Source organism: Atractosteus spatula, chromosome 7 (assembly GCF_055471065.1).
Source record: "Atractosteus spatula isolate fAtrSpa1 chromosome 7, fAtrSpa1.hap1, whole genome shotgun sequence".
NCBI lineage: Eukaryota > Metazoa > Chordata > Actinopteri > Semionotiformes > Lepisosteidae > Atractosteus > Atractosteus spatula.
In genome coordinates this window covers 54,843,202-54,957,838 of record NC_142712.1, presented here as the reverse complement: position 1 = coordinate 54,957,838, position 114,637 = coordinate 54,843,202, and the positions used below count along the sequence as shown (strand labels likewise).

Genomic DNA, 114,637 nt, shown 5'->3' with positions numbered 1-114,637 from the left:
TTTTTGCACACACAAGCCATTATAAATTAGAGGGAACGTTGCCCTCTGGGCTCCAAATTCTGACTTTCTATTGGTCCTCATTGAGCTTCGTAGTTCGTAGTTCGTAATTACAGAACCTGTTATGACAAGATATGCAGCCATTTGAAGGCGAGTTTAATGATCAAGAGCATTTCCTTCATAGGATATTAATACAGAGATTAATTAAAGCATTGTAGTTTTCTATTGTTTTGATACTTCATCCTGTCTGTTTTTTTTTATATATAAATTATAGCTACTTGAAGCTGCTCTTTCCTCTGTGATTATTTTCTTCACAACATTTTTACATTTAGAATCGAAGCACGTCGATCACTGACTACGGTCAGTCTTACGGTTTCTTACGGTTTCCGTTTCACGTTATGAGTTTCACTGGTGCTTTTTGATGGCACCCGACGAGAGGTACAGTACGTCTTACTTGTATCAAGTCGTTCAATCAAAGTAATTTTTATGATTATGTAAAATGATCATTTAAATCTTGCTATAAAGTTAAGGAACTAAGAAGTTTTATTTCGACCACTGGGTGGCACTTGTGTGCCAAGATCTTACTCTACTCCGTTTACTCTGTGAGATACTCTGTGAGCCTTATGGAGATAACATTGATGGGCTTACCCACTGCATCACTGACTACATAAACTTCTGTGTTGACAGTGCAATGCCCACCAGGAAAATGCGCTGCTTCTCCATTAATAAACCCTGGGTCACCAGTGATCTAAAGGCCATCCTAAATAGGAAAAAGAGGGCTTTCTGGGCAGGTGACAAGGAGGAGCTGAGGCAAGTGCAGAAACAGCTGAAGGTGAGAGTTAGGGAGAGCAAGGAGGAAGATCTCCTGATACAAGTTGTCCGGCTGCCAACAGAGTGAGGGAGGCCTGGAGAGGGCCAATGAGCTGAATCTTTTCTTTAACAGATTCGAGACAGGGTCCACTGTCCATTCACCTCACAGGCCTTCACCCCAGACACGCTCTTCATGTCCTCAGTCATCCCATCAGTCACCCCATCATGAGATCCCTCCTACCCCCTCCTACTCCATCTTCCCCTGCCCTCCTTGGCCTATCCATCACAGCTGACCAGGTCAGAGGAGAGTTGAGGAGACTCCATGCAGGGAAGGCAGCGGGTCCTGACGGTGTCAGCTCTAGGGTGCTAAAGATCTGCGCGGACCAACTGGGTTTATTGCTGCAGTACATCTTCAACCTGAGCCTGAGATTAAATAGGGTTCCGGTGCTCTGGAAGACATCTTGCCTGGTGCCAGTACCCAAAAAAGGGGCACCCTAAAGTCTTGAATGACTACAGACCAGTGGCACTGACATCACACCTAATGAAAACTCTGGAAAGGCTTGTACTGGACCACCTCAGAACCCTGGTGAGTACAGCACTGGACCCCCTGCAGTTCGCCTACTGGTCACACTTGGGAGTCATCTATCTGGTACACAGAGCTAACTCTCACTTGGAGAAGATGGGGAGCATTGTGAGAGTTATGATCTTTGACTTCTCCAGTGCCTTTAACACCATCCATCCACCTTTACTGAGAGATAAGCTAAGGGCGGTGCAGGTGGACACTCCCCTGGTGTCCTGGATTATAGACTTTCTGACCTGCAGGCCACACTATGTACGGCTACAGAGCTGTGTGTCCGAACAGGTTGTTAGCAGTACTGGGGCTCCACAGGGGACTGTCCTTGCTCCATTCCTGTTCACGTTTTACATCTCTGACTTCAGGTACAAGTCTGAGGCATATTATCTGCAGAAGTTTTCAGATGACTCTGCAATTGTGGGGTGTATTAAGAGGGAAGGGAGGAGGAATATAGGAGCTTGATTACCAACTTTGTGGAGTGGTGTCATCTTAACCATCTCCAGCTAAACACCAGAAAGACCAAAGAAATGGTCATGGACTTTTGAAGGAATAAGTCTCCGCTGAACCCTGTTTCCATCCAGGGTGAGGACATAGAGGGGGTGCAGTCCTACAAGTACTTAGGGGTACACCTGGATGATAAGCTGGAGTGGTCTGGTAACACTGACGTCGTGTACAAGAAAGGTCAGAGCCGACTCTATTTTCTTAGGAGGCTCAGGTCCTTTGTTGTGTGTGGAACACTGCTACACATTTTTTATGAATCAGTGGTGGCAGCGGCCATCTTCTACGCTGTTGTGTGCTGGGGCAGCAGCATAATGACAAGAGATGCAAATAGGCTCAATAAACTCATCAAGAAGGCTGGCTCTGTGTTGGGGCTGAGCCTTGACCCCCTGGAGGTGGTGGCTGAGAGGAGAATGCTGACCAAGCTCACAGCCATCATGAACAACGCCTCTCATCCGCTTCATGGGACTGTAATTAGGCAGCGGAGCACTTTACAGCAACAGACTGCACCAGCTACGGTGTTCAAGGGAACGTTTCCGCAGGACTTTCCTCCTGGCGGCTGTCAGGGTGTACGCTGCCCTAGGCTAGGACTGTTAGCCCTTCATTTGCTCCTCTATGGACAGAATGTTGCTCCATTGTACTTTTTTTGACACTCAATCTGTATATACCTATGCACACCTTGCACATATTTTATTGTTTTTACAGCGACTATGATCATATTTTGCACACACCTATGCATTTATTTTTATTTTATATTTATCTTGTATTACTGTACGTATTTTAATTTTTCGTCTATTTTGATGTCTGTTTTTTTGCTTGTCTTGGGCTGGACTGCTGTAACACATCAAGTTCCCTTCGGGATCAATAAAGTCTTATCTATCTTACTGCACCAATTTAGCACATAGGTGGATTTGTCCATCGGACAGTCTGACAGTGATGCCTAAAATTAATAATCGGTTTTTGACGTGGTTGGCGTCGTTCGCTAAAACTGAATCTGTCACCCTGCAACTAAAATAAGTTGATTTTCAATTAACAGAATACAAGTTCAACACAGTATCACTTATGAAGGATTGGGTTCTTTAACGCAGAGTTGTAGCAAATAAACTAAATTAAACTGATAATGGTCAGTTGAACGAGTTATTAAAACAAAAAAATCGAATTTAAATACTATGCAAGACAGCATCATACTGTAGCGCTCTCGGGTTCACGTGGGTATGCGCCCTCGCCGCTGCCAGCTCAGGTCGGCCTCCCACCGTCGGGAACTCGAACCCGGGCCTCCGGCGTCACTCAACAGGGACCCAGCCAATTAAGATAACAGAAAACTTAGCGACTGCGGTCCCTGCTATTCGCGTCATTGCGCTGGTAAGCCGGATCGAACAACCTGCAATGGTGGCAGTATGCGTTACAATATTCAAACAAGGCAAAAGCCGAGTAATTAAGATGCCCCTTCCTAATTTGACTGTTTTTTGTCCGTAAAGAAAGGGAGTCCGGTTGACCCTCAATAAACTCTCAGTGCATAAAATGATGAATTTCTGTTCCACATTATTAAGTTCAGTAATCTAACGCCAATAATCGAAGACTTCAGCCTTAAACGGTGGTGGTGGAGGGGAGTCCCCATTACCTGTAAAGCGCTTTGAGTGGAGTGTCCAGAAAAGCGCTATATAAGTGTAAGCAATTATTATTATTATTATTATTAAACACTATGCTTTGAAGTGAAATAAAAAATGATAAGTACAAGCGTTACAATAAGCACATCAATCCAATCCAGCCTTCCACACGATATAAAACGTAACAAAAAACTGTATTTTAGTGTAAATTACATTTTTTTAATTTATTATAGTGTAAATTACATTTTACATACTATCGTACCAGCACAACACAGCCAGTTTAAAAAACACGTGCTTTGACACTTTTGTCGAAAGTGGCCAATCAGGAGATCAGTGAATATTCAGGAATGCCAAAAGTCCGACCAATCAGAATTCAACATTTAGTGCTAAGGGGTGGGGAGTGTGCTGGGTGAAATCTCGCGTTGAAGTGACGTCATTAAGAGGCTATCAGTACAGAGGAGGGAGGCAGGCAGGAGAGAGCAGCCCGGAGGGTTCGCTACTTGGAGCGTGGAAAAGACCATCTAAAAATGACAAGTAGGTTTCTAAACGTCTGTGACTTCACGTCTCTGCTTGAGATACACGCTTGGCGTGTCTGTGTTTATGAAGATGTGATCCGGTAGCAAATTCAGCGGCGCTACAGTGTGACCGACAGCTCAGGAGGCAGGCGCTAGGCCGGGATGGTGTTTGGGCTATATATGTTTTTTTATGTTTAACTGTGTCGCTGAGTTAATTAAGGCCATAAAATGACCTTTTATGTTTGGTTCAGTGATACAAGATGCGGGAAAATAGTTCAGAGGAGGGCGGGGAGGTATGTGGTGTGAACTTGTAGAAGGGGTTTGGTGTGTAACTCGTATTGTCTTCGCTTTAGTTAGTTAGGCAGAAGTGTTAACAGCTAACATTACTTTAAGCGGTACCGAAGGAGATTAAACTTCTGTTTTGTATGTCCTGACATTGAAAAGAGCACGGGTTATGGCCGGGAATCGTTTTCTTTGTCCTTACTGCATTTAGCTCATTGCCATCAAGTGGGTGGGGGGGATAAGTTGCTCGTATTGTGACCAAAGGACGGTCGTTACAGCTGTTTTAGTTTTAACTCCTCCACCAGACGAACCATGAATGGGGTCGTTATGAAAGCGCTGTGTTCCGGAGCAAAGCAAGGGTGTTTTGTTATTGTTTTCAATGCGCTGTCAGCCATGTGAGCTCTAGAGCGCCCCCTTTGCCACGTCGCCGAGCTGGTGAAGCTGTTCCGCTGTCGCTCGGGCGGCCCAAGGACCGTCAGACTGCTGTGTGGATGTGGACTTTTGTTGTACAAATAGACCCCACGTCCTTGAAGTGTGTGCTTTGTGAATAACCCTTTGAGGAGGATAGAAAGGGCAATGTTACAAATCCTTTTAATACAGCATGGGTTGCCAGGAATATTTGTATGTCCCACAGTGAGAACGTCTTGCACTGGAATGGTCGATTGTGTGTGTGACCCCTTTCTCAGTTCATGACCCGGCAGTTAAGTGTGTGGTAGTTCTGAAACTAGACTTTTAATTCGGTCATTCGTGTACATTATGCTGTCATTGATGGCGGGTATGAGTTGTCATGTATGGGGAAATACTGAACCGTACAGGGAGTGGGTATACAACTTCAAATGCGGGAAAGCTAATTATTGCTACTGTATGTGCTCCCCCAGTTTGGCATGGTCAGGTGTACGGCTTTCACATTTCAGCTTGCAGTGTGAACCCCCAAGACTGCTCACGGGGGAGACTGGGGTAGTGGAGGCAGGCGCCGCTGAAGCTGAACATCTCCACCACCTGGGGCGGAGCGGTGGCTCTGTGGCTAAGGATCTGCGCCTGTGGCTGGAAGGTTGCCGGTTTAAAATCCCGCGGCCGGCAGAGGAATCCTACTCCGTTGGGCCCCTGAGCAAGGCCCTTAACCCCCACTGCTCCAGGGGCTGACCCTGCGCTCTGACCCCAAGCTTCTCTCCCTGTCTGTGTCTCATGGAGAGCAAGCTGGGGAATGCGAAAAGACAAATTCCTGATACAAGAAACTGTATATGGCTAATACAATGATGTTATCTTCTGTGCTGGGGAAAGTCTTTCCCCGCGGAGCCCCTCGTGAAGCCCTCGCTCACCGTCGGTTGTGTTTCTTCCTCATGCTGTCCACAACCTGCAGGGGGAAATCAGCGGGAACTTGCCCGCCAGAAGAACGCCAAGAAGCAGAATGAGCAGAGCAGGGGCAAGAGAAACGAAGACGGCCTCTCCGCCGCTGCGAGGAAGCAGAGGTATGCAGCTGTTAGCTTGCCCCACACTAGAGTGCAGTACATGTGTCCTCTTATCCTCGGGCTTAATCTTTTCGGACTACAGTGCAGTAGGCTTTTGAGTACTGGTTCCCAGCCTGGTCCTGGAGATACAAACCACCATGTCTGCCCATCTTCATTCCAGCTGAGCTCTTCTTACATCACCACTGCAACATGTCTTGCATGTCGAGTTTTGGTTTACGTGTTTCAGCATGCAGTCCCGAGTTTCAGAAATAACCTACTTCAAGCGTATCCGTACAGTCAAGCCATCTCTCCTCAAGTTTCATTGTTTATTACTAAACAGCTACCACTCAGTTGATGATATATTTGTCATTTCTGTTTTGTCAACTGTAGCCCTTGTGAGCATTTTAAAAGTCCTTTATAGAGTTATATTTTGGGAATATACCTGAGTTTTCTAGAATTCGTGTCATTCAGAAATTTGGTACCAAGTTAAAACCAGTTACAAATCCAGTTTGGTTCTAAAGGAGGTTAATATTCCATAAGCAGAAAATTGACATCAGTTATCCTGCAGTTTAAAAAATTCATCTGGGACAAATCACGTGACTACAGTCCCTACTGGAACAAAGTGAGGAACCACTGCTTTAAATTACCAGCACTTGTGAATAGCTGTTAAAATGTCCAATTAAGCCAATAATGAGCTGGTTTAAGATAACAGCACAACTGGAAAGAAACCTTGATGATAAACTATCCCTTAGGGCATAGGAAAGGAATTGCCTGTTTTCAGAGGGTTTTGGAATCATTGCCTGCTTTTAAATCTGAGAAAAGTATTAAGTTGGTTCAGTGTATTGAGTCAGCAAATTCTACCTGATGCTTAATAGAAAATGACAACACTGTCATGTAGAGCAGAGATCCAGTGGAGATGGGGCCACAATTCCCAGGACCCATTTTTCTCCCATTGGCCTTGATTATTTAATTGAACCACAAATTCATCTTTCCCCATGTGACCTCCTTGAACTGTGGAAACTGTCTGATGTAGATAACTGGGTGAACAGACCTATATGAGAGAAGCTAAAAGGAATCACATTTACTTAATTAACCAAATTTAGTTGTAAAACGCATACGTTTGGAGAATGTTAGGCAACATTTTTTTTACTTTTGGATCCAGAGCTTTGGTTTTAGAAAATGGAAACTTCTGTTTTGTCAGTAAGCAAATGATGTTTTTATGCAACTATTTAACATGGGTGTCGTCATTACCCTAGACCTGTTCAACCTTTCATTTAAAACTTAATGCATACCTCTTTTTCTTTTCCAGGGATGCGGAGATCATGCAGCAGAAGCAAAAAAAGGCTAATGAGAAACCGAAAGAACAATCTAAATAACCCAATGAAAACATTGCTTCAGACAAAACTTCATTTTTACAAGATTCAGTCTCTGGCACAGTGTTCTTGGAATTAAAAGATGAGATAATGTTTTGTCTAAGTACCATTGTATAGATCACTTACATTCTTGTAATCTTTCTTATAGGGGGATTATGTGGTTTGTAGTTTCGGATGGCTGCCTTCTGGCTTGAGATTGAGCTGCAAGGGTTATGAAAGACACCCAGCTACAGTGTGCGCACATGTGAGCATGCATAGGTTTCACCTGTTATGAACAGAATTTAAACCATAAAAGCAAAAGGAGCAGACTGCCTTGCTTGGAGCTACATAACCTTGTATTTTTGTATCAAACTTTGCCCCCAACATGTAATTATTTAATAAACTGTAGCTTTTTAGGTCATTTTGTCTCGTGATTGTGAAAACACAGAAGCTGCATGGAGATCGCTGTTGTTTTTCTGTTAATAAACAGGGATTTTTTTTTTTCATTTGGCGAGACCTGGGATCAAAAGTTAGGCTGAACTGGACAGAAGTGTTATGGACTGGACACAAGGCAGTTGCCATATTTCATCCAGTCTTTGTATTTCTTATATCTGTTGTACCGAGTTAACTTTTTTTTGTCTTGTAAAGTTACTTTAGTGCTCCCTATTCTGTATATTTCAAATTAGAGAAGACGCTCATGTGCAACAGTCTATAAAACATTATCTTGTAACATTTTCAAGTGAGGTGGTGCAGACATTGCATTCCATCGAGCAGGATTTTACTTACAGATGGGACACTTTGCATAAGCTCAGTGCTCTAATTGGAATGAGGAAGTTCAAGCTTTAATTTGTCATAGGTCAGTTAATTGTGCATAAGCGCTTTAAGGAGTCAAGCTGAAAACAAACAGTAAAACTTATACACATTGTCAGTCAGGTGAAAAATCTGTGAAGTCACAAGTACTTGTATAGTGCCTATAGTTCAGATTCAGCAACTCCTGAAGATTATTGGAATAGGTTTTATAAGCTGCATTGAAGAAGGATGGTATTTATACATGCTTGCATCATCTATATAAGGGGGGGGGGGGAATTTAAAAGTTGTATTAAAAAAATACCTGTTCACGCTACAGCGTTTAACAACCAATAACATTAAAAGAATTGGATTATAGTCACAAAACAGATTGCTTCTGCAACTGTAGCAGCTAGATCAAAGGACCTTGTTTAAACCATTGAGTGAGATATAGTGACATTTGGCAAAAGTGTCATGGGCCTGCTTAAGATGGCAGGATGTCTTTTCATCTTACTCATTTTTATGAAGTCCAGCATTTATGGATTTCAGTCATTTCAATTAATCTAGCTGCTTAATCTTATACATGAGCATCTTTTAGAATCATTTTTAAATCAACACCACCAGTCTTCAATGAAACTTTAGTGAAGAAGAATGTCAGTAACACCTTTTTCCAAGTTGTATTCCAAACCAAGCAGTTTCTCATTTAAAAAAAAACTACTTTGCAAATCATTGTTAAATGTTGGAGTATTTATTTCCTTTTATACACATAGCCAAGTTCAAAACTTGAAATGTTTTTCATTTATAGACATCTATGCTAAAAAATGTACAATCGGTCCCTTCATTGTTTTGAGGTATTCAAATGAAAAAGTTGTCTTATTAAAAAAATAAAACATTTTAATATAAAATACATTCATAGCAAATTGTTATACAAAACATTTAAAATACTTATCCCACTATAGTAGCTTAAGAATTTGTAAACCATATTTGAACAGTTGCTCTGATTTTGCATTAGAAAACCATCTTGGGAAATAGTGCATGGTTCTGTGCCTAACAGTTAAACATTGTGCCATCCCCCAAACACTGTCAGCACTCATTAACATCAGTGTACTTGAACTGAACTTTTCATTAAAAGTGCATAAAAGAAACTCCCCTGTAAGCATGCATGTTACCCAAGACAGTTCCTCTGCATTTTGTATTACATTTTGAAGATTAGGAGAGAGTGATAGATTGGAAAGCTGCAGATTAAACACTCCTCTCCCATCAACACTGAAGAAGAAACATGGGAAAGGTTCTATCTTTCAAATGCTTCAAGCTTATATTGAATGGCTTATCTAAGAAAACAACAATACAATTGTAGGTTATAAAATTAGTTAAGCAGTGCTATATTAATCTAGTTTCTAGTGTTGACCTCAATGGCAAAAATCTTTAAAAAATGGGAAGGTATCCTTCAGTATCCCAAGACAAGATTCTTTGCGAGAGTCCAGCTGTTGAAAAAAAAATGGCTTTTGAAGTAATACACATTGAAAAAAGTCCAAGCAGTTACTTCTTGGGAGGAAAATGTTTCTGAAATGCTTTTTTTTTTCTGATCATCATGAGTTTGTGTCTTACTGGTTTGAATCTGGTCAAACCTTTAAGACAAAGCTAGAGTTGCACAAAATGTCAGTCTTCTTTAATGTGAGTTCATTCTGCATTCTGGAGCCAGCCAAAATGTGCAGGATGTCTCTCACTGGTGTCAGCCCTGATGTTTCGTTGTGGAAAACATTCAAATTCTTACATCTTACAGCAGCTGCTCAGGGCTTTTTTACCGTCCACAATAGTCACGTTCATCTGTGGCTCCGACTTCCTTCTCAGAACCGTGCTCTTTTTAACTTCCCTGAGTTGAAAAAAAGAAAACCGAGTTGAGCATACAGAACCAAACCTAACAACCCTGGTTCTGGCTAGCAAGTGAAAGTTGATAGTGTAATGAATGTAGTAATAGAGCATAATTTTACAGTAAAGTCCCCCAGCCTTTCCCAGGGAAATGAACCGTAAGTCTGTATTACCGTGCAAGATGAAGGACAGCTTCCACAACGTTAGTCCCTTCCTTAGCGCTGGTCTCACAGAACAGGGCATTGTAGGCCTGCAAAATCAGGAGTCATGTCAAGTCTCTGAAGAAAGCCTGACGGAAACACACCATGCAATGCAAGACATTTGCAAACTGTAAAACTGAATCATCAAGGCTTTACTGGGTCATAACTCAATGATTTTGAAATGGGTCATGAAAATCAGGGGTTGTGGTTGTAGCCCAGGGGTCACTGGTCACAGGAGGGCCACTGTGCTTCTGCAGGTTTTCTATGGCTACTAAAAACACCAGCTTAAGTTTAGGGAAAAGTTATTAAAGTTATCCAAGCCCATAAAGACCTGGTTTATGAAGAACGGAGCAGGAATGAAAAACTCCAGTTGTAGCTTCGAAGAGGTCTGCACCTCAGGAGCCAGACTCTGAAACTGCACCCTGCACCCATTCCCATAAACTGGGCGTCCATAGCCAATCCACACCTTATTTATTTTAGATATTACTCTCAAAGCTTTCAAATGTGTATAAACAAGACTTTTATATTCCATCTGACATGACAAAAACAAGAGCACTTTACCATGGCTAATTTCTCCCCATGTGCCGTGTGGACGAAGCTGGACTCCGTCTCCTCTGTCCTCAGGTCGGTCTTGTTCCCAATCAGACACATGGGGATGTGGTCATCTGTGGAATCCTGGGAAGATTTTTTTAAAGCTGTTCAAATTGCCCGATAAGCCTGCCAAACCACACCCTTCAGTTCTTCTCCACGTGCCAAATGAGAATGTAGCCTTCTGAATTATCACACAGGAGTGACTCGATTTAGTTGTTCTTCCCAGTACACATTTAGGATGGCTTTATTCATGATATCAGGCAAGCAGCTTGGTTAGTATTCTTTTTTTTCCCCCCAAAAAGAACTTCACAATGTTAAAATTACGTTTGTGTACAAACAGGAAACGGGACCCAGCTGCCTGCGTGCGTTGCTGTACCTGAACCTGGTCGATCCACTCTCTGACGTGGAGGAAGCTGCTCTCCGAGGTGACGTCGTACAGCAGCAGTATCCCATGAGCCTTCCGGAAGTACGACCTGGCTATGCTGCGGAACCTGATGAGGGGTCAGCAAGGTCTTTTTAAACAAGCTGTAAATCGGCTTTCGATGGCGAGAGCTTGTAAATCTTTCAGCAGGGGTGCAGAAAGCTAGAAAACTTTCACACAGTATGAACTCCAACGTGGTGTAAGTAGAGCGATCTTCTCCACAGCTTGGCATTTTCCCAGAATTAAACCATGGTGGAGTTCATATTCCAAATTAATGTACACTTTAGGATCAGGCGCAATAGTTTGTCAGTTATTAAAAATGCACACTTAAAGTGGTTCCGTTTTGGTCACAAACTAACCTCTTCTCTTCTATAAAGGAGAACCGGCAGGGATGAACACCTTTACCTCTCCTGTCCTGCAGTGTCCCAGATCTGCAAAGTCGTCTGTTCCCCATCAACCAGCATCTTTTTCATTTGGAAATCGACTCCTACAGAAAAGAGAAAGACGTTCAATCAGACTCCCTAAGATTAAGTCTATATACAGTATACACTGTACATTCATGCGTCCTTTAAAGGAGCAGAGAGGAAGAGCAGCAGCTACAAGTCTTTTGGACAATTCTTTCCTACTTACCAATTCACAAACTCCAATCAAAAGCCTTTTAATAGAACAAAGCCGAGAGAGCGACATACACTGGGATTCCTATTCACGCCGTTCTCTTGGGACATGTACAGTACATTACTAACAGTAATTAATAATGACCACACAACAAAGCACAGTAACATGCAGCAGGCAATACAGAACAATAAAAAGCTATTTTATTTAAACCACAGCATGTATCCAATTGGCCAGCACCAATGATAAGGCTTCAAGACAAACTATAGCTTGAGAGGAGGAGGAGCTTAAATTTTTCATCAAACGAAAATGGTTTCTATTTACACTGAATGGAAAATACTAAAAGCAGTCCAATTAAGGCCACAGGTAGCAATGCCTCTGCTTTGTATGATAAAGGGACTCCAACCTTGCAAAAGGGCAGACTGAAGTCGGGTTCAAACTATAAACCGTTAAAGTGACTGTTTGTTAATACCAACAGAATAAGTAGATTTCAGCATCTGCAAGATTTCTGCATTTCTCGTGAATGTGTGCGAGAGATCCTACCAGCCTAATGACATTTTTAATAATGTCATCTGGTCACATGAGGTGATCAAAGAGCAAGTGGCAGCTCCACCATCTGAACTGGGTTAGTGCAAGACACACATCCTATCTTCAGAATTGTTGGGTAATCTACCACATAGCTCACGTTCTGTAAAAATGTCCCCTTTGGGCTGATTACATTTCCCAGTTCATGGTCATGAAAACCACAATAATTATGACTAACAAAAATAAAAATACCATCCGGTACCTAGAGGGCAATGATTAAAGTTTTCAATTTAGTAATGAAGAGAGCACCCTGTTATTTCTTACCTAATGTAGTCTGAATGTCTCCTCTGAACTCGTTTGTGCTCAGCCGGAGTAGAAAGCTGGACTTCCCTGCTCCCGCATCCCCAGCTAAGACCAGTCTGTACATCGGCCCAGGGGCTTCAGCATCAACAGTGTCCATTGGCTATGCAGACAGGTGAACACTCAGCCCAGATCTTTTTTTTATTCAGTACCTCTAACCCCCAGTGAAGATGCTCATCCCTCGTTTCAATGCCATAAAGACACTGGAATCATCCACTTGTGCACCTAGAGTATTAAAACCCACTACTGCCCGAGCTTCAGTCAGGGCCTGCTTGACACACAGGCCTGGGCTACTGCTGTGGCTGTGTTCACTCCTCTGGGTGCTTCATGCTGAGGCACGTTCATATAATGGTCTGTCAAGGCTGCAAAGCTGCTCATCTTGAGAGCACAGATCACAGATGAAACTCATACGCATGCTGTCCACCCCACTTTACAGGTTCCCAGGAAGTCTCACTCAGCCAGGCTGCTGTCAGGCTTTTAAACCCCCGTTCTTCTTTGCTAAAAACGTCGATTCCCTCCTGCACTGAGCAGCCCTGAGTACTGGGGGCCCCTACCTTGGGGGTGAATGCTGGGAGACGCCTCCGGATGGAAGAGGCAATGGAACTCCGACGGCTGGGGGTGACGGAGGCCGTCCCCTCCGACTTCAAATCCGACATCTGAGACAACGAAGAGCACTCCGCATTGTTATTTTTTTTACTTAGTTTCCCGACCTCGCGTTTCATCAACTGCGATATGGGGAAAAAAACTTGTCTTTCCATAGGGGACGAACAAATGTACTGAAGTGGCATCACTGAATGATCCGCTCGACGAAAACGAGGGGCTAAGCCCACTCTGGCTTAGAAAAGAATTTCAAGAAAAGTAAACGAGCACCTGGTACTATATAATGAGGATCACTTCTACATAGCACCCAGACAGTTTTAGCTGGGAGACAGCTGTGTTTACCTCTACGTCCGACTGCACGTAGGAGTAGCTGTAGTGCACGGTCTCCACGGAGTTGGGACTGTCGTCGCTGTCGTACTCGCTGCCGGAGTCATCGCCTGGCTCCAGAGACACAGACACGCCGCTGTCCAGGTACCTGTCCGCCCAGCTGGCCACCTGGGAATATCTGGTGTCTGTGGGCTCGTAAGAATCCACCGTCATGGCGTCGTCCTCGCTGGCAAAGCTTCACAAACGAAAAGCCGCAGCTGTAAAGTTCGACTACACTGTGCTAGTCAGAGGCACGCAAGGTGAAGCGTTTATTTCCTCCTCTGCCCCTGTACACATTCGCAATGAGGGATGTGTGCTCACTGAAGAAAAGCATTTAGCTGTAAAGAAAGAGAGGTGGTGATAGTAACTGACAACACCACCAATGAGACAAAAATCTAAGGGAAACAAGGAATGGAGTGTCGGATTTAAACTATCAGATGACAGACGGCAGTGGGCTGTATTGGGCCACCTCACAAAGCCATCACTCTCTCAAGAAAGTGAAGGACTAAAGTCTCATGGGATACCTGTCCTCTTAGCACTTCCTGTCCACATCCTGGGTCTTTACCTGCTGTAATTGAGCATGCGTTGGTCACCAGGCTTTAAACTCAATAGCGGACTCTCATCCCTGATGGACAGATGCTAGAGAAGAGAACACCAAAAAGAAAATAAAAAAAAAACAGATCTTGGAAATATTCAGACTGACCCAAAGACCTTGCATCCCTACAATTTCAAAATTCCAAAGCTGGAGAAGTCACAGCGCAGTTCCATATGGAGTGGAAGCGAGTTTAATAAGATGCCAAGGTCCTCTCATTCACTCGTCTAAAGCACAGAGATTCTCCTGATAGCTTTAATATCTTAGTCATAAACAGCCTCCACTTTACGTTACATGCTGCGTTAAGATAAAGTTTCAATATATATTCGTACCAACAGTGTCCTCTAGCACTGTCCCACACATTGTTCAGGCGATCAGAAAATGTCACACATCCCACAGAGACCATAACCAGCTAAATAAAGTTTTCTAACTGCCACAAATTTACAGCAGCTGGCCTGCCTCCTTCCTTAAAATGAAGGGGAAAAACGTTTAAAGAACAATAAGTACAAGCAAACTCAGTAATGTGCCGGTTCTCCCGAGAGAGGCCGGTTCTCACCCTCTTCTTCCCCAGCCCCACGCTGGTCACCAAGGCTGAACGCAGCCCGTCATTGCTGTCGTACAGCTTCTTGTTCATCGTCCTAGTGAACATGCAGCAGAGGGACATTGGACACGCGTGGAGGCAAGAGGTACAGAAGACAACTCACTGTGGACAAATGCTGAAAACTTTTCTAAACTGGACAAAGCTCTGTACAGGGACTCCAGTGTTAAAAAAAATATTAAACTTGCAATAAAGCGGAGGGGGCATTTCAGACTTTAAGTCCTTTTTTGTGTTTTACCATTCAACTCCTTTGTTGAATCAGGAACCATATTCTTGAATGATGGTACCTGGAAATAGATTTGACATTTCTGATATCGGGGACTTACTGGAGGATTTCAATCTGATTGCAGTAGGACTGACGTTCAGCCAGCATCTTCCGCAGGACCTCTTTCTCCCTGTGACACCAGAAAACAAAAGACAGCTCAACATGACCCCTAGACAGGGCGCAAGAACATTCCCCGCCATACCACACTAGCCTAGCAGTGGAGTCAGCTTATGCGCCCAGATTTGCAAGAAAAAACATTTAAAATCCCCAGATCTCTCACAGTTTATCCAAACATTGCAGTTCTGTCTAGAAAGCCTCATATTCCAGGGGTAGCTTACCTGAGCCCATTAATTCTCTGCAAGTCTTTACCTTCAGCTAATCCATAATTATCAAAGTGATCTCCAGCATTTAGGTTTATGAGGCCATTAAGAACCAATTCAGTAATTACATTTACTGGACGGTTCCTCTAATGGCATCGAATAAAAGCGCCAAGGCTGACTAACCCTGCTTTGTTCCAACCAACTGGATCTATACAGGCCTGTCAGAGTGCATTCCACAAGCGATTAAGCAAGTTCTCCGTGAGACACTGTAAATGCAGGGAAGTGCTGGTATTGCCAGAGACAGATCCTTCAAAAATTGTTCCCGAGTACACTGGTGCCACAAGATCGCCTTCCCCTCACCGCTCGTGCTGCAGCTTCTGGTCTGCATACTCGTTCTTCAGTTTATCCATTTCTACCTGCAGAATGGAAACGCTCATCTGGGCTTTCACAAGCGAGCTCCTCAGCTGCTCGTTTTCCTGGGGAAATCAGAGAGTGTCGTGGAGAATCGGGACGTGCAATGCTTTTCCCTCCCTCTTTAGATATTGAGGCTCATGGAGGTTGCATGATAAGACGACAATTATTTAGGGTTTATTGATCAGTGCACCTTATCCCTCACATACAGTATGGAGAAATGGAGGACAAACAGATGAACTCAGGGTCCGTGTTAAATGCAGAAGAGAAAACTAAGATGTGTCCAATGAATATGCGGAGTTCTTTGGACATGAACTACAAATTTCAATAAACAACCTCTCTTCCATATAATTAAGCAGCCCTGTTAACATGGATTCTCTATGTGCCATTAACATTCTTCTTATATTTTTGCAACATGCCTGAGTCATCTCACTGATCTGATCTTTTAGCTGATGAATGTCTTCCCTGGAGCTGCTGTGCCAGAATTCCTCTTGCTGCTATAAAAAAAAAAAAACATATTACAACAGAGCATAATTCAATGCACAACTAAACGGTGTTAAATTGGGACATATTATTGCTGTCATCTTTGTTTGAACATTAGGGAAAAAAAATCTCAAAGTAATTTAAGGGTAATCCACAGCCCTAGTAATTAAGTCCTGAGAACATTAATAACATGGCCTCCTGGGACTATTAAATAAGGATATTATGCTGTTCTTTATGATATAAAGGAAGAGATGCAGTGAACAGGTGCTAAAGTTTGCAGGGAGCTTTTGTTCATTCAAACATTACTGTCTTGAAAGACATGGGTAGTGGTACCAGCTTTAGCCTTGTGGCCACACCAGGTGGACTAATATTAGTCTGGTGTTTTCTAGAAATATGCACTTACCTGATACACTCGTATCATCACTATTCAGGAATAAGCTAAGGTATACTAGAGGTACTGGTTGCCCAGCTTCTATGTGTACAAGCAATGACACATTGGAAAGAGTTTTCTGTCTTTCCCTGCTGGAAGCAACTTTAGTGATCTCCCTATAACTGATAGAGGTTGAAAAGCACTAACTAAGCTATCAAAGGACAAGCTGCTCTTCCCAGCCTCTGCTGCAAACACCAGGAGGAAGCCGCAGGTTGCCAGGGCACCCTGGGAAGCGTCAGCTTCCTGCAAATCCCCTGGCAAGACCCACCAAGAGCTCCCCTGTGTCCCCCGTGTGCTCGCACCTTCCGCAGCCTCTCCACGGCCACCTGCAGATCCGCCACTTCGCTCTCGTGTCTCCTCTGGATCTCCGCCACGGCGGCTTCCAGCCTCTGCCGCTCCTGAAAGCATGAAAGTCAAGCAGCGGGGTTGTGCGGACAGAGCCCGGACAGAGCCCGGACAGAGCCCGGACAGAGCCCGGACAGGGGAACACGTCTCCCAGCACAAGCCCCACGCGGCGGGCCCTTCTGCATAATTCAAAATATTGCAATTCAGCCCCCATCATATCAAACATCTTTATTAAAGTGGTCTAATGAAATCGCTTTAATATAGTAATAATACCCTTTCCCCCGTTTTCTTTTAATGCAAAAAAGATAAACAGGTGACAATATAAATACTGTTGTATCTGTAGAAACAGATATATTGTTATATATAACTCCCAATCGAAAGGACAATTTCCCTGGATCCATCACCTGGTTCAGCACCTCACCAGGATGCTCCTCTCGCCCTCGCTCAGCAAGTGCACACGCCAGCCCCTCTCATTATGGGCCGGTGCTCTCTCACCCCCAGGCAGGCTCCCCGGCCCCCCTCACCTCCTCTCGGACCCTCTTCTCCACACTGGCCAGCTGCTGCTGCAAGTCCTCCTCCAGCTCGGTCAGCTGCTGTGCCGTCATTTCCTCCGCCCTGCAGGACAAGGGCACACTGCTCAGGCAAGTCACTCGCCTGGGTCATCGGGAGCTTAAGAGCAGAGCGGGCATGGGAACCTGCAGACTCCGCCCAGGAACCGGAGAGCCTTTCATTTACCACATGGTAACCACAGTACTGCTGCGTCACGGACAGTCAGGCCTTTAAGTCGACATCCTCTGGGACCCTCTGCCTGCTTTGCAGAGGGGTTAAAGTACCCTACCCCTCCAAACCCTCCTCATCGTCTTCTGTCATCAGCAGGTGGACACCTGGCACACTGCACAGACAGAGACACGTGCACAGAGGAGGATGCCACATGCATCACCTCCAGCTGTACCTTGCAGTGCATTTTCTTATCCAGCATTTCAAAAGACAGATCTACATTTTGTTTGGAAATGTATAAAATCCAATATGTGCTCCCAGCACGTCATATAATTATGCATGGTTAAAAACGCCTTATGATTTTTCTTAGTAAGATAACACTACCATGAAAATGCCCATGGGAGAACCTCTATTCTTTTGTCACATAAAATGTTTTCTGAAAACTATAGGAAACATTGCCAGCAAATGTTGAGTGATGGTCTTCTGTCATGTGTAACTGGCAGGTGGTGCATCATGCCTTAAGCAGTTGTCTAAGGGGCACAAACCGCAGGGGTGTGATCTCGAACAGCCAAGCAGACCTAACCTGCATGTCTTTGTGAAGGTTGAGGAAGCCAGACTACCAAGCAGAAATCCACATGGACAAGGGGAGAACGTGCACACTCCACACAGAGGGTGTCCCACACCAGAGCAAAACCCAGGACCCCAGAGCTGTGAGGCAGCAGTACTAACCACCATGTTACCACGCCTCCAATTTTAGAAGGACTTTTTTCAGCCAGGCGAATCTTTCAATATCAAGACACGAACTCTGGGTACTAAGAGCAGGATTCTGTCCTATTCCAGCTCCACAAACGGCAGAGAGCAATCATGTCTCAATGCACACCATCAATATGATTTTTAAGAGAAAAACCCCAGATATCTCATAGCTGGACAAACGTCTCTCCAGAGTCATAAGGAGTGGAGAATGTGCAGATGAAAAATATTTTTCAATGGCTTCTCCCTGTCCCTTTGTTACCTGAGGGAGGGGAGCAGTTTGGATAGCGTGTCAGTGAGCCATGTGGGTGGAACACGAAACCTTAATCACCTAGAGGGAGTCTCAGTGAGGAATGGAAGTCTTAGGATGAAGTACAGTTTAATAGAACAGCCTACATGAATCACAGACTTTGAAAGAAATTATTTCCAACTAGTACAGATTTACATTTTCAGAAAAGCGATACCCACTTTCCTCACTACACTACACTTTTTAACTGCAGCAAATGTTGCAGGAGGGCCAAAATGAAAAAAAAATGCCCCCATGCAGGAATTTATCCTTGAGGCATTACAAACAATTCACCAGCTTACAAAAGCTCGTAAGAAAAAAAAATTGATACAGGTGTTCCTCAGGGCACAAGCAGCCCTTGAAGAGAAAACAATGCGAAGATTAGCATTACTATCCTTCCGCCACAGGAAACCTGAATCCATAATGCAGGAACAGTCAAGCAAAATGGGTTATTTCCTCACTGTTAAATTGTACTTTGCAAAAAAAAAACTTTGCAATCCTTTCCCAGATGCGTTTTATTCTTGTAAAGGAATAGCAGTGTTGCACATGAAGAAAGAGGTATTTGGTACTGTAGCTCAGGTATGCTGTTCTTGATTTATAATACACAGACATACTAGGTTGGTCCATCTCCCTCCTCATCAAACCCTCTCCAAACCTACTGCACGGTAAACATCACTGATAACACTCAACTCTAGAGGGTTTTTAATCTCTTACTGTCTCTGGGTATCTCAATAAGGTTATTGAAATTAAGGCGTAATCTCTGTAACAACCTAAAATCAAACCCATTATAAGTTTAACTGCACCAATTTCAGGTCGCGGACACAGGCCCTGGCATTAGAAAACCTGCAGGCACACAGGTGACCAGGACTGCACACCTCTGCTTTGTCTCTCCTGCCCTCTGCCCTCTCCCCAGAGCCCAGCCCAGCCCAGGGTGTCCACGTACCACCTGAGCGTGCTCTCCTGCCCGCTGCCCTCTCCCCAGAGCCCAGCCCAGCCCAGGGTGTCCACGTACCGCCTGAGCGTGCTCTCCTGCCCGCTGCCCTCTCCCCAGAGCCCAGCCCAGCCCAGGGTGTCCACGTACCGCCTGAGCGTGCTCTCCTGCCCGCTGCCCTCTCCCCAGAGCCCAGCCCAGCCCAGGGTGTCCACGTACCGCCTGAGCGTGCTCTCCTGCCCGCTGCCCTCTCTCCAGAGCCCAGCCCAGCCCAGGGTGTCCACGTACCGCCTGAGCGTGCTCTCCTGCCCGCTGCCCTCTCCCCAGAGCCAAGTCCAGCCCAGGGTGCCCTCATACCGTCCGAGTGTGCTCTCCAGCTGCTCGCTCTTCTGCTCTCTGCCCTCTCCCCACTCCCCTCTCCCCAGAGCCCAGCCCAGGCTGTTCAGGGTGTCCACGTACCGCCTGAGTGTGCTCTCCAGCCTCTCGCTCTTCTGCCCTCTCCCCTCTCCCCAGAGACCAGCCAAGTCCTGGATGTCCACATACCGCCTGAGTGTACTCTCCAGCCTCTCGCTCTTCTGCCCTCTCCCCAGAGCCCAGCCCAGGCTGTCCAGGGTGTCCACATACCGCCTGAGTGTGCTCTCCAGCCTCTCGCTCTTCTGCCCTCTCCCCTCTCCCCAGAGACCAGCCAAGTCCTGGATGTCCACATACTGCCTGAGTGTATTCTCCAGCCTCTCGCTCTTCTGCCCTCTCCCCAGAGACCAGCCCAGGCTGTCCAGGGTGTCCACATACCGCCTGAGTGTGCTCTCCAGCCTCTCGCTCTTCTGCCCTCTCCCCAGAGACCAGCCCAGGCTGTCCAGGGTGTCCACGTACCGTCTGAGTGCGCTCTCCAGCTGCTCGGTCTCCAGGCGGTGGCCCCGGTGCTCCGTCACCAGTGTGTCGATCAGGGACTCGTACTGCTGCAGCAGAGCGTCGTCGGAGAAGGCGTGGATCTGCTGGTACAGCCGTGCCACCTGTTCCTGCCCCCTGGGACAGACACACAGACACACAGACACCTACTGGCACCTCTTACACCAAACACTACCTGCTTTGGCGTCCCTTATTGGAAACTTTCATTTTGAGCCATGTGATTCATCTCAGCATCAGGAGAACTGTTCTCACTTAAACTGCATTTCTGCTCTGATTGCCATTTCATTGCATCCGTCTTGAATTTAGGTCGCCTTGCTTAAAAGTGTCAGCAAAACAACAACACTGTAATACAAAAGTCATGTTGCTGAGTTGCCACTTTTTTGCTTGCAGCACACATAATGCAATATTAATTAAACTCATAATTTTAGACTGACAATGCGAGGACTTTTATGATAAAATAAAAAACAATGGTTGAACTGTTCCTAGGCAATGAAATGACATGAAATACTTTTACTTTGAAATTCAACATCCATGGGATCCGTCTCAGTTAGTCTCTGATGTTTTCCAACACACAGCTTAAACGCTCCATCAACACTTAAAACATATGTTGGCTATTTACAAATAAATACACTCAAGTATTACGAATCTAGGGTAGGTAAGAGTTCTAATCCCTACGGGATTAATAAAGTATTATCTATCTATCTAATCTGCACCGATCGTTGTTTTAATCGCAATTTATGAAAGCTCTAAAACATTTTCTGAATACATTCATACAGGACTTCAAAAATAATTACACAGTCAAGTGATAAAATTAAAATTAATTTTTAATAAAAACCCTGCTGAAGTAAGAAAGTCAACTCCGTGCTTCCGCGCTGTTGCGTATTCCAAACAATAGTGTTGTATTGTTTAGAACAATAAAACATGGCACCACTGCGGTCTGTCACATTTGCACATAACATCTTTTTAAATGTTTAATTGTTTTAAATTTAAAAATTATTTTTTTTAATTATTTTTAAGCATGAAGGCTTTGACGACCATTTTACTCGTTGTTTACAAGCCTTACCACAGTGTCTTCACAGCGCTGGTCAGCAATAAATAGGGTGCGATTATTCTTCACAAGGCGTTGTTGAAAAATGGAAAAGCCAGGCGCCTAATTTTTTTTTTTAATCAGGGAAACTACAACCATTTAACCGTTGTTGCGGTGATGCCTTTATCTGTGAGGAAGACTGCGTCTCCGCAGAAACAAACTGAATACACCAGCAGCAACAGGTAGCATCATCCAATCAGGCTGCGGGGACAATTCCTAATTAGAGAGGCGTCAACAAATCGTGCGGCACAAGACCCAGCCGCCGCATTCACGGCAGCTGAGCGGAGCCAGTCGCAGCGGTCTCGGTGCGACCCCCGATCCAGTGGCCACCTTGAACTCTGTGTTCTTTATAAAAGAACCTGGGATTCAATGCAAACGTCGCCCCCCCGTTTCTATTGCTTTCATCACTAATATTAAAAAATGAACAATAACTAAATTCTGGAGATGAATTTCCGTAGAATACTGAATAAATACAACTACGAAAGTATGAAGTGTTTAATTAACGTTTTATCAGTGAGTGATACGAATTAGAGGATTAAACCGTTGTAGTATGCCACAATACAAAATGAAAATCGAATTGGGGGCAGACACCAGCAAGGAAGATGTAGATGCGTGAATTCGACATATTCCACAGGAAGTGATCTGCGCCTGCTTTTATTCCTGGGATGAGTTTGTCTGGAACTGCCTGACTTCTAAATTTCCAAGGACGCCAAGCTATAGCAAGGGATAGTGGACTACAGCATAATAAACAGAAACATTTTTTTTTTAGATTTTCGCTTATGTTTCACGTTGGAAACTATTTTAGAACGGGGAGATATTTTGCACGGCACTGATGAGGTACAGAAATAGGGATATAAATGTTTGAAAGGGGTATATGAAATAGTATTCTTCTATATTTTCAACAGGACTAAATGCATGGAAAGGTTAAAACCAAAAGGAGTGCGTAACTTTGTCAGTCGGTGTAATTAAAATTCAGAAGACAAAGGGTAGCCTATAGTATTATTAAAATGCATTGATTGTCTTTAAGTTGCTCATATTTGTCAAAAGTACTGTAAAAAGATATGGTAATTCAAAAAGCTTCTGTTTCGTACTGTTGAAGGCGTAGTGGGGTATTAAATTCGAGGTTACTTGTAAATGAAAATGTTTGAAATGCTAGACTGTTTTAAAAAAAAATCCTCTGTGATCTCGAGTTTCTCGTCGCCCTGGGAGCGAGCTGGCTGATTAGCGTGCATTTGGCTGCATCACTTTCTGAACGCGCCTCAAGCAGCTCAACTTTCGCCGAGGATCCGGTCAAACAAACGCGTCACAAAAGTAGATTCCCGTGTAACTGCTGTCCGGTTGGTTGGCCGACTTGAGAGATTACAAAAAAAAAACGGACCAGAAGACGCATTTTAAATGAATGATCTGCTATAAAAGCCGCAATCAACAGCTTTCAGTGCTCGGAAGTTTTTCACCGCGAATACACTGAAGTCAAGTGCGCTTTGCTCGGCGTCAGTGTCCCACTATACACTGAACACTGAACACTGAACGACCGATACCCAATACAGGTACTCCTGTTTTTAGACTGGGAAGCCTTCTACTTAAAAAAAGTACATTTAAGACTGACTATATTAAAATCTAGCTTCCTGTCGCGAGGGGAATATAGACTTCTGTCGTAGCTCAATGTACCCTAAACGTTTGATTGCGTCGGGACAGTTTGTGCAGTGTCAGACTTGTTTCAAATCCTTAAGCACAGGAGAAGCTAAAAAAAAAATACGCAACATTTTCCACAACCAGAAAACAGTAAATGGTTACTGAGACAACTTCTTCATTTCCATTAGGTTCTCTTCCCCTCTCAGCGCGTTTCCTAAGAGGGTTGGTGCCGGAGTCGCAGGGGAAGAGAACAGTCGCCCCTTTGTCAATTGTCTCTGCCAGCTGGCCGTATCGATCCACCTCACTGGCAAAGCATCGGCTGGAGACAGAGCTAGAGCTGCAAGATCCGAGCAAAACACCCCACCGCGGCGCACGCCGGCACCCTTACCTCCCCAGGTAACCGATCTCGTCCCCCATCCTGTCCTCAAAGTCCTCCCAGGGGCTGCGGGGGTCGTGCGGGGCTCCCCCGAGCGCAGCCAGGTCCAGAGTCTCCGACACCTCGTGGAACCGGGCCGAGAAATCACTGTAATCGATACAGCCGTCTTGGTCCACATCGAACTTGTTGAACAGGAAGGCCACTTCGGAGCTGCGGACGTTCAGCTCCCGGCACACCGCTGCAAAGTCCTCATACTCGATCCTGCCCGACTTGTTCAGGTCGCAGGCAGAAAACAGTCTCTGCAGGTCGGGCTGGCTGTCGGCTTCAGCTAATGGGGAATCCATCAGAATATACATGTAGTTCACGGCTGGTTCCGCAAAGGCGAGAAGGACAAACCTAACACTCAACTCAACTCTCGGATGGCTAAAGAAAGAAACCACGCTTGTACCACGCTGCTGAGCTTGCAGGCGCTTGTAAAAAAGCACTTTGTTTTAAAATTTGGGTCAGTGGGGGGGACCTTCAGCTCCCCTGACGTCAAGCACCTGAGGACCCCCTAGCTGTGGCCGCGCTCTGAGCGCTCCTCGCGACTCGTCCGCCTGCTACGCAAATGGCAGCCTCGCGCCTCCGAGCGGAGCTACCTGGAGGGCGCAGTGAGGAACAGGTTGACGGCGATGAATACCCGTGTCAGGGGTGTGTCTGGTACTTCTTCCTGCACAGGTCGCCGAATGTACCGGCTGGAAGGTGAAAGCCGCGGAATTCATGTACCTGGTTTATTATTAATACTCCATAATACTGGTTTGTCAATAATACTCTATGAATTAGGGTTGAGTTTCCCGGGGTTCTACGACCAGGTATTTAAATTTAGAAAAACAAAAAGCCACAAAGCCTGACGTTTATACTGTATATATGCCTAAACACAGCATCTCCTTATTGTAAAAATTATAGCAACGCGCAGAACTGCAGTCAGAAATTTTAGTCTTTGTTTAGCATTAAGGCTTGGGTTTTTTTACTCCAGGAAATCAATATTCGTTTACCGCGTTATGCAACTCTTTTGGTATGTGTGAAATACCAGAAAGAAAATCCCAGCGGACACGGTGTCAACTTTACATGACCCTTTCCAGACTGAACACAGTAACTCCCTTCTGTACACACTCTCCACCCACCTGGTAATCCAGGCGAGCAGAGCTGATGCTGAGACTGAGTGAGTCAGAGGAGTTCCCAACCGGTTTCCCCATTAACGATTATTCAAATCAGATTTAAAACAAAAGCTTTGCCTGTCACCCCCACACCCCTTATAATACCATTGAGTTCCATTGAGATCAATATTTTTAATTATGAATACAGGGCCAATCTTTCAAAATAAGGCAAGTGACCAAGTACCTTCCTACACTGATTATGCAGCCAACCTCTGAGTACTGTACTTTCAAAAACAATTATTTATTTAAAAATATAGGGGCTAGGTACCTTTCTTAAAGATTGTCATTATTCTAGTTGTTGCCATGCTTCCCTCAAGATTTCATTGTGTTTTACTGCTCTTTTCTACTGTGTATCAGAATAGCAAAAGCAATTTTAAAGAATTGTGCTCCATGACAAAATAAATTCAACCCCCCCCCCCCCCACACACACACACACACTCTCTTGGAGTAGCACCCATTTAAAATTCCCTCATTATGTTTTAAAGTGAAACGTGTTCATTTTATTTTTGTTTTCCTACAGCCGTCTTACCTCTGACTTTATCAATGTCTTCACGTTTCCAAAAGCGTTCAACAAACGTTTCCCATTGGCCCTTACCCATCACGGCCTCCTAATAATCCCCATCTCTGAACTGGCTCCATCACTCTGCTCTCCTCCTCCCCGAGAGATGATGTGTGGGGAGTGTACTGGCGCACTATGGCTGCCGGCGCATCATCCAGGTGGGGCTGCACACTGGTGGTGGTGGAGGGGAATCCCCATTACCTGTAAAGCGCTTTAAATAGAGTGTCCAGAAAAGGGCGCTTTATAAGTGTAAGGAATGATAATTATTAAATTGAGAAAAAAATGGGCTCTGGCACAAACAGCTGTACCTGAGGGCAGTATGTGAACGTACCCCTGAGCCTCGTGTTTAAGAGTGTACTCAGTGGCATCAGCTGCAGCCCCTCCAGTAGCTGACGAGCACAGAGAGCACCGATGGTCACAGCTGTGACTGAGCTGCCCCGTTCAGCACAGATGCCTCCCCGTGGTAACCGTAGTAACAGATTCCTCTCTGCAGGGATCCGGTCCTTCCGGCTGCTCTCCTTGTTTCCATGGCTGCTTTTATCAACCCAGCACATCGTCAGTTTCCCGGTTTGAATGAGTGTCAGCTGCTGCCAGCTGCTCAGAAGAGGATCTCTACCAGGATGTAGGGAAAAACCATTCCCAGCTGAGATGGCCGACATCTCTGTAAATATTGAGTTTTTATTTCACTTAAATGTGTGGATTTATCGCTTATCACCAATTCCTAACACCGTTAGTTGTGCTCCTAAGGCGATTTTCATGTTGTGGTCGTACGGTCGATCTGTAACTAGATGAAATATGATTCATTACCTCTTCCAATTCTAATTGTGTTTTCTTTTTTAGCAACTGTGTTGTAGACATCTGGTTTTCAACAATGAAGGAAAAATAGCCAGACCTTGGTGAATTTGTCCTGGGGTCTATAAGGATTGAACCAGTGAGTTTCACTACTTCTTGTGTACAATAATCAAGAAAGAGAGGGCTAGAGGCACTACAATGGGACAGTATGTTTTTCTTTCTGATCATTTAGTATGTTCAGTATTCCAGATGCATAGTCTTTGCTATGAAGAAGCATGAACATCTTCTGAAGTTTGTTTCTCTGCAGTCCCCTAATTCAAAGGTATGACTAAGCTGTACACACCACCTGTTCTCCATATGTACACAAGGTGGTTAGCATGATAAACCTGTATGTATCTTGCCAAAGTTCACCCTGCACACAAAGGTACCTTATGGGCCTATTTGTACATATTACGTCTAAAACAGCTCACTCTTGAATTTTACATTAGCATTCCTTTGGTTTAACTATTCTCCCATTATGAGTCACTGCAAAAAAATGTGCTCCTGGAAGCACTACATTTATAAAAAGCACATAGGTTAAACCTACTGATAAGCCATCTTATGTAAGAGATGATAGCTGGAAAGACTATTTTTTAATTGAGAGTGAGTATCTTTGTGTTGTATACAAACCATGTATACATGGGAGTTTTTTGTACTTATACTTTGTACTTGTTGGAGCACATCACATTAACTTTTAACACAATCATTTTGAATCCTCCTCTGCTTCCTCTTCATTAAGGCTATGGATGCTCTTGTAACAAAGTGATCTAGGTTTATCTCTGACCCATTCGGACTTGCTTGTCACCACAAACATTCTGGTCCTGGAGAGCTTGCTGCTTCAGACCAAACAGAAAAAAAATCCCCAGATCATTACTGATTCTAAAAATGTTATGAGCAAAAACCCCGCACGTATTGATGATAATGTTCTGAACAAGTCGGTTGGTTGTGATGTCATTCCGGCTTTGCAAATTGGTTTTGCAAAAGAAAAATACGTCATTTAAAATATTCCATGGAGTTCTAAATCTCCCAAAATAAATTATTCATTTTACAGTATATTGCCAGCTTTAAAGGGTGGTACATACAATTTAAAAAGGAGCATCCGATAATAAGAATGGAAGAAAGGCTGCAATTGCAATGTGAAACACAAAACAACAAGAACATCTGCAATGTGACCGCCTGTTACTGCACAGCGAGCGCTATGGCGCGGTGCACAGAGGAACCTGTGGTGAAGGAAGTAGGGCACCATGGCCATGGCTGGCCAGTCCCGGTCCTGGACAGTGTGTCTGCAGGTCTTCTAGGTCTCTTCAAAGCACCAGCACCTGAAGAGCTGGGAGAAGCTGTGAAATTGTCAGTAGTGAGCTGATTGCCATTAAGAGCTGTGTTGGAATTAAACCCTGCAGACTCTGAAGCCCTCCAGGACCACCCTTGCCCACCTCTGAGATAGGGATACTGGAAAACTGGCACACGTATTTCATTCTTTTTGCCTAGTGTTATAATGTGGAATATCTAGTTACAGTATATTTAAGGTGGAAACACGGGTGATGACAATGACATCCCAGAGCTGGGGCAGGAACGACCCAACAATTATCATTGTTTAAATGGGGGTGGGGGCAGATGTGTGGATGTGTTATGGCAACTGCGGTGAGAAATAAACCATCTCTCTCTTCCCCTCTTGTAAGGTTATGCGCACTGTCACCCCATCCACATTCTCGTTCTTTTTTGTGCTTCTTTGACCAATGGCTAACTATGATGAAACCCTTCCAATCGTCCTGCTTTCTCTGTCCACCCCAGTTTGTTCCTATTCGGGTCAGTGTTGCCCAAACTGCATGGATGTAGTCATCATAGACCTCTAACCCCTGGAAGGTGTCATTTTCTTTCTGTGCACACTTGGTTATACGGTAGTTATAGAATGGTCATTGGCTGTTGTGATTTTAACAGAAGTGAGGATATTTAACCTAGGGATTTTTCTGAATACTGTAAAATATTTCTCTCCTCTCACTCTTGACAGGCTGAGGTTCTGTGTTCTTCTAACCTGAAGCTGTCAGGTGTCTTTGCCCTTATTTGTGTGAATTACAGGCTGCTGTACATTGTTTTGAATTCCTAAAGAAATCTAACAGGCTCTGCTGGTTTATGGAAGCATGTTGTTTGTTTCCATTATGCAGTTTATGAAGCACCACAAGGAGTCCTTAGTAACTATTCTGCTTGACAGAATGAAAGAACATATGACAGACATTCATCTGTCTTTAAAGTGCAGTATATTCATTCACAATTTAGAAGGGGCTTGGAATGAAGAAATTATTTTTTTTTGTATGTAGGACCCAAGAGATCCCCGCATTTCCCTATCATATACTGAAAAGTGCAGAGGTTCCATCAAAGTAAGGTTACACAGTGCACTAATGAGCCCACTTCTGTTTATTGACATTGCTGCCCTAGAAAACATTCAAAGAAGAGCAGCCAGAATAAATTCAGGGCTAAAGGGAATACACAGGTATGTTAAAGGAGAGGGGATTTCATATAAGTAAAAAAACATCTTAAACATATTGACAGTCATCCTAATGGTTTATTTTACGCTCAGCAGCCAAAAACAAAAAGAACAGAAGGTTCACTGGAAATTGTGAGGAAGTAGTGTCCTTGCGGGGAACTAGGAGTGTGTATTCCAAGAGTTGTGATGTATGAGTGAGCTCCATGCTGCTTTGCATGTACACTATTTACCAAGCCCGATAAGGAAAGAAGAGCTCTTGTAAAGAAACCATCTCCTGTTCTGTGCACAACAGTTAATGTCTGATCTCCTGCAACTGAACTCTTCACTGAACCAGAAAGACAGTCTGCTAAAACACTGGCCCTTTGTTATTTAGCTCATTGTCTGCAGCTCAGGTGGTGCACAAGATTTAACGTCTCTAATGATGTATAATTTAAACCCTGTTAGTGCACCACTTACAGGTATCAGAAAAAGTGTAAAGCACTCATTGATTAAGTGTATCAATTGTTTTCAACAAGTCCAGAAGAAAAGAGTAGTAATTATTTTATTCTGAATGCAACACTTGTACATCCAAACACATTGATAAACCTGTATAATGTATAATATACTTCACTCTTATTTTTGCTGGCTCAGTCCATTTGATACCTTTATTGCAGTTAAAGTCAACATTGGGAGTTTTCATGTTTCTGAAATTTCCAAAAGCATGCTCTATAGAACTCATTAGTCACTGCACATTTTCTAAATAAACTGTCCTTTTCAACCAATTTTAAAACCCTGGTAAATTAATATGTCCCTTTAAACTCATTTTACCCTTATCTTTAATCTACTGTACAACAAATATGTATCAAGCTGCCCTCAGAACAGCAGTATGCGATTTTATTGTTATATCTTTATATATTTTTTCAATTATTCCATTTCACATACTGTGGATTAATTATAAATAGAAAGTATAGAATGAATTTTTAAAACCATTATTAATTTCATATGTACTTCTAAACCATTATCTCCTTTCCCTGTAAGTTAGTAATGAATCTGTATCATTCCTCCCCAGACATAGCGATAGGTGGTCCTGTTTCTGCAGTGCCTGTAAGCCACATAGCTATGGGAATACTTTTTTTGCAGCCATGCCTTGATTGGGTCTGTGTTCCTCTTCAGCCACATCATGTTCAATCTGATGATTTCTAGGCTTTGTTTGACAAAGGCAAGATGTCCAAGTTTCTTCTGAGACACAAAAAAGTTATGCACCTATAACAAAAAAAAAGTATTGTTTCTGAAGGAACAAAGAGTTAGCAGACATTTAGTCTACTGCAATTAAAAATAATGATACTAAGAATCTTTATATGTTATATGTCCAATGCATTTAATCAAAGAGAGAGCCCGCTCTCCTGACATACACACACTCTTCACCACAGTAAGTGTTTTACTGGGTTGTGATTTTCAACACGTAACCTAAATCAGATTTAAGTAGTGAGAGTGTTTTAAAAATATGTTAATTATTACAAAATAGTCAATAGTACAATGCCTTACATTTTAAAAAGTTATTGTCAGTCAAAAAATAGTTAAATTAAACATGTTTAGACGTGTACAATTAAACACAAATGTTTAATTGAACTCTTTTTGTGTTTAATTAGGAAACACAAAGGCAAAGATTTAGATTAGCTTGAAGGGACAAGTGGTAAAGGCAGTCCAGCCTGAAAATAATAACTTGACTGTACTTACCTCATTGTACTCCTCTGGAGAGCTGAATCTTGATATAACAGAATTGACGATGTGGGACAAATATGAGGATCCTAAAGAAAACCTGAGAGGGAGAACAGAGCAAATTAGATCAAACCACCACTCTGTAATCTTTACATGGGAATTTGTGTGTCAAATTAATTGTCATCACCCCCTGTGTTTCTACCCAACCTGATCCCGCTGTGTCTTCCCTGATGTCCTACTCCAGTCACTTCTGGATTATACCGTCTCGGATAGGGTCTTTAACAACGCATTTCACAGGAGTCTGACCCGGCTCCCGTGACAAGAACATCCTACTGTCGTGGTGCTAAGATTTGAGAAATTTCGCAAAAAAATCTCATCAAGAACTTAACACATGCACTCTGCCCTCTCACCTAGCAGATGTGATGTTGGTTGTGAGAACCTATTTCCATTTTGAACACATTTTTATTTGTGCTCTCTTTTTTGGTTTTGTGTTTTGCACCTTTTGGCCACTGTACAAATGAAGCATGCTATAAAGGATTTGCTCAAATGAAAGGACACATAGGGCCCTGCCTTAAAATGTACCACACAGATCCATTGCATTAAATGAATATCATTGCTGTTATTATTTGTTTTATTTTCCTGAGGTTTTCGTCTAAGGCAGCCCACACATATATTAATGAGCCACACCAGATTAAGAGCCAATTGTCAATGTTCAAGAAGCATGAAGCACATGGGTGTAAGAATAAAAAACAGGTCAAATGATTATTCAGCATTGTAAGATAACTACATTAAAACATGCTGAAAAGAGCAGAAAAGATATAAACCTTTACTTGAATAAAACAAAGAATAAACCTCTACTTGTTCCTTTACATTAAAAAATGGTACATAAATTATTAAAATACTGGGATGAACAGTAAATTAAGTTATTTGCATTTCTATAGTACTTTTTAATCCCACACGATCTCAAAGGGATTCCCACAGAGCTGAGGGGACCCACTTCATCCACAAGTAAAGTGCAGCACCTGGGTGAGGCAACAGTCATGAGTGCCTATAGCCCCATTATACAGACTGAGCAGGACAGTGAAGGCAGCCAGCAAAACTATTGGTGCACAACAGCTACAGCAGACAGACATCTACATCTAACAAACAATGCAGAAGGTCAATATAATCACTGACTGTCACGACCACCCCTTGCATGGTGAACCTGAGCTCCCTCTATCTGGGTGTTAATTTAGACTACAACACCCCGATTCAAGTGCAATAGAACTAGATGATCTTTATTCTCACAGCTATTGACCTGATCAATTTAGCCAATTGACTGTCTATTTTTATTTATGTATTTATTGTTTGCATCATACATGCACAGTATATCTCTTACTTGTTTATGAGTTCATGTTTTGTTAAATGTATTGTTTGATGTGGTATGTCTTTTACCTGCCTGCAATGCAAATTTCCCACTTGGGGCAATAAGGTAAGTATACAGAAAGTGGAGACTTGAGAAATTGAGTTCAGGGGGACACCTACTGTAGGTTAACACCTCTACTCTTTTGAATGGTGCTACGAAGTCCTTTGTGATCAAATAGTCAGTTTAATGTTTTGTCCAAAAGACAGTAGCTCCTGCAGCATAGTGTCCCTAGTCACCATACTGGGGGCATTGGTGAGGATCACCAATTGGAGATCGCCACCTACTGGTCCACCAACACGAACTACAGCAGCAAGGTGGATAGTAAACTGTAGGAATACAATCTAATGAATAGCACAGTAGTCCACTTTAAATGGGATGGATTTGTTCATAGAATGTCATACTGATTCTTGATTGTAGAAGAAAAACAAAGGAAACATTTCTTTTTAAATTCAGTAACATTTTACAGGCGTGGCATGCTGTTAAGCCTTGTGCAACTGTCTACCTCCAGCCTCAGAGTGTTTGACCACCTGTCTTCAATGAGAAATAAGTAGGGAACGTACTTCTCCACCAGCTCCTCCCAGTGACTCCGCACAAACCTCCACACCAGCTCACTGCTCCAAAGACTGCCCGCCATCCGGCTGACTAAGATGATAAAGTCCTGCATCTTTATGGCTTTGTTCTGCAGCGCAGCATTCAACAGCCTGAAACAAGTGAGGGTTTGCAGTCACTCTGAGGGGTTTGCATGGAATACATGGAGACACAGCTTAGTAATTATGAACAACTGAGGAACAGCTCCAGTACAAGATATACAAAGTACCATATATATCAATTTAAATTGTGTGAAAATAAAGACACTGCATGACAATAAAGGTGTGAATCTTGTGTTCTCTGAGAATATTCTTTACATACCCATCTCTTCAATGAAACAGAGAAGCTAGGGTTAATGACCTCGTTCAATCAAGTGTAAGAATGCTACATATCTGTTAATCAATCTAGATTTTTTTAAACAAATCTTTCAAATCTTGTAGAATGAAATCAACCTTAGCTAACATTATTGTGAATTGTGATTGTGAAAAGCACGGGCACTTGCCAGATTTTCTTCTTCGGATCCCTGGTACTGGAGAGAGCCGCCAGGAAGAGCGCTTTCTCCGAGCTGGAGACGCTGCGCAGGTACTTCTGCAGCACGAACATCCACTCCCTGTGCCCGCCTCTCCGGACACCCTCACGGAAAATCAGACCTCGCAGGGTCCTGGGCAGCCTGCAACAACACCCACAGCATCACAGACGAGTCCCACAGCAAGACAGTGCAGCACGCAGGTCCACGGAACATTAAAAGGTAGCAGCAGAGCACCGGAGATTTGCATAATCTAATTTGCTGCCACAAAACCGTGCACGTTTCCTATACACTTGGAAACACGTCCTCACCCCAGACAGTAGAGGACAGTAGAAGACAGTAGCCTTCTGTACTGTCTTATGTCTGATGTCTCATTCAGTCATTTGGGGCGCGTTTCACACGTGTTGAAATCCGATACGATTCTTTCTAATGGTTTTGAAAAGGTAGGGGACTTGTCAGCAGTGCAATTCAGTTTGACGTATAAACTTCTCCTTGAGAAGCGTGGGTGTTCTTAGCACTAACTCGAGAACTGAACTTGCATCGCACACGAGCAAGGTAAAAATACCTTAATAAAGAGTGACCGAAATAAATAACTAATGTTTTTTAGCTTAAAAAATCTGTGATAGTTGATATCATTTTCTATTCTATTCTCATTTTCTATTCTCAGGCTACCGCCTTGAGCCTTATTCTTCACGTTAATCAAGAAGCTATAAAATGCAACTTCTTTTCCCAAATAGTGTAGTTACGAAAGATTCCCACAAGATGACACTGCACAACAACAGAAGCCGCCTCTTTTGCGAAAAAGACATTAGGCAGAAAATATCTTTACTGGAAGATTTGCCAAACATTTTTTTCTTCCCCCATCCAACTTTTTTATAACTCCAGGAAAAGCCTCAACAAATAACCTTCAGATCCTGCTAACGTCCGATCCTTTAAATCTGCTCCGTGATTGAAATTATTTTGCTCTGCTCATTTCTTACAAATTCCAAAACGAAGTGCTAACAAGCAGTGGTTTTGGTATCTGCCATTACTGAAGCATCATATATAATTAACAGTGAACGCAGGCGGTGGCTGTGACCCGAACCCAACAGGTGTGACTATGGACACACGCAGTACATGCAGTATCCGCCAATGGAGTAAAACACACGTAAGAGGTGGGAATGGTACACGCGTCGTGTGCAGCCCAACCAGGGGTTCCTCCAGGCCCTCTCCAAACCCCAAGCGCTGCGTGTCCCGCGATCCCCGCTTTCCGCCCCACTCTCCCAGCCCTCTTACGGGATCTTCCCGTCGTTTGCCATCCAGCTGTGGAAGGTGTTCTGTGCCCGCTGCCTCACGGGCAGCGAGGGCATCCCGCTGGCGAGGGACAGCAGCAGCGCCCGCAGGTTCTGCTGCGGCAGGGAGCCGCAGTCGTCGAAGCTCCGGGCCCGGATCTGCCTCTCCAGCACGCCCCACAGGTGAATCTGACAGACAGGAGCACAGAGATAGACAGCTCCGCACAGTGAGACCGCGGCCCGGCCCGCTCGCTCCGCTAACACTCCCCGAAAGCTGAAATGTGCTGAAATCTAGTGAGAGGTTTTACATTTCTCTCTATATATATACTGTCTGAAATTCCAGTGCTTTTTTAAACGCAGAATTTTTTTTTTATTTGCCGTTGTTACCCTTAATTTAAAATGTTTCGCAAATTATTTAGTCATTAAAAGTTGAATTATTCACTTGTGCTTTTCTCTCGTATTTTGATCTCTTTATTGGTTATATACAATTTCTTATATGAGTAATCTGTCTTTTCGCATATCCCAGCTTGCTCTCCGTGAGATACATAGACAGGGAGAGAAGCTTGGGGTCAGAGCGCAGGGTTATTTATGATGGGAAAATGGGCCATATTAAATCACACTGGATAACCCGTTCTACTGCACAAGATGAGTGTATCCGACAAATTTGCATATATTTCTGCGCATTTAGAATTTCAATTCCATGTGTTTTGTTGTGGAGAATATTGTTTTTTGGCTTATAATCAATGTTTTTCAACTTGTATGTGAAAATAAAGGTAAAAAAAACGCGCTTTTCACCTTGATCAAGTGGAAAACACATCTCTGTCTGCCGAAAGATAATTTACTCATAATCTTTCCCATGTGAGAGACGAACATCCGTATGGGCAAGTACTCCTCTTCACGCTTGAGGTATAGGCTGAGGGTGAATGTTTCACTGTACTGCAGCGACCCCTGGCTGTAAGAGGCAGAAATGTAATTTTACAAGCCGACCGAACTGTCAGGCACAGCTGAGAGGTCTGCCATGTCGGACTTTGGAAAAAAAAAACTTTGTAAGACCTTTTAAATTAGCAACCAAAAAATGCTTGCAACTCTCCATAACTTGAAAGTGTTATTTTTGTATTCAATAAAAGCATGAACTGTTTTAACCATATTCTATCCCAAATTGCATGGGTAACTTTCCCAATACAGTGCGAGATTTGTGTGTCATATATCATACATAAGAGAGGTTTGCAATCCGTTTATGTCATTCAGGTCAGACTCAAACAACAATTATGCTTAAAAACGATATGTGAGTGGTGACCATGCTCGTAAACCACTCTGTCGATGTGAGAGCACAACAGCCTGTCTCCCAGAGCAAAGCCAGGCCCTGTCTCCCAGCTCTGTACCTGGCAAGGTGAAAGGCATCATCAATCAGACTGGCTCTGTCGATCCGGCTGAACACCGTGTGACGCTCCTGCAGCTGTCGGATGAGGGCGTGCAGGGTGGGCAGGTCGTAGGACACCCTATAGAAGCCGGTGGAATTGACATTGGCTTTGATCCAGGCCACTTCGTGAGGGAGACTGATGAGCTCTGCAAGGCGGAGGACAACGTGAGTGAGTCTGAAATTCATCTGGAGTATTGTGTCCCAGTCGGGGGTTTAATAGGGAGCCAAAATATACCATTGTCTATCTGTCTATCAATATACCTAACTAGAAAGGAAAATCACTGATATACAGTATACTGTATATATCTCTATTAAATCAGACTCAAGTTTGTAGAAAAGAGAGGAAAGCCAAAATCAAACTGATGCTTTGGGAGCCAATGACTTAAAGGGGAGCTGCAACGCCATTTTGATATTTCGGGGTTAGAAAGAATCAGCACTGATGAGTGCATTTTACACCACAATGAAAGCAAAATGTACACAGTTACTTGTAAAACCTCCAATTTACACCACAAAATAAACAAAATTTCCAGGTGTGCACAGTGCCATGTTCTGCGATTCAGAATGAGGCAACAAAACTTCCAGTGACGTGTGCAGCCCTATGACATTGTGAACAAGCAGGCTTGTGAGTACATCTCTTTTAATCTGATAGAAAAATTGCTTTTGGTTTTGAGATTGTTTTGCCGACAAATACTACTTACTTGTTAACTCTGCATGCAGATCACATTGGAACATGTCTGCTGCACAGCCTGTATTTATACGCTTGTACATCACATGCCATTATTCACTACAGTGACTAGTGAGCAGGAAGGGCTGCTTTACATGGCAATTCGTGGGTACTTGAATGTGAGTTGCGTCAATATGGCGACTTACAGTACTTTCACAAAGTTCACAATTTTGTGTTTAATTCGCAATTTGTAATTTTTTTCTATGACATTAATGAATTGATTTTGTTACCAAGATTTATTAACTGGTCTGAGAAATTGGGGGTGCAGTTGCCCTTTAACTATTCTGGCATCAGCAGACTCTGTCTGGCCCTGCTTTGTATGCTAATGGGTTGTTGAAAGGAATCGCTGGATTTGGGGCATTTCCTGGGGCAGGAGCCTGGGACACAGCATTGTAAACTAGGCTGTCCTGTTGTTTTCTGTGCTGGAGGGCCCTGCTCAGTGTAACTCCCCCTAAGTGGCTAATCTCAGCCATTTTAAATTTACTGCATGCGTGGATGTTTAATTCATAAAGAGCACAAAGTCTACTGCATTGGGTGTTTCTTCACTTTAGAAAACACAGAGTTCATGTTTATTCCCATATTTGTGACTGGGGAGAGAGGCACTGGATCCATTCTCCTCTTAGGGCACTGAAGTCATAAGAATGGGATACAAATGGGTGACTTCTCAATTATAGTGCCATATAAAAGATAATCCATTGTCAGTCTGCAAGGTATGTTTTCACTTTGTTTTTGTCACAAATCCTTCATTTGCTTTGCAATGGATTGGTCAATCTCACTCTTCACTCTTCCTCCCTGTGTCTCACAATGCATGGATTGTGATTTCACTGTGCTTTACTACACTTCACTGTGCCTTTACCATGGTACCCTTGGTGCTTCTCTACCACCCCAACACACTTTCTATCCCCAGGACTATTAATGACAACTTTTCCATCCTACATGATGATCCCTCCGTTGGGGACCTCTTTTCTGACCACCCCATCATCTCATATTGCTGACCACCTTATCTGCGTAACCTTCTTGTTCACAGTTCCCTTGACTGCCTTTAGCAACCATCCACACCAGGCACTTTCCCTTGCAACAGAGCTCGCTGTATCACCTGCAAGTACATACTGTATCTAACACCACACTCATTCAAGGCCCCTCAGGATGATTCCGGATCACTCAGATGACATCTTGTACCTCCAGCAACCTTATTTACTGTAGCTCTTGCAGTAAATACCCAGCCATCAACATTGGAGAAACAGGAAGGAGACTCTGAGAACACGTCAGGGCTGTGAAGATTAAGATCTCTCCAAGCCCATACTATGTTTCTCATTTCACCTCTGATGGCCATGACCACTCTAATCTCTCTGTCTGTGTTCTCAAAAATGGTTTTCCGAACTCATACATCAGAAAGACTACAGAAACCAAAATTATCCTGCAGCTAGGATCACACCTTCCCCCTTCTCTTAACGACAGACTACTTTTCTTCTAAATTCTCTCTGTTCATTACAGGTTTCATTTCATACCTCTATTCATCTATCCTGGCTTCACACCTCCTGATTGGCCTTTCTGTCCCCTGCTCCTACCCTTGCTCCTCCTCTCTCCCAGCTTTTGTTCTCCCACTACATTACCTTTACTTACTGCCCTGTCTTTCTCTCCCCTGAAGAAGGCTCCACAGCCGAAACGTTGTGTTTTCATTCTTCTCTTTTCAGCATGGAATAAACCTATTACTTGTTCCTTTGCAACTTATTGAGTAGTCATTTCCTTACAAAGAATAAGAAATTACCTTCTTTCTTCTTCATTAGGTAGGTTGTGGCAGATGATGAGGTGTTTGAATAAAACGTAAATGGAATCTGCCACAGGAACCTCAAAGCAAAGGTGAAAAATAAATTACGATTTAGAAGGAAAATAAAGAAACCGAGTGTGGTCTGTAGCTGACTGTAGAGGAGATTCTTCATGTATAAATGCCCAGCAGGATGAGCACAGCTGGGCCCGGGTGAGTTTGTGTTGATCACAGTATTCTTGGCTTACTGTATGGCAGTGACCCCTGATGGACATCTATGAGCTTTGCAGTGTGAAAACTAGCAGATGGCCTTGACTGTTCCAGTTTGAGAGGAAGGAGTATACTGTCCTCACCCTTCCTTTTCTGGAATAAAGGCTGCAGCAGCACATCAGAGATGACTAAAAAGTAGTGACTATAAACAGGGAATCAGTGATTACTGAATCAAATAATCCAAAAAATGAAAATCATAGTGGAGAGAAGGGGAGGAGACATGGACTGTTCAGACAGGGATGTGGAAAGGAGAAGAAGGTGAAATGGAGACACAGCGTTTTTTTTCACCCTTACCCTGTTCCATTCTGGGGATATAGAGTGAAAATATCCTGCTGCAGTTTCACTTTCTGTCCGGAGACTTGCACGGACACCACAGGGTAGCCTTTTTGTTTCGTCCAGGTATCCATTAGAGCTTTTACATCCACTCTCCTGTTGTGCTCCAGAGCGCTCTGAAAAGAAGACTTCCCTGCGTTTGACTGCTGTTCTGGACACAATCTGCTGGTCCTGGTGTGTGAATACCTGCCCAGGACTTGTTTCAACTATAGTATAGCAGATCTGACCAAAGTGAACAGAAATGTGTTCCATCAAAATGAACATATTAACAGAATGATCTACGAATTACTACTTATGATCTATGACCGGTAACGGCCTCTACTAAGTATAGGTTTGTTTTCATTGCATTTTCAGAAAAAAGATCCTACTGCAACATTCCACAAAGACAGGAGGAAAAGTGAGAGTGAAAAGATGCAACCATTAAGGCATCTACTGTATGTCAGTGAACATTTGGTACCCGGTACACTACTGGATTAATAGTCTGTAATTTACGGGCACAGTTATTGTGCCATTAAGAGTGCTAGAGCTGGAGCACGCCTGCAGTGAAGGATTACCAGAATGATTAGAAAGTACCAGGTTTCACCTCCCCAGCCCTTGAAGAGGGCTGTCTATACCTTTGTCAGTGCGCTCCAGAGGTCATCCTGCTGAGCATTGCTGTAACTGTGCTGCTTCAAATAGGCTCGAATCCCAGCAGTAAATACCGTCTCATTCAGATAGCTCTGGATCATTCTCAAAATACTGGCACCCTACAGAGACAGTAGAGAGGGTGTTTACTCTAGTGAGATACACACAATGCAGGAAATACAAGAAGATGTACTGTATCACACTGGGCAGGTGGCACTGTACAGTATGTAGTAGGCTAGATGATGCAGTGGTCAGAGAAATGGACTGTTACTGGGACATTCCCAATTTAAAATGGGCTCCAACATTGATTCACACAGTATCACTACCATGTATGAGTTATTTAACTCTCTTGTGCTCTGGATGTTAAAGTTTTGTAGGTATTGTTTGTGATTCTGCAGTAGAACCAGATGAGGTATAAGTCTCTGTAGGTTAGTCTGGATAATTAAGTATATGTTGCATGATTTTCACGAAGATATGATTATTGCCAGTTTTAGACTGTGCATATTTAAGTGTTAGCTGTGCTATATTCAGTGTCAGTAAATTTACTATGAATAAATACAATTTGAGGAATTACGTTAATATCAGATTTCAGATTTCAGAGAACCAACCCAAGAGCAACAAAGAACAACAAGAATATACTGCAGGGATCCTGGGACCCTTCTTTCAGGTAACCACAGCAGTGATTTCTATACACATAAGAAATGTTTCTAGAAATGTTCCAATTTTTTATCACATCAAATTTGTTCTCCTTTCTTCCTAACCTTGCAGTAGGAGACGATATCAAACATCTGCCTAATCTGCTGGGAGTTCTTCACTGGCAGAGAGATGGGGTGAGAGGAGCTAAAGGAGTCCCTCTCCAGAGCCCTGTAGACGTTCACAGTGAGCAGCTGGTCTTCCTGAAACACACAGCACACATTTGGATCTGGCAAATATCACAGAACTATATTTTCATCTCAGTGTTAGCAACATTTAGTGGAGATATGCTCGGACTAAAGAGTATGACAACATCCCATCTAAAATAAATAGGATTCTGTCTTAACCCAAATGTATAGGTAGTTTAAACAATAATGCCACATGATAATTAAACAGAATAATGTACTGTAGGTTAAGAATAGTTTACATTCGTTTACAATAGTAAATAGTTTGCTTAGAAACATGAACACAGCTGGAAGTAAAGGGGTTGTGTTGTGTATGTACAAGGCATGTATCTATTTCATAGTCCTTTAACAGGATGCAAAAAAATGATTACTGTAGTATTTTTTTATTGCAAGTGTTCAATATTGCAAACTCCATGCATGGATTATTTTTCAGGAAAAGCAGAAACAGAAGAATACTTTTTGAGCCACCAATTGTCAACTCCAGATGCCAGATGTTCCTCACTCACCACACACCAGCTTGGCTCCAGTTTGTCTGCAGCGATGAACTGCATATAATTTCCAAAACCTTCATTCAGCCACAGGTCATTCCACCACTGCATGGTGACCAGGTTTCCAAACCACTGGAAACAAGTGTTTTAACAAGATCAGCTCTCAGTTAATAGCAGGAGCCACGATACATCTGCATGGTTTTCTACTGAAACAGTGATTGACATATCCAGACAAAACAGAACCAATGGCGTCTTATTTTTCTTTTGCAGTGGTACTTAAGCACATTTCGTGCATTCCGGTTCTTTCAAGATCCACCATAAATTCCAGACAATTGCTGAGATCCAACACATAATGGCAATATTACCAAACGAATCTGGTGTTCTCAGTTCATCATGCTAGAGATGTCTACTGATGCTTCGTCTGAGGACTACTCAAGATGACTGCTAGAGATCACTACTGATGCTTTGTCTAAGGACTACTCGAGATGACTGCTAGAGATCACTACTGATGCTTCATCTCAGGACTACTTGAGATGACTGCTAGAGATGACTACTGATGGTAGGCAGCTGCGTCAGCATGCATAGGCTGCAAAGGAGACCAGGTAAAGGATCATTCCATCCTGAATGGTAAAGAAAAGAAACACTAGGTTTCGGTGCTGTGACACTTCAAGAAGGCGTCACAGCCGAAACAGCATGGAGTGAGGCTTTACCTGCTGCTTTTCACTTCGTCTTGTATGTGGAAAGAGAGACATGAGACACCTGCCTGGTGAGCGAGCTCGTGGGCCGTGACCAGCATGATCCACAGCCTGTTCCTCTCGCTGGAGGTCATGGGGTCATACAGCAGGCTGGTCTCACGGAAGGTGACCAGACCCCAGTTCTCCATGGCTCCAGATTCAAATTCAGGAATGGCCACCAAATCTGAACAAAGGGAAGAGCAAGGAACAGAGGAAAACGTCTTTCCATTTAACATGACAGAGACATATTTCCACAGGGGTGAGAGAAGCAATCAACAAATTAATCTGAACAAGTCAGGTATTGTGTATCTGTGTTTTTTGAGAATGCTAAGTAACTCCATACCAATTTTGGGAAGAGGGTATCGAATCTGGAAGTATTCTTCAAAGAATTCCAGGATCTTCACCGCAACATCGAGAGCATAGGAGGTCTGGTCGATCTGATTGGGGGGGGCGTAGACGGACACCTGGCAAACACAGCACAGCTAAACATTGGCCCTGAGCATCATTGTTTAACATCGACACTGCAGCGAGCACAGCATGTGGTATCCAAACATGATTGTACATGAGTAAAAACTTCCATGCTTGCCAGTTTTCGACATTCACTGACAAAACGATGTCACTTTTGCCGTTTTGAAACCTGGTAAAATTATAGAATTACCATCAGATTTATGGGACACAAGGAATTAGTGTTGCAAATATTTGTGAGGTTCGGATCAGGTATGAACCCAAGACCACATCATTCTCCACCTTTCCCCATCCCTGAAGGTCTGTTCTTCTCCATTATCTTCCTAAGTGGATGTCCTAAGCTCCAGTTTAAGTTGGCTCCTGGTTTTACAAGGCATCTTAAGCACTGATACTGGTTTTCCAATGACATCAATTCAATTTGTTAAACTGAATTGTCCGACACCTCCAAATTCATAGAGAACTTAAAGAAAAGAAAGAAAAAGTTCAGCTTCAGTTGCTTTGTGCAGCTGGTTACAGACAACCACTGCCCACATTACACAACTGGAAATATTATCAGCATTTTTAAATGTTAAATAGTAATTTGATTGAAGAATTTACCTTAGTGCCATATTTTGATTTTGTGCTGTTGGATGTAAAGTCACTGATGACGAAGGCGACCAAATAGCTGCTCATCCTCACGCTGTGGAGGAAATGGTCTTCAAGCAGCCCATCAGCTCTCGGCTTTGTTTTCACCTGGATAAACATAAACCAGGCATCTGTTGTTAACTGTACACCCTGGAGACACTCAATGATACTGCATGCTTCACTGCCCCTGGGGCTCACTGATAGAAGTTCTGTGCCCTGTGTCCTTGTGAATTTTTGTTGGCCCTATTTATCTTCCTCTGCCTTCCTTAAGACTTGCTGGTGAGTTTAATTGGTGTCTCTTAGTTGTTCCTGTGTGTGTGCCCTGTGATGGGCTGGTGTAGTTTTGCTCCTTGGTTTCCAGTACTCCAGGCTCTGGACTGCCATGATCCATGCCAGGAGCAAGGGGCCTTCTGCAACTGGACAGTTGGATCATCTGCTCTCTGGGATTCTGATCCACTGTTTAAAATATCTTCCATAATCTTAGCTAATTAACTTCAAAATCCTTCTACTTACTTACAAGGCTCTCAGAGGTCAGGCACCTGTCTTTCTAATGGAACTTATTAATGTATACCATCCATGCAGCCTGCTTAGATCACAGAATGCAGGTCTTCTTTATATCCCATGCGTTAAAAAAATAACAGTTGGTGGTAAAGCCTTTAGTTACGGGGTCCCTAGCTTATGGAACAGTCTCCCACCCCATATTTGGGATGCCGAGTCAATCTCAGTATTTAAATCCAGACTGAAAACCTATTACTTCAGCCTAGCCTACTCACACCTTACATTATAGCCTGCCGCAACCATGGCTGCTGGTGCTGCTGTACATGCCATTGTGTGTCTCTGTGTTGGCCCACCAGGTAGATACATCTGTTCTGACCAAACTAACCTATTCTCATCCCCACATGTCCGGATGGTGCCCGTGCTGGGCACCATCTGGGTTGGATGCTGCATCACTGCCATGGATCCAAGAGGGATATATCTATCATTTAGGAGGAGTTTGCTGGTCTACAGAGATCTGCATGGAGTACTGACATACAGAAGACATGATGGATGGATTAATGCCCTCATTCTTTTATTTTTTTTAATTATATAATGTTAGTATGCCCAAAGGGGTTGGGCAGCCAGAGGCCTTGGACCCCTAGAGGTTTTTTTTTCTCCTTACAGAGGAGTTTTTGGTTCCTCTCTTTGGTTCCTGTCTTCTGTCTTTTCTGTCCAGTATTGACAAAATGTATGGTCACTTGCACTGTTAAGTGCCTTGGGGCAACCTTGTTGTGAGAGGCGCTATATAAAAATAAATTGAATTGAATTGAAGCTTAAATGGTTTAGTTAGCTATTTTTTTCTCATATAAATTGTTTAAATCTGCTATCGCATCTCAAAGATATAGTATGTGCTTTCACAAACGGCACTTTCCCTTTTCATCTGCCAGTTTGAGCGACTGGAGAAAGGCCCTGGTCACTCCTGTATGGGTCTGTCATCTAGAGTTCTTGAGAAAGGGGTACAAATATGACTTTTTTTAAGAAATCAAGTTTTTTTTTTATTGCATGCCCTCCTCACTTGCCATTGCCAGCCGCTGATGAGTCGGGCTTACCTGCACCTCACAGGCAGAAAGTGGCCCTGTGTGCTGTCCTTCTTTCAGTGCCATTCATCACTAGAACACCACTTGGAGATGAAGTGTGTCTTTTACTGTGTCTCTCACAAGTGCAAGCTGCCTGGCAACTTTGAGGATGGCTCAGAACCAGCCAACCCTGGTGGAACTCGGAGTCCGAGCTGGCTAAGGGCATTATCTTGCCACGGACGGACTATGGAACTCTAAGCGCGGAGCCACCACTTTTACTGGGACAAAAAAGTGTATTTTACCAAATGCAAACCAAATAATTTCAGGGAAGGTAGGAGAGCCCATGAAATGGAGCCACTAAAGTCTCATAATCACAGATATGTGGACAATGAATCAGGAGACCTTCCTTACCTTGGGCATGTTGGAGATGGCCTTGTTATTATAGTCCCGCACAACGACAATCGAAAACACAGCCTTCATGGTGGGGTCATCAAAGCAGGGGAAAGCCTTCCGGGCAGAGGTGGGCTCAAATTGAGTGGCAGCTAAAATCCTAACGATAAAACACACAACTGCAGTCCTGCGCCAGGCTTCACTGTGATGGATATTCCTTTAGGCTCCTTTTCCAGGAACTGCAGAATTGTTCATATCTACCACTGCTGCTACAGTTGTAACTGAACTGATACTATACACATGCAAATAAAGAAAAAACGATGCATTGCTAATCCTACACCTAAGGAGCACCTACCTTGGGATTGTGTTGTCCGTCCAGTAGGAGGCTTTGTAGATCCCAGAGAAGCCGGTGGAGATTGTGGTGTTGTATGCGATAGACAGCTGGTATTTCCTCCCTGCTGCCAGGGGTATCTCGGAGATGAACGCCAGCTGCTCATTGGGGACAGACTCCAGCACGCGGACTGAGATGCTTTCCTGGCCGTGGTGTGGGGTCAGCTCTTTCAGAAAGGCCTCCGTTATGGCCAGATTCTTGCCATTCAGCACAACAGAGCTCGTGCTATTCAAAGCCGTCATCAGGATATGCACCTGACCAGTGACGGTGTTCGTATTGAGGTCTGGGTGGATGTAGATGTAGTACTGCTCAGGTACCAGAGTGCGCGGAAGACGGTACTCATGCCATGGAAATGAGGCCCCCTGCTCTTGACTGCTGCTGACAGCCGTAGCAGCAGCGCTCATCTCCAGAGCTTCCCAAATTCCAGCCACCCATAAGACCAAGACAACACAAGCTGAAGCCATGGATCTTGTCTGCCTTCAGAGGGTTTATTCTATATTATAGTCTTTCCTATATTGCTGACAATAAGCTCTTCTCAACCCCTGCTTTTACTAATCTCAGAGGAATCCTAAAATACAAAACAAAGGAGTCATGTAAAAAAATGTGTAAGCCATATCATTGATCTGTCCATATTCAGATTACCAAGATATTAGTCTCTTTTTGTGTTTACCCATGTTCAGTATTTCAGGAACAATATCTCTGTAACGCCAGAGAGAGACAGATGGCGTTCAATGCAGTTTCTGTTTTGAGATTTAACAGATGTTTTCTTTCCTATGTAACTGGAATACCTGCTATCAAGAGTCAAGGTCCATCAAAAACCTCTCAATATGCACATTGACACAGTGGCTTCAGTACAATTTCTGTTAACACTAACAAAGAAAAGTTGATTTTTAGATTCAAAGGGTCGCAAAGCACCCAGTCTTTCACTTTTTATAAAAAGAGCTAGAAATTGCTAGAAATGGTACAACAAGAAATTCATTATTAAACATTGATTTTTTATAATCACATCAAATATCTCTATGGATGATCAGCTTTAATTCTACTTTGGAGTTTCTGTTTAATATGTTTTCAAAGCTTTGATATCAGAAAGGTAGAAAATAATTTTCAACAACCTCTTGCCAATCAAGAATTCAAATAATAATAGTGGACATGGAAAAGGAGAATATCTTACAAATGGAAATTTACATGAAAAAAAATATTTTGCAGACTTTCAATAACAAAATGTATCCAACACTTTCAAGAATGGGAAAATAGGTTTTAGCAAACTGTCCCAGAAATCCAAGCAAGTGTGTTGTGCCAGTAGGCTTGTAGCTTTTCCAAAGAGACTTAAAAGAAAGTGGATCTTCCCAAGACAGAAATTAACTGAACACGTCTGCACAACTCATTATAAAAACTAGTGTCAAACTAGGCTTTAACAACAACACATAAGACTGACAAAATGGTTGCACACATTATACTAGAAGCAATTTATGTTGATAATTAATAAAGGTCACTTTTTGTAAAGCATTTCTTAAACAGTTTAAATTACCTGCAGTTTCCAGTAATGTCCTTCTGAGGTGTGTCCACTGCCTACTGTTCTGAGGTTCACAGACACGAACGCTGTCAGCTCACTGTTTGCATGTCTATTGATATCACACACCCAATCAATAATGATGTAGAACAGCCTTCCAGTTCTCTTGAATAAGGAGATATGCATCATATGCATCATAGATACCAGGGAGAGTAAGAGCTTGTATGCTGTCTGCTGGTTTGGAACTCTGCTAATTGCTTTTTCTGTTTGGACCTTCAGTTTGGACCCCTTTCTCAATCAATCAAGTTAGCGTGAAGACATACTAAGCAATATATATATATAATAGTGTTTTACTAGAGGGGAGTGAGATAGACTTGACTGACTGCAGAATACAATATGAAAGTGAGCCTTATAGACCACTATTAAAATCACCCCAGAGACCTTTCAGGTTTGCTTCGAAATTATACTGTATAGCTAGATGTGTCTATTCACTCTGGGTTTATAATCCTTTTCTCTTTTTCAAATTAGAATTCAAAAACACAGGCCACTTTATTCCTTTACCGTTCCAGGCAAATGACTGATTTGCATAGCAAATGTGGATCAATTCAATTTCATCGTGACTTTCTGGAGATAGCGGCCTCTGGCATTCTGCGATATTCTAGCAGACCGAGTTCAGGAATATTCCCGGTTCAGAGGGTATGATTACAGTCAGGCCTTTGTCCAAAATTACATTGCAAATCCCACTCAACAGGAAACACCACTTTAAAATGTAGTTTTCTTACCACTACCGGTAGGGAAAAATAAATTGTGATACAAATGAACAGAACTAACATAACAGCTTCCAAACAGTTTCTTTCATTTTTTATTACAAAAATTAAAATAAAGTGCATTTATCTATTTACAATATGCCAATAACTTTAACAATAATAGTTAGCAACGGTAATATAAAAAAACATACATAATTCACAATGTGTTTGTACAGCACAGGCCACTTTACAAAAACAGCTGGGCATACTGGCTTTGTGGCAAGACAACTGAAGTTCTTAACAGTGGATCCAGTAAGCATGCTGCATTGGGGTGACGCAGGTCAGGCAAGAGTCTGAAGGTGCTGCCCTTTCACGCACTGTAAAAGTATAACCGTGGGTATTTCTTTGCTTGAAAGCCAGACCTGGTACTGCTTGGGTGGACCACTGTCTTCTGAATTTCCTCTTCTTTAATGAGGTTTTCTTTTTGAAAAATAAAATAGAAATGTTGTGTGGGTTTTTTTTTTCATGTGCCCATCCCACTTTGAATGACCAATTGTGTCATTACAATTAACTGCTCATTGCCCAGTGAAGGCCGCTGTTCCCCACTAGGCGAGTCCCTCCTTAGACATGCTACAAGCTACATACGGCAGGGTCAGCAGGAACTGAAGGAGAGGCCTCCGTAAGTCCGCAGTCACCTGAGAAGTCACAGGTTGCTGGTTTACTAGGGGAGCCCTGGCACACAATTCCCATCAATACCCTGATGGTGCTGAACCAGCTGTGAGCTGCTGCTTGGCGAATGAAGGTCACAGCTGGCTACGAACCACTCATAAAGCAGGACTATAGAGCTCAGCCTGCACATCGAGTCAGTGCCTCTACTGTCCGAGCCATGTGGGGGTCCCCTCTGTTAAGTTTCAACTGCTGCCTCCTCAGAGCCAGTATTCTGGAAGGCTGGCTTTCAGCAGATACCAATGCATCAGGTCTTGGCTGACCCAACAGTCAACCAATTCATAATCTGCACACATATATAAAATCATTCATTTATTTTGTGCTCAGTGGTTCAAAGGTTTTACAAAGAAGGACATTGAGAATTCTAATTTTTACAAATAAATGCAGTCCTTTTTTGGTATGTCATAATACAACTCCATTTGTCTGGTATTTAGGTTCAGGGTATCACATGCAGAGCTCCAGCTGTGTTCATGTTTGTTCATTTCTTAGATCAACCAGTAGCATTTTTGCAGTAATAAGTTAATAAAAAGTCACAAGTTGAGTTACAGAGATAAGGGGATGAACAACTATAGAGCCAATTACAACAAGACCTCTATTTTATTTCTTTATTTCTGGGACGGAGTATGAGGAAGGTCATGATTATGCAGTCAGTGACAAAGCTGGGAGTTAAACTAGGAACCAGATGCTAACAGTCCTTTTCTTAACTGGACCATCTTGTCTCCGGGTAATATATTACAAGATTACCACCACCTCAGTACACAAGAATATCACTTGATCTTTACCCCTTCTTATGGAACTATAAAACTTAGAAAGAACAAACAATTCAGTTTCCCACTAAGGGCCCCCACTGTTGTCCCTTGGAAGACAGCAGGGATTAAAATGGCAAAGTGCTATTTAACTTCCTGGTTAGAGAGTTCGTGACAAGTGCTACTGGTTGCTTCTGACTTGTTCCAGCTTTGCTGATGTGCCTGTGAATTCACTCTTCTCTGAAGCTCCAGATGATTTAAGAAAGACTTTAGGCTGGAAGCAAATAATTGACTTTCTCAGCAACACGACACTGATTAACAACATATTTCTTACAGGCATTTCACAAAGTATTGTCCAGAACATCTTACAGAATCTACAACAAACACCCCCACTCCAAACTAAGGCTTGTACAGTATATTGTGCAAAAATAAAGTGTTGTGAAAAAAAAGCAGCAATGTGTAGTTTCTAGTTCCACAAGTTTCTACAACAACACATTTTGCATCGGTTCTCTCAAATACAATACAAATGTACATATATACATGTGACCGCTCTTTATTGTTAGTAATGCAGTACGCTCACTGCTCAGCTACTGTACTTTGTCATCGTTCTTGAAATTAACGCCCCTCAGTAAATTACTAGATGGAAAGGTATTACGTTTTACAATATGAATAGTATTGGTGTACTTTGGAGTAATTACATTTCACAACATATGCTCGTCTCAAAATCTGCGAGATGTAGTGGAGGAGCCTCACACTGCATTACACACGAAAGACAAATTGGTGGGAAACACGTTTCAAACTGCAATAACAATACGATGTCAGGGATTAGTGGTTCTGCAACATACCCAAGTCATTTACTGATCAAAAATGCATTGTCAAGACCATAGTCAAAAACCACCAATCTATCAAATCCATCATAGCAGTCCCACTGTCTTTTAATTTCTCTGCTCTTCTTGTTGTCTTCTTCTGCTTTTAATTTCCAGGAATGTGTAACAAGCACCTACCATATGCTGAAAACACCTAGCTTTTTATTGAGTAGGTCTAAAGGACTGTTTAGTTGAAAATCTTAAGTGTCCAAAGTATTTCAATGGTTTCCTTTGAACCCATCTCTCACCAAGTTAGTGCTCTAAAGAGAGTTTTGTAACTCTGGCTGTTTGAAAGTCAATAACATGAGCTCTTTTGTTGTCACATCTTCACAAATCTAGTCCAAGGCAGTGTAGAACATCTCTGAGACAACTCCAAAGCAAATGGAGAGAGAGATAAGGGCTTTCACATTCTTAAAAGCAGCTACATTGTGAACTTGAAATACCTGTTGCTTATAAAGTACATTTCATAGTTGTCATTCAATGATAGTTAAGTTACACAAAAGAAAGGCAGATCAGATCAGCTGCGCTGATGGTGAGAAATGTCATAATTCACAAAAACAACAAAATGTAAAAAATAAAATAAAAAAACAACACGCAAGTCATTTTTTGGCACAGCGTACAATAATTTTGGTTGTGTTACAAACATTAAGATGATGTTATTTTCCATTTTGCTGGCTGGGTTTGTCACAATCCAAGTGAACACTGCCACCGTGCTGAGACTTCCCTTCCCACCCCTAAGTCCTTTTCCATTGTGATGGGAGAGAACACTCCCATTAGGGTCACTTGGCATTTCTGCTAGGAATCCTGTGCTTTTTCCAAGCTCACTTAACGGTCAAGCTTGACGTCGGTATGCAATAATGTGGTCCAAAGATATTAAGTAAGATTATTATCTGTGCTTCTTTAATTCCAAAACGACTAAAGCTTCATTGCATACATTGTTTTGTTTCTCATGAATGTCTCTGGGGATTAATACTTAGAGACCATAATGAAGCCCAGTAAGGTAGCCCATTCAATACCTAGATCCCATGCTAGATGCTCTTTCAATTCCATAGATATAACCCTTTGTTTTTCCTCACAGGTAATAAACTGCTTTCTTACTCTTTTTTGCATAGCGTGCATTTAATGCTCTGTTGGTTCTGTCTTTTGAGAAGAAGGCGGCAGGCTTCTGTGTTTGGTCTGGGTTTGTTGTCAAAACACGCTGCACACCCTCCCCGTCCTTGGCTGTCCTACTCTAACTCCTCCCTCTTGTGTTTGTGCTGGATAACGTCAGCAGGCTTGGAGAGAGAAGGGGTTAGCACCTCCGCTGAGAATACTGAGTTTCTTGGAAAAAACACTCTTTGTTTTTCTTCTTTTCCAAGTAGGCACAGCTGTTGTTTTTCTCATCTTGCCACAATCTCACCTTCACCCTCCCTGAGCTCAGAGGGATGCAGGAGAGTCTTAAGCAGAGATGGACTCCCTTTCTGTTGGTTGGGGAAAAGGATGAAAGACATGCTAATTTTGCTGCGCAAATTCTATATCATTTGGAAGTTTAGAAACCACTGAAGTTGAACTTATCATCAGTTTTGCAGTATCCTACCAGAATGGGGTGATCTGTTCAAGCAAAAGGTGTAGTTCAAGTGTGGTTCATTGAGGCCAGGTCTGGAAGTGATTTTTTGTCACGGTGATATGTTGAGAACACGGGGACGGACCAATTAGTCTAAAAAGACCTTAATGCTTACAGAGCAGTCAGAGACTGTTTGATTCCACAGTGTGTGGAGCAAAATGGCTGCTGCAGGTACAGTCTCTGTTTGCCTAACAACATCGCACCACACTGTCACAAAGATAAAAAGTAAAGGAATTTGCTCCCCTTTGTTGCTTCACTTGGAAGATTGCTTTTTGTAAAAGTTCTTGAGGAGATTTTACCCTTTCTTCTGTCAGCCAAGCCAGACATGCTCTCGCTTCTTGCAAAACAAGTCATCATCTGGGTGACGTTTAGAACAGAAAAAGAAAAGAACCTCAGACTTCACCCCCCATGGAAACCAAGATGGAATCAGCGAAAATAAAAGGCCGGGGCAAGAGGACTGACAAATGAAAGGCCCTGTCTGTGATGTGGTGCCAGCGCTCCCCTTGTTGGATTGTGGATTGGAAGGAGGACAATGCTAAGCACAAGTCCTGTCCCATTCACAGAGGCCTCACACGATGGAGTCTTTGATTTCGGACCCCAGCCGGACTCTGGGGCGGGGGCAGGTGGGTGAGATCTCCACGTGGCTCTCCTTGAAGTCCAGCGGCCGTTTCTCCGACTCCGTGAAGCCCTTGCCGTGGTCGGGGGACTCGTGCGTGGGCGTGCTGCAGATGTAGTTGTCGTTGAGGGTCTGGTAGCCCTTGTGGTCGGACGTGGACGCCGGCACGGCGCTCCCGTTGAGCGGGAGGCTCTCCGCCGGCTTCCCCCCCATCCTGGGCTTCTTCTGCTGCATGTTGGGACACTCGCCCTGCTTCAGCACGGACTTCATGTGATCCCGGTTGCGGTAGACCACGAACAGGGAGAAGACGAGGAAGGAGAAGCCCAGGAGGGCGCAGACGATGAGCAGCTCGTTCCAGTAGGTCTTGGGGCTGAGCTGGGGAGAGCGGCTCTCCCCAGGGAGGATGAGGGACCCATCCACCTGGACCCGGGGCGTCCTGGACCTGGCAGTGGAGGCGGTGGTGGTGGTTGTTGTGTCCGGGAGCTTCTCTGCTCTCACGCAGTAGTTAGCCACCAGCTGCCGGAAGCCCTCCTCCACTGACCAGCACTCGTACGTCTCCGGCATGTCTGCCTGTGCCACCACCACCAGGCCCCCGTCCGGACTGGCGTACACGAACTGGCTGGCACTGTCACTGTACACCCAGCGCCGCTGGGCCAGGTTCGAATGCAGCTTGCAGGGGAGGACTTTGAAGGTGTTGGCCGGCAAAACGAAAGCCTGGCACTCGAACCCACCTGCTAGCCAGAGTGAAAGGAAAAATTAGTTCATGATTCTTACGTTTTTTTAGTTAACGCTTAGATTGGTGCTTTCATTTTGTTTAACATCATGTGAAACGCGTGTGCAGGAATGCACTAAGAGTGTGTGCTGTAAGGGCGATAGGAGGCTCTTACTCTTGCCTGATGGATTGAAAGACCGTGGGCCAGGGAGTGCAATGCTACAGGCAGCCGAAGTGTTGGCTTCCTCAATGTCCTGTTTCCACGATCTGAAAACGCAACAGGGTGGCAAAGGTTAGTCTCTCTCAGAGAACCCGAGCAGAAGCCACAGCACTGACTCCTCACTCATGTTGTGCTGCTCAGTGTGGAGGGGTAGTTAGGGTTCTGGGCTCTGGACTACAAGGTCCATTGTTCTTGTGACTAATGTTTGCCACTTTCTAGTCAGCGCTGGTCCTCACGAGCCCAAAAGGAAAATGCCCCCTGCCTCCATATACCCCCCTATATAGAAAAGGTTTGTCTTCTTTGGGCAGATTTTAAACATACTGTATGCCATGTGTCAATACAAGGTGAAGACGTAGAAGTGAAAAACGTGATAAGGCACAGCAAAGGACAACTATATTCTGCCATCTGCGACGTTTGGTGGACACTTCATGAAGATCAACCACAATTAGAGTGCCTGATACAGCACAATGTTTCCCACCAAGCAGATGTTTCCTCACCAACGGTCCTATTTCCATCGGTGCTCAGTACAAAACCCTGGCATAGTGAAATAAGCTCTGAAACTTGCTGTGGTGCACTTGCCCATGCCTGATCACAGCCCAACTGGGACCGGCAGCACCACTCATCAGGTGTCTTGCAGGTTTTAGTGTCTTAGATTACCAACTCTTTAAACACCTGAAAAGGGGCGGAAGTGACTTCTGACCCACATAACTGTTTCAATTAAATACTTTAGAGGTTTGAGGAAAACCAGCAGTGACAGCAAGTCTTGAAGTTGCCTCTCTGTGACTCAGTATGCTCAGAGAGTTTGACTGCAGTGCTGGACCCTGCTGATCTGACTCACCGGTCTGGTGAAGCCTGCCTGACATCTCGGCAATGCCTCCCGCTCCAGGCGCAGTATGGGTCTCTGGACAGGATGCACTCTCCACAGCTCTGATAGTTACTGCAGTTCGCTACAGGGACCTCCACCAGCCCCGAATGAGAGGACACAAACAGGACGCCCTGAGGGGACAACAGGTGCAGGCAACCTTAGACTCTACTGTTAAGACTGCAGTAAGTCCAGCACAAATCTCCCCTCACATGTGTAGTACATGGTACTTCTTTTTTTCCCATACTTATCTTACATATTTATTATGCCTTAAAATGTCTTATAATGCATTCTGTCTTGCTGCATATCTGTAGGCTTATATGCTATTTACTGCTGCTTCTCTTGACCATAAGCAAACTACCGGAAACTAGAATGGTCTGTATAATAACCATGGTGGGATGTATATTTAAAGTACAGATTCTGAGTAACTTTATGGTTCCTAATCATCTAATTGAGACTATTCTCAAATTAAAGTTCAACATTATATAAAAATTATTAATGTTATAGTGGAACAAGGTTCGGATCTGCTCAGAACAAAATAGAATATAAAGAGGTATTTAAGTTCTACCTGAGGGCAAATCTGGAAGGTAGATAATCTAGAATATTACAATCTACGGTCCAAATAATCCCATATCTGGAAAAACTTTCCTTCTGGTTCCCTCTCAAAGAGATTTGTCTCAACTGATTTGAATTCCAAGTGACACAATCTGCTCTCCAAATATCTTGCTTTAAGCTATGAATTTAAAAGCTCCCCTACCTTTTCTGAGTCCAGGATGATGTTTTGCACAGGCTGGGGCTCAGCAAAGAGAGATATCTCTTCAATGATGTACATCCTGTGGTCGGTGTTAATTGCTTTGTGAAGTTTTCCATCATCTGTCAAGGACAAAGGAAATTACAATCATTTCTTTCGATTCTAGGGTCTTTTTTTCACTTTTTCTAAAAGTTTGAAATCACCAATTACTGTTCGGTGCATTTCCATCCAACTTTCAACTGACTGTTGTTTAAGACTCTGCTTTATTTTTGTCACGCCATTTGCTTTGCCGGGGACAACAGATAAGGAACCAGCTGCCAATACACAGCACGCTCCACAGCTCCTTACAGGAGAGCAAGCGCTGACTGGACGAGCAGCGCTGATGTCACCGCAAGCTTGCAGGCACCGAAACCAATCATTGGCATCTAATCTTCTTTGAAATCTGTGAAGACCTTGACTGACTAATGATGACCTGACTGCAGTGACCACTTGTACACCACTGGTCACAGCTGGATAGTGACAAGGTGAAATAATGGATCTTTTACTTGGATGTTATTTCTGTTTAACGACTAGCACATACCTGTACCGATGAAGAGGACATCGTAGGTTCTGGAAATGGCCTGAACTCTGTGCACGGCAATCTGAGTGTATCTCACATTGCGCTTCAGGAGAATAGGCTGACTGCGGATCACACTGTCCATCAGGAAATGATCCTTCACAAAGTTCAGAACTTTGTCAGGCATGTGAAGTGAGGAATGTATGTTCATCCGCCTCGCTGCATTCGTGATGCACTGTTGAAGACAGACAGGATGTGTTTAAAAACACAGTGTACTACATAAAAAGCGGGGCAATGTATTGCATTAATCTGTTTTGAATTTTTTAGAACACAGTGATAAGACTTTGTTTTCTTAGCAGTTCCTGATAATCATCACTTCTTCTGGGAAATGGACTGAATAATCATTAAGCCAATGGTGTTGAGTGCAATCTGCTAGTACAGGTAACTACAGACATTGGGAGGGATGTTCATACGTGACGGGGAAAGTTGTGGTCAATCCTTGTGAAAAAAACAGTAATACTGTTGGTTCAGCAGGACTTAGTACAAATATTTTAAGATTGTCTTCTCTGTTCATTTCTGCAGTTAAATGAATTAGATCAACTACTTTTTATTTTTTTAGCTCAATTCTTCCACTACTAAGTAAAACATTTTAACAGGTTGCTTCTATGAAAAAGATGGAAAATAATGGAAAATAGTCTTTTTTAGGAACTAACTCTAAGCAGTGCTTCGTTGTCTAGGTTTCAGCTGACCTGCCAGTAGGGGACAATAGGGCCTCTATATTTTGTGCACAGGTTCACACGTGGTGAATTAACGGATTAATAAGTGAGCTGAGAGCCCCATTCTGACAGGACGGTAATTGAGACTAGTGGGTGTATAAAGGGACACAGTGGTGCTGGGGTTGGGTTGTTTCAGATTAGGTCTGTATGTTGGATATAAAGTACAATCTCCCTGTGTGGGATCTCCGCGTCCATCGTGATTTCCCATGTGCTGGATAATAAATGTGTTTGGCAGAGCCCTGGCGGGACCGGTACAGCACTCACCGCTCCGGGCCGCGGCTCGGGCACAGGGTGGTTGTAGGTGTACCACTGCTGGGTCTCCCGGTTCACCTCGCGGTAGCGCCCGCTGAAGGCGCGCTCCACCTGCTCCATGGAGAAGGCGCACACCGCCGAGCTCCCCGACGCACCTCTGTACCTGCGGGAGCAGCACACAAGGGGCTCAGGCCACAGCTCGGAGCACACCGGGCCCCGGGGGAGGCCCACAGCCGACCTCGTCCAGACGGCGCGGCCACAGTCCGCACACACCAGTACCACATCTGTGGCAAGACTGGTTTCACACAGGTCACTCCATATGCTTCTGATTCTACTTGGTCTTAAGTTAGGATGGTATCTGTTATACCCTGAGGAGTTGTGACGGAATTACCAGTATGCACACTGTAAACACAAATCATGTCGAATGGGAGAAGCTGGACAACATGCTCTTTGGAAAGATATGGGGTTCAGTGTTACAGACAACTCATCAGGGTGCAAGCAGGCTCAAAGCAGTTGGCAAAGCATCCAAAAACTACAGCACAGCATATCAAGGTTGCCAATAGCTTTGGGATTGCATTCAGAACAGTCTAATCTAAACATTTTACCATGCAAATTATTGAGGTGTTTTCCCCCCAAATTTTAAGATGTTCAGTTATAATTGTGTACCACATTAACATCAAGGATAAAAGACTAATACTCAAGTTTCAGTTTGCATTTTTTGGTTCAGAGATAAAGGTAGCCGAATACATCCGGGATGCACAGTACATAGTCCAGAAATAATGTGAACTAATAATCGTACAAATTTCTAATTAGTTTACGTTATTTAAATGCTTCAAATTTTAGAAAGATTTATATGAAAAAATCTGTCCAGTTTCTTTTCCATCCACTTTGTTTTCCTTGTCTTCTTAAGAGCAGCGAACTGGAGATCACAGCAAGCAAAATGGCTGGCTGCCACTGCTCCTGTCCAAACCCTTCCCTGTGTGGCTGAGAACTCCTGTGCACTCAGAGCTGGTAGATAACACTTCCCCCATTCTGGGAATGCATGCAAGAAGAATGACAGGTATCGACTTGCTATCCCTCCCCACCGAATGACAAGATGCAAATCACCTGCGGCTTTCACGGAAAAGTGCACAGGCAAATCCTTTCAGCCGCCAGCCCCTGAAACCACACTTCAGCGCGCTGCTTGCACAAACACTCCTTCATTCAAGGTGATGAGAATGATAAGTTACCTCTTTTACTGGCGTTTTCATGCATCTTAATGTGATTCACTGCAACGGCACCTTATTAAGGCAGAACCGCACACAGTGGGGACTTGGCAGGATGGGGTAGCGTTAGTGTTCTGTTATGGACTGGCAGTAAAGCGTTCAGTCTGAAATGCCTGTGTGTGTGTGCAGCCCTGCAGGCTTGTTATGTAGGAGGTCCTCACAAGGTGGGCTTCTCCTTCAAGAAATGGCTGGATGGGATCCAGGGTTCAACGGCTTCCTATCTGTCTTGCCATCTCTCTGATGTTAACTAATGGTGCTTTTGTTTCTAAAACAAATTATTTAACTCTAGATGTTCCAAAGCTGCGTTTTAGGTCTGCCCTCACCCCGTGTCCAGTCTCATTTCGGTGGAGTTCAGCACAGAAGACAGCAACAGAATGAGAGCGAGAGGGAAGTCCTCATGGCCACAGTGAGCAATGATTACTATCTACGTGAGAACACTATCTGAACACATTTCCCCACAGTGATAGTAAATCCCGATCAGGTGATGTACAGTAGTTAGGTCAGCATGGCGTAAACAACTGCCTTTTTTTATCCCAAGCAAATGGGACTTTTTTTTTAAGCAAAGAGTTCTAAAAACCTTTATTCGAGTTCACTAACCTCCCCGCCAAGTGGATTTTTGAACAGTAAATAAAAATGTCAATGTGAAGATCCCCCAGACACAGAAAAACAAAGAAACGCATGTCTGCTTCAAGGCAGGCAGGCAAAGCCCACCCATAAACAATTTCCTAACCTGCAGCTGCATGTAATGTAACTAATTGCCTTTCAGCATTTCGGTTGCAGTTGGTGATTTTAGTCCTTTTAGAGTGAATCCTTTGGCTTCCTGAGATGAATGACAAAAGCGCTGATAGTAACGTCAGAAAGGTAGCTATCAAGAAGAGGACACTCAGCCCTTCCAGGCTGTTTGGTAGTTAGTAGCTAACGGAGCGAGGATCTCCTCCAGCTGCTTCTTGAAAGAAACCAGGGCATCACCTTCAACCATATGGCAGGGTAGTTTGTTCCAGACGTCCACAACCCTTTCTGTAAAGAAGTGCCTCCTGTTCTCAGTTTTAAATGTATTTCCCTTTGGGTCGTGGATCAACACTTATTGCAGCCAAGTGACTTTATTGAATAAAGTGGTGCCTCTGTCTACAGAAATCTACAGAAAGCTCTACAGAAACCCACCCTCCGACGGCCCTGCTCACCACTGCGACGTGAAGAGGCCGTAGAAGGTGGTGTTCTTCCAGTGCTGCCGGCCCGGCGTCAGGACAAACATGTCCTGGATGACGTTGAAAGGGAAGCCATCGTCCGGGAGGGAGCACAGGAGGTGCGCCTTGAGGAACGTGGTCCATTTCTTCTGCAGCACGCGCTCCCCTCCCATGTCCCCCTGAGGAGAGACCGAGAGCGAAAGAGTCTGAGTAACAGACTGAGGAGGTCAGGAACATACAGTTATTACACACAAATAACAGCAGGGGGCGCTGTCGTGCCGCAGAAAAACCAGGAGTGATGCCCTTGAGCTATGTTTATATTTGATTAATTGCTTTTTTCTGCCCTTTTCATCCCAAAGGTTACAAAGGTGCTTTGCATTATCGGAAGGAAACCACTTCAAGTGTCACTGCAGTGCAGACCCATGTGCGTGACAAACAGCAGTGATTCTGTGTCAGCTGCCTCAGTGCAAGGCACATTAGGTGAAGAAGTGCTTCACTAGCTCATTTATGGTGGACCTTAGGTGAGATTGTACAAGCTATGAGTGGACCAGAACACTGTGTTCAGCACCCCTGCTACTACTAACATAGCTATGGGATTTTTAATGATTAAAAAAATCAGGACCTTGGTTTAACATCTTCTCCAACAGGTGGCACCTCCCACAGCATAATGTCCCCAGTCGTGGGGCACTGGTTTAGAAATTCTGGTCCAGAGGGAAGAACGTCACTTGTCTGCCAACACCTCTTACAACAGCCACCTACCTAGCTGGTTTTAAGGTCTTCCATCCCTTTACTGACCAAACCCAGGCTTGCTTAGCTTTTGAGATCTGATAAGATCAGGCTACAAGATGGAAATGTTACTTAACAAAGGGAAAATAAAAAGAGAGAGTAGCAGAAAATGTCTAATCTGGAAAGCCCAGACCTGCTCAATAACCCCCTCCATAAAGTAATAAGCAAACCCTAACACGTATTAGTAATCCTCACCATGTCTCCAGGCCGAGAAATTCAATGCAGCAGAAATCTAAGTTCGAACTTTGTAAGTAAGAGTGTAAGTCTAACTCTTAAGAGAACTCTGAAGGGAGTTAGGACCGATGTAGAAACACAAACTTCAAAAAACAGTGAGGAGGCACAGCAATAATAGATAAAAAGGAAAGGTTAAGCATTTCCTTTTCTGTTTATGTCAAAGGGAAAATGAATTCTAGATTGACATGACCTATGTAGACATCAAAAGTATATGCACTCTCATAAATCAAAAACCCTCCCAGAATAAAAATAATAAAAAAACACCAACAGTAAAGCAAAAAAGAACAAAGAACACTTTTTTTTCCTCTTTGCTATCGTAATACAAAAAAAAAAGTTCTAAGAAAACTAGAGCCTAAGAAAAGTTACAAAAAGAAGGCCACTTGACCCATCTAGACCGTTTGGTAAGAAGTAGCTAATTGATCCTAGGATCTCGTTCAGCGTTTTTTTTTTTCAGAGAAGTCAGGGTTCTGAAACAGTTGGCAGCTTGTTCCAGACTCCTGTAACCTGTTGGAGGGTAAATTAGTGCCTCCATCAGAGTATCGACAAACCTGTGTACACCTGTGTTAACTGCTTCTTTCCTCTGAGAAGAAACGCGTGCCTGTGTCTGAAAACACCTGCTTTGTGTGTAATACATCTAGGTCACAACCACAGCAAATGGTATGAAAGCGAAATAAAAAATTTTATTAAATAAGACTGCGTTCACTATTTCAATGATCAAACTAACATGGTGACCTACTATGAGTGTGGAAAGGCCTCTCTCTCAGATAATGGAGCACTTATGATTAGACCCATAACGCAGAGGCTCCAGGTCGGCTTTGATGCACTCTCTAGTGCAATTACTTAAATTCCTCATCCAGGCACTGATCTGAAAACCCTCAACAGCCTACAATATTTCATATGTCATCTTCCTCCAGGAGCCAAACGATGCAAAACCCGGACAAAAGACACCACAAACAGCATCTTCTCCTGAAAAATAGCATCTGCAGCCCACAGCTATTAAATCTGTCGCTTCATCAGCAGGCAAGGAGGTTACCCATTAATCATACACAACAAGCTGGAATGAAAAGTGAAGTGACACATGATGAATGCAGAAACTCTGAAGCAATTATTTACTGCAGTTGCCCATTGGCTAACAAACCACATTTGTTCCAGCCTCCACATTTTCACTTTTCTTCTGACGCCCATGCCTGTCTCTGCATGGTATCTGAGAGGCCAGCAGTCACATGGAAGGCACTGCTGAAATCTACCCCTTCAGATCTGGTGTGGTTTCTGGCTTGTATGTTCAGACAGGTCTGGCCCAGGAAGGGACAGACCCTGAGGGAGACTACTCTGCAACTGCAGCTGGGCCTGAAAAACTTTCTTCTTTTGAAATCCATCATATATCCGGTTTTGTTAAAAAAATCTATTTTTGCTGAATTTCAAAGGCATTTCTAAAAACAGATGCAAGTAGGAGAAAGCAGTTGAAAGCAGGTGAGAGAATCTTTATCCTCTCATCTCCTCTGGGCTGTTGTAGGAGCTGGTTCCTTATCATCCTAAATTCACAAAGGCCATTTCTTTACCAAAGTAATACTAATGGTTATTTAAAACAAAAAAGACTATGAAGTTGAAATTAAACACTCTTCTGTTTCTGAGAACCTCACCCTCCAACCACTCTTTTCTGTTATGCAAATGCTATAAGCAAAACTACATTTGTTTTCAGAAATCAAACAATTCCAACCTGAATAACATGTCTCCATCATCCTCTCTCTCTATACAGACACAGAAAGTCAAATTTGCTTCATTATAGCCACAGAGGAAAACAGGAACTAAGCTTGGCCCAAAAATCAGTTGTTTCTTGTTTTCAGAGCCCTGGATATTTTTTTATAACAGGACTAGCGGCTGTGGACCAAACCTCAAACTGGGCACCTGAATAAACAGTGACTAAAGAGATAGCAGGAGAAAGAAATGAATAACACTGATGGGTGTACTGTATGTAGGAGGAATATGGGTGTGTTATTAAAGCACCTCAGCCATGCAAGTGAAGCAATATTTTGCTAACTGGGTACATTTTGTGACTCTGTGTTTGTAATGTTGTAATGTATTTTAACCCCACCTAGACAGGTTACAACATTAAACTTCTGAAAGCCAGTATGAATTATTCGATGAGTAGAAATGGTCTGTTTTGCAGTTTTTGCAAAACACTAAGAATTTGTGTTTTGAAGTAATCAGCTTGCCTGATACACTCATTGTGCATTGCAGTCTCAATGGACAGCAAGACATGAAGAACATGGATAATGAAGTATTCATTATCATCACTGGTCTTGCAGTCCAATTCAAATCGGTGCCCTGGAGTGATTCCCAACCCTGGTCCTGGTGGAACACTGCATCTTCACGTTCTTGCTCCAGCCAACTTCTTAATCACAGACTCATTGACTTCAGCTTTCTATGTGGGACAGCTTTGATCATTTGCTTTCAGCTCTTAAAAGATAAAATGGGATTTGTCAGTGGTATCAGCCCTTCAGAAATCCATTCATTCAGGTGAGCAGCCTGACATGCAACCAAGTGGACCTCGGCTGAAGGAAAGTTCTTGTGATGGGCGTGTCCTTTACAGTACCACCCCCACTATGGGCGTGTCCTGTACAGTGTCATTCTCACCTGCATCTGTCCATCAACTGCACCAATTGATCAGTAATTAATTAGTAAGAGTTGTCTGAACAGAATGAAGGAGAGCCTGTGTACAATTCTGTGTGCCGAAGTTGCCGGGAACAGTACTCGGGATTGACCAAAGAAATGAGCTGGTGGGTTAAGCCATCGATCGGCACTGGAGATGTAGAGCCCAGCCGGAATTATAACCAGCAGATAGTGTTTCTCCAGGACCAGGGCTGGATCCACTGCCTTCGGGCAGAGTTTCCCACTACCTATCCTGGAGTACCTCTGGCCCTTCTAGTGTTCATTCCAGATGGACTGTGTTAATTTGGCCCATCAAGCAATGTTTCAGCTATTGAGACTTATTCAGGTGTATTAAGTCTCAATATTTCTGTTCTATTTTCCAGCGTGGAATTCATATTCACATGTTCCTTTGCAGTCAACGCACTCAAATCTCTTGGACTGGAAATCTAACTTGGAACCAAAAGAATTACCCATGTACTTTTTGTATTTATATTTCAAACATTATTAAATTGCAACAAAACCAGAGCAGCAAAAAAATAAATAACAGCCAGCAAACTCCATTCTCCCAGTGACCAAAATCAATTGGCCTTGGTCTGCAAAATATATTATAACACAAAGTCTAGCATTATAAGTTGCACGAAAGCAAGTTTTTGTGCAAACTATGCTGAGCTGAGGTACATTTTAGGTTTGCATTGTACACTGTGTTGGTGCAGGAGCTGTATACTATAGTGTGATTGAGTACCTTGTTTTGTTTCTTTATATTCTACACACCTTTATGTCTTGATTGACAAGTTAAATGTCTATTAGTGTATGAAGGAAAAAAGGAATGTGATCCCTACACAACATACTGGCACTGCTCTGTATCTTTATGATCGATTTTTGTGTATTTACATGTTCATGTTAATCTGTGCCAACCATGAACATCAAACAGCAGGAGGGTACTCCAAGGATCTGCAACAAACAAATGAAAAGGATTTGGGGTGCCTAGAAGCTGCATTGCCTGCAAACATGGTGATCCAAAGCTCTTAACACTATATACCTTGCAAAGCTGTGATGCAATTCCTAAGAGGAAAATACAGCTAAACTAGAATTCAATCAAAGCAGAACAAGCACCTTGTACTGAAGAATTGTAGCTAATGAAAGATCTCATACGCATGCACTTACTGCTATTCATGAACACCCCACTTACCTTAATTACTGAATGAAACCTAATGAGACAATTGAAAATGGCCTGTAAGCTTGTGCCATGAATAGATCTATTTCAAGTCCCATCGGAGCTAATATTTTTTAATTAGCCAAATAATGGGCTTTGGGGGAGTTATTATATTTGTTTGCTCACTGCAGTAGATATGAAAATCATAAAAGCAGCCTCATTTTTGTGCTGTAAGTATTTTTCTTCCGCTTTCATTTTTCCCCCTGCATTGCTATTCCCCCTTCAAGTCTGGCAAGGCTGCGGAGAATTATTTCCATATATAGCATAAAAAGCAGCCAATTTACTGGGAAGTGTCACTGCTCAGTGTGCCAAGATAAAAACTCCGAGGTAGTCTGTATTAAGCTGTCACTCAACATTACATGCTGTCCTAAAGATTATTCTCATTGCCAGTACTGTAAACAAGAGACTGTCTCATTTTGAGCAGCCTTTGCATTTCTGAGACTTCATCTTATTGCCTTTCCTTAAATCTGCATGACGCTTGTGAGAAAGGCAGCCAAACGCAGCTTAAAATGAGACAACTGTTTTGGCAGCGTTACTCTGAACCCTGTGTAACAGCACCATGTACTATAACTGCATGGGGGTGTGGATGATGGGATGGAAAAGGCGTCAGCGAAGCCAGACAGCTCAAAGCTCTGCACCACCTAAGCATTTGAACATCCTTTCTTTATCAAAAGACTCTGCGGCTCCACTGCCACGTATAGTTTTTTTGTAGGCCTTCTTCCTTACCCAGCTAAGGTACTGTCTGCCCAGAAAAAAAAAAAACTTTGCCAAAGGGGAACAAACCGGCCCATGTGACAGGGAAGATGGGCTGAAATGGGCTGGCTGTCAGAGAGAGCAGGAGAGCTGGAAAGGAAGACAGGGGAAAGTCTGTAATGTGAGCACTGCTCTGAGGCCCTCAACTTCTTTAAAGCTCAAGTACCCCCATCACTGCCCCCGCTGTCGGCCTTGAGAGCTCAACACACACAATGAGTTCAGCCCTGTGCTCAGAGAGCACGGCTTCCCTTTCCTCTGCCCGCGTTCTCACCTTACAAACACGGGCGATCCTCGACACGATGGTGTTGTCAAAGAAATCAAACTCCTTTCCCGCTTCACTGAAGAAGAAGTAGATTTTATCGTCGTCGCCGACTGAGTTGCCTTTTGGTAGACTCTCTTGGATATAGGCTGACCCCACGAATGCTGGGTCTAATGGAAGAAAGAATTGAGAGAAAAAAGAAGACTGCAAGTGAGAATTGATGCGCAAAGGATCTTCAGATACTTCTTTTAAAATGTGGTCTTTGCTAGACCAGAACAGGTTTAATTGTATTTATTAAGGAGAATAAACTCATTGGGGAGAATTTGCTATAAAGTCCGGAAATCTTTTCATTAGATTTCAAAATCTTTTTAGACTCATATCCAGATCTGAGTTTACCAATATTAAACATGTATCTACAGTATGTTGATGAGGGTTACTGTAAATGTCCAAAACTCCCATCTGTTTGCTTAAAAGCCCTGAGTGAAGATACAGCCTGTGTTTCCCTGACAGAAAAAAATGGCTTACGTGCAAATTCAGGGATAGATTATCCTAATGAGTCTTGCAATAACAGCAAAAAAGCCCAGAAGAGCCTTCAGTAGAAGTTTATTTTTGTAGTCGTGTTCAGATATTAGCACAGGCATATTACACACATCAGGCAGGCTCTAATGGGATCAAAAAACAGGAGTTTCTCATTTAATTGTATGCGAAGTGCAGCATGTTTTTACAAAACTGCAGAGAGCGGCTCGTCTGTTTGATCTACATGTGTTATAGCTGATAGCCCTGGCCATTCCGGTTTTCTTTTATCCCTTTGGGCTTCTCTCTCCCCTCCCTCTCCTGGGATATTGAGAGTTAAACAGAACATTTTGCAAAGTCCAGAGTGCTGTGTTTACCTTGAAGCCAGTTCAGGGAGTTCTCGGTTTTTAAGGGGGTCCCCTGACCGAGGCTCTTGTAAATGATCGGTTCATTTCCCTGGAAGTTACTGACCGTGCCAGCATACAGTTCACCGTCTAATGCAGAAGAGGAGAACGAAAAAAAGTTAAACAGATCTCTATTAAGAATGAGAAAGACAAATCAGCCAGTATCAAACAGACCAACAGACCAAGAAGTATTGAACAAAAGTTCACGAGATGTTCATGAACAGGACGCACCAACCATGATGGCAGTGGATTTATATTCTGGATCAAACGGGCATCGGCTTCGACCATCCTCGGTAACAATGTCCCCCTTTTCACTCTTCACCAACGCAAAGTCTGAGATACGCTGGAAAACAAAGTACACGCCCGCCCTGAGAAAGCAGCTAAAATGTTAAAGGAGGAACACACGCACACGTCCAGGTCCGACTCAGCATGACACTTGTGGCCTCTGTTATTTGTATCTACAGACTCCAAACCATAAATGTTCAATTTATTGTGTAGCAGTCGTGGTTAATAGAGAAATAATTAATGATTAACTGAAGAAAGGATAGACAGCCTACAGAATTAAACATCTGCTTGACATTCAGAATGGAATCATTTTATGTTATTCTGTATAACTCGGGAGGGCTAGGTCAATTGAAGTGATGAGAAAAAAAACCCACCAATAATAAGTTTGGAGGCCTGCTGAGCTGTTGAATATAGCCCAGGGGGGCAGTTTCTAAGTGTTCCTAAGTACTGAGATCGTCTTAAGTCTGACATCGGTGCTGCTGCTGGATACAGAAAGAAACCTCAATACCACAATATCCTAAATTTAATAAAGACAACAAGGTTTACAAGGATGTATTTCAGTGCCCAAGCACTTACAGGGGCACTTAACAGGGTAAAACAAAACAAAAAAATAACATTGAAGAGACATAAAGAAATAAAGATAGTGATAAAAATGCCAAAAAAGGAGAAAAGGTAAACACTTATTAAAAGCCTGACTAAACAAATAAGTCTTTGTGCTCTTCTTTTAAGGTAGTTTAGACGAAATCTCTGCTCATGCAGAAACACTGCCTTACAAAATTTAATAAAACCTTATAAGTCTAGAATGAATGCAGGGATAGGAGGGAAAAGATTTATTTGATAACATTAAATGGATAAGTAGGCTCCCCAAAACAAAGAAGGGTTGGATTCTTATCCTCAGCACTGAAGTAATTAAATGAAACTTACTATATATGCACAGATGGGGCTGAAGGCATATGTTCCACATACATAGAGATGTGTGCTGTTCAGCCGGAGCAAGATCTTGATGTAATTGAAGCAATCAGTCTAAACCAAAAGAGAACACAACTGAAAACAAAACAGTAATGTATTTCAATGTCAGATACAATCTTCCACATTTCATTAGTGTCTTTTCTCTGCCACATCTAGACGCTGATCGAACTGACACGCAAAACACAGGTTCAGGCTGAAACTGGCTCAAAAAGCTCATTTCCACTGAGTTACGCCCGCTTTAAGTTTGAGAGGGATATTCCGTTTGCCAGGGATGCTGTTTCAGCTCTCGTCCCAACAGTCTCCATATGCAGATCTGGTTGAAAAAGTTGTAAATTTCAAAGCGGAGCCGTGCTGTCAAGTCAATGAATATCAGGCCATGTCAGACCAAATGGAATTGATGACGTTAGCAGAAACATTTGTAATTGAAAAATATGCTTCAGGATCAGTCTATTCCAGCTTAAGCCTTTGTGGAAAAGCACCATGCACACACTGGCACGTAGCACTTCTGCCAAACCAATAACTGTGGCGTCTCAGTTTCCAATGTCTGGAGTTGTCATGTCAGGGTGTCCCTGTTCAAAAGCACACTAACCCGGCCCTGCTGCTGGAGGTGTCTACACATTTTCACTCCCACTGCGATCTGCATCTCTACTGCTAATCCATGACTTCATTGATCTGATTGCTCATTTAGACTTTTATTTAACGTGTTTCCTCAGTCAGCCCTGATTTTCAAAAATATCCGATTTCAAAGGGCACTGATCCCAACATCTTCAGCGAAAAGAACTTTGCGCAGACTCTGCTCAACGTGCTTGCCATTACTGCTGATTAAACAGCTCTCACTAACTGATCAGCTGAAGATGAACAGACACAGGTGAGGATGACGCTGTGCTGGGCACTCCCACAATAAGTGTTATTTTCCTTCTGCAGCAGTTCCAATGGTTAGATTTCAGGCTGCCAACCTGAATGAGGGCAGTTCAGAAACTCAGAAACTGGTACAGAGTTGAAACCAATTACAAATGCCATTTGAACTAATTTGCTGAAAGCAAATTTACAGACATGCTTCAAAGGGAAAACTGAAATCAATGAGCCTGTGATTAAGAACTCAGTTGGAGAAAAATAAAATTAGTGCTGGGAAGCACTGCACCAAACTATAAGAAATCTTTCAATTGCCAAATAAAATGAAAAGGTGCAGTATCCTGTGCTGAAGTGGGAATACCTCAGTTGCTTTCAGTAATCGGTAGTTATTTTCAGAAAATGTAACACTGTCATTAACCTAACCAGACAGCCTCTCACTGTTTGACTTTCACATTGGGCACCCAAATTTAATTTCTGAGAAGATCTGTAAAACAAAAGGCAGGCAGAGACATTTCTTACTTGCAGGTTCTTCCCTTTAAAACTGCATTCGTGTCTCTTCTTTTCCGGAGTGCTCCACGTCAGCTGCAAAGCAGGAGTCAAAATCTGATTAACAAAAACTCTCAATACGTACGCTATACTAAAAAAGAAGCATTGCAAAACACATCTACCCTGAAGGCCATGGGCAACTTATTGAAAATAGCACACCTTGTTACTAGCTTGCCTGCATAAAAAAATGTTAATAGGAAAATTACAAGAAGTGAATATTAAAAACGTACTGAAAATAATCCTAACCCAGATGCTCTCAAGCAGTGAGACACTGCTAAGGGGGAGTGTCATGTGTCCTGGGGAGGGGATGGCGGTTTGCGAGAAACATAAGGGGAAAAATGTTTGTTTCTCTCACTGCTGTACTTATTCCACAGCAATGAATATCTTAAAACAGATTAAGAGCTCATATGACTCATGAGACTTATGAGCCCCTCTTATAAGCCCCTAGTGCTCATAAGATTCATTCATAAGATTCACACCTGATGAAGGCTCCAAAATCTAAACGTTGTGTCTCTTTTCTTTTCCTTTCAGCATGGAAAGGAAACCAGGCCAAATAGCAGAAAAAGAATGCAATGTACAATCAAACTGTGGATAATTTGGGTCCCAACATTCTCAGGAAAGTGCTCAGTTCTCACGCCAGAGTTCCTGAAACGTCACTGACATGATAAAAGGAGGGTGACCGGGTCCTGCCTCTGTGTTTAATCAGCTCAATCGCTGCTGTACAACTAGCAAGTGCAATACTGGGCGGTTAAACAACACTGAGAACTAACGGAAAACGGGTCAGTCTGTAGCCATTAAATCCCTTCTAATTGTATTGCAGGGAAGAGTATTTTGGAAGACCAGTAGGTGGTGCTCTTTCTCTTTCAATAACAATGGCCCAGTGTCATGATTGGGCTACGCATGTGCTTTAAAAATATAACAAAGCTCTTCCAGTATTCCAGTACAGTACCCTTAAAAAAGAAATGTATATATACATACAAGACCTATTCTTTTGTTTAAAATGAGTTCAAGTTCCTGTAAGTTTGATAATTCAGTAGTTAGTAGTTTGAGAAAGAGGAAAGGTTGAAAAAGACTTGTTGTATGTCCTTCAATCGGCATGTAAAAACAATGTGTGGATTAGAGTACTGGGCAGTGACAGAAATCTGTGAGGCCGGCGTCAGTCAGGTGACGGGCGGCCTGACTGCGCGGCAACCACAGATAAATCCCAACCAGCTCCGGGAGCCCTCACGTTCTTGTGGAGCTTTCCGTTGCTGATGTCGGAGAGGTTGAGGGCGAAGAGCGCCTCCCTGCCGCCCACGAAGAGAACGTCCTCCTCGCTGCTCAAGAGCAGGGAGCTATAATTGAACACCCCATCGGCCGAGAACCTCCTGGCTGGCCTTTCCTTTGCATCTGGAATAAATAAACCAAGAGAAAAATCCTGATTAGAGGCGGAAAGCTCATCCTGCGCAACCTTCTTCTGCAAAACCACCTTTCGCCATGCTTTCAGCACAAACACAAACATGTTTTAAAGAGCCAGGAATCTCATGTTCAGCTTTATTTCTTTCCAAACAGTACGCCTGATCCTACATTTATTTCCTATACCGTTCATGCAAAATACTATCCTGTATAGGCTGCTTAATACTCTCCGTTTATTTTTTTCTCAGGTTTAGCTTTCTCATTTCAATTTTTCACGTTTTGTGAAACTGCAGTGAAAGATGCTGAGCATGTGAAAGATTCCTGATCCTGAGAAATCACATCGGACCTCAGCCCACACTGCCTGCGCCCCACTATACAGGCAGAGCTGCTACACATCCAGGTACTCTGTACGTCATTATCCCTTCAGCAGTTTCCAAACCCATCCACGCTTTCTCCACCCGAGAAGATGATTCATCATGCTAACTTATTTGTTGTCTAAACCCTGCTTTAGTTGACAAGTTAAACTGATAGGATGAGCCTATCTTTTATTACACAGTTTAATGCGGCTTAACCAGGAGAGCTGTATTCACTGTAAATATGAGCAGTGGAACCAGAAAATTCCATCCAAACGCATGGGTGTATATTTTTAACTATGGTTCATATCAAATTTGCCCATCAAAGGCTGGGCTAAATGGAGTGGAATGCACAGAGAATTTAAACATCTTTTTTCTGCACAACATAAGGCCCAGGAAGACCTATACCAGAAACGTTAAAACAAGTACAGGCTGGACACAGCTGGTCCGACCTGCAAGGAATATCTTTGGCTCTTAGTCCGTACAGACAGCTAGCACAGCTGACATTCTCAGATGTTGGCACTCCAAAAAACAAAAGTCAAAAACAAGAACCTACAAGTAGTGCAAGACATGCATACCTTTTTCATACCATTAGATCAAAAAGAGATTTGGCTTACACTGATAGTATGTTTATCAGCGCATTGACCCTCTTGTGGTGTTAGAAAGTCATAAAGATTCAGAAACCATGCCACCATTACACCAAAGGTACTCTAAACAAACAAGGGAGAGTGAAGAGATTAGGGAGTCCTGACATCTCCTATCATCGCTTTGGGGGTGAGGTCAAAGGCTGCAGTAATGAGGAGTCAGCCCTTCATCTATGGTTCCATTTTGCTGCCTTTTCCACGTGTCAAAGCAGTGAGGTTTCTTAGCCCTGTCCTCTGTGATCACTCCCAGACTTGGAAATTCACCAGTGTAGCTAGAGGAGTAGAGGTTATGCCCTGTGTCTCACCATTGCTGAGCTATGATCAGAGCCCATCTAGATAGATCCACCAGTAAGCCACCAGTGGAAGGAGAGCATGTACAGTACCATACACACATGGTTTGAGAAAAGTCAATGACAGTGCTTGGAACAAAACAGTGGGTGTTTTTGCCTCAATCATGCCCATGAAAGCCGACTGCCCATTTACTGCAGTTTTAGCTTCTGTCTACCATGCTTTCCTATGGTTGTAATACACCCTCATTTTGGTTGACTACACTGGGCCATGGGAATATTGATTATTTCGCTCCGGGTCCAGTGTTGTAAAACTCAGTGCAGGCACATTATAAGCATAGCAAAAGTGATGTAATGCTATGGCAAAACATCAAAAATAGAACTATGTATGACAAGTACCACATACAAAATATACAAACAACCTCTCGTAACACATATTCAGTGGTGAATTCTGTGAAATATAGCTGAGCAGATCATCCTTTTTTTGCACATAGTACATCAGGCACATACTGTATATATTTCGGGTATGAGTGCAGGATGGATAGAAAAAACAAATTATTTAACACGAATTGACCCCTTTATATAGGTATGTCTATTTAACAAAGACAAAACAAAACACTAAAGTGGGATAAAAAAAAAAACATTAAATAAATCTTCAGAACAGCAATCACAGTGTTTTGTGTCTTAAAAGAAATGATCAGGCACTGTCCTGCGGCTCCTGTAGATACCACAGGCCTGGCAGCAGTGGGAGCTATACAAATGTGATTTAGTGATGAAGGGCACAGAGAAATCTCCAAGCCGGCAATCTCACGTCTAAAAGATCAAGGGGCAGTAGGTTTGTGGAACAAGTTTCTAGCCATAGGGGAGGCCGCAATAATAATAACAGGGAATCATCTGAGCAGCTGGAGACTTTATTACTATGAAATCTGCTTCCAAAACTAGAAGACTGTACTTTAACTCACAATGCACAGCAGAGCTGAATCTATGGTTTAAATAACAATGAAAAGACACATCCGATAAAAGGAATCTTTTCCAGATAAAACCACGAGGTAAAGGAAGATGCTGCTAGCTTACATTTGGAGTTGCTGGGAAACCATGCTTTCCCATACAGAACAAGAACAGTGATGACTGCTCTGATGACCTTTACCCCTGCTCTTCCCCACATGTGAGCCTCCAGCTTCTCTGGCATTTTTGAAACTAAAAAAAGGTTTACAGCACACACACATCTAGAACAACACGGCATACGATAGATAAGAGTCAGAAGTGCGGAACTACGGCAGGAGACATGAAACCATTGTTTCAAGAATCAAGTGTGATCCACGTACTAGGTTTTGCTCCGATACTGACATGAGAAACACTTGCAGGGGCTAATTCACCACGGCCGCCAAATTAACACACTCAGGGTGTTTGCTCAGCTGCCCTCAAGGAAATTTCTCTGGCTCATATCCGCAGTTATTAACAAGAGCGTGTGCCTCAGCAGAAAGTGCTCATCAGCCTTGACATAAAAACACACAACAATGCTTGGAGCTTCTAGTCATGTTGCTACAAATGGTTTTGAAGATGCCCACCCACTTCAAACAATCCTTTCTACTTTACTGCTTGGGTTGAATAGAACTAATAAACTTCTATTATTGTTTATCATCACACATTTAAGCTCATCGGTGCGTCTTGAGGGAAAAAAAAAGAACTTGTGGCTTTTGGCAGCTGGGGTATTTTACTGAGAAAACTGAGCGCAGCTGTGTGGCAAGCTGCATCTTGTCCAGCATCTCCCGAAACGTTACAGAACACGGTGCTCCCTCTAAAGAACCACTCTTCCATGTGGAGTCAATGACAGAAACAGAGACGCGCACAAATTCCAAACGCGTCTCAGAGTAATAATTACTGGATTATTTCGAATGAACGTGGATCTTTAAGCAGAGAAAGCGAGGACATTTTATAGCACCTGAAAACGGATTCTAACCCCTAATCTTAAAGAGTCAGTCAGTCTGTGATACAAAGGCACCGGATTACATGTAACGCTTTGTGAATGTTTTTATGTAAAGAAAGGAACATGGCCCAGAGGAAACCCAGAAGGTCCCAGCAGTGAGTTTCCCATCATTAAGAAACAAATGAGTCTACTTTTCTTAATGTATCAAGCAAAAAAAAAACAACAGTAAATGAATTTCTTTGTTTATTTCAAGAAATTAAGCAAAGTCATTCACACCCCCTCCCACTGCCATCACAGCATAGCAACCTTAGTAAAAACATATGAATTTATTGGGGAGGAATCAGTTTAACTCTGCAATAACAGAATTTGCACCCTGAATCTGACAGTGGGTTCTTGTCCCATGGACACAACTGCGGGTCTTATTTTAGATTCTGTGGTGTGCTGGGTCTCAGGTCAGCTCCCTGGAGCAATCCTGAGATGTCTGCAGCTGTCCTAGCCCTTAAAAAGGTGTGACCTGTTGTGGGAAGGCTGTGTGAAAGCTTGTAAGGGCCAAAGAAGGAGGGGAGTTTACTGAAAAGCCTGGTGCTTCCTCCTTGGAATCTCTCACTCCCAGGCCACACTGCAGAGAACCTGCTTCCCAGATTCTGTTGCTATCAGCGCAGAGAATGGAAGTGAACAGCTATAGAGGGCAAGTTCAAATACGTGATCTTACGCACACAGTGCAACACGCAACTCTATAGCCTGTGGCAGGCCTGTGAAGGTACGAGCTCCTTCTAGAAAGGCAATAGCCCCCTGTCACAATTGGGAGAAAAAGAACTATTTCATTTTAGTAGACAGAATTCAAGCTCTGTCCTGAGAAGGGTTTTAACTTTTAGAACTGGTTTGTCCCTTTAAGGCAACACATGCACCAGTCACACCCACCCTAATTTGTCTTTTACACCACAGCCATGACACAGCACAGGCACCTTTTTGAAATGGATTCATTGTTTTAATATTGGCATAAGACAGCAGAAACTCTATCAGAGTGCTTTTAAGATGTCGTCGGTGCATGGCCCAATTTAAATGGCGTGTGATCCCTGTTCTGGAATCCTGGCAGGACTTTTTCCCTTTTACAATTAGTATCTTGCTCTACAAAATCACAGCAATGTGAAATAATCACACGCCTTCAATTGCTGCCTCAATGTACAGTGAAATATCAGTTGCTTTTTTTCTTCCAAGGTATCGACAGAGAGATTAACTGAATTCATGTGAATACTGTACTAAGAAATTATCAGTGAGCTTTCCTGCACCTTTTCCCCAGACTGTGCAGTTTAGAAGAGTACCTGTGGTTGAGCGCAAGACAATCAGTGAGGCTTTTAACAAGTACAGCAGAGGGCTTTCACCTTGCACTGAGGCTACAGCGTCTAGCAGTCGTGCTCCTGTTTAATCAGGCGGCTGTCCTCAAGCAGAACGGTGAACTGCTGCTGGCTCTCGTCACACCTATGCTTTTGGCCCTGGGAAGCTTTCACGGCCAGGTTACAGGACACCCCATCTCGGCTCGGGATAAACTGAGAGGCGCCCCACAGGCTTCAGTGTTTCCTGCACAAGACCCCGCCTTTCACTTCATATGGCCATACAGTGTGGATGTGTGCCGGCCACACACAGCATGTAATTCACATAACATGCACTGAAACATGATTCTTATGGTGAAGTTAGTAAGTAAACAGTTGTATCTGCGCTGCACTGCTCACTAATCCATTTGGGGAAAATTAATTTTCTTGCCTCAGGGGAAAAGTGTTGATTTTGCTGCTCCGCTGTTTCACTAAGAGCTGAGTCTAATGTTACAGCAGGATGGGATCAAAGACCCTTCTGTAGAGCACTCTTCAGCAATCTGGGCTTTAAAGCAGATCACAGAAGCAATGCGCAGTCTGTGCTGGTTCTGTAGATACTAACACACACCTTGTTTGAGTAAGTAGCTTTTCTTCCCCATCAAAAACTGTGCAACAGCTTGTTTGTCAATGAAACCTGTGTGTTCACATGGGATTAATGAAATGTATTGGAAACCTGAGAATGCAAGAGTTTGAGAGTTATTTCTCTTCTCCTACACACGCATTCCCATTGTAATCTTACATCATACAGACCCTGGATTAAAGAGAGAGGGTAATAAATTATACAGAGCTTTCTGATCACATTCCTCTTGGTTGCTTCTGAATAGTACTCTTCTGGAGAGTGGAAAAACAGCTTTTATGGTTGCATGTAAATTTTGCAATCTTTAAAATCTCCTTAAGCCCCCACGCTAAAACCGATATCACACGCTACAGAACATCAAATAAACTTCTGTTCTTTTTCTTTGCTGGGGAATAAAATTTTGCTGTGTCTGTTAGTGCAGCTCTTAATCCAATTTCTTTTTGCAGAAAGAGGAAGAAACCTAATGGTGAGCCTGGGTCCTCAGCAGGCTGTTTTAAGAGAAGGAGGCCACGATCCCCTCCACCACCCTTGATTACATCTGAGAAGTCGAGATTTCAGACAGCAAGAGGCCGCTTTTCACCAACAGCCTGGCAGGAGAAGGGGGAGGAACTGGCTAACTGTCTTAAAAACAGCAGCAGTGTAGGAGTTCAAGTGAGCTGAGTACAGCCTTGTACAGCAAAGCCTCATTTCTCACTGGACTCTGTGCTTATCTGCCAACACAACCGACTCACATTTATCTTTAAAACTAACAGCGTACATTCACACACCCCTTACCTCAAAACCAGGTGGGGCCAGGTCTTTAAACATAATCTTTTTACATTATCCCACCCCCTTTTCAATTGATTACTCTCGGTCTTATGGTTTCTCATTTATTTGCAGAGGTCAAAGGTCTGAATGCAGTGTTGACGTCAGTTTGGGTGGCAGTTCTTTAGTTTATTAACTCTGCTAGCAGTTCTGGAAGCCCCTAAGGCAGCAGTTGCCAATCCAGGAGGCCCTGCTTGTTTTTGTTCCAGCTGAGCATTCACTTACTCAGTCGAATCCTTAACTGACCTAATAACAGAATTCATTTAAACTCCTTAATTCTCTTAAACATGTTGGAAACTGCTCGCCTAAGTGACTTCAAGTCTCTGAAGTTTGAGTGGAAATAAACCTGCACAGGACTGAATCAAGAACATAGTCAGTGCAGTTAGGTACGTTTCCAGACAATCAGGCATCAGGTTTAAGGGTTCCCAGGATCAGGACAGGGCAGGTCAAGCCCTACAGACCCTGCCACGTTACAATGAACACCTCACCAACATTGAGGAGTCCAGACTGCAGATTGTCCATACCACTGTTGTAACTTTTTGTCTAAGCGTCTGCATCAGGCCACTCATTCCCCACAAGGCCAAGCTAACAGCTGCTCTGCTTGTGTCGCATGTTTCAGTGGCGGATGTCATCTCAAACCCATGTTGGTGACTTGGCAGAAATGTCTGTTTTAAAGTGGCAGTGCCATGCTCTCATTGCTAAGCCCACACGACGCTAGGGAGACAAATCCGGAAAAAAATCTGCAAAACTGAATACTGCTGCATAAGACTTCAACTGGAGTCCATTAAGTGCTCATCGCCAGCCAAGATAAGCAGCTTTTTGTCCATGCAGTCTTTCACGCTGACCGTGGCTCAGGGAAATGAGCAAAGCAGATTCAGTTCAGCAGCACTGAACAGTTCTCGCACAGTTCTAAGTCCATTTAAAAGACATTTAAAACCCAAGTGCATCAAGAAATGCCTACACTTCAATTCCACATGAAACTAGAATTGCAGCTACAAGTACGGAACATACATTACTATAGAAAACGAATGAGTCAAGGTGGATTAAGTCAGTAACTGTTATTCTTTTAGCTAGAAAAGGTAGTTTCTAATTTAGTAATTCAACACATTTCCCAAAAGAGGAGTTGAATTTCTGAACACGAGAATGAGCAGCACACTGACTTTAAACATTGGCACGCGTTACATACATTAGGAATAGCAGTGATATTAACCATAATTTATGAGATTTGGGACGACACCCTGATAAGTGCTTTGCATCAGCTGCCATCAAATGACAGCACAGATATATCCCTAAATGCCCATCGGGATAGAGGAAACAAAAGAAATTAAGGACTGTTGGGTCATTAGTGAGGCTGCCAGCCCACAAATGCAAGAGCAGGCAGGCTGGTTGCGTGGGAGGTAGAGGAAGCTTAAAACCAAAGAGGAGAGAGGCGAGGAAACAGTGACTATCATTACAGATCAGGTGCTGTTTGAAGCTGGAATATCATGGTCTTTCCACCTGCACTGTGAGACCAGTCCCAGATGGGTTCTCTCTTCTCTCCCCTCAGTGAGGCCGCATGATGCACATCTGCAACCAGATGTTAGTTGGAAACAAGGTTATTGCTCTGATACAAGCAGATAGGAGTGATGAATATACACACAATTCCCAAATGTTTTTTCTTCAAAAAATAAAAGTTTGCCAAGTTCCCCATTGTGTCCTGGAAGTGGATAAAACAAAAAGAAAATTGCCTTTGACCTTTTTTTAGGCCATTCTGTGGTTTGATGTCTTTCAGGCTCCATCCATCTTCCGTACAGAAGCTAACCCTGAGCTGCGCAGCACCCTCCCTTATTCATAAATGCAGAGCCAAACCTGGGCGGTGGCAGCACAGCGATGAGAAGATATACCACACAGCAGCAGGAGAGAAGCATCTGCTTTGCCTCTCGGGGACCTGCAGTAGCTCAACTGCCTTATCTTTACAGAGTAAACTCCCAAACAACAGGGGCAAGACGTCAGCCAGGTCAGATCACTGCCCATCAATAGCGTAATGGAAAAGAGAGAAGGAAAGCAAAAGCAATTATCAGATGAGCTGTTTGCACATGCTCCCATACACCCTCCAGAAAAATGAATTATACAGACGGTTATTATCCTCCTACGGACCGGTTCTGTGACTGCTGTAGCCCTCAAGATGTAAAATGATTGAGTGCTGGATAACAAACGCGCCCTGCAAAAGGAGGGGCAGGCTCAGGCAGCCCATCCCAGGAGAAAGCAGAGTATTGGGCATCTGGGTTGCGTTATGACATCAAGGCTAGAGGACTGAAAAGGGGCTTGAAGGGATTCTTTAAACTATTAGGGCTTCTTCTGGATTGCCAGATGCACGAGACTGTGCTTGGAGGTCTCCTGCTGGAATGTAATGGAATACAGATGACCACGTGCAGTTTCACTTAACATATGGCCGCAGAGTCAGTAAAACCAACTCTGTCTCTGGCAGCACTGGAGAGTGGGAGAATGAATATCAAAAAGTTATAAAAAGGTACTTACAGAGTTAGAACCGCAAAAGGTATAAGAGCATTCATTAGTCTAGCATTGCTATCAGAAGGATTATAGTTAATATGGAGCCACGACAATCAGTTAAGCCAAGAGCTTTTGAAAAAATTAATTAAAAATGAGAACAATGAACTCCAAGGCAAAAGCGTTTCCAAATATTTCAGGTCCATCCAGTGGGAATTTTTGGAAAAACTGAAAATTGCAGCTGTAATTATATTACATAATTTCCATCTAAGACAAATTTGACAGTGGCATGATGCGTTCTTGGCAGAGGTTCTTTAATCATTGGAAATACATTTGAAACCTAGAGTAGGAGGCGCATCTTGATGCAAAGGATTGTGTAAGTCTGAAACTAGCTACCCAGACATGTTGCTGAAATCGATACCCTGGCTGCTCTCATAAACAGCTGTTTGAGATCAACTTTAGCAAGTACCAAAGATGGGCTGAACAGCCTCTTCTCGATTGTGACATTTGGTATGTTCTCATATTCAAGATGAGCAAAGCTTTGTATTAGCCATCTAAAAGACGCCTGTACACTTAAAGCCAGACAAACTCACTTATTTCAGTTTTTTTATTTCCCATCTATCCTCTTCTGCTCTCAAGTGTTGGGTTGTCTTCCTTGATGTCCACTTCTTACAACATTAAAAAGCTGCAGTTTAACAAACCAGAACCCATTCCACAAATTTCAGCATGAACTCATCGAAATTATTGGAAAAGGCTTTTTTATAAGCATTGGTTCAATGATGGAACCTGGATATGATGAAGGTCAGTAAATAAGGCCTATCATAAATGGCCATTTGTTTGGGCAGAGGGAAGTGGGACACTTCTCAGACAGTTGCAGGTCACATGAAAACCAGGATATGCGCAATTTAAGCTGTGCTTTCATCACACAAGAAAAAACGTGCAGCCACAAATTAAAGCAACATACAACTCCTGCTGTCCTACTGCCAAGTGGTGTGTCACTCCTATAAACTGTCTGAACATGAACTACTACTGAGAAGCTGCTGCGTGAGTGCAAGGGAATAAACAGGTTCATTTCATGCCAGAAAGTACAAAGAGAGAAGAAAAAACAGAACAGCTGAAGGCTCCACAGACAAGATATCTTCTTCTTTTAACGGTCTTTTTTTAGCCTCTGCTTGTTTCTTTACTGCTAAGAAAACTTAACAAATATATAATTACTATTATGGAAACTGCATAACTACAAAATATGAGGACTATACTAATTCTATAACAGTTTATACTTCTGAAAAACACTGAAATACATAGTACTCTATATTAAAGTCAGTCTATAGAATACTTTGTGGCTCTTTTAGTGTCTGTTTAAAGAAATTAGAAATAGAAAACCTAACAACTTAATACAAAAGGAGAGCTTTATTCAGTGTTAAGCAGTCCATTTCCTTTCTTGGTGTCTCTGGCTTGTCTTATACACCTTTTTTCATGCAAGTTTCCTTACGATACATGTAATATTGAATGCGATACCCCTGTGTTAAAGGGTCTACAATTTCTTAGTCTTTGCGCAGGTTCAGCGCAATTGGAAAGAAAAGTTTCCAAAGCTTTCTAGGAAGTATGTTCTATTCTATGATACTTTTCTACACTTTTGTCTAAGGGGGCCTGGCGGGTTTTCAAAGGCAGCACGCGTGCTGTCCCAAGTTCTCTGACAGGCAACGGTGCATGTCTAAACCTCTGTCATGACCCAGTGCTCCATGCCGACAGGAGTGTTAGAGGGTCAGTGCATAGAGAATACACACCGACACTTCATTTAAGACTATTTTTTTCCATTAACTTCCATGTATGATTATATAATCCACTGGTACAAAGATCGATCACGATTCTATATGTTAAGCATAAAACTGAAACTCATTGATAGCAGGTGAACTATGAGTAAATTATTACTGCATTTCTTTAGGGTTTCAAACCATAGGACCCCAAGTACGTCACATACAGGAGGGGACTCCTTTCTTTCCCCACTGAGGTGCAGCCCCAGCCTGGGTGACACACAGCAGCCCCTCTGCACCAGTAGCCTCACTGCACAGATGATTTATGAGACATGCTCCACCAATTGAATTTAGGGGAAACATTAGGGTAGGCTTCAGGTGCACAAGGACATAGTAAATTAAGGCAGGACAATGGGCTTAACACCCCTACTCTTTTGAAACATTCCTTTGGATCTTTATTAATCATGTAGCCATGACTTAAATTTCATGAGTTAAATATCTGAGGATCTGAAAGACAATAATTCCTACAGCCCAGTGTTCTCTGGTACCATACTGGAGCACTGATTTGGAGATTCTGGTCTAAAGCGGAAAAGGCTGCCTAATGGTCCACCGGTACCATTGGCAATAGGAACCTGTTTTTTCTTGGAGGGCTCTAGCCCCAGTACTGACATGGCCCAACCTTGCTTAACTCCTGATATCTGATTTTATCTGACACCTCTGTCTAAATAATAACAGCAAAAAGCAGAAAGTAGAAAGAAAAAAATAATTGGTGGTATTGACTATAGAATCAGTAGCATTGTCATCGGAACTGCACTTTAAATTGAAGTATTTGTTTTCATCTATTAAAAACCATTTAAATGGCCCATTAAAAGGTCAAATACACAGACAGGTCAAAGGGCAAAAGGATAAAAATGGATTAGCCCCACTGCCATCAGTGTGTGGACAGTATGAAGTCCCTCGAGTCTCATCTGATAGGCACATCAATATAACCCCTCTAAATCTCCATTAATTATACAAGAAAGATTAGCTCTTTCATTAGGAGCTGGAGTCCTCACAAGGAAGGAGATATTGCTTCCTATAGAGGCTCACCAATACTGCTCTTTCAGGTGATCAGGACACGTGACCTGATAACACAGTGTCTTCCTCACTTCCACACGTGGCCTGTCCATAGTCCTGGTGCTGGGGTAAATCAAAGAGGGTGGGAGACACGTTTTAGTTGTTTCATAGCACGAAAGCGATCTGCTGAATTACTGGGGTCCTGGGGTCCTGTCCCCCAGGACCAGCAAGTGGTCAGCTGCACGTTGTACAGTACCTTCAGAATCCAGGGCATGCTCACTGAAAAGTCTAGGCTGTGCTACAATAAACACTTTGTTAGCAAGTCACATTTTTGTCATTCACCCTGCAAACCCCACCTCCTGCCCATCTTGTCATTCTGACAGCCTCATCACTTCCCCTGCCATGTCCTGCTGTGCAGTATATCCGCAGTGCCACAGTGAGATTCACGCTGCAGTTGAGGATTACAGAACTAATCTCAGGCTGGTTAGAATAAATACGTTTTCTGAAGAAACATCACAAAAATAAAATGAGATGACATCTTATCTCCGATTGATCCTATTTTAAGGTACTTGCTGATATGTATTTCTGTACTGATGTTAACAGTTCCATTCTGCTTTGCATTAATCTCATGTAGAAGAAGATGTAGGCCCCAGCCTAATGCAAATATCAGCCATTTAATGTAGACACAAAGTTCAGGCTTATGTGTCTTCTTGTAATGGATGGCCTGTATTTTCTCTGAAGTGCTTAATTAAGACGGTGTTGTAGGCTCCATGTGTAGGCTGGCAGGTGAGCGAGATTGTGATTAATAAATGTCTCCAAAGAGGTCGCAATCATGCTCAGACAGGCTGTGCTACCTGAAATGCGGTGACGGGTTTAAAAACTTGCAGGCTCAGAAAGAAAGAAATGATCACCACCTTGCAGACCAGCAGACACACTGAGCCCACTCTACTCTGCAGCTCCTTTAGCAGGCCAGACACAGCACACGTGGTTCTATATTTGCTGAGCTTTGAGATTTACATGGTTACTGCAAATCTACAAGCAAAATTAGCAACAGTCCTGAAGAATGGACAACCTTTTTCATGAAGAAGAATTACCTTGACAATGTACACACACTTGCTGAATGATTTATCGCAAATTAGCCATAATTTACAGCCATACGTCACTACCTGTCTCCAATTACATGAGTAGTCCCACAATGCATCTACAGGTATCAATTAACAACACTTTCAAATGCTGTAATTGTGCTTCCATATAATGGAAAATGCTGTGTTGACACCTCTGTGAACTTTCTGCATATGATAATGCTAATGATAATAAGTCACACGTGTTTCAGAATGACAGTCAAAGTGAACTATAGATGGTGGTGGAGGGAGAAATCAGGCCTTTTTTAGTCTTTTTTGAAAGATTACATTAGTCGATCTAGAGAGAAAAGATTCCACATAATTTAAAACCCTGTCAACACAACGCCCGCAGTCGGAGACATAACACGGTGTTCTTGTGCAAGACCGACCGATGTTTACAATTACTGCTCCCCATTGTTTTCAATTACTCAGAAAACAATTCTCCTAATACCTTTGGCATTAACAACCACCCGTTAAAACCTGAAAACAAACCACATCTGTCAGCCGGCCAAGAAAAACAGAGGTTCTCTTGGCTCAGCACCAAGTGTTGTTCTACACTAAGGTAACACACTGAAATGGAAAGAGTGAGTTATAAATAAATAAAACAAGATTTTTCACTTTAGTCAAGCTGGCATGAACCCGGTCCTGGGAATCGATTTGACAGTGCTGGGAGGGGATTTAATAGAGCATGTGTGCCAATATCCCAACATAGCACTGCTGTTTTTAAATGGTTGCTGCACATCGCAAAACACCTGCCTGGCTGCGCCCATTTGCGTGGGTGAAACCAGTAACACAAGCAACCTACTCACACATGGTGACACGCTGTCACGCACATGGAAAACCCAAAGAGATTAAAAAAAGAGCACCAACTGCACTGGTGACACCGACTGAGGGTTATAAATAACTTACTCAAGACAAAACTGGATGTGTCTTACTGCAGCACTAGTTTCTACTCCTAGTAGCTTTCACTTATTTCCTGATGATCAACTGAAAAGGAAGCCATAGGACCCTGACCTATGACAGGGACCTATGGTGTTTTTAGAAGGTCAAATTTAATTCAATTTATTTCCAGTTTAATTAGCATCACAGATTAATCACTGGATAAAAGAATCTAGGACTTCAAGTTAAGACACAGCCACGAGTCCAGCTACTGAAAAACCAGAAACAATTTTCTCCCAGGGCTTTCCTGCTACAGCCCAAGGATCGTTTTACCGTTTATCAACACCCAGCAAGCGGTAGGGCTTTGGAAAATCATTGAGCCTTGTATAAGCCTCAGGGAAGACGAGAGCTTCCATCACCTCAGACAGCTAGGGTCAACTCAAGCTGCTTTTATTTGTAGATCAAAAAACAAAAGAAAACAGCCAAACCAAGCGGCATTATGGAGCTTCCAGTAAATTGATAACCAGCAGACCAAGGTCAGCAGCAACTGCAGACTCTAAAAAACAACAAAGATGTTCTTGTGGTTCCTTGTGTACATTTCTAAAGTTATTTCTCTCTTTCCTGCACACACGCGATTGCAGGCGACTGCTGTGTTTCTGATTTATATTATAACATTCACCCCAGCTGGCAGGCCTCTGGGGCTATTTAGAGTCTTTCTATGTAAACAAAGTTGCAGAAAGTGGCATCAAAAAAACAAAATGGTAGAGTAGAGGTTCCATCTCATAGAATCCTTACAGCACGTGGTGTGCTCTGATCAGGAAAGCAGGGCTCTTTCCGCCTCGTCAGGGTACAGGTGGGACTTTTACTTACTGTACAGAAAGCTGATGCGAGGGGTGATGTCCAGATCTGTCGCAGCAGCTGTGTGGACGACTGCAAATAGTGCTGTGGCACACAGAAAGAACGGATGGGCACCGATAATCCGCATGGCTACCCAAGAGCAGAGCTGCAGATGTGTCAATCTCCCCAGATATGGGGGCTCGTTCTCAGAAGTAATTGAATCTCGGTACTGCTCAACACTGGGCTTGGATCCCCAAGCGGCACTTTGTTCTGAGGCAAAAGGGTCTTCACGGGCTTCTTTTAACACAAACACGCATGGCGGGCTTCTGGGCTTCCTCTCCTTCAATCACATCTGCGGAGACAAGAGAGAAATCACGCTCATTCACTTTGTGGCACAAACTGGGTCGCTAAAAATGAATAAAAAAAAAACTAATTGAAGAAAGTTTTGCTTTGTCTGACTGATTGTGCTTTCTCAAAGTTGCTTTCATTGCTGTTGCCCGATTCCACCCCCCAGGCAACGACAATAAAAGCGACTATAGCAAAGCAAAAATTTAAAAAGGTTAAATTCAAACCCATGAGATCCACAACACAAGCCAGACTAAATTCTAAATGATCAATAGATCCTGCCTGCATTTACAATCATGTGGCAAAGCCACATTGTTTCACAGGATCTGCTTTCTGAAGAAAGACATCAGATCTACCTGACAGCACAGGAAGAAGAAAGAGTTATTAGCATCACAATCCATCTTTCTGTTCTAGGTTTGCCATCTGCTGTCCTTCACTGGCCTTCTCAGGAGAAGTTAAACCACACCACTGCTTCGTGCCAGCAATATGCAATGATCAGAGTTTTCCGATTAGACTATGCTGTATACGATGGAAACCACTGAGCGAATTCCACAGAAACAATAAATGAGAACTGTTTCAGTGGAGTGCAAAGTGTGATCAATACCTTGAGCAGTGTTAAAGTCCGTGCTGTTTTCACAGCAGTATTAACCTACAGTACTCAAAGCCCCAAAGACACACAATTAATCATTTTGTTCTCTTATTTTGTTACAATATATAATAATGTAGCAGTTATAAACAATCTTGATGTAAATCACATATGTTTGGTTCATACAAAAAACGTTATTTTGCATTGTAAATACACGCATTGTTGAGCCTGAGCAGAAATGAAGATCAGACACCGAAGGGGGAATGTTCATTCCCAAATTAGTGGGCACTGTTTAATGTTTAGGAGGAACATCAGGAGAGCTCATGCAAACAAAAGGTAACTTGGAGGTCAAGCATACTAATAGCGGTCTTTTACCAAAAACCTCGTGTCTGTCTTCAATTACTATCCTATTCCTTTCCCTTTATCATAAGTACCAGGAATTGCCAGAAACAAAAGCAAAAGACAGCAGCCCATACTTTTGAGGATGAAAAATAATTAACTCTTAACTTCCTGCATAGATATACTAACAAACTTGTGACTCAAAAAGAAACTGAGACGACAAAGAACTTTCGTTCTCTCTCCTGCTAGCTCTTAACGCTGATGCCAAAATGAACCTGCAGGGCTTTTCAGTGAACAACACAAACAAGCCTGCCATTCCTTTCAGTCCTGGTGAGAATGTGCTCTACCCACTTTGTGGGTTGCCTGTATTTGAAGGAAGGAAGACAAGGGAGTCTTTTCTGGGAAACCCTAAATGTCAGCTGCTTATGCTCACTCCTATTCTCAGACAAGACACATTAAATTAGGGCAGTAGATGCATCAGGTGCATCTGAGATTGGCATGAGTGACCAACCACCTGTCCCAAGCTCAAACTTCTTCACCAACACTCTGGCTCAGCCTGCACGCAAATTGGATGATACACATGAAAAACAAGGTGACTGTTTTACATGACCAAGGATCGCAGGTCTGTGTGAATGGATAGGCAATATATAACGACTACAGCAGCTATTGTACACATTTCTCAGTAAGTGGAGACCTGAAGATCTGAAGACTGTGGTCCCAGCTTTAAAAGACCTGCAGGGAATCTGCACACCTGTAATCCATACTCATGTATAATCACAAATAAATCGCCTCGGCTACAAGCCAATTTGGATATTAAATCGGATTTTGATGTGATCATTCCAAACACGGCAGATAAAAAAAAGTTCAAGTAGGTAGCTGCATCAGCAAAGGAACAGGTAACAGGTTTATTCCATGCTGAAAAGAAAAGAAAGGAAACACGTTTCAGCTGTGGAGCCTTATCAGCAAAGGAACAGGTAACAGGTTTATTCCATGCTGAAAAGAAAAGAAAGGAAACACGTTTCAGCTGTGGAGCCTTCTTTTTAATGCTTGTACCATGTGCTGTGATTTGCATTGCATTTGCTCACTGATCTACCACTTGTGAGCTGCATCCTAACATCCTTAACAGACCAGAGCCACTTATCTTAATTTGTCATGCATGTCCTGAGGTTTAATGGCTTTCTGGTAAAAGGCCGCATTTTCAACACCCAGAACCTGTTTTGAATTAGACTCTTAACAAGCCACACGTTACTTTGGAGGTAGCCAAAATTATCCAATGACAGGAAGGAGCTGTGCTTTCGTTTTGTGGCAATGTGCAAAGAAAATTGACAGAGCCAAATACACATTGGACAATCTGTGGTAATGAAACCTACAGAAGAAACATTGCTGCTTAATATCTTTATAATACAGTATTTTAGCAAATTACCCCAATATAACAAAATAAATGCAGAAAATGCTTTCCATACTTGGAGACTGTTTAGATCTGCACACAGAAACTCTTTATCTGCTTTAATTTTCCTTGTAAGTAAACATATAGAATCACTGGTAATCTGTGGGATCCAAAGCTCATAGATTTGACAAACTGATAATCTCTTCGGAGACTAATTTTAAGGGAGCAGAATCACACCACCACAAATTAGCCAAATACCCGATTCACCTGCTTTGGATAAAAATCAGTCAGATAAACTTAAAAGAAAGTCAAGCCACCTCATGCTGAGGAGTCACACTTCTCAGAGTAAATGGAAAATGGTTTGACCCTCACATTCCATGGGTACAGTAATCTGGCCTGATGAAAACCTACTGACTAAAACACTGGAGTTATGCACCCTGCATGCATCAAGACTTTTTTTCTAACTGGATTCCCAAGAGTTTCTTTGCTCAGTTGAAAAACAAAAAATTTCTTTGAAACCACAAATAAGTATGCGATTTGTCTGGTGAGTAAAAACAAAATTGAAAATCCAACACAATATCAGGCCAAAGTAGATCTGCGTTAACTGAAAGGAATCTGACTAGCATGTCCATCAGTTCATATCTTCTGTATATACAGTAGTGCACATAAGTGGTTTTCCATTGAATTGCATTTGCAGAGTGAGATTTAAATACACTCATTAGGGAATCTGTTTCCTTCATGGTTTTTAAATCACTATTAAAAAGTCATTGATGTAATTGTGTATTCTTATACCCAGGTATCAGACAAAGCCTCCCTGTCTCTCACAGATCAATCACATTATTCTGAAAACAGCAATTTCCAACTTAGTTTGCTATATCAAGCAAATTGGAAAAGAGAAAACATATTTGTAAAAACATCTGTAACATGTAAAAACTACAAGGATTTCAAGGACATTTTTAAATTCTACATTTTTAATCTAATCCACACTTTAAGATATTGGATGAGAGCTTTTGCAACAGAAACCAAAAATCTACTGTACATTAGGACCAACAAAAACAAGTAGGGCCATCAAGACTGACCTTACAAATCTGAAGTGAAGCAGAGCATTAACAAAGATAATCTTTCCCCTTTTTTATAGTCTATAAAACATAACAAATAACAAGATTGATTTTTTGTCCTCTCTAATTCAACAGAGGAAGCCTCATTGTACCTTGTAACATCCAAAAACTTTGGTGTTATTAGTGGGATTAGAGATTTGTCACTCTTACAGTGTGTCACTGCTCAACTTCTGCCCTGTAATCATTCTGCCACATGCAAAACCCTTCTCTCAGACTTTCAACAGCATTACTGCACAAGTCATTGACCTGGCTTCCTGTATCAAGAGCAACAGAAGTGCAAATGTATTGATGCATTTGATGATTTTAACATTTTTCTTAAGCACATTCTATCTCAGTGTCTGAGAGATACGTTCAGGTACCCTACATGACCCCTGAGACTGGAATATTGAAACGCAGGAAAGGTCTCTAATTAGTACAGCATCCTGATCTTTCCGAGGTCATCTTGCATGTATCTTAACAAGGACTCCATACAGCCTTCCCTCACCAACCACAGAACTCATTCTAACACGGTTTATATGTCCAGTCATCGCGGTCTTCGCGGACAAACCCTCTCTCACGCATGGTTTCCATATTAAGGTCTTCTAGACCATGGGGGAACCCTTGCTCACGCACTGTTTCCTTATTGAGGTCCAGTCTTCCCAACCATGGGAAAGCCTTTGCACATACATGGTTCTGCCCACTGAAACGTTTGAAAAGCATGCTGCGTCTCCACCCTCTCATGACCCTGTGTTACTGTCTTGCCTTCCTGATGCACCGGCGACCCTCCACCCAGCTAGAGGCTCACCTGTGTACTTTTCTATGTTCTCTTAAGCATGTTTTTTCCCTGTGATATTTTCAATCATTTGTCCTTAAATAATTCAATTACAACATATTACTTTCATAATAATGTATTTGTCATTTTCTCTTGAGAAATCTGTGTGTTACGTTAGTCCTTGATGCATGTAACATGGACTGTGGGAACCTAACCCTTATTTCCCATATACTCAAGTATTTACCAGCTGAGGTTTTGCCAACTGCGTGAGAGATGTGGTTGACGATGGACAGCTGTACTTTATTATAAATTCTCCTACCCTTCTATCTGCAGTCAGCAGTTTTTTCTGTACTTTTGTGTAAGCCACCCTCAGGAACTAGATCACCTTGACAGACTGAGCTCATTCAATAATGACAAGAAACAGGGAAGTAAGCTTCTCCATCTGCCCCATGACGCCCGTGGATAATTAACTCTTTAACTATAAAACTTCAAAAAGTGCAAAGTCTAGTCCTTCGGAAAATAGCACTTGCCAAGGGATATTGAGTTAACTAATGTCTTCAGAAATAAGGTTATCTCCAGAATGTCTGTTGAAATTGGTACGTGTTTTCCTGCAAGGGATCCTCATATTTGGATTCTCTGCGTCAAAAACCTCTTGTCATTTTATGAGACACAGAAAGGGAAAATGACTCATTATAATGATAGATGTAGTATTAAGCAATAGCAATAGTATCTGAAATGCTTTGAAACTGTATACAGAGAACTGGTGATTAACACTGAAAATGTGATGAATGGGAAATGATACAATATAGATAAAGCTGAGTCATAAAGCACAAGACTTAAAATCCAATATGGGGTAACATGACCCATGTGTTAATAAAGCACAGTGAGAAGATCAGAAAAAGGGCCATTCTGCCCATTTATATCATTTGTTTGCTAGTAGCTATTTTCACAAAGAAGGCAGGGTTTCAGCTTTGATGACAAGACTGTGTTGCCCACCCCAGACAACTATAACTGTCTGTGTAAAATAAGTGTCTCCTGTTCTTAAGGCTTATATGAGGCAGAACAGCCCTATACATCCATGCTAGTGCTGTACAAATCATGGGTTCTGTGCATTTCGCTTGCACTTATGACACAAGAAAGCAAGGATGCTACACTCTCACTTAAAGATATTGCTGGCAGAACATAAATGTCATGAGTCAGCTTCTCCATTTACCATTGCTTGTTATTGAATTATTTATTGGAACAGGTCACACATTAACGGCAAGCTCTTTTTTGTGTAACAAAATTCCTAGGATGAAAAAAAAAGGGAGAATTCTGCTGTTTTTGGACAGGCTCTCCTCCTAATGCCCATCTGTTCAATACAGAATTTGTCATGCTCTGCCAAAGGTCCTACACCGCGCCACACTGCCTCAGGGAAGAACGATAAGCATCATTAGTCAGTTTTGCCATGAGCAAAGTGGAGTCTTCTCCCTCAGCTCCAGATGTAATCAGCTGATAAACTACTTTGCTGGAACTTTTTCTCCTGCTGCTACAGGACGACGAGGCAGAGAGATGGACAGGTAAAAACAAATGCTGCTGAAGAAAAGTTCAAGTGCAAGCAGTTCATTTGATTAATAAGACAGCATTGCCTGAGAATGACAAAGAGATTTTTTTGCTATTAAGGCTCTTTATATACCTCATATTGCAGGAAATTAATAGTATGGCTGTGAGTCAACCTATTAAGAGTATTGCTCCACTTCAGCATCTATGGAGACAACACGTACTACACCCCTTCTAAAATTTCATAACACCCTTTTTATTGAAAAAAAAGAAAATTAAAGATTTCATAACAGATTGAATCACGTTCTCAGAGCCCTGTTTTCTTTGCTTTTTGAGCAGGGAGGTTTGGATCTGTCCAGATGTTCGAGTTCCTTTGCAGCCTGCGTTTCAGAACAATGTGCGTGCTTTTGGCCGCCAACGTCAGGCTTATCTCTGAATCTGTTGAGTGTTTGCTTTCTTTTCGGTGTTGCGTTACATCTCTGGAGTGCCTCCCTGGGGACTTTTGCCGTAGTCAAGATTATAAGATCAAGTGTAAAAAAAAAAAGATCAGTTTTATGTTCTGATTAGACAGGACATAAAGGAAGTAAGGAAGACGGTACTTACTCGAGAATCTTCTCAGGCTGAAACCAAAACAACCAGCTCTGACGTCTGTCTGCTTTAATAAAGCATGGTTCCGTTAACTAAGTTAAGTTTTATCTTGAGTTTTAGATTAAGTGCTATGACATATGGATAAAAGCCAAGCAACATTTTTTTGACGAAAGAACAGTGTCCTCAGAAACTCAACCCCCTGAAGGAAGCAGAGCTCTAAGTTTATTTTGTCATGATGTGATTTCACGGAAATGCATTTCTTAGAAGCCGGTTCTCCAGAGTTTATCCCAAACGCATGAGAGGCTCTCTAAAACTAACAAATCATGGCCAGGAGTCAGCCCTGACAGAGCCGATTTCCACCAAGCCAGCATAACTCAGCCACTCACTCACACAGTCATCTGAAGAATCGCGCTGCACAGCCCAGCCAGGAGAAGAGAACGGCAGGCATGTAAGGCTTGCTGAATGATTCAACCCTGGGACAAAAATAAACTGGGTACCACAATATGTTCGCAGGAGCCTAGGCGCAGAGCTGAAACAGCTGAAACATGGCTAATGTGTTTCTGAGGGTGATGATTTTCATTTCAGGCTCATCAGTGCAAGGCCGTTAAATGATCGGCTGGAAAAGCACACTGTAAATCAGCCAAGAAACTAAGAGTTTGGAATTAATGTGTTTCTGTCCTGCAAAGCAAAGAAACACTAACAGCCTGTAAATGGTTTTACGAGATCAGAAGAAAACCAAAGAAACAGAACAAGTGAGAGGGGAGGGCCAGCCACAGTAATTCTGCAAAGGACTGAAATTCTTCTGGAGCTCTGAGGTACGCTGTAGTGAATCCACCTCCAGAAACACATTTACCATTCTACAGGCTGCAGTGTCAGCAGTCACATGCCCCAGTGAGCCCTCAATGCTTTACAGTTATTACATTTTAACTGTATGAGCATTTGCATCTTTTCAGTGTATTTGACCACGTTATGGAGCATCAAAGTAGTATGATCGCCCTAATAGTAGGAAGAAGCTGTTTTAAACGCATAATGAAAACGGAGTACATTTAGAGAATGCCTTTCTGTACACACTGACCAACAGTTTTCATTGGATTATGTCTCTTGATGAGGCTTACCTCCTAAGATTTTCACAGCTAGTGAAACGGCCGTTTTCAAACATGCACCTTGGCTTTTGCTTCTTTAACATGTTTTCTGCACCCTCATAGGAGGGGTAGTATTACAGTGTACCCTGGGTTTTAGTAAGCACACAAATAAATTCCCTCCCTTTATAAGATTACAATGGCAAAAATACCCTTGGGAAGAAAGGAACAAATAAGATTCTTAGTAGCACATTCCTAATACATGGCTCAGTTGTGTGTTCTTGTATCACAGTAAGTCTTCCACACCCTAATTGCTCCAAAAGCCATACTATATTTTATGTTAATAAATGCACTCTGGCTCCTGTATTCTAAGAGTTTGTACGTCATCCATCCCCTATAAATCTCTTCCCATCTTCTCATAATAATTCCTGGGTTTTGTACTGTAACCTCTTTGTTCTAACCTAGTATTAAGAGAACAGTTCCTCAGCTGTTGGACATGACACGACAAACATGCTATTAAATTCCTTGTAAAACACAGATGAGAGTGTTGGGAGACACACTGCGAGTCCTTATCACTGTTGTGTTAATACCTACCTGATGCGCTCTGAGTTACCAGATTTCTCACACCACACTGGCCAACATGTCAGGAACTCCCAGTCAGAAGAATCCACGCCAAGGACAAGCAATGTGTGTTCGGCGCCGAAAGCACGAGATGAGACTTCTGTCAGGTTCTTAATAGCCACAAAAATCCTCGAAATTTAAATCCTACTAACGAGGGGGGGAAATGTGCACTCCAGTCCCACATACAACCATCTTCATTACAAACTCCTCTGAGGGTGATCCAGAACAACGGGCTAAGATTGGGATGCAGATATCCTAGAGCCCTTTGCAATACAAACATGCCCTACTCAAGCAGTTCTTTCAGCCTTCAAAGGTCCAGCAGGTGATTTGTGGGGGATTCAAATATATGGGCTAGTGAGAGATTGCGCTTGTTTCCTGAGACTCAACGCCTCGGCCTCTTACTACTCACACACAGTCTGGTGACCAAGGTATCTCTCATACAAGAGAGCCTTCTAAACAATTCCTTTCTTTGGATATCATTAGATGAAACTCAAAACAAGTGGCATGAAAACAGCAGTGATAACCTTGTACAAAACGTATCTCGGTAATCAGCACTTGATCCACCAGAGAATTGCGTCAGAAAGGTAACCAGTACCATCCCATATACAGTACTTAAACAGAAAGACAATTCATAGTGAGTCAGAAATCTGCAGGAGATAAGATATCATTTGTGTTTTATTCCTCTACTCTGTGTGCTTCCTCAGCAAAATAACCAGTTAACCCAGCTATGTTTCCTAAAAAAAAAGAGCAAAGGGCAAACTTTTATTGAGTTTCTATCCTAGCAATGCAGCATTTCACAACACACGTATCAAACGATCTGTTTCCTTATGTGAAAGTCCAGTTGGCCGTACTACTTCACAAAGTCACACACTTTTTCTCTGTTCATTTAATTAGTTAATGGGACACTGGAAAACAACTAAATATCTCAGGACCCCCCCCCCACACACACACACACACACACACACACACACACACACACACACACACACACACACACACACACACACACACACACAGCTCCATGAGAAACTCCAAAATGACAGAGTGTACTGGTTTACTATAATTAATGACGTTTCTTTTCAAGCAAATTCCTTGGTGAGCAGTTTTGCTGTGATTGCTTCCATATGCCACTTCAGAGATCATTTGCTTTACAAATTAAAGCTGGGGATCTCAAGTGACAGCGTTGAGTGTTGCTGTTTTTAAACTACAGCATCTTATTCAGGACAAGAAGATTTATTCAGCCAATGAAGCTGTATCATAAGAGGTGTAATGAGATGCCCTGTTTACTGAAATCATTGCTTCCTGTTTGACAGAAAAGGGTTTTGGTATGACACATGCCAGCCTTTGAGATCTAAAGTAAATTCCAGGTTCTTACAAGTGCCTTACTATCAAAGACTACTTGTAGTATGGGAGCTATGTCCACATACGAGCTGCAAAGGAGTAAGCAGAGGTTCATTCACACTGAAAAGTAGAAAAAAATAAAGCCACAGCACAATGTGTAGACAAATGAAGAAAGCTACAGAGTCATAATTTACACACAAGAAAGTTTTTCACTTTTCAGCATGGAATTAACCTCTTCTTACTCCTTATTACCATCAACACTTTCAACTTCAAAGTATACACCTTCAGACCACAGCTGGAATCAAAGGGTTCTGTGAATGGTACCAAAAATCCCGACTGAGTGGGAATCTCAGTTATTAGGAGCTGCAGTGTCCACAACAGAACTTTTATCGATGAAATGAACCTCCAAACCTTTCCCGCAAAGTAGTATAAAAATACTTTGCTGTATAAGCTGTGCACAGAGAAAAGGAGACTACGAGAATAGTATCCTTGGGCCAAAAACCACATTCTAGTTTCATTCAGACACCAGTCTAGTAAAGAATGAGACAACAGAGTGCAACGCAGGACATTGAGAGGAGTCAAATCATGCACTGCACGACATACTTCATGGTCAGTAAGATGCACCAGAAACCTTCATTTTTCCCAATGCTCTGAGTATGCCAAGCCCTGGAGAATTATGGCTGCAAGTACGCACAGGTATAATACAGTTAATATTCTTATTGTTATCTACCAACACATTCTCACCAGCTACCTGGCCACCTTTCAGATAGGAAAGCAATATTTAAAATCACATTAAATAAGGTGTGGGACATGGAACAGAACAGTTAACTGCACTGTTTATCAGCTTCACCTTGGTAACACTGTTTAGAAAACCTTGCATCTCTGTGACACTATCAAGAAAAGAAATCAGACCTATGTTTCAGACAAAAGCTACTAATAGTATAGCAGGCAGTGTCTTACGTATCTGTACATTCAAAATAGAAGTTGAAGGTACTCAGGACTTTTTTACATTTAAGCACAGTTTTCCCAGGCAAGCAGTAAATTACTTTTTAAGATGTTAAGCTTGGTCCCACTGAGAAAGCACCACATTCTGTGTGTGAAACAGCCACACGTGGGCGTTAATGTTGTTTGGAGGGCATGGGTACTGAAAAATGAGGTTGTATCACATGGCAGGTGTACAGTGACAAGCCCAAGTGATTCATCACGCGAGTTGGTCAGGATCCACAAGCCACATCACCGGAGTGGTGACACCAGGATGACACCAGGATCACGTAATCTGGGCTTGTGATCTACATGGTTTCACCCTGCTGGCTGCAATTACACATTTTCCCTGACCTCACTGCAAATTTACTGTACATGACCAAAATACTGTAGATCGTGGAGGGTATACATTATGACTTTTTTCAGGAACATAACTTCATAATAAAGTGCAACAAAGCAAGAAAAAGATTATATGTTCCTTGGAAGAGATGAGTGCTTCCTGACACTTACTCTAACTTTTTGCTACCTGATCTAACTTGGAGAGGCTTTCCACTGTTTTGCAGTAAGCAAACAGATTTCCCTTGTTTTACTGCCGGTATTGACTCCAAACCTGCTGTCGACGGATAAAGACCAGGAAAGACTTAAATCTATGCAAATTGTGACTTCCACAACAGATGTAATTTTTGAAAGAGAGTCTAGATGACAGTTATCACGAATGACTTCTATTTAAATTTCGCACTTCACAAAATAGTGCATTCCTGAGATTAAAACTTGTTGTCTGGTCTTATAGAAGGACAGGTTTTCTAATTTCCAGGCACTGAATTTAACCAGGAAAGTATTTATAATAAGACATTCACAGCTGAAAAATATTCTGTATAACTTGTATATATATGTACACGGATATTGGCATTTAAGCAGGTAATGTAAGTCAAGAAGTCTTATTTTTTGCAAAAATCCCAAGGGGCTGGTAAATACGGCCAACATTTTGGCATTTTGGAACATACACAGAAGAACTACACAAGATTTACGAATAAGAAATCTGCACCTTAATGTTTCAGCAATTCTTTTTTTAAAGCTTGCATAACAACCCTGCATACAGCTTCTCTTGCCATTAAGCAATTGTGTAATTCATGCTGGCATCCACTTTGATGTCACATAAGAACTGAATTCAGTTATACTTTATAACACAATGTGAGTAGCTCCTGGAAGAGGGAATCGGAAAAGAGTCACACGCTGAAAGTTCTGGCACAGCTAGCAATACTACTGACAAACTCAGATGTCTTTCAGCTCTGCTGTTAATACAATGGATCTCCCACTGGCCAAACATTCCGGCTGTGCTACTGGCAAATTCACATCAGTGCAAGACAAGCTGTTTCACAGAGAATCTGTTTTTTCAACCTCAGCCTTTCACCTGTTATATAACACTAAAGGACTATTATGTGACAGAGGTGATACAACAATTCTGGGTTAAACTGCAGCCATACACTAAACATCTTAAATACAGAGCTAAATTCTTAATAGAGTGTTTCTTTGCTGAATTAAATACTTTCCTACTAGAAGCTACTGCATTTAATTTTTAATAACATCCTATGACACCTGTCTAGTATTGAGCAAGACAATGGAGTGAAAGCTCATTCTCACATTTAACCCAGGAACAAAAGAAAGGCTCCTACAACACATGACATTTTTCTAGGAAATGAAGTCTAACTAGATATCCTTAACTGATAACCTGTGTGTTTTAAAATGTCATAAGCCAATGAGAACCAATCCACTGTTCCTGTTGTCTGACAGCTTCCTCATTCTCTTCATCACAAAACAGTACTGATGCCAGAAACGACATGGATAGAAAGGCCTGCCTGAGTACAGGGGATAACGATAACTGCAAATGGATGATATTTTTAAAAACAGCTTTTTAAGAGTTACAATCGCCTAGGGAACATAGATACAATAACGCACAGCCTGCAAAAATAAAGTGTGGAAGAATAAATAATATACAGTAGCCCAACAGCCAACACAAAATATTTTTTTCAAGTGCATGCGTACAACCTCCTGTAAGTCAAGTTACAAGTCAAGCACAACTCCAGTTTAGAATTCCAAGCCATTGCCTTCCTGAGCATCATTCAGGAGTCCTCCGTTTCCAGGACATTTCTGCTGTCAGTATTGATTCTGTGCTCAAAAGAATGAGGATACTGTCAGAGAACAGGTATAGCCGCTGGGTTCTTGTCGTCTTCGATATCTGAGACATAATCAGATGGACTTTTGCTCATGAAGCTTTAGAAAACGTGGATAATCAGTCAAGGCTCACTGCAAAGACTGGGATGTAAATGAAAACAGTACTTCTCTTCTAATATATGGAGTATGACAAGCAGCAGAGAAGCAGGTCTGACACGATGCGAAGAAAACTGAAGCCCCATGTATAATTGATGAATGTGTACTTTTTTCTTCTGGAGATTTAAAATTAAATCGAGATTAAATAGTGATCATGACATGCTGTAGTACCTCGGCAAATTGCACGCGAGTTAAGTTAATCTCTGCCTGTATTCATCAGGATTTGCAGGAATCAGCCTCTGTAAATATTCATCGCAAGTCTTGTTGCCCTTTGTTAAATAGACCGGTGATCTTCTTTTTATTGTGAATCACCTCATTCTCAATGAACATTTAAATGTATGCTGCGTCATCATTGACCGAATAGATTAGTGACCTCCCTGACTTCAGCCTGCACAAGACTTCTTTAATATGAGGTCTGGGCAATGTCATCTAAAACCTCAATGCAGCATTGACGTTAAGAGGTAAGTGCCTCTTGAAAAGTTTGCTATCTAAGAAAAAATGTCAAGCCTAATTATGCACAGTGGGAGACTGTGTCTAAGCAATTCTGAAGGTGCCCTGTACTGCAAACTGGCTGGCCAATGGAACAATGTGTGGAGTCTTCTGTTTAACTCCAGGGTTGTATCTTTTGTGCCACCTAACTCAAGAAATCTTAAATAAAGGTGAAGTAATAAACTCTGATGAGGTAGGACAAGCAACAACTAAAGAAAAATCTGACCTGAACACCAATTTAATTGATTTGCTTATGTTCAGTATCTGAACAAATCGTGAAGCTGGTAATTCATTTTATTGTAAAAAAATACTGAAAAAAAATTGGCTGCATGAAGTCTAGTTGTCTCGCAAAAAAAAACACAAGATCAGCATCCCAGTTAAAAAATAAATATTTTAATTAATTTAATTAATTTCCAGAATTCTCTAGCTCAGGTTCCTTGCAACACTTGGCATGTGTCAGCTATCTACAGGGCCAGCTTACCACCTGACGAATCCAGGGAATTCAGCTTTCAGTTATTATAACATTACTCTTTAAGATCTCCATTAAGCTTTACAAAGTTTTTTTAGTATTTCATGAGCTTGTTTGAGAATATGACACTTCTCCATTGAGAAGCGCGTTCTATTGTCTATCTGTTCATGAAAACACTGCCAGCGACAAACCTGAAGAGATTTTTGAGTCCTGGTTGCTGTAATTGAGGATTTTCAATTGTTGGAAAATGAGCTGCCACACTCGCATGTTTACAGCAGTGATCTGATTAGTCCTTACATGGTAACAAAGCTGGATATGTTCTGTGAAAGCCAAGAGTGTTTTCGGGTTGCAGCTGTACTTATTAGTTTAAGTGCAGGATGTGCTGTTCTGCACTAAATTGCTCATCTGCCAAAGGCAAGTCCCCCATTTCTGAAGGCCTGCCTCCTCATTCAATCTGTGCTGCTACAGGATGCCCACTTCAGTTAATTAAGATTTCAGGTCCCCTGGAATGGCAGGAGAGCTAAGTCACACACTGGGGCTGACAGGCCCTGAGCTCTCAGACAGTCCTACTCTCTCAAAGATGAGACGACAGTTTGTTTATAAAAGCAGAGACTTTTTGCTTATCTTGTTTTCTTCCTCTCTGTCATTGCTGCTCACAGACAGGCAGCCAGTACTGGACACATCCGTCGACAGAATCCAGGCATCTGCACGGAGGCCTTCTCCGGCGGATATTGGAAACAGAATTTCATTAACCCTGGAGGCATTGTTCAGTCATCCCGAGACTCATAGATCTACAGCCCAAATCAAACACAAGTTCCTATTAGAAAACTGGAGAGATTGGAGTGTGCTTTCAGAATAGGATAAAACCATGAAACCACTGCTCCCCAAGAGAAACACATCTGTGAAGAAGAAAATACATGTTTACATGGGCTGGGAGATCTTTTCTTAAGCTCTTAATAAAAGGAATAATTACAAGAGGCTGAATGGTCTCTGAGCATTACTATCCCCTTCTTATGACAGCAGATTTTGAATGTGATTGTTTTCCAGTGACTAAGAATGAAAAATTGCATTCCTTAATACGAGACCCACAAGACAAATGCAGGGAGTACCTTGGAGCCTCCCGAGGACATCCATCACTGCTGCAGGCTGAAGATAGGGGAGTACAACGGGGCTGTTTGTCTCTCTCAACCAAAAGAACTAAGGTTCAGATGTACTGCGCCAGAAGCAAAGGCATTATCTTCTCTTCTTCCAAGATTAGTAGTCCGATGGCGTAAAAATAACTAAGTTTGTAGAAAAAAAAGTATGTCCCTGAATCAAATGGAGAACTTGCAGAAAAGCCTTAAAACCTAAAAACTAACAAAGCACTGGCATGAAAAGAAATAGGCTCAGCTAAGTAACGCTGCTTATAATTAAGACTATTGTTGTAATTAAGAAATGTGTCTAAATGTAACCAAAGTTTTAATATACACATTGATCATGGAGGGAAAATTCATATGCTATATCATCTCCTTCTTCGGCTATAACTTTAATTGACCTTAATGTATATAACCTTTCTGTACAGTGCCTGCAGCTCAGAAATCCCACCACCTACAAAAAGTACAATGCAATTTGAAACAAGTTCTATTACAGTGTCTCTCTTAAGGAAATGACATTCTCAACCATCTAAGTTCAAAGTTCTCCAATCACCAACTTTTATGAAGTAATAAAAACAGCAACAAAGGTGGATTCTTTTAGACCGATAGCATTCACAAACCTTACTTTGAAACATTAGAAACATGCACACAAAGGGTTGAGATTAAAGCTTTAAAAAGAGAACAAACACAATGACAGCTTTGTAAGGATAATCACTCTTTAACAAAGATTTCATGCGATTATGTTATTTTCAATTAACAACCTTAATTGGTTACGGCAGCATCAGCATTTACAGCTTACCATGTAATTTAGGACTAAATCACAATTGCTTTCAAAACAGGCTGCTTCTCACAGAGATTAATCTGTACTTTGGTTTTTTATAGAAGTACAGTACACAGAAAAGCACAGATAGTAAGTTTTCTAAAGGCCTTAAAACACCAGAGGCCTTTATTACAAGAGACATGGCTTTTCAAGTTACTCATCTGCTCTGAGTCCACTCTCTTACAATGGGGGAAAAACACTGATGATTTCTGGAGCCAAAGTTGGAGCAGACTGAAGAATTAACTCTGCTTCCGCAGCTCAGCAGCATGGTGACAGGCCTCTATCGTAGGGCTAAAGATATACTGCAACGTTTGGCAAGCATTTAAAAGATAAAATAAAATTACACTTCATCATCAGCTTGTAGCCATGGGATCATTTCATATTGCTAACAAAGCAATTTTTATATGCAATGTTATGCAAAATGCAGTTCTCTGAACTGAAACGTCAACAAATGCTTTTTTTCTCTCTAATCTAGCCTGAAAAAAACCCATCTGATTACGTCAATGTTTTCCCTTGCAAAGCTTAAACAGTACCGTCTCTGGACTCTCTTCCAATAGTTGCTCATCTCTTTTCAAAACAGGAAGAAATAAACGAGATGTCATTATCGTTAGCAACGCACACTGTATTGTATCATCCTGGCACTACAGCACATGATAGGAAACTGGCCATGTGGCAGGCTAGATCAAACAAGGGAGATGGATGCATAATCAGATGAAGATGCAAAACCCTTGGCACTATGACTACAAAACCCACTGATCACCTTGATCTCTTTGATGCTTTTTAACCAATGGCTTTGTTCCCATGAAGATGTACAGAAATTGTGTTTATTACTCTCTGCTAAATCTCAGCAGTCAATAATTCGCCATTTAAGTAAGTCACAGAATGGATTCTTGCTTTGAGATAGAGAGATTTTTTAGAAATTGTAAGTGACAGCACCCTAGATATGTCCTGCCAAACATACTCCATTGCCTGAACTCCACTGAGGGTTTTAGGCAAAAAATTCAACAATGAAAGTCTTGAAAGTCTATCCATGCAGTCCATGCCACACTCAGTCTTTTATGAAAGTAAGTCTACACCTTTCAACCCAGTGCCAGCGATGTCACGTATAAATCACTGTTCAAGGCTGTGAATAAAAGCAGGGATCAAATTTTGCCATAAAGTAAAAAGGTTTGGACTTCCAATGGCTTGATTTCAATAGCTTAAATACAATGTCTACGATATCAGATGACAATTTTGCGGAGCAAGCGTAGAAGAAAAATGCAGGCTTGTTTCTATCTTGTTAGAAACGTTCAGTTAACAAGTTGCTTTGTTAAGAGTATTTGTGGTGCTTGCTGTTCAAAAGATCAGCTTTATCGTTGAAAACCACTTCTCTCTCAAAACTGGCAACTGGGCCTATGAGCCTGACTGAGCAAAACAACTTGGTCTAGAATGAAGTCCACTTTAGCAAAAGCGCCATGGGTTTCTGCCTTACTTTACCTCCACCGCACAGCCCGCTGGTCACAGCGGTGTCGTCACACGGTAAGGCACACACATTTCAAAGGGCGCCTGACATGCCTGAACCCTCTGTTTACCATTGAGAGTGCCGTGCGTCTCGTCGGCGGAGGCCATCAGTACAGCCGAACAAGCCGAAACAAGACTTCCCAGAGAGCCGTGAGCTCTACATGCAGGTAAGTGCTGATGTGAACGCGAGACAATGTGAAATTATCTGTTGCAGGAGAGCTCAGCTTTCCAGCGTGACAGTATGGCTGATATTAATTTGCAGCGTCCTTCAGTTGCCCCCGATTTCACAACCGTGTGTTATCTGTAATCAGATCCACCCCTCAGCCCTCACCTTCTTGGCATCTCACGAACAGGACGTGCCACGCCGAGGCCAGCTCTCTTGAAAACAAAATCGCCAATCCAGAGGAGAGGTCGGAATTTTTTTCTGAACAATCCCACTGTGGCGTTTCATTCATAATCAAGAAATAGTCGTAACACGGCTCATACCGCCAACACCTGCAAAGCCTGATGTAATCAAAGTCCTCTTCATTGTCCCCGAAACTTATACGTGCTTACTAGAGCCCATCCTTCCTTTGTGCGAGAGTAGAGAATAGTCATGCAAGCTGGCCATGTCTGAGGAGATGTTTCATCCTGTTTTGTGGCAGTAGGCCTTCATGTTATTCTGCTCGTTTTGTATCTGGAAGGTTAAAATGTCAAGTGGATTAGGCCACTGGTTCACTTGGTGATGATTACATGGTGGCAAGGCCATTATCAAGTTTTACAAGGGCTCAGAGGCGCTGCTAGACTGAAGACACGCCTGAGGTGAGATTTGACATTATTGTTAGGCCCTTTCTTTCAGAGATCCAAGCGGAGACAACAGCACTTAGCTGTGAAAAGGGCAGCGCCCTTCTGCAGTAGGGTGACAAAGGTTTCCAATTTAATATAAACCATGAACCTGGATATCTAAATTTTCCATCTACCACACCCTCATCCTCAAGCTCCCCGTAGCTCAGTCAGTGATAAAGCACCCTAAAGACATGTAGCAGAAAGTACGGTTGTAAGTGCTGCAGTCTTGCCTCATAAAGCGTTTTCACAGATCTATTATTTTCTTGCCGAAAGGCATTTTTCTTCCCTGCTCTCTGCCCCCAACATAAATCAACACCAGACATTCAGGACCTTATACACAACATGACCACAGAGATGCGTTTGTGCAAAAACACAGTCACTCTCAAGCGTTCATATGTGCTGAAGGAACATGAGCTGCAAAGTTCTAGTTGCGCGACTAAAGATTGTCTCTCTTGCACAACAAATTTCACACTTAATCATTCAGAGAATAAATCACACCAGTTAATTACATGGCTTTTGAAATGCCTCAATGTGGTTTTGGGTCTTGTTCATTCATCCTGTCTAAAAGCTCAAGTGATGCACTCAGTCTGTGTCTCACATGCTGTAGTTACGCAAAAGTGGCCAGAGCTCATTTCATGTGTCATTTTTGTGGGACACTATTTCACACTTCCTTAAAATTCTGGAAAGTTCCCACAGCTTGCAGACATATTTTGCAATGTAGGTGAACCAATTTATTTTTCATTTAATCTAAAGCTTTTGGATGCCTGAAAGATGAAAAAAAAATGGGGTTCAGACCTGAAGAAATTCTTGAAAACGTATTGAAAAAATGTGTTTTATTAACTCTGATCTTTTCGTCTTGATATATGACAACTGTCAATGCTTATAAAAGAAGTGTTTTTCTGAGCACAACAGATGAGATGTACTTCAGCCATACCAAAAAAACCATTAAATGTCAACCTGCACTTTCAACAAGACTCTTTCATTGACGTAAGAAATTAAAACACAAAGAACTGTGTGAGTGCAGCTTCCACTATGAAATAATGGTACACAGATGGTAATGGCTCGTTTCCAGACGGATCTGAGGAACCTTCTTTTACATTTTCATGAAGAAACTCATAAGCCAGCAGAGAGCATTCCAACAGAGTGTCACCACTGTTAGTCACAAGCACCTCATGATGGGGAGACACTGCTTACATGCATAACAACGTTCCTAGTCTTCACGTGTCAAACCAAAGTTTACCAAAGCTAACCATTGTTGTCACTCCCTCTGTAAAAGAATCCCACACTAGCTCTCTTCTCCAGCTGAATCACCCAAATTGCAAGGCACCAAACTCTATCTACTGTATATTTGTATAGTAATATGGACTTTGTAGAACTGTAACTTTTTCAAATGCTAATTAAATGGGATAACACTACTTTTATCCATTTTCCTATATATACATACTTAAATACACCTCAGTTCATCTCTCCTGATATCGTACTCATTTTCATGCCCTGAAATGAATTTTTACTTCAAAAGGTTTCATGTGGCATTTTCAGCAAACTTAGTCGATCTCGCAGAGTTCTGGTTCAATGAAAATGATTTTAAAATGGGAACCACACATTGCTCGTTAAGAAAAAATAACAAACCACTGAGTGGAGCAAGCTAAAGGCAAGACTGTTTAAAAGGTTTGGATGGTGTCAGAAGATTTTAGAGGGTAAAAGCAAACTTGCATTAAGTAGTTTTAAGTTAGGAGCCTGTATTTTTAAAGTTGTATTAAATTTATACATGAAGAATAGCACAAAAACAAATCTTCCCCATGCTAAAGAAAACTCTGGGCGAGCAAAGGTTTGGGGAAGTGTAAGAATTTGCCTTCCCAGCTGCGGAAACTGCCCATGGGATCGGCAAGGCAAGGAATTCATGTGGAGCCATCTCAGCTCAGGCTCTGTCGGAAGAGAAGCCCTGCTGAGGCCAGAGAGTGAACATGCTCATATTTTGGGAATTCCAGTCCTGCGGGAAGAAAACAGCTTGTCCTCCCAATACAATCCAGCCCTCCCCGTCTTCATCTCCACAGCACTTCTCCCCATCTCTGTTAGACAGACGCAGGGGCCGAAAAAAACAAGTTGTTCTTGCTCTTTCCTGGCCACAAATCACACTGAGGCTTGACATTCAAACACTGGCCAGGAAAACTCAAGGGTTCGCAGTCCAGGAACACGTATTGCATGAGATAAGGACCCAACAGGCTGTTAATTAACATTGCGAATATATTATGTACTAGTATCTTCTAGGATCTGGGTTGCATTCAGCCTCGTCTACAGATAGATGCAAAAAAAAAAGTATTCTTTTCGCCTAGAGTTTTCTTTTGCATAGCCTTTACAGAGATATTAAATTCAGACTTGTGAAGAAGCGTCTTATTTTCAAAGGTACTGTAGAAAGAGCTCACCAAAGTGTCAGGAGTGATTTTTAGATATATGTAGTTCTGTAATGTCTTCAGGGGCTTGGGAGAAAAAAAAATTTAAAAAAGAGAACACAAACAGGTCTGTCATCAATGGCTTTCAAAGGAATGCCTAGGAGGGTCAATAGTGCTCCATTAGCTCAGCAAAGGGCAAAAACTGGAATGTCCTCACATGTTAGGACTCACTGGCCACATGAGGGAGGTTCAAAGTGTGCCTGGACATCCTAATCCCTCAGCAAAAGTATTTTCAAACTAATATCAGTGCAGCATAAGGATGTGCTAGAGTTTGCAGAAATCTCACATGCAATGTAAAATCCCAAAAGCAACTAACTGGAGCTGATAAAAAAAAAAAATTATAACTGTGTTTGACAACACTCTCTTTAAAGCGCTGGCAGTTGAATGCTGGACTTTGCTGTACATTCCTGTGCGCCATTTTGTACAAACAACTCTGCTGTGATAATAATCTTATAAAGTAGGAAGTCAGATTAACCAAGAGTTAATCATACAGTTAAGCTGTTGTTCAAGCCAGAATTGTGTTATGGGATAGACTGGAATGAGCAGCAACTGCCACCACTTACTTTAGCAAATCATCTTTTAAAACACCAACACAAGTCGTAAGACAAGATAAGATCACTTGATTGGCCATATTTCTTGCATTAGGAATTTGTCTTTTTGCATACCCCAGCTTGCTCTCCATGAGACACGCTGGCACACAGATGGGGAGAGGGATGCTTGGGCTAAGAGCGCAGAGTCAGCCATTTATACAGCCCCCCTGGAGCAGCTGGTGTTAAGGGCCTTGCTCAGGGGCCCAACGAAGTAGGATTCCTCTGCTGGACAGGGATTTGAACCGGCAACCTTCCAGCCACAGGCGCAGATCCTTAGCTCACTGGGACAAGAACACTCATATTACTTATCATAATATGCTACATCATATTACTATAGATTTATCATATTAGACACTAATTTAAACAATATAATATTACAGAAAATATTGGGCTGAACTTATACGGTAAATACACACAACAGAGCATGCAATGTGAGCTACAATGGTCGAAATATCTGTGTCAATCCAGATTTGTACAGGGTTTCGATGTCAGAGCCGAAGGTCCCTTTCAAACTGTTACCAAAGACAAAAAAAAATTCTGGCCAGCATCCAGGGCAAAAGCCATTTCCCACACCATGGCATTGCGTCGGACTGGGAATATGAAGGAGGCTGCACTTTTTACAAAAGGATGTGCTTGCAAAGTTCCCATCAGCGAGTATACAGTAAGTTTCTCCCTCAGGGTCCCTGCTTAACCTTTGAGGTTACAAGTGACACATTGCGTCAGTGCATGTGTGTAGGGGGTCTTTCTCATCAACCCCCTCGCCTTTCCATCGCCCCATCATGGCACGAGTCTTCTCGTGAAGAACTGCACGTTTGCTGTGTCCCAGCGAGGACGACACGGCGCTGTAACAGTACGCCAATCTCATCTCTTTTTCCAAAGGGAAAAAAGAAGTTTGCAGCTCTCTCAGGTCAGAAGACCAGGATCAGATAGCAGAGCTAAAGTCTTCAGGGAAAACAAAACCCTGGATCTGTTGAATCTCAGGAGCTGATAAGCTACACCTGGCTTGTGCTTGAGAAGCACAGATAGGGATCTAACTGACAGCCCAGGGTCTTGTCTGCATGTGTGCCGTGATCTGGGCGACTGTGCGATCAAATCTTAGGTTCTTCACGCATTCCGTACTTTACTAGCAGACGGACACCTCATCGACATGTCTTTTTGTGCAAATACAAAGCTTAAATCGAGGAACGGCAAAAACATTTAAAAAATCCCCTGAGGGGCACTTGAATAACACCTCAAGGACCAGATGATTGTGATAGAAAACATGTGGTTGCAAAAAAAAAGATAAAAGCACCTGATGCCATGTGAGATATCACCCAGCAATGTTCTTTATTTTCTCTAAATCAGGAACAGGTTGCAGAATTCACTTGCTTTTCGAACCTGGACTCCACAGTAGCCCTGTTTTCTTACTGCACTCCAGAAGAACAGCTGTATAGCACGCATGGTTTTACTTACAGTAGCACCTCCAAGCCAGGCTCTCCGTAAATCACAAAGTGGCAGTAAAAGTACAAGCATAGAGGTAAACCATTTTCCACAAACACATACACAAACCATCACCTGAAACTCTGTAGCAGCTACGCTGTCTTACAAGGGATGATCCCCCTCACAGACCCTTTTGGAACAACAAGCCAAGCATTTTCAGACTGTGTCAACAGCTCATTGTCAAGGCTGCTGTACACAGGCGTCTGCAGCCAGCTGTTGCCTTAAAGGGACCAGACTAAAAGAAACACAAAGCAAGTCCGTCAGCAGGCTTTTCTCTAACCACAACCTTGACATCAGCCAAGGCACATGCATGTAATCTGTTACGTTTCCCTGTTACAGATTATTAAGATTACGGCTGCCTTGTGCAAGTGATTTACAATGCGATGGATATATTCGGTCCATCTGTTTGTTAATTGTGAACTTTACAGTTGTAAAATTGTTATACCACTTACAGTGCATCCTCAGCCAGCTGCCCTGTTCAAGATCACTACACCGGTATGCCCGAGCTGCCTGTTGACTGTGATGCTGACTAACAAAGTAGAACCCCCCCCCCCCAAAAAAAAAAAAACCCCACTTTCACTTCTCACAAAAATCCAAGTCAAAACCACCCTTAAGAAAATTCACCGCGGCAAATGTGTATGATGTTTTACATGTCACACGACTTTACCGTATTTACCCAAATCTGAGAACCCAAACACATCTTTGCACTCGCACTCGATCTCATCACCGTTCTACAGCCTTCAGTGTGCAAAGCAGCGACACTGCAGTTTCCTACGCCTTGAGCCGAGCCCAGGCGCTTTTTCCACTAGCGCTCTCCTGTCTCTCCTGCTCTCGCACGGCGCAGCAATCCGGACTCCGCAGGCTGGCGGTTCGTGACCTCGCCTCGCCACAGCGTGAGACCTGGACTGCTGGCCCGCTTGTAAACACGGCTGCACCTGCTTCGCACAGGGAAGCCCCGGGTCATTCAGAAAACGCCCACAAATTCGTGAGGAAGCCCGCTAGTGCGCAAGGGGAGGAGGGAGACTAAATTTAAAGAGCTAACTTAAGACTTTATTCAGCACTGTTAAACTGGATATCACCTCCCTGTGCTGTATTATTAACACTGTACAGTACTTCGCAAGTCTAACCACTCTCCAGTGACCCGGACTCTCGCCCAGGGACAGAGCTAAGGTGTGAGGAATTATTTTGATACTGCACTACGTGCATTTCAGTTCCACATTTAAAATACAAATACAGTTACAACAAAATAGCCCAACACCCTAACTCGAATTCAGGAAAGTGGCCAAAGTGTGCCAAAGTTCACAATTGTGCAAGGTTGCACAGCTTGGAATGAAGCTCTCGTAATCCTCTCCTTTAAAAACACGCACACACCACAAGAGTTGAAGGTCGTAAATAATTGCCAAGCACACATCATAACTCAGTACATTATGTACACTAGGCTCATTCACTCTTATCTCACTATCGGGGCCACAGTTAAGAGTTAAGAGGCTCACGTCGTTGCTCAGTCCGGCTCAACACAAAGTCTGCAACTCTCCAGTCAGTTTCCCCACAGAAAGCTGCTAACGTGCTCCTGGCTTTCCAATGATCCCTCTTTCCCTGGCTACCACTGACAGATAAGACTGGGGCACTGCCGAGTGTCAGAGTACACGTTCACTCCTTTTCCACACGACGACAACAGCATAGCCAAAAGCACCGAGGACACGCTATAAATAAGGAGCAGGACGACACAGGCAGTGAATGGAGAGAGCCAGGGCTGCAGAAACAGACGCTGAAAACGCTCAAAGCGTCGTCGCTAAGCTCAGGCAAGCAAAAACCCCCAGAAGCTAACAGCAATGGTTAACCAAGGCAGCGTGCAGTTACACACAGTTAATGGATACATGCAGAATCGCCTTCTCCAGCTCCGCACTTACGTTCAAACAGCAGACCACCTCCTTAAGGACGAGACCGCGTCCCCTGGCACGACACAGAACAGAGGAAAACGTCCTTAACGAACGAGGAATATCCAGAGATCAACACTGCCTGAGACACCCCGGCGATACGAGTAGCGATCGGTGCAGTTGGGATCCGCCAGCTGCGCTTCGCCTCTTACTCTGTGCTCCGTCCTCCTCGCCACGCCTCCGAGCGAACGATCACTCGGATTGCTGATAACACGCACTCCCGATATAAGCAGCTTCCCTTTAAATATCGCGTAAAGGAATTTCGGGTGAAATCGCTTCCATTTTGTACCTTTTTCACAGGGTTCAGTCTTCAGACCCACAGCAATTTGTTTTCTCACGGGGTTCGCTGTGGGTTTTTGCCACGCAGTTTGTGGTTTTCAGATAAATTAAAACGCGAATTTTATGGAGTAGAAAGAGGGGTTTTACTCAGTACTTCATTTTGTTTTAGCTAAATCAATTACCCAAATGATATATACTTTTCAAAAGCAGGTTCTAATTAAAACGTTTTTTCTTCGTATCGATCTTTGATTTGTATTTAGGATCTAAACCAAAATCATTTTAAACATTTCAATTCAATACTGAATTGGAGTATGGAGCCATTTAAACTTTTTTTTTTCAAATCTCTGGATTTGTTGGATTTGTTTACAACTTTCTTTCCTTTAATCAGTTTGTTCTGTAAGAAATACTTTAGGGAATTCATTAGATAAATAGCTACTATATAAAAAGTTATTTAATATAGGTTTCTGATATACACAATACACAATCATGTCTAATATTTATTAAACAAAACGTTTAATGTTTGTTAATAGTGACAAATCACTCTTCATCACTCTTCAGTCAGCATGCCCATGTCTGTATATCTGTCTTGACAATGAAACACTTCAGAGAGTCACTTCCTCCTGTATTCTTAAAGGAAGGCCGTCTTTCAAATCACCTGAAAGCGAAAATGAAGTTGCCAAACTGAAGAGTAAGTGTTCTTTCATTGCAACTTGGTCTCTCCTGTTCTTCAGGTTGCTCCAGAGAGTGTAATTGAGTAAAAACAAAACTAGAACAAAACGACTAGAACAAGCTTGTCAACCTGAAAATGCAAGTGCTATAGAAGAAGCATGAATAACAATAAAAGCCTTCAGTAGCTAAATGAGTGTAAAGTCCAATTACCCCTTCCAACAGCACACAGTCACTGGCCACACTATTCTCCTTCAACAGGCAGCATTTGAATTGTTTTAGGAATTTTTTTCACTCAGTCCTTTTAATAGATTTGTTGTGTATTTGTGAATACCAGACTGTCTCTTTGTGTTTCTATACGATAAACTGGTGTCCTATCCAGGGTGTGCCCTGCCTTGCACCTGTTGCTTGCTGGGATAGGCTCTGGCTCCCCCACAACCCTGTAATGGATAAATGGATCTCTCTTTGGGTATTACTCCAAACGTCAAATTTCCATACGTGCACTCTCATGTACAAGAACCTTCCAAAGCCGTTTAATCTTTGGAAAGGGTCATAGGAGTGGAAATAGGTGAGATACATAAAGCAGGAGAGATATTCTCTCAGGCAGGCAGTGACCACAGTGATGTACAGTAACTGAAACTGATCAAGCAGAATTAATTACAGAATAAATAATGGAATCATTTTAATAGACAATTTAAATTATGTTAAAAGCGCTAGTTTGGTGATTGACCCTACAAGACTTTGACTATAACCTGCACATACAATAAGAACACAGAGATTATTATCATTTAGTTTTATTTTTTTTGCATTCTTTAGCCATTTTATCTGGTAATTCTGTGTTCTTGGCCAGAATCCCAAATATTGACAAATCTATATTAATGATAGACTTTACCAGAGCACTGTTGTGTGCAGGTTCGTTTAAAAAAAAATCAGGCACGCTTTTCCAGTATACAGATATCCAGTCAAAATATGATTTCCCTTTAAAAGGGTTCTGTTGAAAGAGCAGAAAATCTGGTTTGAAAGAAACAAAAAGCACAACAGCCAATGCATTTCAGAGATGATAATTGCTTCTTCCACCATTCTTCTTTGTCAGAAAACAAAATCAGCAATCAATAAAAACAGAAACGCATATCAGAAACTTTAATCACTTCTTTTACATACAGGTTTAATCTTATTTCAGAACCTTGAGGTGGGTCAAATTGTTTCAGTTCATTCACCACTTTTTCATAAATGCAGTGGTGCTTTGTACTATATACTGTATCTCCTTGCCATTTAATAGTTCATTTACAGAACAAAACCATTTAGTTAGCACAGTGTGTATAATCCACATTCATTCATATTTCAGTTAATCAGATTCACTTTTAAACCTGTTTTTACAGCTGTTTGCAACTAAAAAGAGCAGGGAAATCTATATAATGTATTGTACCGTGAGAGACAGTAGATCATACCTTTTACAACAACCTCTACATTTCTTGCATTAGGTTAATGTTGGAAGGCTTGTACCAAAAATTTGGATTGGATTGGAATGACCTCATACTAAAGAAAGAGTTACTCTCTCATGTTTCACAGACCTCTGGTTGGATCTTCACCCGAGACTTAAAAGTGCAAAAAAGCTGAAAAAAAATTCAGTGCGTTTAAGGGACACATGTTGGAAAAGCATGTTGGACATCCTTTGGAAAAAACGTCTGAATATAGAAAGGACAGTTTTAGGCAAGCAGAAGGAAGGCCAGGTTAAGGAATGTCAGTAATAAGGATGCCATTCTGATAGTTCACATTGCTTTGGGTCAGGACTCACACAGGTCAGAGCAGGGACAGCCAGCACACATCTCACTTCCTGACCCCCGTGACATGGCGCCCTGCAGCCCATCACAGGCCTGTATCTGCAGGTTACAGTGATACACCCATCCCATCCAGTGGGCTGAGCTCAGTCGTTAACCAGCCAAAGATCTGCGAACAAAGGAAAGCTCAAGCACAAAGGGTGTCACGCAGGATTACAAGCCACGCAGTAGTTAATTGAGACATTGAACGTTCAAGTCTCATGTAATCCTCTTTTAAACTTTCAGCTTATTGTACCCTAAAACAGACTTGCGAAGCTGCTGCAGAGACTGGACAGGAATGGAATAACCTAAAACTGCAAATTCACAAGCAATAGGTTTATTCCATGCTGAAAAGAGAAGAGAGAAAACACAAACACATGTTTCAGTTGTGAGGCCTTCTTCAGGCCTTCTTCAGCCTTCTTCAACCAAAAACTGAATTACACCAACAAGACCAGTTGCAATACTGTAAATGCCTGACAAAGATCTTTGCAAGAAGCATTAGAAAACTAATCTGGAGATATCTCAGGACAAATGTTCATAATTCCTTTCACTGGAACATGGGAGAAAGAAGTTTGCTAAAAGAAGTGGAATCCCACCATAAAAGAAGATATTCTAAAGTTTATAATCTTGCAGTTCAAAACGTTTGAATGTATACTTTTGACCTATACTTGTATTTTTTGTCTCCATGAAGTGCCACACTCACTTTCTCCAGTAACAATGCCAGTACAACCTGGTAATTAAGGGCTACGGTCCTGCTTCAGACATCTGAATCTCCAGATTCTGGACAGTCAAACATCAGCTGATACAATCTAGACACTCTCCTTGTGCCGATGGGAATCCTCAACTTTAAAAACACATTCTTATGTTGTCACATAATCGGTGTTAAAAAGAATGCTAATGTTAAAATAGAATCTTAGATGGTTTATTATAACGGCACTGTTCTCAGGAGAAACCCAGCCTTATGAAGCAATTCGGCAACCTGACTGACAGAATTGTGCTCATCTTTTCACCTGGCAAAGCTCTATGTGTCTTTTATCATTTTAGGAAAGTTATTTAATAATGTCTTGAGAATAAGGTCTCTTTTTCTCTGGTGAAAACCATACAGGAGCAGAAAAAGTGAATAACTGCAAAATATTCAGGAGAGATTCTGAAAAATTCTGAGTCTCAAACCATTCTAAACAAAAGGCTCAGTCCTGTTCTTCTATAATAAAACATGAAAATTGCTGGTCCTTAGAAAGCTATTGCAAATATTGTGGGAAAGTAACTTTTCAAGGTTAATGTATTCCAGTTACAAGTGACTTGTGTTAGAGGATATGTTTTACATTTAAAAAAGGTTTCAGGTGAAGATTAAAAAGCAAGCCTTTACAGTATATTGATCTCTACAGTGTGTATAAAGTGACAAAAAGACAAAAGCAATTTAAATAACCTATTAGTAATTAAAAACAAACAACCTCATACCTAATTTAACACCATGATGCACTGCTTTACCCAACATTATCACAATCCTTCTTTCATCCTCAGACCTATTCCACTGAACTTCATCTGAAACCCAAAAGTATGCTATACTATTTTTACCTTCCACTCTCCTGGCTTTATGATGATGTATAGTAGAATCACTCTTTCATAGATGGGTTGACAGAAGACATTGTACTTTTTCGGTGTTGATCTGTCATTTGGAAGGGTTAAACAAGGGGGAGTTTCAACACACACAGACTTCTCTAGAGGACACCTCAAATAAAAGCTTTTATCTGCTAGTGCCCATAATCCCTTAAACTTCAGAAATGTATTAACTCTGCCCAGATTAGATTCAAATCCACTTCTCAAAAGTTAGACCTGCATACAGTACCTGACAGGCTCGTGATAGGTTTTCTATAACAAGGCAATTTCACAGGAATAAATGAAGGTCAAAATCATGGAAGCACCTCAGTTTTCTGTACTTTCTTCCTTGCCTTATTCTTTTGAACTTTACTCTGTTTCAGCTGTTTACAAAACACAGATAATACCAATTACTTAAAAACTCTGAGAACGTACTACTTATTATCTGCGGCATCAAAGATGAAAGATATGATGTCTTAACTGGATTAAATGGATGGTCTGTAAAGTTTAGACTCCCTCAGATCTCACTGAAAGAGTTAAGTATCACCTTATAAATGTTTGCTGTTACTAATGTTACTAAATATGCGTCATTCTTTCAAAAAATGCTCATCTTACACCAAATATATTGTATACACTTTACATTATAATTTATATGTCATTTTGGAATAAAGTGGGCAAATCAAAATTTGGTTCACAGCTGTGGAGCTTTTAGAGCACTACAGTAATTTTTACTGTAGAACATTAGGCTGTTATTGTGCCATTCTGTTGTTCCTACAGCCGCTACCCAAGGGTATTTAAATCAGTTAACTCTAACAGCTTTCTAAAAGATCGACAGCTTTCACCAAGCCATCTAAAGGTTTAGACCAGTGGATTATTTATTCATAATCTATTAAAATGCAAATTGAGTCACAACAGAAACAATTCTCCAATGAGTTGTTAATTAGCTACACAATGTTAATGGGGGATACTTTTTGAATACATTTCTTTCTTTTCTCTTTTAATTGTTTTAATTGAGATGGATTGCAAATTGAAAACAAGTCTAAATTTAAAAGGGAAGCGTACTTGTAAACGAGAAATTCCTAAAACTTTGCCATTCATTAGAACTTTTGATATGGACATGTTAAAGGTTCTTTCCTTGGTCTTAAGAAGCTGGAGAGTTAAAAAGATGTAAAAAAACCTTGAGGACTAGATCTCTACTCCCGTGGTATACAAAAGCTTATTTATAATAAGCTTTATGGTTTTACTGTATCTTTAAGAGCAGAAGGATGCCTTTTTGGTGTGTGTAATGGATTTAGTGGCATCTGCAGGAAAACGTAATCTGATAGAATAACGCAGTGCACAGTTTTGAAAATAAGGATTGGTTAATCACCTTGTCCAAGCATACTGTAGATCTGATTTCCGGAGCAGAGACATTACAGCTGTCAGATTGCCGGTTTTGTTATTCATAATAGATAAACATAAATCCACATTATCAGTCTGCATGCCGAATCACGAGTGAAAGCACTCACTTGTAATTTACAGTACTTGTATTACAGGTTTTGTCTCAGGGCAAAAAAAATTGCACATCAAACAACATACAGTAAAGCCAAGTACATGACACAAAAAGAGAAAAGAACACAAAGGCAACACCCCTTTGTACTTTTGTTATATAGAACAAATACTGATTTTTGTTTTCACTGAATATCATTTCATGGTCAGGAAGTGAAATTCATGTCTCCCTACAACGTTATAGTACCTTATGGCAATTGGCAATAAAACTCATAAGTTTAGAAGAAAGTACATTGAAACACAAACTGCTAAAACTGTTGCTTTATATAAAAGAGCACAGGCAGCACCCGTGTGTATAATGTTTTCTACCTATTCTTCTTATATACCTTGAATGCCAGGGGATCTGATTTTTTTTTCTGATTTGTTTGTGTAGTGTGATGTCCTACGGCCATAGCAGAACTGCAGGAATAAGCTAGGAGGAGTTGCCACGTTCTAATTAATTTGCGATTTTCTCCAAAGACCCGGTGGCTCTGAGGGGTATAAACTAAAATACATTTTAGTCTATATGTGGAATTATCTTGTGCATGGAAACCTTACTACACATTATTGATTGATGTTCTGTTTTTCTTAGATTAGAGTATTTCATATAGACAAATAAGGTACTGCATCTCTATTACTGAATCTGTATCACATCCTCCTGTCCATTATAGATGGCGGGCAGAGTGACTAACTGCATTCACAAGGCCAGGCAGACGCTGTGCCTCTCTTACTGTATGTGCAAGAATGGTGAAATAATCCCAGAGAGCAAGACCAAAGCAGTAACCCTCCAGCCACTACAGCATTTATCATATAATTGTTTTCATTTGAGCACAATATCCTTTGACAGGTATGAACCTGAAGTATCCCACCCTATAACTTCAGTGGAAGGATTTGTTCCTTAAAATGCTTGTGACTCATTTCCCAACCTAGGAACATGTAACAGTTAATTTCACACCGA

At 42.4% G+C, this 114,637-nt stretch overlaps 4 protein-coding genes across 5 annotated transcripts; 1 reads left to right on the top strand and 3 right to left on the bottom strand.

Moving 5' to 3' along the window:
• The first annotated feature begins 3,913 nt into the window (after positions 1-3,913).
• Positions 3,914-7,504, top strand: serf2a (small EDRK-rich factor 2a). Its single transcript, XM_088920110.1, has 3 exons — positions 3,914-4,020; positions 5,644-5,752; positions 7,041-7,504. The coding sequence occupies exons 1-3, from the start codon at positions 4,014-4,016 to the stop codon at positions 7,105-7,107; spliced, it is 183 nt and encodes a 60-aa protein (XP_088776236.1). The 5' UTR covers positions 3,914-4,013; the 3' UTR covers positions 7,108-7,504.
• A 1,091-nt stretch (positions 7,505-8,595) lies between these two features.
• On the bottom strand, positions 8,596-24,220 carry rasef2 (RAS and EF-hand domain containing 2). The gene is made up of 17 exons (XM_088920109.1): positions 23,555-24,220; positions 20,412-20,564; positions 17,382-17,472; positions 16,815-16,910; positions 16,019-16,096; positions 15,549-15,664; positions 14,930-14,998; positions 14,562-14,643; positions 13,979-14,052; positions 13,390-13,609; positions 13,002-13,103; positions 12,412-12,550; positions 11,356-11,437; positions 10,906-11,020; positions 10,500-10,613; positions 9,912-9,988; positions 8,596-9,742 (listed from the first exon to the last, which is right to left on the bottom strand). The coding sequence occupies exons 1-17, from the start codon at positions 23,896-23,898 to the stop codon at positions 9,640-9,642; spliced, it is 2,055 nt and encodes a 684-aa protein (XP_088776235.1). The 5' UTR covers positions 23,899-24,220; the 3' UTR covers positions 8,596-9,639.
• Positions 24,221-29,137: 4,917 nt separating this feature from the next.
• LOC148831446 (endoplasmic reticulum aminopeptidase 1-like) lies at positions 29,138-46,408 on the bottom strand. The gene is made up of 18 exons (XM_088920108.1): positions 46,286-46,408; positions 44,722-45,325; positions 44,388-44,526; positions 42,397-42,531; positions 41,678-41,798; positions 41,364-41,518; positions 40,619-40,732; positions 39,996-40,130; positions 39,225-39,356; positions 38,572-38,726; positions 38,011-38,090; positions 35,481-35,664; positions 34,894-35,050; positions 34,103-34,287; positions 32,804-32,971; positions 32,274-32,414; positions 30,327-30,408; positions 29,138-29,852 (listed from the first exon to the last, which is right to left on the bottom strand). Exons 2-18 carry the CDS (start codon positions 45,219-45,221, stop codon positions 29,628-29,630), a joined length of 2,808 nt encoding a protein of 935 aa, XP_088776234.1. The 5' UTR covers positions 45,222-45,325; positions 46,286-46,408; the 3' UTR covers positions 29,138-29,627.
• Positions 46,409-47,106: 698 nt separating this feature from the next.
• On the bottom strand, positions 47,107-107,949 carry LOC148831445 (semaphorin-4B-like). Of its 2 annotated transcripts, none has more exons than XM_088921297.1 (15): positions 107,768-107,949; positions 83,133-83,451; positions 68,840-69,000; positions 67,585-67,647; positions 66,169-66,267; positions 65,191-65,302; positions 64,933-65,049; positions 64,055-64,212; positions 58,146-58,327; positions 55,712-55,862; positions 54,696-54,906; positions 54,122-54,237; positions 53,341-53,498; positions 52,458-52,549; positions 47,107-52,304 (listed from the first exon to the last, which is right to left on the bottom strand). In XM_088921297.1, the coding sequence occupies exons 2-15, from the start codon at positions 83,245-83,247 to the stop codon at positions 51,523-51,525; spliced, it is 2,517 nt and encodes an 838-aa protein (XP_088777423.1). In that variant the 5' UTR covers positions 83,248-83,451; positions 107,768-107,949; the 3' UTR covers positions 47,107-51,522. The 2 variants fall into 2 exon arrangements, with proteins under 2 accessions (XP_088777423.1, XP_088777424.1); XM_088921298.1 differs by having other exon boundaries at positions 47,107-52,301.
• Between the last annotated feature and the right edge of the window lie 6,688 nt (positions 107,950-114,637).

Excerpts from the sequence above, each read along its gene's own strand:
- serf2a (XM_088920110.1), top strand. Across the intron at positions 5,753-7,040 it reads GCCGCTGCGAGGAAGCAGAG|GGATGCGGAGATCATGCAGC; the intron begins GTATGCAGCTGT and ends TTTCTTTTCCAG.
- rasef2 (XM_088920109.1), bottom strand. The coding sequence starts at position 23,898 with ATGTATATTCTGATGGATTCCCCATTAGCTGAAGCCGACAGCCAGCCC. Across the intron at positions 11,438-12,411 it reads AGACATTCAGACTACATTAG|GAGTCGATTTCCAAATGAAA; the intron begins GTAAGAAATAAC and ends TCTTTTCTGTAG. Across the intron at positions 11,021-11,355 it reads GACACTGCAGGACAGGAGAG|GTTCCGCAGCATAGCCAGGT; the intron begins GTAAAGGTGTTC and ends ACCCCTCATCAG.
- LOC148831446 (XM_088920108.1), bottom strand. The coding sequence starts at position 45,221 with ATGGCTTCAGCTTGTGTTGTCTTGGTCTTATGGGTGGCTGGAATTTGG. Across the intron at positions 41,799-42,396 it reads AATCAAAATATGGCACTAAG|GTGTCCGTCTACGCCCCCCC; the intron begins GTAAATTCTTCA and ends TGTGTTTGCCAG. Across the intron at positions 40,131-40,618 it reads TGGAGCCAAGCTGGTGTGTG|GAAGACCAGCTGCTCACTGT; the intron begins GTGAGTGAGGAA and ends TGTGTGTTTCAG.
- LOC148831445 (XM_088921297.1), bottom strand. The coding sequence starts at position 83,247 with ATGCGGATTATCGGTGCCCATCCGTTCTTTCTGTGTGCCACAGCACTA. Across the intron at positions 54,238-54,695 it reads TGTCCTCTTCATCGGTACAG|ATGATGGAAAACTTCACAAA; the intron begins GTATGTGCTAGT and ends TGTCCTTGACAG. Across the intron at positions 53,499-54,121 it reads TCATCCTGGACTCAGAAAAG|GGCGTCCTGTTTGTGTCCTC; the intron begins GTAGGGGAGCTT and ends TTGTCCCCTCAG.